This window comes from Taudactylus pleione, unplaced genomic scaffold (genome assembly GCF_031769625.1).
Source record: "Taudactylus pleione unplaced genomic scaffold, aTauple2 ptg000010l, whole genome shotgun sequence".
In the NCBI taxonomy this organism is placed as follows: domain Eukaryota; kingdom Metazoa; phylum Chordata; class Amphibia; order Anura; family Myobatrachidae; genus Taudactylus; species Taudactylus pleione.
In genome coordinates, this window is record NW_028284413.1 from 8,077,869 (window position 1) to 8,199,764 (window position 121,896).

A 121,896-nucleotide genomic window follows, 5' to 3' on the forward strand; every position below is an offset into this window, starting at 1 on the left:
CTTGCCACTCCGTGTCGTAAATGGCATATTGGCAAGTTTACGTTTCCCTTCAGCTGATTTAAATGTCTTTTTCAAGGTCATTTTCCTGAACTTTGCCATTTGGGGTTGTATGTGCCCTCTACTATGACATTGGGCATCGGCCTTGGCAGACAACGTTGATGGCATGTTATCGTCTATGTCATGACTAGTGGCAGCAGCTTCAGCACTAGGAGGAAGTGGTTCTTGATCTTTCTCTATTTTATTTTTATCTGAGAAAGTTTGGTCCTCCATTTATGTTATATCGATTTGATATATACGTGCGGCTAAACACAGAAAATAATTTTTTTTTTGGTTTGGACTGGAGTGTACTTTCGGGGGTTACAGCACCCTTAACGGTCAAGCCAGCCGGCCCTTTACTTATGACACAGGCGCACGCTTGGCACTACTTTGTTGATGCACGTGCGGCTACTGCGCACACAATTCACAAACACAGAAAATATATAATTTTTTTTTTGGTTTGGACTGGAGTGTACTTTCGGGGGTTACAGCACCCTTAACGGTCAAGCCAGCCGGCCCTTTACTTATGACACAGGCGCACGCTTGGCACTACTTTGTTGATGCACGTGCGGCTACTGCACACACAATTCACAAACACAGAAAATAATTTTTTTTTGGTTTGGACTGGAGTGTACTTTCGGGGGTTACAGCACCCTTAACGGTCAAGCCAGCCGGCCCTTTACTTATGACACAGGCGCACGCTTGGCACTACTTTGTTGATGTACGTGCGGCTACTGCGCACACAATTCACAAACACAGAAAATAATTTTTTTTTGGGTTTGGACTGGAGTGTACTTTCGGGGGTTACAGCACCCTTTAACGGTCAAGCCAGCCGGCCCTTTACTTATGACACAGGCGCACGCTTGGCACTACTTTGTTGATGCACGTGCGGCTACTGCGCACACAATTCACAAACACAGAAAATAATTTTTTTTTTGGTTTGGACTGGAGTGTACTTTCGGGGGTTACAGCACCCTTTAACGGTCAAGCCAGCCGGCCCTTTACTTATGACACAGGCGCACGCTTGGCACTACTTTGTTGATGCACGTGCGGCTACTGCGCTCACAATTCACAAACAGAAAATATATAATTTTTTTTTTGGTTTGGACTGGAGTGTACTTTCGGGGGTTACAGCACCCTTAACGGTCAAGCCAGCCGGCCCTTTACTTATGACACAGGCGCACGCTTGGCACTACTTTGTTGATGCACGTGCGGCTACTGCGCACACAATTCACAAACACAGAAAATAATTTTTTTTTGGTTTGGACTGGAGTGTACTTTTGGGGGTTACAGCACCCTTAATGGTCAAGCCAGCCGGCCCTTTACTTATGACACAGGCGCACGCTTGGCACTACTTTGTTGATGCATGTGCGGCTACTGCGCACACAATTCACAAACACAGAAAATCATTTTTTTTTGGTTTGGACTGGAGTGTACTTTTGGGGGTTACAGCACCCTTAACGGTCAAGCCAGCCGGCCCTTTACTTATGACACAGGCGCACGCTTGGCACTACTTTGTTGATGCACGTGCGGCTACTGCGCACACAATTCACAAACACAGAAAATCATTTTTTTTTTGGTTTGGACTGGAGTGTACTTTCGGGGGTTACAGCACCATTAACGGTCAAGCCAGCCGGCCCTTTACTTATGACACAGGCGCACGCTTGCCACTACTTTGTTGATGCACGTGCGGCTACTGCGCACACAATTCACAAACACAGAAAATAATTTTTTTTTTGGTTTGGACTGGAGTGTACTTTCGGGGGTTACAGCACCCTTAACGGTCAAGCCAGCCGGCCCTTTACTTATGACACAGGCGCATGCTTGGCACTACTTTGTTGATGCACGTGCGGCTACTGCGCACACAATTCACAAACACAGAAAATATATAACTTTTTTAGCACTTGGGGGGAGCACCCCTGATGGACAGAGCACCCCCTGGACAACACTACAGCACCCCTTTAGGACTGGGACACTGCACAGGACTTTGGAGTGGACACAGCCCCTATGGAGAACTGACTGCACAACACAGTCCAGCCAGCCCCTATGGACTTTGAAGTAGTGGACACAGCCCCTATTAACAACAGCAGCACAGCACAACACAGCCAGCCCCTATGGACTTTGAAGTAGTGGACAACAGCAGCACTACACTACACTACACTACACAGCCCTAACTCCCACCCTCCCTCTTCACTGTCCACAGCCGAGTGAGAAAATGGCGCCGACGCGGGTACCTTATATAGGATCCAAAACCCGCGAGACTCGGAAGGCGGGATGATGACGTTTTGCCTCGATTTCAGATCTGAGTCAGGCGGGAAAAGTCGAGCCTGACTCGGATCGGACTCGGATCGGGGGGGCTCGGGGGGGTTCGGATTTCAGAAATCCGAACCCGCTCACCCCTAATTTTGACTATTTATAAAGCATGTAGAATATTCAGCAACATTATTTTTCCTATATTAAATACAAAATTCTATTGCATGCCATCCAGAGAAATAAAAATAATGTCCTGTATGTTAGGACATGCTTCAACTTTCCTTTGTTGGTTCACTGCATTTATCATATTTTCAGAAACTTGTTTTTCAAACCTTGCATGTTTTAAGTAGAAGGTCTGCTAGACCCAGCCTGAGGCACTGAAGCAGAAAGCAAGAAAAAAATCATGATAACACCATAATTATAATAAGATATTGTTGATTATAAGTGAATTCCAGGCTTGTTGAAAATCAGAATCACTAATCCTTTTAAACAAAGGTCCATTTAATAAACAACTAAATTGGTTCGGCTTGCAGCAGCGTACAAATTGGCAGAAGCTCACTAGGGCATACCCAGAAGACGGTCCCTGTGTTTTTGTAGCCAGCCTGTTACCTCCCCCAAACACCTGACTACCTGTCACTAACTTTGCTAAAAAATCCTAGTACTACTCACCAACACATTGCACTATTGCTTCATATGTAATCCTGCAATCCTCCGTTCTTGTTTTTATTACATGTGCTATCAAAGTTAAAGTCTGATGAAAGAAGAGCACATTGGTCATGTCATGGCAAGCCAGGTAATTAAGCAGACAATTGGACTGATCAAGAGATTTACGCTAATGCAATCGTAACTGCATACTCTCACAGAACGCAGTTGCTAAAATATGCTAATGCCTTCCACAGCATAGCCGAGCATAGGAGCACCCTCTGAAAGAACAGTAACTAAACATTTTGGTGCTCTGTGCCAGGATGAGCATATGCACACCCCCCACCTTCATTTTTCAAATACAGAAATGATGCCTAAAAAGGGGAGTGCCCTTGTGTGGAACGCCCTAGCCCCCATTTTCATCACTCTGGGGGTGTGCCCAGCACTCCCGGAGATGCTGTGCTGTCCCCGCACTGTGTAGATGCGGGGGAGAGCCTGGGGGCAGCCTAGCGCCGATTGCACCAGTGGTACAGACCATTAAAAAATGGTACTGTACAGGCCAAAACAGTACAGTTGGATTGGGGTTGGCGGAATTAGACAGGGGTCTGCACATTGTTAATGTGCCTAGTAATGAGCCCCAGCCCTGAAGCTCTCCCAGCTCCCCCCCATCAGGCACCAGTAACCAGCTATACTGGGCACCAATGATCTGCTATACATGCAGCCTCATTACCTTCTAGCTGGCCTGGCACACATCCTGCAGTCTGGATTAGGACTGCTTCCTGGGTTGCTGCGCTAGGTATGCTGGGGATGAGGATCTGCAGCTGGGGAGAAGAGCAGGCAGCAGGTAGGGGTGAGGTCCTGCAGGTACTGCAAAGTAACTTTGTTATTATGTGTGTGTGTGGCTCAGGAGTAGGGCAAGGGTTGGAGTGGTGTGGGATCCCAAAGCTGCAGGGGGTGCGGAGCCGGGCCAGCATACGCTGGAGTGTAAAGAAGGAGCTTCTTCATTTCCCCATGGGTAGCTCCTCTTCACAGGCTCCACTGAGCAGTTCAGCCCTTGAGTCCTCTTCATATGCAGCACCACGCACGGAGTGGGACAAAGTAGCGCTGCATATGCTGTCTGAAAGCACAGCAGCCAAAAAGTGCAGCTCTCCCTGCCTCCTCCCCCTTACCTAGGTGCTGATGAGTCTGACAGTCATGCGCAGGCGGTGGAACCTCATTCAGGCATTGTGATGGCGGCGCACGGCTCATTCTTCATGGGCATCATTACCATCAGAGCAGCTCCTGTGCCACCCCAGAGCATTACACTCTGTGCAACAGCATCATCCGCCCCACCATCATTACGCACCTGCCCACTGCTGCCTTCCCATATCTGTCCAACCACGTGCAACCGTAGTCATCGGTAACATTGATGCACATTGGGCAGTCAAAACTGACCAGCCACAAACACTGCAGCTCTCCTGACATGCAGAAAGCTCTCATGCTGTGGAGATCGCAATGGCTAATTTCTGCACGCCCATGAAACAGCGTTTAACCGGTCCAACATGCCTGCATTTTTCTCGTCGCAAGCCCGATGGTCTTGACCATCGCGACAATCACCTGGCCGCTCACATAAGCTGTGGGTGGTCACCCACAGCTATGCGAGCGGCCAGGAGGCCGTCTTTAAAAAAAAAAAAAGGGACGCCCTGATTCGGAGCGAGCGCTCTCAAAGAGCGTCCGGCTCTGAATCAGGCCCTCAGTCTGTACCCCATAAAAAGTCTAACTGACACTGGATATCAATATAGAAGTGTATTAATAGCCCTAATAAAAGTATTTTGGGTTCTTAAATTGAGTCAAATTATATACATTATATGCATATTTGTATAACTGGAGAAATTATACAAAGCAATTTCTTTAGGAAAAAATAATAGTTGTAGTTAAATTGAGGGTACATTAAAGGGGGTGCTAGTATATTTTTGTGTCTATAGAGTGCAGCTTTAAAAAATTTGAACAATACACCTGCTGCAGCCACCTGCAATCCTCAAAACACCTGTCCCATTCTACACTCTTTGCATTTTTTTCACACAAAAATAACATGTCAACATTAGGGGGAATTAAGCTCATTTTAATTTTTTTTCCATAAGTAGTCATTAGGGGTGTTCAAAGGGTTCTGAACCAAGGGGTCGATTCAGACCCAGACGATAAGCTGCGTTCTCTCACGCATCTAAAAGGGGTCGGGTATGCAAATGCTGCGATCGCACTGGTGGAAGGACGCCCTCTATGCCTTAGAGAGCGACGGCAGAGCGAACGCATGCCAGCATAAAGACGCCCACCTTTCTTTCTTAACACACGTCATCTCCAGGAAGTGTGTGATTAATCGGTTACATTGAGAACCTTCGGAGCTGTATGCAGCGCTTGATGTAGACCCTACCCCACCTCAAGCACTACGATCAGTGCTGTCTAAAATACAACCAAGTGATGTGTACAATGACGCTACTTTGCTAATTATGCACACCCATAAAATACTGTTTAGAAGCCCAGACACACCTGCATTCGCACATCCACTCCCCTGTTCACAAGCACCTTCCCCTGTTATCACTGACAATATTGAAATGAACCTCTATATACCCCTGCCTGTACCTTCTAAAATCCTACCTATAAACCTCTAAGGATGACGCTTAATTTGCGTACGCAGTCATACAGTAAATAGAGACTCCAGACTTAGAACATGTGGTTCCAAAGCACAAAGTATTATTCAAGTAAAAAGTACAGTCAGTTACACGCTATTGATCCAGACACAATTAGACGCAAAGGAATTATACAGACCCCAAGTACAGTATACATACGCAGCGCTTTCTGGTCCAGATTTTAGGCATCAGCAAGAAACCCCATCGTCATTCAGCATTCAGCAAGAAGACTAAGACCCAGTGTTTATACCCCCCCAGAATAGACAGGACAATAGAGAAGTTTCTTGCTTATGCCATTCGTTCCCATGGGGGAAGCATCTGTTACAGAGCGTTTAATAGGCTGGTTCAAATAGACTCAACCCAGCCTCCAACAACTGGGGGTCTCTGCCCTCCCGCCCCCTAACAGTTGTTCATATAATATACATTTTGTGGCATGAAGTCTCTGCAGTCCATAAGTTGAGAATGCATGATGCGATCTCCACACCGATAATACCGGAATTCTGTTGAAAGAGTACGCATCAATACGAAACCAAACACGGCTTTCTTAGCATGTATAAAACCTTAGTTATCAAATATCTTTATTTCCCAGCATTTATACTAACTGAACCAACTTAAATCTTATACTTTAAAGCTTATTAAACCTTTTATGTGGATATGTAATGTGTGAGTATGCGGGGTTTGATATAAAGACGCTAGTTAACTTGGGGCAGATGCGTGCGCATCAAGCTAATAAAACAGTGTTTTCATACAGGATCTTATGCATTCGCTAATATGCGATTAGCTACCAGCGCAATTGTACGTATTAATGTGTGTATGAGAAATGGTGCACTTAAATCTCTCTTACTAAGTGAACATCTAGCAGTGTGACATGCTGAGCCTGATAGTTCCACATGCCCCCTCTCTCAGCAGCCCCCCCCCCACCTTTCCCAGGCTCAAAAGAAAAACTCTTTATTCTCCCAGTCTCTTGTGTGGATGCAAATTAACTCAGCTACAAGACACAAACCTAAGATAACACTCTAGTCTTTGAAGTCATTTCATTGCAGGAAACCTGCTAATGTAAGGTGTGTATTCTAGCCGGGCCACCTGGAGTGAGAGCAGACGTTATCCAGGAAGCTTATCTACACAAGCTAGTTGGCACTTGCCCATTTGCTCTATTCAGCTAATGCAATCCAATTTTGACATACTGTAAAGCCATTTCTGAAATATATCCTTTATAATACGTAAAGTCATGAAATGGGCTTTTGGTGAATCGCCGTAACTTATGGCGATGGTCACAGATGCATTTGCATGATGCTAATAGTATTATCGCCACATGTACTAAAGTGTGAGTTTATCTAAAATGGCGCTTAGGTGGCCATTTCGCAAAATGGTGTCTTGGGGTCAGTCGCAAGATGGTGTCGCTGCGATTCAATTTTAAACTGATCTTGTCTCAGCCAATAATCCAGTTTCGACAGTCCACCCTTTGATAACGAACAATATGCTATCACAATCTGCTATTAGAATTTTATTTAGGCTTACAGTTACATATTATTTAGTGTTATTATGGGATGGCACAAGGTGGTTCGTAATCCATCAATAATGTGTCTCTGAGTGGGGACATAAAACTACTATTATATGCACACCGTGGATCTTGGAAGATCATGTGAAAGGTGTGGGAATGCATCAGTCTAATAAAAGCAGTCTTGAAGGGGAATTGAGACTTTACATTATCTGAGGTGTTTTAAAAATAACATTTCAATAATATATTCTATGCATGTCTAAATATAATACATTAAATGATGGTATTTCCTAGCTCAGGGTTGTAATGCAGTTCTGTATTTACCTCGGTATTCATACTGGCCACCATCATAATTTCATTCTTTCATTTTACTCTATTTTTACATTTTCCACACTTCAACACAATAGGAACACACCGGACGCATATGCCAATTATTATGATATCAATTAGTATAAGGATCAAGAATTTGCCTATGCTGGCTATCACTTCCTGGACCCATTCCCCTAGACCTGAGAACCATTTCACTGGGTTCAGCCATGACACCCATCCTTCTATCTTTTCCCCTACTTCAGCCACTGAAGCATTATGGTTCTTACGAAATTCCCATTTTAGCTGCAGAATTTCATCCATCCTCTGGTCTATCACCTCCTTAGGGTCGCTGGTATCATTGTGACATAGGTGCAACATTTTACTCCAAATTGGGTGGCTAACATTACGCAATACCCTCCAGTAACAGCAGTTAAATAATTCAACACTAGCCTGTGTTGCACCAGTTCTGTCTTGTACGCTTGCAATTCTCTCCCTGTACACCCGAATGTGTCATCGTACATCTCGGTGATATTATCTATCAATTTAGCAAGTTCCTGAATATGCTGGCAATACTTTCCACGATGCTACCTTGCCGCAGGTGTGCGCCATTTTGCGGCTCTCCCGTATTGCAATTTAGCGTCGCTGATGTATTTTCTGGCAATTCGCTCACAACGCTAGTTTGCGTCGCTTGCACATTTTTAGGCCACGCATCCCCTTCATGCTGCCACAATTTTAAACATTCACAATATTTTACCTTTTTCTCTCGGGAGCGCATCAAACTGATGTGATCCCAGACATTATCTAATACATCCTTATCAAAACTACCAATTCTGGGAAACGGTCTAACACTCTTCATCGTCATTTTAAACCATACATCACAATACCTTATTGCATAAGTACCGTGCTTAGTATGCATAATACGACGGGCCGATCCAATCGGAGCTTTCATTAGCAGCACATCATTGTCTAACATCTCTACTGTTTGCATGGCTCTCATTCTGAGACAAAATCCTACGCTTTTCAATAAAGATTTAAACTGGTGAAAGACAATCTAGATACTCTCACTTACCTACGGAAGAAATTTCTAGATGCCCCCGCTCACCTACGGAAGAATTTCTAGATGCCCCCGCTCACCTACGGAAGAATTTCTAGATGCCCCCGCTCACCTACGGAAGAAATTCTAGATGCCCACGCTCACATATTATCTCTCAGCTCACAATCACACCTAGTGCGGCTCAACTACAATGCTCAAATAACCCAACCTTATTATTGAACACTGCAGTCACACTGAGAGCTGGTCCCTAACAAAAATAACAAACCATACACCTGCTCTGTGTACTGAACGGTAAGCTGCTTACCGAGCGGCTAGCACCTAGCCCTTAAAGGTCATACGGTATCTCTAACTGTAGGGAACAAGTTACCCCTACCAACAAACACTCACAACAAATACTCACTGTTACACACTTTTTCCTGCGCAGAAAAATACACGTTAACCCAGATATTGATAACAATTGAAAAATGTAAACCTCAACGGCTTTGTTTAAACACTGTGGCAGCACAACCGGAAGTATGTATATGCTAGTGTGCGACCAGTCACATACAAAATAATGCGACTACCACACAACCGTATGACAACTTTTTAGCTGCGTACGCAAAAGTGCATCTTTACTGTGCGCAAAACTGCGACTCAGCCACGTACTCAATACTGCGGCACCCTTTTAAACATTAGGTTCTATCAACAAAGGAAAACAAACTTTTTCCTCTCTTGTCCCTGGATTCTAGTTAGCTTCCTTTGCTCACATGAAAATGGATAGCGATTTTTCAGCACAAAGCGGTTGCAGGAAAACCCTGCATGTGGCCACTCCACCCTTTGCTGAGATATCGATAGCCGTATGTGTCGTGTGAGTAGGTAAGTGACTTCACTCGATGAGCCCCCATCTGACGATATTGAAATGAACCTCTATATACCCCTGCCTGTACCTTCTAAAATCCTACCTATAAACCTCTAAGGATGACGCTTAATTTGCATACACAGTCATACAGTAAATAGAGACTCCAGACTTAGAACATGTGATTCCAAAGCACAAAGTATTATTCAAGTAAAAAGTACAGTCAGTTACACGCTATTGATCCAGACACAATTAGACGCAAAGGAATTATACAGACCCCAAGTACAGTATACATACGCAGCGCTTTCTGGTCCAGATTTTAGGCATCAGCAAGAAACCCAGTTGTCATTCAGCATTCAGCAAGAAAACTAAGACCCAGTGTTTGAGCACACATGTTTATACCCCCCCAGAATAGACAGGACAATAGAGAAGTTTCTTGCTTATGCCATTGGTTCCCATAGGGGAAGCATCTGTTACAGAGCGTTTAACAGGCTGGTTCAAATAGACTCAACCCAGCCTCCAACAACTGGTGGTCTCTGCCCTCCCGCCCCCTAACAGTTGTTCATATAATATACATTTTGTTGCTTGAAGTCTCTGCAGTCCATAAGTTGAGAATGCATGATGCGATCTCCACACCGATAATACCGGAATTCTGTTGAAAGAGTACGCATCAATACGAAACCAAACACGGCTTTCTTAGCATGTATAAAACCTTAGTTATCAAATATCTTTATTTCCCAGCATTTATACTAACTGAACCAACTTAAATCTTATACTTTAAAGCTTATTAAACCTTTTATGTGGATATGTAATGTGTGAGTATGCAGGGTTTGATATAAAGATGCTAGTTAACTTGGGGCAGATGCGTGCGCATGAAGCTAATAAAACAGTGTTTTCATACAGGATCTTATGCATTCACTAATATGCGTTTAGTTACCAGCGCAATTGTGCGTATTAATGTGTGTATGAGAAATGGTGCACTTAAATCTCTCTTACTAAGTGAACATCTAGCAGTGTGACATGCTGAGCCTGATAGTTCCACATGCCCCCCCTCCTTTCCCAGGCTCAAAAGAAAAACTCTTTATTCTCCCAGTCTCTTGTGTGGATGCAAATTAACCCAGCTACAAAACACAAACCTAAGATAACACTCTAGTCTTTGAAGTCATTTCATTGCAGGAAGCCTGCTAATGTAAGGTGTGTATTCTAGCCGGGCCACCTGGAGTGAGAGCAGACGTTATCCAGGAAGCTTATCTACACAAGCTAGTTGGCACTTGGCCATTTGCTCTATTCAGCTAATGCAATCCAATTTTGACATACTGTAAAGCCATTTCTGAAATATATCCTAATACGTAAAGTCATGAAATGGGTTTTGGTGAATCGCCGTAACTTATGGCGATGGTCACAGATGCATTCGCATGATGCTAATAGTATTATCGCCACATGTACTAAAGTGTGAGTTTATCTAAAATGGCGCTTAGGCGGCCATTTTGCAAAATGGCGTCTTGCGGTCAGTCGCAAGATGGTGTCGCTGCGATTCAATTTTAAACTGATCTTGTCTCAGCCAATAATCCAGTTTCGACACCACCCACAAACTGCGCTATCTATCACTCAAATTAGCGTCCAGTCTGTGTACTACGAGCGCACAATTCCCAAGCGCAGTGAGTTACTCGTGCATGCACATTTTGATGCATACACATGCGCAAATGGGCGATTATCGGCTTAGTGTCAGGGTCTGAGTCCCCACATTTGTAGCCAAAAATAGAGATTTTGCACATTTTATCACCTGCCTCTGAGATGGTGAAAACTTTTAGCCGGTTTCTGCCTATGGAGTTTTCGCAATACACACATATGCGTGAAAAGTTTGCAATGGCGAACGCTTTTCGCCAAACGCAACTTTTTGCACCTATTTAAATAATGCCCATAGTGTACCAACCAATTAGTTTCTAACTGTCATTTTACAGGATGTACTAGAAAACTGACAGTTAAAAGCTGACTGGTTGGTCTCTCACCACAGATAGATACATCTCCCAGGTAGTGTGTTATATCGCAGCCCTACATCCTGAAGCATGTAGTAGGAGTCATTGCAAAGGCACCCCGTGGTAAATATCTCTGGGTTGCCAAGAAAAATATTGGGCACTGATTTTTTTTAGGGATATTTGACTATTGCTTGCTAGAGGAGTAGCCAAGCTCCGCCTGACTATATACACATAATATACTGTATACTGTATATGTTGGATGTATATAGTAAGCATATGTATCTATATATATGTCCAAATAGTGTGCAGAAAGAGGCGGCACTCAGTGTGGCTTTAAAGGCTTAATCAAATGCTGTCACTGCAAGCTCATCCAACGCTTCAGTTTATTCAACTTTCCTCAAGCATACAGAAATACAAACACAGCTTACCTTTATAATGAAACACCCAAAGTGCAGAAACCTCATAGTTGCTGCTATTTCCTATGTGGCTAAAGGACCTCTGTGACGTGTCCACTACGTGACCACTGCAGGAGGCTGGACCGCTCTTGCGCTACCATCCACTAGGGCATAGAGGGGGAATAATTATCTGTGGCGAGCGCAGCGAGCCACCGTGCCTGAAGCATGGCGAGCGGACACTTTTGGTCCCCCGTTAGCATCCCCGCCCCTCCCCATTTTAGGCCGGGCACGTGGGTGTGACATCACAGGTCCATCAGCCCTCTATAGTCTAGACCTAACCGAAACCTCATGGCCATGCACTTCTGAGAAAGGCACACATAAATAACATCATACTTCGGCGCCTCATCAATGACATTGCTCCCTACTCTGTGTTGCCATGGTAACTCAGTGAACACCAACACAACTAATTAAAAAGAACCAAACAATGATGTTATGAGCCACACAGATTATTGTGCAGGCATAAAAAGTCGGTATAAAAAAATAAAAAATGTAAAAAGGAACAGCCTTGAAAATTAGACTGCAAAGAGCAGTGGCGTAACTATAGAGGGTGCAGGGGGTCTGCTTGCTATGGGGCCCGGCAGTTTAGGGGGCCCGCCAGCCCAGCAAGCGTCCCCCTGCACCCTCTGTAGCTGGTGCAACTGGGAACGGTGGTCTCTGAAGTGATCATAGACTAAATACACCTCTGATTGCTTCTGAGGCCAGCATTTCCAGTGATGCAGTACGCGGGTGTGCAGGTGACGTGATGACATCACCTGCATCACCCGACATGTGAGGAGCCTGTGTGCCTGCTGGATCTAGTTAGATCCAGTTATCAGCAGGCACAGACACCGGAGCGGCGAGCGCTGACATGCGTGAAGACAGGTAAGTACTGCACAGTGGAGGAGGCACAGCATAAGGGGCATTATCTGGGGTACAGCATAAGTGGCATTACTGGGGGCACAACATGTGGGGCATTACCGGGAGCTCAGCATAAGGGCATTACCAGGGGCACAGCATAAGTGGCATTACTGGTGGCACAGCATAGGGGCATTACAGGGAGCACTGCACAATTGGCACTGTATAAGGGGCACTACTGGGATCACTGTATAAGGGGCACTACTGGGGGCACTGCATAAGGGGCTCTAATACAGGGGGCATTGCATAATGGGCACAACTACAGGGGGCATTGTATAATAGTAGACGAAGGCTGGATAAGCGTGAGAATCACTAAGATATACTGCGTTTTTTGCTGTATGGCTGTTGATGACAGTCTTGTTGCTGGACAGATTAAAGGCTGTCTGGTCAGCTGGTTGGGTAAGCCAATGATATTGCTTGAGGGAGTGGTCTGATGATCAGTATATAGTGGCTCGTTTGCATGTCAGGCAGCCTCTTGTTTTCGGGATCTTTGAAACAGTGTCAGGCTGAGTAGCTTTCCCCTTTTCTGTATATTACTTCTACCTTGTTATTCCCAGTTTCATGCCTTCCATTTCTCCATTAATTGTATTCCTTACCACTGGTGCCATACTTTTACATATATACCCTGTATAGGCCGCCCTACCCCCCCCCATCTGCCTCCTTTCCATGCAGTCCGTCCATGCGTTCTCACCCCCCCTGCAGCCAGGCTTTATTTTCCAACCTGCATCGCTCAACCCCCCCCCCTCCTCCTCCACTTGATTGGGCTCCCCCATGGCTGCAGGCCCTGGTTTAATCCCCGGCAGCACAATGCGGCGGCTAGTGCCTGCAGGAGCTTCCGCAGCTCCCGCTGGCGTTCATTTGCCGCCATCCAGCACCCCCCCTTCACCCTCAGCTCCGGCGGGGGGAGCACTCCCGCCGGGGCTCAGTTCCCGGCGGATCAACCGTCCCCCTGCGCCGGCGGGTGCTTCAAGGGTGCCCGCTGGTGCTACTTCAACCTGCTCCCAAGCCCCCCCTTCATCTCCACCCTCAGCGGGGCGACCTCTCCTGTGCCCCACCGGTTGTTGTCCTCCCCCGCCGTGATCCCGGCACCTTCTAACCCCTTCCACCCGCCTACCCCCCCCACGTGCTCGGTTTCCTCACATTTGGGGGGCCCTTTTATTCCCCACAGCAAATAGCCACCCCCCCTTCTTGTCCGGCAGCCCCGGCAGCCATTTCCTAAGGCAGCCATTTTGAGTCCCACCTTCGTAGTGGGATCTCAGCCTCAACATCAGCCTTATGCATTTTTATGAGCTGCGTTGGCAGCTGTATCACCACTGCTGCCCTCAGCCCGCCCCCCCCTTTCATTTTGTACTTTTTTTATCCCCTGCTACTTTATCTAGCCTTCCTCCCTCCCCCCCTCTCCTCCTTTCTTATTTTCCCAGCCCCCTCATTTCCCCCTCACGGGCTCAGGTTCATGGTGTTCTTTTCCCTCCACCCTCCCCCCCATTTTTCTTTTCTTATTTCCTTCTGCCCATCCTTCCTCTGGCTAACTTTCCTTGCTCCTTCATACATGCCTCCCTGGCTACACCCCTGTCTCTCCCCCTCCGCTGTACCTGCACCCCCTTCTGCTCACCTTTCTCCTCTAGTTACAGGTCGGCCTGGCTCCGTGGGCTCCTCGAGATAATGCAGTAGTTCGTGCGGCTACTGTTTAAGTGCGGTGGCTAGTGATCCTGTGCGGGTTGCGACGGCCATGGTGGTCGAGCTGGCGGCTCTGCGCGTGAAAACATTGAAGATGGCGCCTCACAGTCGCATTGGAGAGGAGGTTCTGGGTTCACCTGGTGCTGGTGAGTATGATTGTGTCACAATTTTTGCTATGACTTAAATTTTTTGTTTCTCATTTCCGTTTACCTGGCGCACCCACATAAGATTGACAGGAGGGTTGCACAGCGGTTAGGCAGGGGTTTAGGCGATAATTTCAGGGAGGCTTATGGCACAAGTACAGGGGTTAGGAAACCATGATTATGTGCATTGTGTGAATTCAGATTTTTCTGCGCGCTTGGCGCTCCAGCGAATAAGGATCCACATAAGTCAATTTGCAGATTTTTATTGCTCATTATGGGATGTCATGGGGTGGAATCAGGTTACATAGACGAGTGTCGCAATTTGTGTGAATATAATAATTTGGTTATATGGCATGCCCAGCTTTGCTGGGGCTATTTGGCAAGCGGATTTCAGAGCATGGGTGGTTATATTGATGCATCTGTGTTGTGTTTACATGTTGTCTAGTCCAGAAATTTGGCATGGGGTGATTTTGATGCCCAATGTGGGCGGACACAGGATGGAAAGGGGGTTATGCCCTCTGGGAGAAAAGGATGTTTAGTTTTGTTTATGGTTCTTGTAGCAGCTTCAACCCTCCTTGGTCATAGGGCTCCTCACATCACCTCTTCGTGGCGGTGGTGGGCATGGTTGCATAGGCGACTGGGGGCATGTGTTTCGTCAGTTATGATTCCCGGTGCCCCCCGGGGGCCCGGGCCTCTGCCCCCCCCCTCTGCCCCCAGCTGTGCAGGGGAGCTCCTGTCCAAGGATAGCCAACATGAATGGGGGATTTCAGCTCTCGGCTGCAGGGTTAGCCTTAAGGGAGCTAGTCAGGCTCGGCCGACATTTTTGTTTAGCTCTTTTCCTCTGTGGTTATAGCTACCTTTGGTAGGTAGTTATTTTGGTGGTTGCAGGGTTTTTCATTCGTTTTCGCAGGTCTTTGGTATAGCCTCTGCTTGACAGGTCACCCCGTAGTTTGCATTTTGTCGTGAATTATTATAGCGGTTTGCTGGTCAAGGTTTTGGAGCAGGGGTGTTGCTGGGCAGATGAGGTGCCTTTCATCATTTCCGCCTTGCAGGATCTCTGCATCTCTCCAGTGGGGTGGCCCCCATGCAGGTTGCGGGTGAGTTTCGGTTAGTGCAGCATTCATCATATATATGGTGGTATCCTATTCATTGATATGCCCAATTAATTATGCCGTCCTCGCAGGTGCTTTAGAGCAGTTGCTGCTTTTTTGACGATTTTTGGTTTTAGTTCGCAGTTTATGGGTAGGGTGACTTTCTGGTTACGTTTATTCTGGGTCAGCTTTTTGTTTGTTGTCTTGCACTTGGGGGCCGGGCAACGTATGGGATTTCAGTGGGCTTCCGGTGAATTAGCAAATGTTTGCCCTCGGATGGTGCAGGTTCCGACTCCTGGTGCGGGAAATCCATTTTCTTTTTCATTGGTTTGTCGGGCCGGCACTGAACAGGTCGGTTTAGTGCATCATCTGGTCTGACTTCTCTTCATGTGTGCTGGAAGGAGTGACGTCTGTTCGGACCTCCTCTTTTATGCGCAGTCTCCTTTTTTCCGGTTTTGGGGATTACAGTTACATATGTCATGATTGTAGGTTTTGTGTCCTTTGTCTGTTGGAGATCGAGATAGTCATGTTAGCAGGTTATGGTTGTTTGGTAGGTTTTGTAGTGTAGTGGGAAGTAGACCGCATATCATTCTAGACATTTAGGGTTTGAGTTTCAGTGGAAACATTATATTAAAAAAAAAAAAAAAAAAAATAAATAAACTTAAAGTGACTGCTTTTGTTAGTTGTTTGCTTAAATTGCGGGTTGTTTATAGGTTTACACGGTTGTAGTGAGCACTTAGTTGTTGGGGCTAGGTTACTGTTTCAATTTAACGGTTAAATAATTTGGCCTTCAGTGGCAATTTTTGCCGCCAATTTTTTACCAACGTGGCTGGCTAGCCAGATTTTCTGGTTTACAGTTGGAGGGAAATTTTTATGCGCGGGTTATTCGATGCAGGTTTTACAAGTAATTGTTGATTTTGTAGCCTTTCCCAATTTTGGAATTAATTTCTAGTGCAACAGAATTTGGTTTGGCTTATGCCATCAGCAACCGAAGCTCGTTTTTATTTTGCATTTGTTGTTCAGTTTTGTGCGTCCACTTTCCTAATTTTAGATTCCGAACATACAATTTTGCGCTGCAGCCCCTAGTTCCAAGGATACCCCGGTCGTATCGCCTGCCTGACAATTTTGGCTAGCTCATGGTGCTCATCCACCGTTGGTGGGTAAGTTTTTCAATACTCGCTTTACTTCTTTGTTTGGTACCAACCGTGCAGGGTGGGTCCAAAGCCCCTGCAGCGTCGGCGCCAGAGGGGTTCCCATGCCATGTAAGCTCAAAGGTATTTATACAAACCCAGTAATTTATTTCATGCTGGGTCAGGGGTTCCCCGCTCGCGTCGTTCCTTTCGGCCCATTTATGCGCATCTTTTTATACGTTGCTTGTGTTCGGGGTCAGGTAGCTTCTGACGGTTGTGAGGCCTCGCTTTCACATTTCAAGTTTTCAGCTGCCTTTAGTTAGTTACTGCCAATAAGGCATCTTCATTGTTAGGGCTTTTGTATAAGATATTTGTTTTCAGGATACCAGTGGTGTCTTTCCAAGTTTTCAGGTTTGTTTGGGTTCGTTTCTATGCTTCAGCTTCTAGTACTCAGTTCCTTCAAATGGGGGCAGCTATTGGCGCAGCGATTGCGGGTGCATTTCCTGCAGAGTTTGAATGTTCAAACGGCTGACTATGAGACACATAACTGTTGCAGCTTGAGCTAGTTGCGCACCTAGCGCCAACCTGAAACGTTGTTTACCAACCAATCGCTGAACGACTAGCTCTCAACAATTGGGGGGTGGAGAAGGGATTTTTTAATTTTTCCTCCCGGGAGCCTTGATCTGGCCCAATTTGGTTCACGGGTAAGTTTTTTAGTAACCCACTCGGGTTACTTGTTTCCCCTATTATGCATCCCTGCTAGTTAGTTGCTATGTATCTTCTTAATGTTGTGTCGGGATGGTTCGGGTTTGGTGTGATGCTCATGGTACAGAACTTTGTTGCTCACCGGGATTGCAGCAGTTGACAGTTTGGTTTGAGAATGATGTGCGAGGTTTGGGGTAGAGTTCGTGCTTGATTTTCTTGTGTCCTCGGTGGCTTAATAGGATGTGCCTGACTAAGGGGTGTTGCCTGTTAGGAGCAATGATGTGCTGCAGCGGAAAAGGTGGAGTGATTGTTCGTGGTGAGAAATTTTTCTGTTGGGTTATAAGCCGAAGGGAAGTATTGTTGTGATTTGTATGGTGCATAGTTTGACCTGGAGAATGTTGTGTAAGCATGGTTCGTTTGACACGGCAAGGAAGAAGGCATAAATGGAGTGATCGTTCGTGGTGAGAAATTTTTCTGTTGGGTTATAGGCCGAATGGAAGGATTGTTGTGATTTGTAAGGTGCATAGTTTGACCTGGTGAAAGTTGTGTAAGCATGGTGCGTTTGACACGGCATGGAAGAAGGTATAAATGGGGTGATAGTTCGTGGTGAGAATTTTTTTCTGTTGGGATAAAGGCCGAATGGAAGGATTGTTATGGAAGGATTGTTGTGATTTGTATGGTGCATAGTTTGACCTGGAGAATGTTGTGTAAGCTTGGTGCGTTTGACAGGGCAAGGTAGAAGGTGAACGTGTCAGAAGCCTGTTTGACAGTGCAAGGAAGAAGGTGAATGTGTCAGAAGCCTGCTATGCTGTGTCATTGGGTGGCTTGTTAGTGAGTCATGGCTTTTAGTTGGTGATTTAACTTGGTATTTCAATCCTGATGGATTGCATCTTGATCATTTGGATCTGTTTGCTTATTATGGAATTCTTGTTCCGGCCTAGGTCGTTTTGGGCTGGCGGGCCAATTTTCCGTTGGAGTCTGGCTTTGGTGGGAGTACGCTGCAGCTCAGTGGCTTTATGTGGCACAAGATACGTTGTGGGGGCACTTGCCCTCGATGAACCTGGCGAATTTGTCCGCTTTGTGTGGGTGGACCTGGGTGCTTTTGTACGAAAGCGTCTAGGATTGGCCCAGGAGGGAAGTGGGACCCTCGCAGCGTTAGTGCGTCTAGAGAGGGGACGTTTCAGTCATTCCCCCGAGTATTGGAGCAATGTAAAAGCTAGAACTGAGTCTGCAGCGTCTCTTTGCCACCCTGGTTAGGTTAATTAATTCATTATAAATAAAAGCTGTGACCTTTTAGCCAAGCTCTTGTTGTCTGTGTCGTTTTTTATTAGTTTAAGTTAAGTAAGCTATACAAGGTTGTTAAGAGTTTAGAAGCAATAAACCAATGTATGTCTTATAGTAGAAGAAGGCTGGATAAGCGTGAGAATCACTAATATATACTGCGTTTTTTGCTGTATGGATGTTCATGACAGTCTTGTTGCTGGACAGATTAAAGGCTGTCTGGTCAGCTGGTTTGGTGAGCCAATGATATTGCTTGAGGGAGTGGTCTGATGATCAATATATAGTGGCTCGTTTGCATGTCAGGCAGCCTCTTGTTTTCGGGATCTTTGAAACCCACCATCCCACCCGTTACTGTTTTCTGTTGTGTCACACTAACTTTTGCTTCCCACTTTCAGGGGAGGCACAACATGGCGGGAGTACACTGCAGCTCAGTGGCTTTATGTGGCGCAAGATACGTTGTGGGGGTACTTGCCCTCGATGAACCTGGTGAATTTGTCCGCTTTGTGCGGGTGGACCCGGGCGCTTTTGTACGAAAGCGTCTAGGATTGGCCCAGGAGGGAAGTGGGACCCTCACAGCATTAGTGCATCTAGAGAGGGGACATGTCAGTCGTTCCCCCGAGTATTGGAGCAATGTAAAAGCTAGAACTGAGGGGGTCATTCAGACCCGCTAACGAGCAAAGGACGCTCGCAAGCGGGTCGATGTTGGGCGAATGCGCATGCGCACGACGGAGGGAGCTCCGTCGTGCGCATGCGCGAGACCCGGCGAGCGACGAGGAAAACGTCGCTCGGGGTCTCGCACCAAAGGGGGTGTGCTGTCGATGGTGACTGACAGCACGCCCCCTTTGGTGGGCGTGCCATGGGCGTGGCTGCCAGATGGAGGCGTTCCCATGGGAATGCCTACCGTCTGAGTCCGGCCCCACTGGCATCAGTAATGATGTCAGTGGGAGTGATTTGGGCTCTGATAGAGCCATAATCACTCCTGGGCTTGCGGCAGCGAGACCCTACCGCATGGTCTCGTCGCAAGCCCGATGGTCGCGATTGTCTTTGACCATCGCAACCATCATCATGGACGCTCGCATAAGCTGTGGGTGGTAACCCACAGCTATGCGAGCGTCCAAGAGGCCGCTCCATTTTTAGGGAGGAGGGCCCTGATTCAGAGCGAGCGCTCTGGTCAGAGCGTCCGGCTCTGAATCAGGCCCTGAGTCTGCAGCGTCTCTTTGCCACCCTGGTTAGGTTAATTAATTCATTATAAATAAAAGCTGTGACCTTTTTGCCAAGCTCTTGTTGTCTGTGTCGTTATTTATTAGTTTAAGTTAAGTAATCTATACAAGGTTGTTAAGAGTTTAGAAGCAATAAACCAATGTATGTCTTATGGGAACTACTACAGGGGATATTGCATAATGAGCAAAACTACAGGGGCACTGTATAGGTAGACCTATGGGGGCCCCAAGGAAATTTTGCTATGGGGCCCCCATACCTCTGGTTACGCCCCTGGCAAAGAGCCATACTACATAAGAAAAATTTACCAAGATACAGTGTACAAATAAAAACTTAAAAGCATGTCCCGCTACTTCAAAAAAGAGAGTGTCAGGGACAATATATTTAGTAAAGCATTTAATCAAAAGGAGAGAAAAAAAGGCATTATGAACTGTATAGATAATCCATAAAACATGGCCTGCTAAGGAAAAAATAATTAAAAATGAAAAAATGATTCAGTAGCTTTCGCAAATGCAACTACGTATGCAGATCGGGCGATTGCTAGCCATTGCACATGCATATAAGCCGCACTGTGCTTGTGCTGCCATTGCAATGTGATCACGTACGCAGAGAGAAGTCCATTGCAGAGTGAGTGACAGGCTGTGAGCATTTGGGGGTGGTGATGGGGGAGAGGTCGAAAAAACGCAGGCATGTCTGTCCGTTGCTTGGGCGTGCATAAATTAGCCATAGCAATTGTATACGCAGTTTAAGAACCCACTACTTGTGACGGGACTTGGAAAATCTGCGGATCGTCAGACCTGGTTTTAATTAGGGGTGAGCGGGTTCGGATTTCTGAAATCCGAACCCCCCCGAGCCCCCCCGATCCGAGTCCGATCCGAGTCAGGCTCGACTTTTCCCGCCTGACTCGGATCTGACATCGAGGCAAAACGTCATCATCCCGCCTTCCGAGTCTCGCGGGTTTTGGATCCTATATAAGGTACCCGCGTCGGCGCCATTTTCTCACTCGGCTGTGGACAGTGAAGAGGGAGGGTGGGAGTTAGTGCTGTGTAGTGTAGTGTAGTGTAGTGCTGCTGTTGTCCACTACTTCAAAGTCCATAGGGGCTGGCTGTGTTGTGCTGTGCTGCTGTTGTTAATAGGGGCTGTGTCCACTACTTCAAAGTCCATAGGGGCTGGCTGGACTGTGTTGTGCAGTCAGTTCCAAAGTCCTGTGCAGTGTCCCAGTCCTAAAGGGGTGCTGTAGTGTTGTCCAGGGGGTGCTCTGTCCATCAGGGGTGCTCCCCCCAAGTGCTAAAAAAATAATATATTTTCTGTGTTTGTGAATTGTGTGCGCAGTAGCCGCACGTGCATCAACAAAGTAGTGCCAAGCGTGCGCCTGTGTCATAAGTAAAGGGCCGGCTGGCTTGACCGTTAAGGGTGCTGTAACCCCCGAAAGTACACTCCAGTCCAAACCCAAAAAAAAATTATTTTCTGTGTTTGTGAATTGTGTGCGCAGTAGCCGCACGTGCATCAACAAAGTAGTGCCAAGCGTGCGCCTGTGTCATAAGTAAAGGGCCGGCTGGCTTGACCGTTAACGGTGCTGTAACCCCCGAAAGTACACTCCAGTCCAAACCTAAAAAAAAATTATTTTCTGTGTTTGTGAATTGTGTGCGCAGTAGCCGCACGTGCATCAACAAAGTAGTGCCAAGCGTGCGCCTGTGTCATAAGTAAAGGGCCGGCTGGCTTGACCGTTAAAGGGTGCTGTAACCCCCGAAAGTACACTCCAGTCCAAACCAAAAAAAAATTATTTTCTGTGTTTGTGAATTGTGTGCGCAGTAGCCGCACGTGCATCAACAAAGTAGTGCCAAGCGTGCGCCTGTGTCATAAGTAAAGGGCCGGCTGGCTTGACCGTTAAGGGTGCTGTAACCCCCGAAAGTACACTCCAGTCCAAACCTAAAAAAAAATTATTTTCTGTGTTTGTGAATTGTGTGCGCAGTAGCCGCACGTGCATCAACAAAGTAGTGCCAAGAGTGCCCCTGTGTCATAAGTAAAGGGCCGGCTGGCTTGACCGTTAAAGGGTGCTGTAACCCCCGAAAGTACACTCCAGTCCAAACCAAAAAAAAATTATTTTCTGTGTTTGTGAATTGTGTGCGCAGTAGCCGCACGTGCATCAACAAAGTAGTGCCAAGCGTGCGCCTGTGTCATAAGTAAAGGGCCGGCTGGCTTGACCGTTAAAGGGTGCTGTAACCCCTGAAAGTACACTCCAGTCCAAACCAAAAAAAAATTATTTTCTGTGTTTGTGAATTGTGTGCGCAGTAGCCGCACGTGCATCAACAAAGTAGTGCCAAGCGTGCGCCTGTGTCATAAGTAAAGGGCCGGCTGGCTTGACCGTTAAAGGGTGCTGTAACCCCTGAAAGTACACTCCAGTCCAAACCAAAAAAAAATTATTTTCTGTGTTTGTGAATTGTGTGCGCAGTAGCCGCACGTGCATCAACAAAGTAGTGCCAAGCGTGCGCCTGTGTCATAAGTAAAGGGCCGGCTGGCTTGACCGTTAAGGGTGCTGTAACTCCCAAAAGTACACTCCAGTCCAAACCAAAAAAAAAATTATTTTCTGTGTTTGTGAATTGTGTGCGCAGTAGCCGCACGTGCATCAACAAAGTAGTGCCAAGCGTGCGCCTGTGTCATAAGTAAAGGGCCGGCTGGCTTGACCGTTAAGGGTGCTGTAACCCCCGAAAGTACACTCCAGTCCAAACCAAAAAAAAAATTATTTTCTGTGTTTGTGAATTGTGTGCGCAGTAGCCGCACGTGCATCAACAAAGTAGTGCCAAGCGTGCGCCTGTGTCATAAGTAAAGGGCCGGCTGGCTTGACCGTTAAGGGTGCTGTAACCCCCGAAAGTACACTCCAGTCCAAACCTAAAAAAAAATTATTTTCTGTGTTTGTGAATTGTGTGCGCAGTAGCCGCACGTGCATCAACAAAGTAGTGCCAAGCGTGCGCCTGTGTCATAAGTAAAGGGCCGGCTGGCTTGACCGTTAAAGGGTGCTGTAACCCCCGAAAGTACACTCCAGTCCAAACCAAAAAAAAATTATTTTCTGTGTTTGTGAATTGTGTGCGCAGTAGCCGCACGTGCATCAACAAAGTAGTGCCAAGCGTGCGCCTGTGTCATAAGTAAAGGGCCGGCTGGCTTGACCGTTAAAGGGTGCTGTAACCCCCAAAGTACACTCCAGTCCAAACCAAAAAAAAATTATTTTCTGTGTTTGTGAATTGTGTGCGCAGTAGCCGCACGTGCATCAACAAAGTAGTGCCAAGCGTGCGCCTGTGTCATAAGTAAAGGGCCGGCTGGCTTGACCGTTAAAGGGTGCTGTAACCCACAAAGTACACTCCAGTCCGAACCAAAAAAAAATTTATTTTCTGTGTTAAGCCGCACGTATATATCAAATCGATATAACATAAATGGAGGACCAAACTTTCTCCGATAAAAATAAAATAGAGAAAGATCAAGAACCACTTCCTCCTAGTGCTGAAGCTGCTGCCACTAGTCATGACATAGACGATAACATGCCATCAACGTCGTCTGCCAAGGCCGATGCCCAATGTCATAGTAGAGGGCACATACAATCCCAAATGGCAAAGTTCAGGAAAATGACCTTGAAAAAGACATTTAAATCAGCTGAAGAGAAACGTAAACTTGCCAATATGCCATTTACGACACGGAGTGGCAAGGAACGGCTAAGGTCGATCCCTAGTATGTTCATGACTAGTGGTTCAGCTTCACATGACGATGGAAGCACTCCTCCCACTAAAAAAATCAAAAGAGTTAAGCTGGCAAAAGCACAGCGAAGAACTGTGCTTTCTAAGAAGATATCACAAATCCCCAAAGAGAGTCCAAGTGTGGTGGTGGTTGCGATGCCTGACCTTCCCAGCACTGGACGGGAAGAGGTGGCTCTTTCCACCATTTGCACGCCCCCTGCAAGTGCTGAAAGGAGCACCCACAGTCCACTTGCTGATATGCAAATTGAAGATGTCACTGTTGAAGTACAACAGGATGAGGATACTGGTGTAGCTGGCGCTGAGGAGGAAGTTGGCGAGGAGGATTCTGATGGTGATGTGGTTTGTTTAAATCAGGCTCCGGGGGAGACAGTTGTTGTCCGTGGGATGAAAAAGCCCATCACGGTCATGCCTGGGCAGAAGACCAAACATTCCACCTCTTTGGTCTGGCAATATTTCTATCCAAATCCGGACAACAACTGTCTTGCCATATGTACCATATGTAAAGGTGAAATAAGTAGGGGTAGGGACGTCAACCACCTAGGAACATCCTCCCTTATACGGCACCTGCAGCGCGTTCATAAAAAGTTACTGTCAAGTTCAGAAACTTTGGCTCAGACCGTAAGCAGTCCAGGGACACCTAAATCCCGTTGTCCTGTTGTATCCAAGCGCCTGCAAACCACACCGTCAACTCCCTCCTCGTCAATTTCCTCCTTAGTCAGGATCGGAAGTAGTCCTGCAGGCCATATCACTGGCATGACTGACTCTCCTATCCGGGATTCCTCCGGAGGATCCTGCATTGCTACGCCTACTGCTGCCGCTGCTGCTGTTGCTGCTGCTGCTGGGAGTCGTTCATCATCCCAGAGAGGAAGTAGGAACACCACTACTTTTACTAAACAATTGACCCTCCAACAGTCCTTAGCGAGGAGGATGAAGTACGACAGCAGTCATCCTGAAGCAAAACGTATAACTGAGGCCTTGACTGCTATGTTGGTGTTAGACGTGCATCCGGTATCCGCCATTAGTGCAGTGGGATTTAGACAATTGATGGAGGTAGTGTGTCCCCGGTTCCAAATCCCGTCTAGATTCCACTTCACTAGGCAGGCGATACCGAGACTGTACAGAAACGTCAGAAAAAGTGTCCTCAGTGTCCTGAAAAATGCCGTTGTACACAATGTCCACTTAACCACGGACATGTGGACAAGTGGAACAGGGCAGACTAAGGACTATATGACTGTGACAGCCCACTGGGTAGATGTATCACCTTACGCAGCAACAGCAGCAGCGTCACCAGTAGCAGCATCTCAGAAACGCCAGCTCGTTACAAGGCAGGCTACGCTGTGTATCACCGGTTTCAGTAAGAGGCACACCGCCGAAAACCTCTTAGAGAAACTGAGGGAAATCATCGCCCAGTGGCTTACCCCACTTAGACTCTCCTGGGGATTTGTGATATCTGACAACGCCACCAATATTGTGCGGGCATTACATCTGGGCAAATTCCAGCACGTCCCATGTTTTGCTCACACAATAAACTTGGTGGTGCAGAATTTTCTGAAAAGCGACAGGGGCGTGCAGGAGACGCTTTGGGTGGCCCGAAAAATTTCTGGCCACTTTCGCCATTCAGCGACTGCGTGCCGAAGACTGGAGCGCCAGCAAACACTCTTGAACCTGCCCCGCCATCACCTGAAGCAAGAGGTTGTGACGCGGTGGAACTCAACCCTCTATATGCTTCAGAGGATGGAGGAGCAGCAAAAGGCCATACAAGCCTATACATCCACCTATGACATAGGCAAAGGAGGGGGTATGCACCTGACTCAAGCGCAGTGGAGAATGATTTCCGTGTTGTGCAAGGTTCTTCAGCCCTTCGAACTTGCCACACGTGAAGTCAGTTCAGACACTGCCAGCTTGAGTCAGGTCATTCCCCTCATCAGGCTTTTGCAGAAGCAGCTGGAGAAAGTGAAGGAGGAGCTAAGACGGAGCGATTCCGCTCGGCATGTGGGACTTGTGGATGAAGCCCTTCATTCGCTTTGCCAGGATTCCAGGGTGGTCAATCTGTTGAAATCAGACCACTACATTTTGGCCACCGTGCTCGATCCTAGGTTTAAAGCCTATGTGGTGTCTCTCTTTCCGGCCGACACAAGCCTGCAGAGGTGCAAAGACCTGCTGGTGAACACACTGTCAGCTGAAGCGGAACGTGACACGTCAACGGCTCCTTCTTCATTTTCTCCCGCAACTGGGGCTGCCAGGAAAAAACTTAGGTATCCTAAGCAACCCGCTGGCGGTGATGCAGGGCAGGCAGGACCAAGTTTGGACATCTGGTCCGGACTGAAGGACCTGGCAACAATTTCTGACATGTCTACTGTCACTGCATATGATACTGTCACCATTGACAGAATGGTGGAGGATTACATCGGTGACAGCATCCAAGTAGGCATGTCAGACAGTCCATACCTGTACTGGCAGGAAAAAGAGGCAATTTGGAGGCCCCTGTACAAACTGGCTCTATTTTACCTGAGTTGCCCCCCCTCCAGTGTGTACTCCGAAAGAGTGTTTAGTGCAGCCGGGAACCTTGTCAGCGAAAGGCGTAGGAGGTTGCTTCCACAGAATGTGGAGAAGATGATGTTCATCAAAATGAATTATCAGCTCTTCCAGGGAGACCAGCCTCCAGAAGGTACAGAGGGACCTGTGGTGGTGGATTCAAGTGGGGACGAGTTAATACTTTGTGAGGATGAGGATGTACACACTGAAGAGGGTGAGGAATCGGTGGATGAGGAGGATGAGGATGACATCTTGCCTCCGTAGAGCCAGTTTGTGCAGGGACACATTAATTGCCAGCTTGTTTTGTGGGGGCCCAAACGAACCAATCATTTCAGCCACAGTTGTGTGGCAGACCCTGGCGCTGAAATGATTGATTTGTTAAAGTGTGCATGTCCTGTTTATACAACATAAGGGTGGGTGGGAGGGCCCAAGGACAATTCCATCTTGCACCTCTTTTTTTCTTTGCATTATGTACAGTTTGGGGCCTAGTTTTTCTAACTGCCATCCTGCCTGCCACTGCAGTGTCACTCCTAGATGGGTCACGTGTTTGTGCCGCCCACTCGTGTCGCTTAGCATAGTCATCCAGCTACCTCGGTGCAACCTTTTGGACATAAAAACACTATTGTGAGGTGTGAGGTGTTCAGAATAGACTGGAAATGAGTGGAAATTAAGGTTATTGAGGTTAATAATAGCATAGGAGCAGAAAAACCTACAAATTCTGTGATTTTAGCTGTTTTTATGCTTTTTTTCAAAAAAATACAGATCCAAAACACAAAACCCAGAACCCAAAACACGGAAGGGTGGTTTTGGCAAAACCAATCCAGATCCAAAACACGAAGAAAGATCCAGATCCAAAACCAAAACACAAAACACGAAAAGTGGCCGATGCACACCCCTAGTTTTAATGCTGTGTGACTGGCCGATGTGCATCGATGGTACCGATGTTTACAGGGAAGAGGGAGGTTGGACGGATATGAGAAAGTGGGCGTCTTTATGGCAGATGTGCTTTGGCAGGCATTAGCATATTTTTGCTGCTGCGTTCCATACAAAATCGCATCTGTCTACACAATAGCGATCCTTACTGAATCAGCCCCATATTCAATAGTTCAAAACCTCTAAAAAAAATGGAAAAAATGAGACCCAATGCTGCAAGAGCAAAGTATGTGTGCATAAAAAATCTTAAAAACATGGACTGCAAAGAGGCTAATCAAGGTATAATGCCATGTATATTACAATGTAAGAGACATTCAGAAGCATAGAAGATAAGACTGAGTGACTGCAAGAGATATAAATTATAAAAAAAAAAAATACATGGCTCAACTCAGTGAAGTGTCTCAGGACACGGCTCTTTAGAGCTGTAGGAAGCAGAGGTGCCAGCGACTCTGAGTGAGTCGCTGACAGCTCCGCCCCCCGCAGCCCAGCACTGCAGATCAAGGTTCTGCACTGACTCTCTTGAGTCAGTGCACTCCCCCGAGCCCTGGCAGTAGCAGCGCGACTCTGAGTGAGACGCTGACTGCTCCGCCCCCTACACTGCTGATCCATCCGTCCTGATCACGCTCCTGCACACTGACTCAGTGCAAAAGTATGATCAGGTGGGTCGGATCAGCAGTGTAGGGGGCGGATCTCCCACTGACCCAGGCTCCCACTGACAGAGAGGCTAGGAAAGTGGGTGTCTCGACACACCAAACAGTGAGTGACTCAAATCATTCGAACATCTGAATGATTCAAGTCATTGTGTTGAGACACTAAGGGATCTATTTATAATCATTATTTTTACTAAAATAAAGTGAAAAAGGATGTTTTCACACCCTTTTCACATTATTTTAGTATCACCTATAGTTATTACAGGGCAATTTTAGTAGAATTCGTAAAATTCTACTCCAACCCCTAAGTATCACTTATTTTTAGTAATCAGATCGCATTTCCCATAATTGTAATGGGAAATGTGATCTGCCTGGTAGTTTCTAAAAATAAATAGTGAAAAAAATACCTAGGGAGGCCCTGTGATAATAACGCCACTTGGAGGTGGCATTATCCAGGGTCTCCCCCGGTTATCGGGCTCCTAATCTGCTATAATGGGCAGAGCAGAGCCCGGAGCCGGTCCCAGTGATCAGCTGTGTGGTCTAAACAAACCGCAAGCTGATCTCTGCTAAAAAAAAAAAAATTACTTACCTGACTCCAGGGAGCAGTGATCGGAGCTCCGGTGATGTTCTCCCTCCGGTCAGCTGGTCTCCCATAGTGCACTATGGCCCGGTCATCAGGTGACCATGTCCCAGTGCAGTATGGGATGTCAGCTGACTGGAGGCATGGAAGACATCACCGGAGCACCGATGACTGCAGGTAAGTGCTATTGAGGGAGGGGGGGGTGGCGGGGGGGTCCGCGATCGTGGTGGGCAGGGCTTAGCACAGGGGCGGGGCTTAGCGGCCAGGAGGGTAGCAGCGACTGATAGTCGGCGCATGCGTCGGCACTTTGTCACGGTATTTTTTGCGAAAATACCGTGACTAGTGTTCTCGCAAGCTCTGTCCCTGCAAGGGATTTGTAGTAAATCCCTGTGATTTTGCCTGAATTCGCAATGCGAATTAACTCGGTAATATCACACTACAATCTGCATTACAAATGCGGATTGTAGTAAATAGAGCCCATAAAATGAAATGTCAGGTCCAGTATAATGAGGGTTATTGCATAGCAGTCTTTATGTGGATTCTAGTCTCTTATGATGCGAGATACTGGTATAAATACTGACTACAACTATTGTACGTAAAGACAACAAAAAGGTATTTGAGATAAAGCTTGTAATTTAAGAATAATATTGTTGGAGCCAAATGTAATAGGATGAGAGCTTAGAAAATATAAGAGTTTAGCAGTAAACTGTTTTTAAACTCGCCCAATGTAATAGAGTCCGAGCACATGCAAACTCACATGTTTTTAGACTCAAAAAACTTTCACGATTTAAACTCTCATCCAGATGTTTCCCATTTTGAAGACAAAACTCGACCAATGTGAGAGTTTACTGCTAAACTCTCACATTTGTAAACTCCCACCCTATTACATTTGGCCGTTGGTGTATATCAGGAACGTGTCCTATGCCTGTATTATCTTTAGAATGTAAGCTCTTTACTCCCCATAAGGGCACCTAACACGTGACTGCCAACTCCCGGGTGCTGCTTATTGTGAGCTTTGGGCCTGATTCAGAGCTGGTCGCTATTTGCGCTCGCTCGTCCAGAAAATAGGGGTGGCTATTCAAATGAACCGTTCGCTGTTTGCGGTCTGTTCACGCCTCTAGGTCTGAACGAGCGAACAAAACTTACGGTCGTTTTTTGGGAAACTACGCCCCCTGGCCGCTCGCATCCTACGTCATGTCCGCTATTTATTAGATTAATCGAGTACATCGAACAGGGTATGAGCTGCTCGCTATTCTTGTGGTTGGTTTTTGCTACCACAATTTTGCGAGCAGTTCTGGCTAAAAAAAAACCCAGTGACGTTGTCAATGACGCTGATGTTTTAATTATGCACACCCTTAAAACGCCCGTTTTGAACTTTAAGCACGCCTGCGATCGGATCTCCACTCCCCGTTTTCAAGCACCTTCCCCTGTTACCACCCACATACGCCTCATTCTGTCACTCAAAATAGCAGGCATTCGCTATTTTGCGAGCACAAGATTTTCGGCCGCACTGACTGGTTCGCACATGCGTATTACGATCCGTACGCATGCGCAGTTGGGCAAACATCGCTCGGAGCGAACGAGCAGCCACTTGCGTCCGGCTCTGAATCAGGCCCTTTAATCGCTATTGCAGCAATGTATATGAATCGTTTCCTTGTCCTGCACTGTAACGTACTGTAAGTTACTTGTTTCCTGTTCACCTATTAATTCTATGTACTATGTAAGGCGCTGCGGAACACTTGTGGCGCCATATAAATAAAGGATAATAATAATAATAATAATATTACAGGTAGGGATGAGCGGGTTCGGATTTCTGAAATCCGAACCCCCCCGAGTCCCCACGATCCGAGTCGGGAACCGAGTCTGGCTCAGGTTTTCCCGCCTGACTCGGAACCGAAATCGAGGCCAAACGTCATCATCCCGCCTTCTGGATCTCGCGGGTTTTGGATCCTATAAAAGGTCCTCACGTCGGCGCCATTTCTCACTCCGGCTGTGGACAGTGAAGAGGGAGGGTGGGAGCTAGGGCTGGCTGGGCTGTGTTGTGATGCTGTTGTCCATAGGGGCTGTGTCCACTCAGTCCATAGGAGCTGACTGGGCTATGTTGTGCTGCTGTTGTCCATAGGGGCTGGCTGGGCTGTGTTGTGCTGCTGTCATAGGGGCTGGCTGGGCTGTGTTTTGCAGTCAGTTGTCCATAGGGACTGTGTCCACTCCAAAGTCTATAGGGGCTGGCTGGACTGTGTTGTGCCGTGTCCCATAAAGGCTGTAGTCCTAAAGGGCTGCTGTAGTGTTGTCCAGTGGGTGATCTGTCCATCAGGTGCTCCCCCAAAGTGCACTCCAAAAAAAAAAACAATTTTCTGTGTTTGTGAATTTTGTGCGTAGTAGCTGCACGTGCATCAACAAAATAGCGCCAAGCGTGCGCCTGTGTCATAAATAAAGGGCCGGCTGGCTCGTCTGTTAAAGGGTGGTGTAACCCCCAAAATGCACTCCAAACAAAATAAAAAAAATTCTGTGTTTGTGAATTGTGTGCACAGTAGCCGCACGTGCATCAACAAAATAGCGCCAAGCGTGCGCCTGTGTCATAAATCAAGGGCCGGCTGGCTTGTCCGTTAAAGGGTGCTGTAACCCCCAAAGTGCACTCCAAAAAAAATGTTTCTGTGTTTGTGAAAGCGTGCGCCTGTGTCATAAGTCAAGGGCCGGTTTGGACATCTGGTCCGGACTGAAGGACGTGCCAACAATTTCTGACATGTCTACTGTCACTGCATATGATACTGTCACCACTGACAGAATGGTGGAGGATTACATTGGTGACAGCATCCAAGTAGGGATGTCAGACAGTCCGTACCTGTACTGGCAGGAAAAAGAGGCAATTTGGAGGCCCCTGTACAAACTGGCTCTATTTTACCTGAGTTGCCCCCTCTCCAGTGTGTACTCCGAAAGAGTGTTTAGTGCAGCCGGGAACCTTGTCAGTGAAAGGCGTAGGAGGTTGCTTCCACGAAATGTGGAGACGATGATGTTCATAAATATGAATTATCAACTCTTCCAGGGAGACCAGTCTCCAGAACATACAGAGGGACCTGTGGTGGTGGATTCCAGTGGGGACGAATTAATACTCTGTGAGGATGAGCATGTACACAACACTGAAGAGTGTGAGGAATCGGTGGATGAGGAGGATGAGGACGACATCTTGCCTCCATAGAGCCAGTTTGTGCAGGGACAGATTACTTGCCAGCTTGTTTTGTAGGGGCCCAAACGAACCAATCATTTCAGCCACAGTCGTGTGGCAGACCCTGGCACTGAAATTATTGGTTTGTTAAAGTGTGCATGTCCTGTTTATACAACATAAGGGTGGGCAGGAGGGCCCAAGGACAATTCCATCTTGCACCTCTTTTTTTTCTTTGCATTATGTACTGTTTGGGGCCTAGTTTTCCAAACTGCCATCCTGTCTGCCACTGCAGTGTCACTCCTAGATGGGCCACGTGTTTGTGCTGCCCACTCGTGTCGCTTAGCATAGTCATCCAGCTACCTCGGTGCAACCTTTTGGACTAAAAAACAATATTGTGAGGTGTGAGGTGTTCAGAATAGACTGGAAATGAGTGGAAATGAATGTTATTGAGGTTAATAATAGCATAGGAGCATAAAAAACCCACACATTCTGTGATTTTAGCTTTTTATGCTTTTTTTCAAAAAAATACAGATCCAAAAACACAAAACCCAGAACCGAAAACACGGAAGGGTGGTTTTGGCAAAACCAATCCAGATCCAAAACACGAAGAAAGATCCAGATCTAAAACCAAAACACGCAAAGAGGCCGGTGCACACCCCTAATTACAGGTTAAAGAAAATTTGACAAGTATTGGGAAATCTTGTAAAATATTGATCCTTTGCAGAGATGATCAGTCTACCCACCATGTAGATTACAATGTCTGTATAACTACCAAGGTTTTTTAAGGCAGTCATTTCATTTTTAGAAAGGCAGTCTGTGTCACCATTGGCAGTGTGGGACCTTTATTTTATATATATTAATTGTTACATCTAAACTGTGTATCCATCCTCTGATCCCTATATTGCATAACCTGTTTACGTTAGAATGTTTCACACCATACAGATAACATTTGTGTTTAGATGCTATACATACACATAATCTATATACTGTAGATGCAATAAGTATAAGTATTGGTGCCATTGAGTCCTCAGTCTCTCCCCTCTGCACACGGTTCCACCCTCCGCTCTCTGCTGGTAGTGGGAGGCTGTCACACATGCCATGTTGCTGTAACGCATAGTGCCGCTGATTGGCTGTGTGGACCTGTGCGCTCCATACAGAGAAAGTAGGATTATAGAGTAGATACAATGTGGGTCATGTGTATGTATATATACAGGGCCGCAACTAGGGGGGGGCTAGAGGTGCACGTGCACTGGGTGCCAGAATGCAGGGGGTGAAAAAGGGATGACTCATGGTGGCTTGGGGGCTGGAGAGTCAGAAAACGGTCATCCAAAAATGGCCACCACCAAGGAGTTGACAGATGCTAGAGGTCCTTACTGGACCTCTAGTGTCTGCAAGGCCAGCGCATGTGCCAGGAGAAGAAGCTGAAAGCTGCATCTTCTCCTGTGAAACCCCCTGGCAATGAGCATAAACCCCATAGCAACGAGCATAAACCCCATAGCAACGAGCATGAATCTCCCTGGCAACGAGCATGGAACCCCCTGGCAATGAGAATAAAACCCCTGACAACGAGCCTGTAATTTTAAAGTAATTAGAAGCCTTACTGTGGAGCATAAAATGGTGTTAGGAAAATATGTAAGTGGCACTTTGGTAATAGGCATTACAGTGTGTGGCATAATGTGTAATGGGCATTATTGTGTGTGGAATAATGTAAGTCACTATACCAGGGATGTTTGACTAGTGCACTGCCTTATGGAGGAGCAAGGACAAAATCCAGGTACGGGAAGGGAGGGGGTGCAAAATTGCTACCTTGCACCGGGTGACAGATATCCTAGTTTCGGCCCTGATATATATATATATATATATATATATATATATATATATATATATATAGTAGGGGTGAGCGGGTTCGGATTTCTGAAATCCGAACCCCCCGAGCCCCCCCGATCTGAGTCCGATCCGAGTCAGGCTCGACTTTTCCCGCCTGACTCGGATCTGAAATCGAGGCAAAACGTCATCATCCCGCCTTCCGAGTCTCACGGGTTTTGGATCTTATATAAGGTACCCGCGTCGGCGCCATTTTCTCACTCGGCTGTGGACAGTGAAGAGGGAGGGTGGGAGTTAGGGCTGGCTGGGCTGTGTAGTGTAGTGTAGTGTAGTGCTGCTGTTGTCCACTACTTCAAAGTCCATAGGGGCTGGCTGTGTTGTGCTGTGCTGCTGTTGTTAATAGGGGCTGTGTCCACTACTTCAAAGTCCATAGGGGCTGGCTGGACTGTGTTGTGCAGTCAGTTCTCCATAGGGGCTGTGTCCACTCCAAAGTCCTGTGCAGTGTCCCAGTCCTAAAGGGGTGCTGTAGTGTTGTCCAGGGGGTGCTCTGTCCATCAGGGGTGCTCCCCCCAAGTGCTAAAAAAATAATATATTTTCTGTGTTTGTGAATTGTGTGCGCAGTAGCCGCACGTGCATTAACAAAGTAGTGCCAAGCGTGCGCCTGTGTCATAAGTAAAGGGCCGGCTGGCTTGACCGTTAAAGGGTGCTGTAACCCCCAAAGTATACTCCAGTCCAAACCAAAAAAAAAATTATTTTCTGTGTTTGTGAATTGTGTGCGCAGTAGCCGCACGTGCATCAACAAAGTAGTGCCAAGCGTGCGCCTGTGTCATAAGTAAAGGGCCGGCTGGCTTGACCGTTAAAGGGTGCTGTAACCCCCAAAGTATACTCCAGTCCAAACCAAAAAAAAAATTATTTTCTGTGTTTGTGAATTGTGTGCGCAGTAGCCGCACGTGCATCAACAAAGTAGTGCCAAGCGTGCGCCTGTGTCATAAGTAAAGGGCCGGCTGGCTTGACCGTTAAAGGGTGCTGTAACCCCCAAAGTACACTCCAGTCCAAACCAAAAAAAAAATTATTTTCTGTGTTTGTGACTTGTGTGCACTGTGGCTGCACGTGCATCAACAAAAGAGCAGCGCCAAGCGTGCGCCTGTGTCCCATAAGTAAAGAGCCGGCTGGCTCATTTCTTAAAGGGTGGTGTAACCCACAAAGGGCACTACTCTCCAGCAAAAATAAAAAAATATTTTCTGTGTTTGTGTGCGCTTTAGCCACATGTATATATCAATGTAAAATAAATGGAGGACCAAACTTTCTCCGATAAAATTAAAATAGGGAAAGATCAAGAACCACTTCCTCCTAGTGCTGTTGCTGCTGCTGGGAGTTGTTCATCATCCCAGAGAGGAAGTAGGAACATCACTACTTTTACTAAACAATTGACCCTCCAACAGTCCCTAGCGATGAGGATGAAGTACGACAGCAGTCATCCTGAAGCAAAACGTATAACTGAGGCCTTGACTGCTATGTTGGTGTTAGATGTGCGTCCGGTATCCGCCATTAGTGCAGTGGGATTTAGACAATTGATGGAGGTAGTGTGTCCCCGGTTCCAAATCCCGTCTAGATTCCACCTGCATCCTCAAAGCAGCAGCGACAAGCGTGCGTCTGTCTGTTAAAGGGTGGTGACACCCTCAAAGTGTGCTACACAAACAATAAAAATTTTCTTCTTCTTTTTTCTGTCTTTGTGAAATGTGTGGGCTGTAGCCGCACCTGCATCCTTAAAGCAGCAGCGACAAGCGTGCGTCTGTCTGTTAAAGGGTGGTGACACCCTCAAAGTGTGCTACACAAACAATAAAAATATTGTTCTTTTTTTTTCTGTCTTTGTGAAATGTGTGGGCTGTAGCCGCACTTGCATCCTCAAAGCAGCAGCGACAAGCGTGCGTCTGTCTGTTAAAGGGTGGTGACACCCTCAAAGTGTGCTACACAAACAATAAAAATTTTCTTCTTTTTTCTGTCTTTGTGAATTGTGTGGGCTGTAGCCGCACTTGCATCCTCAAAGCAGCAGCGACAAGCGTGCGTCTGTCTGTTAAAGGGTGGTGTAACCCTCAAAGTGCTCCAAAAAATAAAAAACTATTTTTTTTATGTGTTTGTGACTTGTGTGCAATGTAGCTGCACTTGCATCCTCAAAGCAGCAGCGACAAGCGTGCGTCTGTCTGTTAAAGGATTACATCGGTGACAGCATCCAAGTAGACATGTCAGACAGTCTGTACCTGTACTGGCAGGAAAAAGAAGCAATTTGGAGGTCCCTGTACAAACTGGCTCTATTTTACCTGAGTTGCCCCCCCCCCTCCAGTGTGTACTCCGAAAGAGTGTTTAGTGCAGCCGGGAACCTTGTCAGCGAAAGGCGTAGGAGGTTGCTTCCACAAAATGTGGAGAAGATGATGTTCATAAAATGAATTATCAAGTCTTCCAGGGAGACCAGCCTCCAGAACGTACAGAGGGACCTGTGGTTGTGGATTCCAGCGGGGACGAAATAATACTCTGTGAGGATGAGGATGTACACAACACTGAAGAGGGTGAGGAATCGGTGGATGAGGAGGATGAGGACGACATCTTGCCTCCATAGAGCCAGTTTGTGCAGGGACACATTAATTGCCAGCTTGTTTTGTGGGGGCCCAAACGAACCAATAATTTCAGCCACAGTCGTGTGGCAGACCCTGGCACTGAAATGTTTGGTTTGTTAAAGTGTGCATGTCCTGTTTATACAACATAAGGGTGGGTGGGAGGGCCCAAGGACAATTCCATCTTGCACCTCTTTTTTTTCTTTGCATTATGTATAGTTTGGGGCCTAGTTTTTCAAACTGCCATCCTGTCTGCCACTGCAGTGCCACTCCTAGATGGACCACGTGTTTGTGCCGCCCACTCGTATCTCTTAGCATAGTCATCCAGCTACCTCGGTGCAACCTATTGGACATAAAAACACTATTGTGAGGTGTGAGGTGTTCAGAATAGACTGGAAATGAGTGGAAATTAAGGTTATTGAGGTTAATAATACCATAGGAGCAGAAAAACCCACAAATTCTGTGATTTTAGCTGTTTTTATGCTTTTTTTCAAAAAAATACAGATCCAAAACACAAAACCCAGAACCCAAAACACGGAAGGGTGGTTTTGGCAAAACCAATCCAGATCCAAAACACGAAGAAAGATCCAGATCCAAAACCAAAACCCAAAACACGAAAAGTGGCCGGTGCACACCCCTAATATATAGTCTTGTGTATCCACTAGGGGTTTCTGCTCCTATGCTATCTAGGAGTGACACTGCAGTGGCAGACAGGATGGCAGTTAGAAAAACTAGGCCCCAAACTGTACATAATGCAAAGAAAAAAAAGAGGTGCAAGATGGAATTGTCCTTGGGCCCTCCCACCCACCCTTATGTTGTATAAACAGGACATGCACACTTTAACAAATCAATCATTTCAGCGCCAGGGTCTGCCACACAACTGTGGCTGAAATGATTGGTTCGTTTGGGCCCCCACAAAACAAGCTGGCAATTAATGTGTCCCTGCACAAACTGGCTCTATGGAGGCAAGATGTCATCCTCATCCTCCTCATCCACCGATTCCTCACCCTCTTCAGTGTGTACATCCTCATCCTCACAAAGTATTAACTCGTCCCCACTTGAATCCACCACCACAGGTCCCTCTGTACCTTCTGGAGGCTGGTCTCCCTGGAAGAGCTGATAATTCATTTTGATGAACATCATCTTCTCCACATTCTGTGGAAGCAACCTCCTACGCCTTTCGCTGACAAGGTTCCCGGCTGCACTAAACACTCTTTCGGAGTACACACTGGAGGGGGGGCAACTCAGGTAAAATAGAGCCAGTTTGTACAGGGGCCTCCAAATTGCCTCTTTTTCCTGCCAGTACAGGTATGGACTGTCTGACATGCCTACTTGGATGCTGTCACCGATGTAATCCTCCACCATTCTGTCAATGGTGACAGTATCATATGCAGTGACAGTAGACATGTCAGAAATTGTTGCCAGGTCCTTCAGTCCGGACCAGATGTCCAAACTTGGTCCTGCCTGCCCTGCATCACCGCCAGCGGGTTGCTTAGGATACCTAAGTTTTTTCCTGGCAGCCCCAGTTGCGGGAGAAAATGAAGAAGGAGCCGTTGACGTGTCACGTTCCGCTTCAGCTGACAGTGTGTTCACCAGTAGGTCTTTGCACCTCTGCAGGCTTGTGTCGGCTGGAAAGAGAGACACCACATAGGCTTTAAACCTAGGATCGAGCACGGTGGCCAAAATGTAGTGGTCTGATTTCAACAGATTGACCACCCTGGAATCCTGGCAAAGCGAATGAAGGGCTTCATCCACAAGTCCCACATGCCGAGCGGAATCGCTCCGTCTTAGCTCCTCCTTCACTTTCTCCAGCTGCTTCTGCAAAAGCCTGATGAGGGGAATGACCTGACTCAAGCTGGCAGTGTCTGAACTGACTTCCCGTGTGGCAATTTCGAAGGGCTGGAGAACCTTGCACAACACGGAAATCATTCTCCACTGCGCTTGAGTCAGGTGCATACCCCCTCCTTTGCCTATGTCATAGGTGGATGTATAGGCTTGTATGGCCTTTTGCTGCTCCTCCATCCTCTGAAGCATATAGAGGGTTGAGTTCCACCGCGTCACAACCTCTTGCTTCAGGTGATGGCGGGGCAGGTTCAAGAGTGTTTGCTGGCGCTCCAGTCTTCGGCACGCAGTCGCTGAATGGCGAAAGTGGCCAGAAATTTTTCGGGCCACCCAAAGCGTCTCCTGCACGCCCCTGTCGCTTTTCAGAAAATTCTGCACCACCAAGTTTATTGTGTGAGCAAAACATGGGACGTGCTGGAATTTGCCCAGATGTAATGCCCGCACAATATTGGTGGCGTTGTCAGATATCACAAATCCCCAGGAGAGTCTAAGTGGGGTAAGCCACTGGGCGATGATTTCCCTCAGTTTCTCTAAGAGGTTGTCGGTGGTGTGCCTCTTACTGAAACTGATGATACACAGCGTAGCCTGCCTTGTAACGAGCTGGCGTTTCTGAGATGCTGCTGCTGGTGACGCTGCTGCTGTTGCTGCGTAAGGTGATACATCTACCCAGTGGGCTGTCACAGTCATATAGTCCTTAGTCTGCCCTGTTCCACTTGTCCACATGTCCGTGGTTAAGTGGACATTGTGTACAACGGCATTTTTCAGGACACTGAGGACACTTTTTCTGACGTTTCTGTACAGTCTCGGTATCGCCTGCCTAGTGAAGTGGAATCTAGACGGGATTTGGAACCGGGGACACACTACCTCCATCAATTTTCTAAATCCCACTGCACTAATGGCGGATACCGGACGCACGTCTAACACCAACATAGCAGTCAAGGCCTCAGTTATACGTTTTGCTTCAGGATGACCGCTGTCGTACTTCATCCTCCTCGCTAAGGACTGTTGGAGGGTCAATTGTTTAGTAAAAGTAGTGGTGTTCCTACTTCCTCTCTGGGATGATGAACGACTCCCAGCAGCAGCAACAGCAGCAGCGGCAGCAGTAGGCGTAGCCATGCAGGATCCTCCGGAGGAATCCCGGATAGGAGAGTCAGTCATGCCAGTGACATTGCCTGCAGGACTACTTCCGATCCTGACTAAAGAGGAAATTGACGAGGAGGGAGTTGACGGTGTGGTTTGCAGGCGCTTGGATACAACAGGACAACGGGATTTAGGTGTCCCTGGACTGCTTACGGTCTTAGCCAAAGTTTCTGAACTTGACAGTAACTTTTTATGAACGCGCTGCAGGTGCCGTATAAGGGAGGATGTTCCTAGGTGGTTGACGTCCCTACCCCTACTTATTTCACCTTTACATATGGTACATATGGCAAGACAGTTGTTGTCCGGATTTGGATAGAAATATTGCCAGACCAAAGAGGTGGAATGTTTGGTCTTCTGCCCAGGCATGACCGTGATGGGCTTTTTCATCCCACGGACAACAACTGTCTCCCCCGGAGCCTGATTTAAACAAACCACATCACCATCAGAATCCTCCTCGCCAACTTCCTCCTCAGCGCCAGCTACACCAGTATCCTCATCCTGTTGTACTTCAACAGTGACATCTTCAATTTGCATATCAGCAAGTGGACTGTGGGTGCTCCTTTCAGCACTTGCAGGGGGCGTGCAAATGGTGGAAAGAGCCACCTCTTCCCGTCCAGTGCTGGGAAGGTCAGGCATCGCAACCACCACCACACTTGGACTCTCCTTGGGGATTTGTGATATCTTCTTAGAAAGCACAGTTCTTCGCTGTGCTTTTGCCAGCTTAACTCTTTTGATTTTTTTAGTGGGAGGATGGCTTCCATCGTCATGTGAAGCTGAACCACTAGTCATGAACATACTAGGGATTGACCTTAGCCGTTCCTTGCAACTCCGTGTCGTAAATGGCATATTGGCAAGTTTACGTTTCTCTTCAGCTGATTTAAATGTCTTTTTCAAGGTCATTTTCCTGAACTTTGCCATTTGGGATTGTATGTGCCCTCTACTATGACATTGGGCATCGGCCTTGGCAGACGACGTTGATGGCATGTTATTGTCTATTTCATGACTAGTGGCAGCAGCTTCAGCACTAGGAGGAAGTGGTTCTTGATCTTTCTCTATTTTATTTTTATCGGAGAAAGTTTGGTCCTCCATTTATGTTATATCAATTTGATATATACGTGCGGCTAAACACAGAAAATAATTTTTTTTTTGGTTTGGACTGGAGTGTACTTTGGGGGTTACAGCACCCTTTAATGGTCAAGCCAACCGGCCCTTTACTTATGACACAGGCGCACGCTTGGCACTACTTTGTTGATGCACGTGCGGCTACTGCGCACACAATTCACAAACACAGAAAATTATATATTTTTTGGTTTGGACTGGAGTGTACTTTGGGGGTTACAGCACCCTTTAACGGTCAAGCCAGCCGGCCCTTTACTTATGACACAGGCGCACGCTTGGCACTACTTTGTTGATGCACGTGCGGCTACTGCGCACACAATTCACAAACACAGAAAATAATTTTTTTTTTGGTTTGGACTGGAGTGTACTTTCGGGGGTTACAGCACCCTTAACGGTCAAGCCAGCCGGCCCTTTACTTATGACACAGGCGCACGCTTGGCATTACTTTGTTGATGCACGTGCGGCTACTGCGCACACAATTCACAAACACAGAAAATAATTTTTTTTTTGGTTTGGACTGGAGTGTACTTTCGGGGGTTACACACCCTTAACGGTCAAGCCAGCCGGCCCTTTACTTATGACACAGGCGCACGCTTGGCACTACTTTGTTGATGCACGTGCGGCTACTGCGCACACAATTCACAAACACAGAAAATAATTTTTTTTTTGGTTTGGACTGGAGTGTACTTTCGGGGGTTACACACCCTTAACGGTCAAGCCAGCCGGCCCTTTACTTATGACACAGGCGCACGCTTGGCACTACTTTGTTGATGCACGTGCGGCTACTGCGCACACAATTCACAAACACAGAAAATATATTATTTTTTTAGCACTTGGGGGGAGCACCCCTGATGGACAGTGCACCCCCTGGACAACACTACAGCACCCCTTTAGGACTGGGACACTGCACAGGACTTTGCAGTGGACACAGCCCCTATGGAGAACTGACTGCACAACACAGTCCAGCCAGCCCCTATGGACTTTGAAGTAGTGGACACAGCCCCTATTAACAACAGCAGCACAGCACAACACAGCCAGCCCCTATGGACTTTGAAGTAGTGGACAACAGCAGCACTACACTACACTACACTACACAGCCCTAACTCCCACCCTCCCTCTTCACTGTCCACAGCCGAGTGAGAAAATGGCGCCGACGCGGGTACCTTATATAGGATCCAAAACCCGCGAGACTCGGAAGGCGGGATGATGACGTTTTGCCTCGATTTCAGATCCGAGTCAGGCGGGAAAAGTCGAGCCTGACTCGGATCGGACTCGGATCGGGGGGGCTCGGGGGGGTTCGGATTTCAGAAATCCGAACCCGCTCACCCCTAGTATCCACCAAAGGAAGGAGGCACTCGCCACTTCAAATATTATTTTAAAAGGTTTCTTTATCCATAAGCTTTAAATTTGATTGGATGTATCCACATCTGGTCGACGTTTCGGTTCCACAATGAACCTTTTTCAAGACCTCATCCATTAATTAGCAATAACATTTCATACAACGACATTGTCTGTGAAACAAAGAAAAACACGTTGATATGTCTGCCAGGCTCCCTATGGTAAATAGATAACTGCTATAACATAAAAATCACCCATATGTTACATACATAGCCACTATATGGTGCTGTTACACAATTTTAAATGGACACCTTCACCTGAGATCTAGTAAAGCCATAGGAACCCACTTATGGAGATACACATACACACCTCTCAGTGTAAAACAGCTGTTTAAAGATTGCTATATAAGTACCTCGATTTTAAAAGCACTGTATATGACACGACTGATAAGCTCAACCCTTCCAGGTCGCAAACCTGAAAAGAAACAACCCAGTTGTGGTCAACTTGTAAGCATTGAGCTGACCGCTACTTGTGAGGAATCTAGCTCACCTAGTCACTCGGGGCTGCTCCAGTCATCAATACAGCGACTGTAAGAAATCCCGCATGCCCGTTCTCAATCGGGTGCATGCCGCTGTGTTCTCCCTTGCCACGCTTCCGGCTAAAGAAGCCACGAGACCGGAAGTGCGCGGGTGTGCTGAAAAGCACTTCCGCGCATCAGTGTGAGGCGCAAGCTTGTGTGTGTTACCAAGGTAACCACTTACAGAGGCCTGCTGATGTCAAACTAGGAGTGTGTGTATGTGTATTAGCGCAACCAAACATCCACAGTAAATAAAAAATGTAAACAAAGGTATCCACAATAGGGTAAACCACAATGATTACAGGATAAATATGCCAACAATAAAAATAATATAAATATGCTATGGGAGCCTTGTATGTCCATATCTACATGATGGTACACTACTATAATAAAAGACAAAGTTAGTGCTGCATAATTGCAACAAAGCAAAAACATCAAAAATAGAACACCATTTACGTAAATGAATGGAAAAATATCACCAAAAAATATTAAATACAAAAATAATAAAAATAAAAATGAACAAGGAGAGATACGTGAATATTACAAAGGGCATCTTATCCCTTTAGCACCAAACAAACATACATATAAATAAGATTTAACAATATACACAAACAAAATATTGGGAAAGATAAACTGTATGGGCTTATATAGTCCAGGTCTACATGGTGAGATGTAGCCTAAAAATGTGCATAACTCCAATAATGCTTTTATGGTACTATATAGATCAAGAGTAAGGGGGACTGGCGTTCATGAAAGGCCAACAAATTATTCTCTACGTTATGCCTATAGAAAGACATTCAACGGGTTACATTCATTCAATCCCCTTGGCATCACCGTATTTAACTCATGAATCCAGAAGCTTTCACGTATATATATATATATTAGGGATGTGCAGGCTCGGATAGGTTCGAGTTTGCACGTGGAGTTCGGATTTTTCCCTCCAAAAAAACGGAACTCAGAACGAGGCAAAACGTCATCTTACATGGACGAACATCATCATTCCTGGACAAAAGACCAGGAATGATGATGTTCGTCCATGTAAGATGACGTTTTGCCTCGTTCTGAGTTCCGTTTTTTTGGAGGGAAAAATCCGAACTCCACGTGCAAACTCGAACCTATCCAAGCCTGCACATCCCTAATATATATATATATATATATATATGTGCATATATCTGTATTATATATGTATGTATGTGTGTATATATATATATGGTATATATATATATATATATATACATACTTTGTGTATATATATATATATATATTTAAATATATATTATAAAATCCGTACTTTAGCACATAATTCTTTAAGAATAAAAAATAAGTTATAAACGAATGTGGTATTTTTGGCATCCGTGTATAAACAACACTAATGCTGGGTGCACACTAAACTATGTGTCACCCGATCAGGTTCTTAAGGTTGATATATTGGGCGCATCATCTAGTGTGTACCCGCGATGTCACTGACAATGTGTGCTCCCGCGCACCATCAGCATTATCATAAGGGGCCGACGGGGGAAATCGTTAGCAGGGGCCATGCTGCTGAATGCAGCATAGCCCCTGCCATCGCTCTGTCGCTAACGGCATCTGCAAATGTTTATTGCATATGCCGATGCCGGCTCCCCCACTTGGTCCAGTCGCTGGTGTGTACCTGCCTTAAGATCGGTAGTGGGATTATCTGTTAGGGGGCACCAGTCAAAATTTTGCCTAGGGCACCAAATTGGCTAGGGCCGGCTCTGCTCTCATAGTTGGCTAGTGTCTGTCCCGTCTGCCTCGTAATGAGAGCCATTGGGACGTGTGCTCTGGCTTCCAGTGTGTGTGTGTGTGTACAAATTATATGTCAGTCTGGCATAAATTAGGTATGTGGGGTGTTGTTTATAATATGTGTGTGTGTATATATTGACGCCAATTTACACATTAGGCGGCACTCAAAGTAGGGACACATAGGGCTAGATTCTGGGTCGGACATAGCCGCGATACCGGATGCAGTGGAGGGATGTTTTTTGTCAGTACATGCATCCCAATGTTATTTGTACAGAGTCGCAGTACAGATTTAGTTTCACGGTAGCAGAATTGTATTGGAAATTTATTGGTGTTCCTGGACGGTGACAGGTGGGTGGCTAATCAGGCGCCCGGTGATGTTTCATCTTATGGGAGTGTCGCAGGATTGTGTGGCTGATAGTGGTTGCATACTGAGATGCAGATTCATTCGCATTCATTCACATAGGAGGCCATAGTCACATGGAGATACTGCACCTGCCATAGGACTGGCGCAAACTTCAATGGCGCGACTGATGGTAGCAGTATTTCAGCATCTAAAGACACTGAAAGTGGGTGTCTCAGTCCTTGCACATGTATACCAGGGACGGGCCTTGTAGCGACTGCTGCAAAAAACTCCTGGATGGCCGTGACTGACTGAGAAACTGGCTCATAATAGGGAAAATATAGAAAGAAGAGCAACATTTCAGTGTATTGAAACACTTTTGTCAAGGTGCGTATATGTTTAACTGTGTTTATTTCTAGTGCCGCCTACAAATCCGTTGCAAGTGCGGGTAGAAAGTGGGGCCACTTGCTTGCATCTGCCCCCCATGGTGAAAGTTGCCAGCCAGCCCCTGGTCCCTCTCCATATATACAGTAGGTTTTCTTAGTGGTAGGAGATGGAGACGTTTTAAAATGTTGGAACTTATCAATCAACACCCTTTTGTGCTTGTAAATACAATACAAAATAATTTTTATTATGATTGCGTGCATATGATAGGGATGTAGTTAATAACCCGGCGGACGAGATCCTGGCGGACGATATACCAATACCATAATTTCGCCGCTGGGCAAAATGCAGACGCCGTTATCTCTGCATGAACTAGGATACCGGCGTCGGAATCCCGACAGCCGGCATCACGGCATTCCCCAAGGAGGTTTAGGGGGGGAAAGAGGAGGTTAGCGTTAGGCATCACCAGTGTGAGGTTAGGGTTAGGCACCATCTCAGGAGGGTTAGGATTAGGGTGCAGGAAGGAGGGGTTAGGTATAGGCACCCCCGGGGGAAATGGTGAGGAAAGAAGAAAATCAGCACTGTCTATAAGATCCACTGTCAAGGGATGCAAATATGGGGGCATATTCAATTGGGTGCGAGACTATCAAAAATCCCGCACCTGAGGTTTTTTTTTTTCCCATGTCGGGAGGTTTTTTCCCTCGCACCTCCAGAGCAAATGTGATTTTTTCCTAAAATTGTTAATTTTAGAAAGTATCAGTGGTACTTGCTCTGGGACCCTGGTGGCACCCCCCTTTAGGACTATATAAGCAATGGGAAGTTTCCAGTTAGCTTAATTAGTCGGGAGACGGCTCTTCTGCAGCAGGGTGAGTATGTCAGTGTGTGTGGTGTTTGTAAGTGTGTATGAGTGAGTGTGTGTGTGACCCCTGTGTATGTGTGGCCCCCCGAAATGGGCGCTGGGAGAACTACATCTCCCAGCAGCCCTTGCCCCTCCCACCAGCCCCCGGGACTCCCACCAGCCCCCTCTCCAGTAAGAAGATAGAGGGGAGGCCACTGGGAGCCGCGGAGACCACAGGGCAGGTAAGTCCGTATTTAGTTTTTTTTATGCGGCGAGCTGAAAACCCCACGACCACTAATTTTTTAATTGGATACCCCGGGTATTGGGAGCGTGCATACTCACGGTATTCCAAAATTGGGCGCAAGGTTTTTTCCTCGCTAAACCTCGCACCCAACTGAATATGCCCCATGGTCAGCTATGTCAATGCGTGGTCTGAGATGCAAGTGGGTTCTATTACTGAATTAATAACCTTGGACAGTCATTTATCAGAGGCAAGAATTTAATCAATGTGTGATGTGCCACAGGCAGCCGACAGACCAGCACAATCTCTAGCCACTGCATTGTAAACCCTCCCAGCGTTGTCCAAATAAGTTGGATGGCAAAATAGTTAATTCCCAGATTAGGTTGGTGTCTACTACATGTGGAACAGGCTTACTTATCTATATGTCCTCCAACTAGTATATCTTTCAAAAATGGGTTTAGAGTACACATATAAAATGCTGTTATAAGAAGTAAACTAGTGAATTCATCTACAGGCAAAGTTACCAGAAATCAGGCAGAATTAATCTCGACCGGATGCAAGGTAGTCTGGATTTTGTTTTTTCAATATGTCAAACATACAAGTCATCAATTGTAATGATCTGTGACTTGTAAAGTCATCATAATGCACTAGAAAATCTTGACGAATAAAAAAGGTCCCTTTGGCTGGAGAGATTGCTCATACTACATGCATTTTATGTTATCTGTCCAGGTACAACATAGATCCACATTAAACATATGTATTACTTTGGTCACTACTTTCATAATTAATGGGTCCAAAAAATAATAAATCTAGTATGGGCCATAATTATTTAATTAATTTAATATATTTAAAAAAAAAAAATAAGAACATTTTAAATTAAGAATACATCAATATTTTCATGTTAATTGAGGCCATATTAATAAATCACAGAAGTACATCCATGCTGTCGTAGCACCACAAGTTTGTAATATAATTGACTATCACATATATTTCCTTGTTTAATATGACATAATTCTGTAGTTTTTACAGTATGTAATCTTCTCTCTTGTTATCAGTACTGTATACATTAAGGGTTGATTCTGTTTTGTAAGCAAACGAAAAAATGTAGTAACTTTGAACCTGGAACAAACCATGTTGTCGTAATGCAAGGAGTGCAAATGCATATACATTTATTTAAAATCAGTGGCGTAACTAGGGCAGGGCGGGGTTCATGCCCTGGGCGCTGTTGGACCAGCGGCGCGGGGGGGGGGCGCCGCCGGCCACGGTACTGGCCGCCCGCCCTAGTTAGCCAGTGGAGCGCTGACCGCAGTGAGTGCGGTCAGCGCTACACATTTACACAGGACCGGCGCTAGGCTTCCAGCGCCGGTCCTGTGCTGCACGCCTGAGCCCGTTCCCTCCCCCTGAGCGCTTGCCCAATAGCACCAGGAGGCGGGCTCAGGCTGTGCATAACACACGCATTGCCGCCAGCGCTGGCGGCGATGCATGTGTTAAACAGCAGCCAATGAGAGTCAGATAGACTCTCATTGACTGCTGCAGCACCCACCTCAAGAGCCGGACTTCCGTCCGGCTCCTGCAGTGGGTAATGGGACTGACGTCTGTCCCATAATGCTGAGCGCACCCACCCGGGCGGGAGCGGCGTCGAGAGCAGGAGCAGGACCAGGACCAGGACCAGTAGCAGAGATTCAGGTAAGTATATTTTAATAGATATATATATATATATTTTTTTTTTTTTAACCTATCTGCACAACAGGGGAGGGGGGTGGCTACTACTGGGGGGACTTCTACTGGGGGAGGGGTGGCTACTACTGGGGGGACCTCTACTGGGGGAGGGGTGGCTACTACTGGGGGCACCATTGGGAGGACCTACTCTACTGGGGACTACTACTTGGGGGGGAACTACCACTGGGGGCATTATAAAAGGGGCCTACTAGAGGCACTACACTCGGGGGACCACTACTGGGGGAAATAATAGGAAGGGCCACTACAGGGGGCACTGGATAGCGGGGATCACTACAGGGTGCCTGCATAAGGGGAACACTACTGGGAAAACTGCATAGGGGGGGACTACTGCTGGGTCACTATATAAAGGGCACTGCATAGGGGGGGACTACTACTGGGTGCACCATATAAAGGGCACTGCATAAGGGGATACTGCTACTGGGCGCACTGCATTGTGGGGACTGCTACTGGGGGCACTGCATAAGGGGCAACACTACGTGGGGCACTGCATTTGGGGGGCCACTACTGGGGGTACTGAGTAAGAAGAACTAATTGGGGGCTGTATAAGCGGGACCACTACTGGGGATACTGTATAAGGGGCACTACTATGGGCCTGCATAAGAGGGACCACAACTGCATACTGGGGGTACTGTATAAGGGGTATTACTGGGGTTAAGGTGCATATGGATAGGAATATTCAGCGTGAAAATAAAGGGGTGTGTCATGTTGACACGCCCCATTTTTAAGTGACCACGCCCATTTTTTCCGCGCGGACCTTCGGCGCGCGCACATATCGGTATTTTGGTGGGGGGGGGCCCTCCGTTTTCAAATTTGCCCTGGGCTCCAAATACCCTAGATACGCCACTGTTTAAAATGCATGGTTACTTGCTCAGAGTCAGCCCCCCATAATTGAGTAGTTATCCCAAGATTACATTAATTTCCAAACATAGGTCCTTATTATACATATACATATAGATTGCTTCCAAATAGATCTATGCCCCGTTATTACAGGAAATACAGTAGAATGCAGTAACTCCATATTAGATAACACACACTGTAATAAGTATATATTTATCGGTGCTATCAAGTACAGTACCACATATATTGCAGTCAGCTGGGGTAATTCAGTGCAGCGGACTCTACATCGGTAGTCCCAGGTTTTGCCCAATAACTAAGGGCCTGATTCAGAGCCACTCGCTTGATGCGATCGCTCGCACGATGTGTATGCAAATTGCGTAGGCAGTGCTGTTGCACAGCAATGCATTAGCACGCCCAGTATTTCTTAGAGAGCAATCACATAGTGTATGCAGATACCCACCAGCCAGTTTTAAGACGTCATGTCCAGTAAGTGTATGCAACCATCGGCACATCGGGTAACATCAGATGCTATCGCAACGCTTGAGGTTGACCATACCCTGCCGCAAGGGTATACAATCGGGAAGCTGGCTGCCGGAATCCCGATCTAGACGCCTGTCATTTCCCCGACGCCGGGCTGCGGGGGGGAGGGTTAGGTTTGGGGCACCCAAGGGGCACTTAGAGTTAGGCACCCCCCCGGGAGGGTTAGGGTTAGGCTAGGGGGAGGGAGGGTTAGGTTTGGGGCACCCGAGGGGGACTTAGGGTTAGGCACCCCCCCGGGAGGGTTAGGCTAGGGGAGGGAGGGTTAGGCACCCCCGGGGGGGGACTTAGGGTTAGGCACCCCCCCCCAGGGGACTTAGGTTTAGGCAGCGGGGAACTACTGGGGGCACTGTATAAGGGGAACGAATGGGGGGCTGCATAAGGGGGACCACTACTAGGGGCCTGCATAAGAGGGACCACTACTGGGGACTTAGGTTTAGGTTTAGGCGGTGGGGAAGGGGGGGTTAGGGTTAGGCACTTGGGGGGGAGGTTAGAGTTAGGCACCCCTAAGGAGGGTTAGGGGGTTAGATTAGTTTATACTTACCTTAGCGACGATCGGGATTTCCAGCGCTGTCGGGCTTGCGCTGTCGGGAACTCTGCTTTTGTCGGCCAGGCGCATACCGATTCCGCCGCAAGCACTGTGAGCACTTCAGTGTAAAAACAAGCCAGGTGACGTGTTCTATGATGCTGTCTTTTAATTATACACACCTCTAAAACGCAGTTGAGATGCCAGGCACGCCTGCGTTTGCACCTCCACTGCCCCGTTTTTAATGGCCAGCCCCTGTTACCACCTACAAACGGCTTCCCCTGTCACTCACTGTGCTGGGCTGTCTATGCGCAGCGAGCGAATGCATTGTGAACTATTGCTGAGGTATTAGTTTTCCTTGCTCAGTACCCGGAGCCGGAGCGGGAATTCAGGTAAGTTTTTTTTTCTTCTTTTTTTTACTTGTATTTGTCTGCACTGCATCGGAGGCGGGGGGCTGGGCACTACGGGGGGGACCTCTACTGGGGGCACTGCTACTGGGGGCACCTCTTCTGGGGGCACTACTGGGGGGGACTACTGCTGGGGGCACTGCATGGGGGGGACACCACTACTGGGGGCACTGCATGGGGGGGACACCACTACTGGGGACTACTATTGGGGGGGGACTACTACTGGGGGCACTATATAAGGGGCTTACTACTAGGGGCACAACAGGCACTGGACTGGGGGCACTAAATAGGGAGAACCACTACAAGGGGCACTGTGTAAGGGGCACTAGACAGGGGGATCACTACTGAGGGCCTGCATAAGGGGGACCACTACTGGGGGCACTGCATAGGGGGGATTACTTCTGGGGGCACTATATAAAGGGCACTGCATAGGGGGTACCACTAGTGGGGGCACTGCATAGGGGGGGACTACTACTGGGGGCACTATATAAGGGGCACTTTATAAGGGGGACCACTACTGGGGGCACTGTATAAGGGGAATGAATGGGGGGCTGCATAAGGGGGACCACTACTAGGGGCCAGCATAAGAGGGCCCACTACTGGGGACATTGCATACTGGGGTTACTGTATAAGGGGCACTGCTGGGGTTAAAATGCATATGGAAAGGAATGTTCAGAGTGACGAGAAAGGTGTGTGTGTCATGTTGACATGCCCCAATTTTAAGTGACCACGCCCCTTGTGACCATGCCCATTTTTCGCCGCAAGCGCCATCGGCTCTCACACATAGAGGGGAGGGGGGGCTCCATTTTTACATTTGAACTGTGCTCCAAATACCCTAGTAATGCCACTGAGCAAAACTCATGTTGGCAGGTCGCTAGGCACCACTTATATATGTGAATGATTTTAAGATTTGTGTGAATGATTTAATTTGATACACAAGTCTGTGAGTAAAAGTTTATTATTTTTTTAGTTATAAGCTATTTATTTTAGATATACTAGCAAAGTCTGTGCTGTTGAAGATGATTATCTTGCACCAAGGATTAAGAAGCTGTAACATAAACGCATCCTGACAGGCATATAAGCGGCTGTTTTCAGCCATACAAGGTAGATAACATGTGTAAAACACCCTTACTGTACTTCCCACCCTGTGCCTGCCTCTTTCTCTATATGGAGTTATAAGCGTAAGGTAACCCAGATGTGGTGTTCCCTACACACATTTACTGCTCATTCACAGTAACCAAATGTGAATATCGTGGGAGGGGTGCAGGAATGGTAGAAATGCGGTCAAACCCCAAAAGTGCAGGTTTGACCGCATTTCTCATATGCACCAAGCCCTTGAATGTGACACACTCCGGGGCTTGATTGCATTGGGTAACGCCATTTGTTGATGACGTTACCTATAGAAGCCCATGGGCTTCATTCAGGAGAGTGCTGAGAAAGTGATCCTATCGGATTCCTCCCAGCACCCCCTGTGACATGCGCATCCTTCTGATCATGCTCAGAAGGACGCCAGAGTGGCTTATTGGTCATAGACCCGGAGGTCCCTCCATCGCAAAGGGCCGCTCTTACCGAGAGAGCGGTCCTTTGTGGTGTTCATCATGCATACCGGTGTTACCAATGACGGCATGAGTGCGAAGAGTGGCGGGATGCATCGCATGCTGCCTGCGATGCATCATGCATCCCACACAGTATGTGATATATGTAATAGCATGCGAGTTACAGGCAGCCATGTGATTTTGGGGATTAAGCCACTATTGTCACAACTCATGGATAGATAGAGGATGCTAACCCATATTTCAGGAATGGCAAGATCTATTACTGAGGCGCGGAGTGTAACATGCCGGCAGTATTCACCAGGGACAACTGCAAGGAGGTTTTACACTGCGCATGACACATAGGTCACAGGTGCTGGTGTTTTCCAGATAGGGGTGGAGTACAGTGAGGACGTCCACGTAGTCGACAAGCCGGGTCAGAACAGACAATTACCCTTCCCTCTACGGGTGGGCATCAAACACCACATAAATGGCTTGTTAGGAAACTTGTTAGGAAACTTTTGATGGAATTTCTCCTGACCATAGCCTTTTTAATCTACTAAGAACTGCACTGTGCCTCGTGACACTCTGGAATTCAGGATCTGTTTTACCTCATATTTCTCTTGGTGGTCTACTGAAATAGTTAAAGGAGGATTACCAGGTGATGAAAATAGATTGATAACCAGCAGTTTGAGAAGAGAAACATGGAATACATTAGGATTTCTGAGTGTGCCAGGAAGCTTCAACTGCTATGCCACTTGGTTAATTACCTGGAGGATCTGAAAGGGACCAATGAACCTGGGAGTTCATGGTGGGAACTTTCAGATGTAGATGTTTGGTTGATAACCAGACTCTATCACCAGGACTCCACAAAGAAACCTTCCTCCTCTTTTTGTTGCAGAAGGTTGTACCATGACAAAGCTTTGTTCAGATTCCTCTTCACCTCCTTCCAGATGTTGAAAAAGTGGTTCACAGTACTACAAACAGCTGGAAGTGATACTGATCGATAGACTGGCAATTCTGGTAACACTGGGTGCAGGCCATACTGAATAAAACACGGAGAGTGACCAGACATTTCATGGAACAAATTATTGTGTGCGAAGTCAGCCCATGGTAACAGAGAGACCCAATCATCTTGATTGGTGGAGACATAAATCCAAATAAACTTCTCCAAGTCTTGCTTTACTCATTCTGTCTGACCATTACTCTGAGGGTGGTAGGCTGAAGAGAAGCTCAGGTTGATCCAAAAGCTCTTACATAATGCTCTCCAGAATCTAGAGGTAATGTCCCTGGGGATCCCGTGCAACCTAAAGATCTTTCTTATAAATGTTCTGCCAATTTTGGTGCTGACGGTAGACCCCCTAAATGGAACTAAGTGAGTGGTCTTGGAAAATCTATCCACCATCACCCAGATAATATTGAACCCTTGACAGGGAGGTAGATCTGTCACAAAGTCCATGGAAATGTGGGTCCAAGGACTATCAGGCACTGGTAGAGGAAGCAGAGAACCTGATGGCGAGTGCAGTTGAACCATATGTTAAGCAAAGGTATGGCCGGCTGCCACGAAATCCTTGACAACTCGGCGAATCATCAGCCACCAATAGGCCTTGAGGATTAGCGCCAAGGTTCTTCTAACACGTGCATGACCACTGAACCGTGACAAATGTGCCCACTGAAGAAGCTTTGCATGGAGTTGGGGTGCTTTAAACATTTTCCCTGGAGGAACCTTGATCTTGCTGGTTACCACTACAAAGCAAGCAGGATTAAGAATTAAGAAATGGTTTATCCTCCTGCATTTCGTCCTCTTCAGACTTTTTTGGCTGTGATGAAATTACCGTTGGCACCTGAGTTTAAAAAGGCCATAAGAGGTTCAGCGTTTTTTTCTAGAAGCAGAATTCACATTAATTGTGAACTGAGAGGGTTTTCATTTGTGGTGTGCTGAAATGCACCTATCTGACCACCCCTCGATCAGTTAGGCCTTCTCGTTTTCTGGACTTTTAGAACAGCCAGAGAGTAGGTTACCTGGTTTGCCACAGTATAGACACAGCTTATTCTTGAACCTCCTTTCCCTCTCTGTGGCAGGAAGACATGACAATGGCAGGTAATGCTATTTTCAGTCTTTATTAGCGCAGCATCTTGCTCACTTATTTTTTACATACAGAATTGTTGGTAATTATCTAGACCTTGATTTGTTCTGAGAGACCTTGCATGAATGCGGCAACCAAGGCTTTGTTGTTAAACCCTAACTCTGAGGCAAGAGCTTGGAATTGCACAGAATATTGCCCTGCAGATTGATTGCCTTGCTTCAATTGCAGAATAGTTGACCCTACGGAGGATACTCATCCGGATTCATCGAAAACCGTCCAGATGGCTGCTAGAAAATTAGCGCTGCTATTTACCAGGGTCATTTCTTTCCCATAACGGAGAGGCCCATGTCAACACCTGTCTGGACAGCAACAAGATAACATAAGCCACCTTCGTCCTCTCAGAAGAGAAATTTGCCGCCTGGACCTTGAACTGAATCGAGCACTGATTCAGAAATCCTCTATAACTTTTGGGGTCCCCATCATACTTCTCGGGATTCGGAATCCGTAATGGTGCAGAAGCACCTTCAGCTTTAACGGCCACCACAAGTTGTGGTGCTGGTTGTACCGGAGGTGTCTGAGCGGTACCAACTCATTGCATAAGCGTTTGTAGGCACTGCATAATCTGGGCCTGGTCTTGTTCTTGCTTCTCAACTCTGACGAGGAGGTTCTCTTAGCAAATCTTGAGGTAAAAGATAACCAGCGGCATCCATGTTTGTTGTCCAGAGTATTCTGTCACAACTCACTGATAGACAGTGAATGCTAACCCGTATTTCGGGATTGGTGAGACCTAGTACTGAGGCGCTTAAATTGCAAATTTCTATGTAGTGTAATTCTCTGCATTCTGTGTACATGTTGCATACTGACATAGTTATGTCAAAAGAAGCACAAAAATGTCAGTAGTATCAAATACTGTACTTACTTTCATTCCTATAATGGTGAAAACATTGTTTATCTATCATTGTCAGTATAATAAATAATAATGTAAAACAATCTTGATCTTCTACATTCTCTCTGTCAAGCACAAGCTCAGATGGTTTTACATGGGAAGAATGCTGTATTTCTGGCCCAGTCATTAAAAGGAACAGAAACTTGTACTCATACTGATGACGCAGATAGAGAGTAAGTTTTATTTATTTTTTACACTAATGGAACTAAAGCCTCAAAATGTGAAGGTTTTCTCCCACATTTCTCCTATAGTGTATAATTACAGGCAAAACAGCAAAATAAAAGTAGCATATATACGATATACACATATATGATACACAATATATACTGTATATCTAAAGCTAGCATCAAAGCAGCTCAATAACATTAAAGCGTCAGAACACACTACTTACTACAGAAAGGACTTAAGTTCCCAATAAAGCAATGTACAATAAGACAGGACAGATTTTTAACCACTGTTGAACTGGAAAGATCTGTGTGCCCGTTTAGGTCGGCAGATTCAACTCAGGGGTTTTCCTTGAGTGCTTTTAGTCTGTCCATGAAGACTGTGCCCTGGACATCCTCCTCTAGCAGCTGCCGAATCTGAGATCACAGAGACACTGTTATATTAAATCATGAAATAAGAAAGCCTGTTATGAGTGGATTCATAGACAGGTGGTAATCTCAAATAAAACTATTATTACTAAGCTTTATTTATAGAGTGCCCGCATGCTTTCTGCCTTTACAATTGAAAATATACAGAAAGGATATTAACAGATAAAGAAGTAAGAGGGACTATGCACAATACATTTTATTTAATTTCATTAACTATAGTAAAGGACCTAATGCAGTGGTTGTCAACTGATTAGGCAGGGTATAGGTCAAGCAAAAGAGTGGCAAGAATAATTTAAAGTGACTGTTCAATTTGAAAAACTCTAATGCTAATTATGGATGCCCCCATATATACAATACCTTCAATCAAGACTGTTGCCTATGTCTCAAGGGTGTAAGGGGTGCCTATAAGGGGTGCCTATACCACTGAATTAGTGCCAAAATGTCACTCATTAATAGGTGTTTTTAATTTTTTATGGGGTGCCCTCACACTGAGTGGCAGCCTTAAACATGGCGGGCAGCAGCTATCAGCTTCTTACCTATGAACCTGCTGACTGCTCATCCACCATGTTTGTAAAAGGCTGGGGACATGGGGCCTGATTCAGAGCCGGACGCTATTTGCGCTCGCTCGTTCAGAAAATAGGGGTGGCTATTCAAATGAACCATTCGCTCTTTGCGGTCTGTTCACGCCTCTATGTCTGAACGAGCAAACAAAACTTGTGGTCTTTTTTTGGAAAAATACGCCCCCCGGCCGCTCGCATCCTATGTCATGTCCGCTATTTATTAGATTAACCGAGTACATCGACCAGGGTATGAACTGCTCGCTATTCTTGTGGTTGGTTTTTGCTACCACAATTTTGCGAGCAGTTCTGGCTATAAAATAACCCAGTGACGTGGTCAATGACGCTGCTCTATTAATTATGCACACCCTTAAAACGCCCATTTTGACCTTTAAGCACGACTGCGTTCGGATCTCCACTCCCCGTTTTCAAGCACCTTTCCCTGTTACCACCCACATACGCCTCATTCTGTCACTCAAAATAGCAGGCATTCGCTATTTTGCAAGCACACGATTTTCGGCCACACTGACTGGTTCGCGCATGCGTACTACGATCCGTACGCATGCGCAGTTGGGCAAACATCGCTCGGAGCGAACGAGCGGCCACTTACGAGTGGCTCTGAATCAGGCCCATAGTACTGAACAATAATGTCAAATACCAGCCCCACAGTCCCAAAAATAGAAGATGCCACCCTGTCACTGCCCCACACCAAGTAAAAAAATGGAGGGCTGTGATAAGGGGGAAGAGATGGTCCTAGTACCTCACATAAGTGGTGTGCATAGGGGCCCCAGAACGCATGTACCAACCCTGCAGCCATGCAGAATTGATGCCTACCAAGTCCAAATTGCTACCAGTGGCACTTCATAAATAAAAGATAATAATGATGATGATGTCAGCTGGGTGAGAAGATAATAGCACCCAATTCAATCCAATCATGGTTCAAGCAGAAAGGATGAACTAAGCCCTGCATCAATTATATTTCTCTTCTATCCCTACTGTCCAGAATACTTGACATGCACAGTTACTAGAGCTATAGTAACGCTATGAGTCAGGAGGAATGCTATATTTGACTACTCTCCCAAAATGTCTAAGAGACACCTGTATATTGGGGAGTTCTCCTGCACTCCCTGGAGAGTAGAAGAGCCTCCCTGATTTCACTCACTGTCCCAGTGACGTGGGATATCAGGAGGCTTGATGATGTGATCCCCACAGCCCAATGCTGCTAATCACTCCATTCCACAGTAGGTGATGAGGCTGTGATGATGCCGTTTGTGGCACAACGCCCCACTCAGCACCCATGTGTACCTCTCAGAGTAAACAATTTCAGAGTAGGTAAACATGGGAATTGCTAATGAAGTTGTACAAGAGGTAGGTGACTAAAAAGCTTGGATTGTCTAAATGTGTGTAATCAAATTATGATGTCAGTTTAGAGAATGATATAAGAGTTTTGCAGCTTTCATTACAAGAATAACAGGAATATACAATCATAGTATAAATTAAAATAAAAATTATATGGATATGTTTATTGACAAACAAAATGTTAGAAGTTACAAATTTTAAGTGTGCCTGCTTAAGTCCAGGCTTCTGTACATTTCTACTCTTCTCCTGTCTTCATTTCATTCAGCTATTTGTTACCCTAACAAGTTGGGTACTATTGAGAGCAGTCAGCTATATTTTGTGATAACTCTCATTGAAGTCTCTCTCCTGTGTGAATTGTAGGTATTGATGTTTATGTATATGGCTATTATGGTAAGCAAAAGATCTCCTCACTCCTAAAACCTATTTCAGGTACTGGGAGGTAGGTTCTATAAGCTACTGCGTGTTTCTGTAATAGAAACTACCATCATATCATAAGTGAGCATTCTTCATGTGATAACAGTGATATTAATAACTGGTCTGAGATTTCTATGTACATATTAATTAAGCCCAAAAATATTCAGATTGCTAATATATCCGCAATAGCTAATACTCCAATCAGAATGTCATGACATGTACCCTGTACCATATATTTATATTAACACTAATCAGGTAAATATTCAGGTGCATAAATATTGGGACATTGACAGAATTTTCATATTTTGGCCTCTATTCACCACCACAATGGCTTTGAAATGAAACAAACAAGATGTGCTTTAACTGCAGACTTTCAGATTTAATTTGAGGGTAATTATATCCAAATCAGGTGAATGGTGTAGGAATTACAACGGTTTCTATATGTGCCTCCCACTTTTTAAGGGGCCAAAAATAATGGGACTATCAACTCAAAAGCTATTTCATGAACAAGTGTGGACTATTCCCTCATTATTTCATTATCAATTAAGCAGGTAAAAGGTCTGGAGTTGATTCTAGGTGTGACATTTGCATTTGGAATCAGGTGTTGTCGACTCTCAATATGAGATCCAAAGAGCTGTCACTATCAGTGAAGCAAGCCATCATTAGGCTGAAAAATTAAAACAAACCCATCAGAGAGATAGCAAAAACTTTAGGTGTGGCCAAATCAACTGTTTGGAACATTCTTAAAAAGAAAGAACGCACCGTAGAGCTCAGCAACACCAAAAGACCCGGAAGACCACGGAAAACAACTGTGGTGCATGACAGAAGAATTATTTCCCTGGTGAAGAAAAATCCCTTCACAACAGTTGGTTGTGAAATCAAGAACACTCTCCAGGAGGTAGGTGTATATGTGTCAAAGTCAACAATCAATAGAAGACTTCACAAGAGTGAATATAGAGGGTTCACCACAAGATTTAAACCATTGGGGTGAGCCTCAAAAACAGGAAGACCAGATTAGAGTTTGCCAAACAACATCTAAAAAAGCCATTACAGTTCTGGAACAACATCCTATGGACAGATGAGACAAAGATCAACTTGTACCAGAATGATGGGAAGGGAAGAGAATGGATAAGGAAAGGAACTGCTCATGATCCAAAACATACCACCTCAATGAAGCATTGAGGTGGTGGTAGTGTCATGGCGTGGGCATGTATGGCTGCCAATGGAACTGGTTCCCCTGTATTTATTGATGATGTGACTGCTGACAAAAGCAGCAGAATGAATTTTGAAGTGTTTCGGGCAATATGACATGCTCATATTCAGTCAAATGCTTCAGAAGTCATTGGACGGCGCTTCACAGTGCAGATGAACAATGACCCGAAGCACACTGCAAAAGCAACCAAAGAGTTTTTTAAGGCTAAAAAGTGGAATGTTATGCAATGGCCAAGTCAATCCCCTGACCTGAATCCGATTGAGCATGCATTTCACTTGATGAAGACAAAACTGAAGGGAAAATGCCCCAAGAACAAGCAGGAACTGAAGACATTTGCAGTAGAGGCCTGGCAGAGCATTCACCAGGGATGAAACCCAGCGTCTGGTGATGTCTATGCATTCCAGACTTCAGGCTGTAATTGCCTGCAAAGGATTTGCAACAAATAATTAAAAAGTGAAAGTTTGACTTAGGATTGTTTAGTTTGTCCCATTACTTTTGGCCCCTTAAAAAGTGGGAGGCACATATAGAAACCGTTCACCTGATTTGGATGTAATTACCCTCAAATTAAATCTGAAAGTCTGCAGTTAAAGCACATCTTGTTTGTTTAATTTTAAAGCCATTGTGGTGGTGAATAGAGGCCAAAATATGAAAATTCTGTCAATGTCCCAATATTTATGCACCTGACTGTAGAAAGGTTTTCCTGACACAAACTGAAAGCAGCCTTATAGGCACAGTAAGGGAAAATTATCTGTGAGTCACTTTTACCTCTGCTGTAGAAACAATGCTATAAAAGTATTACTTTGTTCTATGTAGTTCAGCGGAAAAAAAATTCTACCCAAGACCGAAAAACTACAGGATGATAAAAGCAGACATGAATAGTGGATACATGCAAAGTAACACTTTTAGTTTTTTGTATATATGTTTATGAAAGTTGATAATATAATAAACAGGGCAGAAATGTATTCTATTGCACGCTCAGTCTCATTACAAAGGAGCTGTTTTTTATATATAACAGCTTCATTTGAAGCAGTGGTTTAAATCTCAAACAGATATACACCTTTGCTTCGAACTACAGTTTTTTGTCCTACATGTATTTTATATAATGTTAGGAACAGAAGGGAGACATATCAGGCTGTCTGTGGTTGCTTATTGTCACTGGCAGTGTCCGTTTCAGTATGGCCAAAAGTGGATCCTTGCAGTCATGTGTCATTTATATGTTCTCGGCTCAACGGGAGCCGGTTTCCTCCTGTGTGCTCATTGGCAATAGCTGCTTCAATTAGCAGCCTTCAGTAGAAGAACCTTGCTGATTTATTATAGCATTTCACATTGTGTCTGTTGTTCTGCCTCTTATCCTAACTGTTGCTTACCCCTGCTACTAAGACCTACTCTGCTATTGATAATGTTGCCTGAAAAGACCGCTATTATATGCCACCTAGACTGACCTGTTACTTATATATCCCACTTTATCCCGCTGTTTGAGTCATTCATTGCCAATATTCACTTCTTATATGCATCATGTGTCATTTGGATCATCTCTACTGTTGCTCTGCCATTACTGCTCTCTCCTGCTGAACTGTGCATATACCGCTGGTTACCTTTTGCAATCGTCATCAGGTACCTTGGAGGGGTACTAGCAGGTTAGTCACTATTATTATGTACTTACTTACCTTTAGTGAAACCTAAATTGATAAACTATCACTACTTTGAATTTAAGTCATAGGGACAACCAAGTATTGGTGAACACATGGGAGTAAATTTACTAAAGGACAATTTCAAATCGATCTAAATCGATGTTTCTGGGGCTAAATCACACATTTACTAACATACAATTTTTGATTTGTTTTTTTAAGTTTTAGTATATGTGTTGTTTAGCCCCTCAACCAAAACATAGAGATAGATCGATTTGAATTAAATTAAAATCAATTGAAATTGACCTTTAGTAAATGTACTCCATAGTGTTATTTGGGAACAGGAGTTCCTATCGATCAAGGCCTCACCAAGATCAATTCTGATAATTTATCAAGTGCATGGGTGTCATAAAACCAAGTACCAATAATACATTATTGAGTTACAGTACTTACATCTTGTAATATACTTCTTGACTGTGATGCACTGTCTCTCCTATTTACTCTCAAATAGCTAACTAGGAAAACTTCAAGAGAATCCCCAGACTCTGAAATTATATACAGGACAAAAACAAAATAACAATAATATTCAATGATAGTTAATTATAATTCTGTAATAACATGTTCCATTACAAAGCTTGCAGCCACTTATTTATGCTTTACCTTTTCCGGGAGGCTCCCTGGTTGAATTATTAATATCTGAATTATTTGCTATATGAAAAAAAAAGAAATAAAATACTTAGCATTATTTTTCTGTACCTTTTTAGGTCATGAATTAAGCAACACAAAAAAATATAAAAAATATAATAAAATTAGTGAATACAGATTTCTTTAACCCAGTTATTGAAGTTCACAAGATTTAAGAATTATTTGAAACAAAATAAAACAAACACAACATATTTATTAATATTCACGCAACATTGTAATAAATAGATTTTAAGTGGAACTGAACCTGAAAAAGTAGTTTTATATATTTTGTAGACGTTGAAGTGCACTATCTAGCCTTGCTATATTCTAAATCAGGACTCGCACATGTTCTGCAAAACTACACGACGCGTTTCAGTAATGTGTTTTTACGTGCTTTAGTGACGTCTTTCACGCTTTTTACATGCACTTTTGATACATATAATGATTTTACAAATTCAATATATTGTGCTCGTAGCACATGTTAAAGTAAAAAAATAGTACTAAAACTTTAGAACTCAGTGAGTCCATAAGAAGCTGGTAATTTTATTGTTATTGCTGTTCTCATGCGTTTACTAAAAAGTGCATTAGCAGCGGATAGTGAACAAGCCTGTCAGAATAGTGCTCTTTACTCAATAAATTATCCAGAAGTTGCTCATTATACTGTGTACAATAGAGTATCCCACTTTGAGTCAGTGCAATGTAACTATTTATGACTGTCATGTGTAGTATTTAAGTATACATTGTATTTGGCTAGATCATAGTGGTTTTTAGTAAAATATGTGTTCATCAAATTCGACTTTAGCCAAATGATTCCTTTTATCAAGGCTGGGCTGGCCATCTGGCACTTCTGGCAAATTGCAGAAGGGCCTATCCAGACTGGAACCTGGCCAAGCATATTCGCCTCCCTGCGCACTGCTCAGCCGGTATATTGAGAGAAGGGGGCATGCAGCGAGGCCACGCCCCCTTTTTTTCGAGCACGCGCTAATGCCAGGCCTGATCTGGATTCCCAGTCCGTCCCTGCCTTTTATGATTTCTTATTAATAGATTTTTTAAATTGGTGACAGAGCAGATTATTTTTTAAGCACAAACTATCAGAAATACAGCACAGTGCACTCTGATTTGCTCAAAGAATTCCACAAGTTGGTTTAAAATGCAAAATGGCAGCATTTATGTAGAAGCATACACTTGCTGCAGTCTATGGGAGTAGATGGGAAAAATAATAATATCAATGCACCTAGTTATGTAGTGCAACTAGCTATGTGGCTCAGGCACCTAGCTATTTGAATCAGTGCACCTATGTGGAGCAGTGAACCTAGCCATTTGAATCAGGGCACCTATGTGGAGCAGTAAAAACACTAGAATGAATTGAGTGGAATAGCAATTCCACTCTGTAAAAAGAGTTAATTGTTGAACTAGCTGGTGGAGCACAGGACTGTTCAGATATGGTTGCTGCTATTTCCAAGTTGGAGAAAGGACCTCTGTGACGTAGACACCACGTGACCGCTGCAGGAGGCTGGACCGCTCCTGCGTTACCATCCACTAGGGCATAGAGGGGGAATATATATTTGTGGCGAGCGCAGCGAGCCACCGTGCCCGAAGCGTGGCGAGCACAGCAAGCCCGCGAGGGGACACTTTTGGTCCCCCGCTACCATCCATGCCCCTCCCCCTTTCAGGCCGAGTCACGTGGGTGTGACGTCACAGGGCCATCAGCCCTGTATTGTCTAGACCTAACCGTTCAGATATTGTAATAGATGTATCTTGCTCCTTTCAGTTTCACTTTGGTTTAGAAGATTTCTAGGAGCTCTTTGCTCATTGTTAAACAATACTTGATACATAAGTGATACATGAAATAAAGAGAATCCTGATGTTTTTTCACTCTTATGATTAACCTAAGCCCTAAATGATGCTGAGCCTTATTTTAATGAAAGCTAAGATTCTACAGCTGATGGAGGCTGAACTTGTAATGAGACATTTCTATTTTGTACAGTGCACCTCTACCCTCTCTCAGCAAACCTAGGCACACTCCTAACATGCAGCCAGCAAAGAATAGCTTCATGTATGGGCAGCAGGGGGCAGTCTTCTTTTACAGGATGCAGAATTTAGATAAAAACTTAAAATATTTAATGCTTCCCTAATAGTATTTACATTTTATATTTTGGGATTCATTTTCACTTTAAGTAAAGCCACAAAATGTAATTTGTTTTAAAAAAAAAACCTTACCTGTGCCAGATGTATGGTTGTAAAGTTTCCATTGTCCAAAAGCATCCATGACACCAACATTTGAGGCTGACTGATAGGACTGGTCAATATCTGCTAGGGCAGGGAATATTAGTGCCCAAAATAAGGAAAACAGTCTCTTCCTTTTACGACTGTTGTCGGCGGTAGGCTCTGTTGTGTTGGTTGCAGCTGCCGGGTCCTTTTCACTGGTTATGTACGAAGCTACACAAGATATTGCTGGTGAAGTTAATGCTCCATAATACAGTAAGAAGCCCTAACACACTGTACATGGATAACTGGGCTACTCTTGTCCTGCTACCTGAATTTGTCTGCACACTGATTGTTCTAGGCTGGAGTATTCCAGATGTTGTTAACTTTGTTGCTATACTTGGGGTGGGTGATAACCCAAAGCATTGTGTTCCCTCTCTATAATTATTATAAAAACTGTAAAAAAATAAAAAAATTATTGAATGTAACTACTAAAATACTGTAGGTATTTTATCTATTATTTCATGTGATACCCGTAATTGTATGTAAAGATCTCCCAAGTAAACAGTTAAAAAATATGTGGATCATGAAGAAAGTAACAGAAATACTGGTAGCTGCAGGTATAGGATTACTCTTATTTATAAGTGCAACATAGGCCATAAAACGTATTTATAAGTGCAACATAGGGCAGAAAACGTATTTATAAGTGCAACATAGGCCAGAAAACGCATTTCACACCTATATAGCTTGTACATATAGAGGATAAGGACGTACAATGACTAACGACGTGGTGGTTAAAATTGGGATATCATTTAAGGAGTTAAGTGTGGGATTATGACATTTTTACATATAATGCTGCCCATTCATTAGCAGACTTGTCCCTGAAAGATGAAAGATCAAAAGATCTTCACAAATCATTCATCAATTCCTGATGATCGTTATCGTCATGTGCATGAACGATTTGTGAACGATTGCACAAAACGACCAAAGACCATAGACCATAGACCAACGATTTTCAAAGCAGTTGTTAATAAAAGTGGGCTGAAATATTTATAAATCTATATATGTTGGTCGTCCTGGCTTTGAAAACGTGTACCGATGCATGAACAATGGAACGATAATGATGTCCAATAACGACTAATTGATGGGCAAAACAGGACGACGGAAACGACAGGCGGGATCGCGCATCGATGGTCGTTTAGGGCATTTTACTGCACGATTTGCAGACAATTTCCAAGCGATTGAACGATAACGATGGCCGTTATCGCTCAATTGCTAGGTTTAATCGCCTAGTGGATGGGCAGCTTAAGGATTACTATAGAAAGAGAACTGCCTTTTCTTAATACTAATGTTGTTTTTATAAAGTTTTACAAAATAGACTTAAGTTGGTTGCTAGTAAGGCCTCAGCTTTACAGTAAGCAGCCCCTCATAAAGAAAGGGAAAAAAACAGCCCCTTGCTGACAGCACTAGGGCTCCTCCCACAACCATGTAGTGGTTAGTGTGGGCTAACAAGATATCTACAACACTAACTCCTGAAGGGGAATTCTTTCTTCCAGGCTTGCAACCCACTTGGTAAAATAACAAACCATATAGTTGACACAACAGTGCACCTTGAAGGAACCACAGCATACTTCTGATTAAACTTAATGGCTTCATTCTGACTGGTCAGGGCCCTGGAAAAGCACCTCTGATTGGTTAGAAGCAGTTAAACCCACTTGGGATTTAGCAACAATGAAAAACGTTGGTAAACTAAGTACATTGGATCAATGTACTTCATTGCAGCTAACCAGCAGTGTACACTATCACTGTGCTTTACACTAAGGTATGGGTTAACTCCTACAGTACACGCTGAGTTACATGAATATGGAGTATCTGCTTAGCTCAGCATATTGATCCATGTATGCAAGTTTTTTGCGTAGGCTTTTTTTAGGTCGTAATATGTGCTCATTTTGCTGTTGAATCTGTATTTTTTACACAAATATGTATATATACTGTATTTTTTTGCTTGGTCATTACCATTTCTAATCACATGATGATAAATAATGGTCTGGATTAAGAGGTGGACGCAAATTAAGCTAAGATTAGATCTTTTTCCGTATGCGTCTTTATGTAGATGCCACAGCCAATGGGATTTGTACAGAGACGCCCATTAGCTGTGGAGCTAATCTGCCACTTTGTGTATGAAGATGCACCATCAGTCACACATCAGTCGCATCATCGAACATTGCACCAGCCCTATGGAGATGCAGAATGTCCATCTGTACACAGCTTCCAAAATCAGTTGCCTCCAAAAAAGTTGCAGTCGCTGACCGCGACACACCGGGATCTTGTTAGCCACCCCCTGTTACAAATCAGGAACACTCACTGAAATTGCCCCTCTTTGCGCCCAAATCCATTCTGCAGCTTTCAGCGGTAACCATCGGGACGCATGTTATGTGCAACTTTGACGAATGCACAGACTAAGAAAACTGACCACTACCATGCGGCATCGGCACAGTGTGCACCTGTGAATCAGACCCAATATGGCTACATGTTGATGCACTTTAGGTGCTTTCATTATATTACTTTCTTTACTTTAGATTTAACAATATATGACTACATTAGACTTTAAGGCTTCACTGTAATATATGATATCTAATTCAATCTATCTATTTTTAATCCCAGCAGTGGAGATAATTGGAGCAACACTCATTCTTCAGTTGATATACTGTAATGTTGCAATTTATTGAAATATCACAACAAGTTCACAAGATGTCTCGACCGACGTCCATTTCAATTACAATAGTAATCTTCCAGGCTGGTGCATTAAATTATATATCTTGTGATATAGTCGGGGTAGGGGGGTCCCTCTCTAGGGGTAGATGGACACCTCCTTACACACAGCAGCTAGGAAGCAGCACACCAGTCCAGGGTTTTCGTGCAAGCTGGTCGGAACCAGTTTTTATTGTGCAATGTAAATCACAAAATAAACAAAACATAAAAATAAATCCTAGCCTGTCTGGGCACTAACTAGACAGGTTATTCCCTCTCTACAAGTGGCAGGGCCTACTGCCTTACCACAAACACAAACACAGCACTTTCAAATATCACAGTGTCTCTGAACAAACCTCAGTGTCTGTTCTCCCAAGGGTATGTGAGACGCTGAACCAAAACATAACACAGCTTATCTGAGCCACTTCCAGGTGCAACTACTAATCAGCCTGCTCTCAGACTGTTAGAATGCAACACATGGAATGGCCTGTGGATGGAGCCCTCCCTTCTCTTCTCACATCCACACCCCTAGGACCCATTATCTGGCTTTTACCAAAAGCCAACACTTCTGGTCTGTTTGGCATAACAGACTTTTCCTGGGGTTTTTAAAACACATGATAGGAATCTGGGACACACATATATGCCATCCCAGACTTCTCCAGTGCTTCTATCGCAATATATACATATATATATATATATATATATATATAAAGATTTGCAAGCAGATAGGCACCCTCAATGCAAAAGTAGAAATATTTTAAAAGCTTACATGTTCAAAGTCCATAGTCCGTAGTTGACTATGGTCTTTGAACATGTAAGCTTTTAAAATATTTACATTTTTGCATTGAGAGTGCCTATCTGCTTGCAAATCTTTATATTTTTGGTTCAATTGTTTGGCCCTTAGTAGAGCACCTCACCGATACAAACTGTAAGCTTGATTTGGATGCGACAATCTATTTAAACTGATGGTCAACCTTAGGGACAAAACAGATATAATCTCAGATTCTAGGGTAGGTAAAGATCTGATGCATCTGATGGAGTCTGGTCCTGCTCCGTTTTAGGATGCCAGCAGTGATTGATGGACTCACTATTCCACTGTCCTGCTACACTTACCTGTCTCCCTTGTGCCTGGGACTATTCTTTGAGACCCTTTCTCTTCTACATTGGTTCCATGACCCGGTGGCCCCTATTTTTTGCCTCCAGGGTCAAACTGGCCCACAGGATTACCGGGGATACCCTCGGTGGGCCCCACTGCCTGAGGGCCCACCCCCTCATCTAGGAATCAGGTTCCAGACTGTGCACTTGAAATATACATTATACATATGTTATATTATACTGCACAGAATTATTTTTTTTTGTTAAGGGGCCCAGATCATGCACTTTCTAATGGTTAGCCAAGCCTCTCTGGAGGCTGACCACACCCCCTCTGAAGGTTGGCCACACCCCTAAGCATGGGCCCCTATCACTGCATTCCCCTGGTGGGCCCTTTATGCCCCAGTCCAACATTGTTTGCCTCCCTACAGGACCACTGGCTCTGACTTCTGAGCCATGCTGTACACTCTTGTTCCTTCCTGCACTCCTTGGTGCCCTTTATGTCTGATTTTTGCCAACCTATTTTGTTTTATCGTGCTCCAGGATGGAAAAGTGCCCATACTGCTTCATCTTTTAGTCATTGGCTATAGATTGTTTAATCTGGTTAGGCTTGGACCCAGGGCCATAATTAGGGTGATGGGACAGGCCAAGCAGACAGAGGGCGCTGATTGGACCTGTCAATTTTCTGTTTATCCTCATTCCCACTTGTATCTTCCTTTTCTTTTATCCCCTCCATCTCCTGGTCATCCATATCTCCTCCATGGATGACATCCCCTTTATCTGGCCACCTCCCCAACAGTGGCATAACTAGGGTATTTGGAGCCCAGGGCAAGTTAAAAACTGAGATAGTTCCCCCCCACAAGTAGGTGCACGCTCCTTAGGCGTGCGCCAAAAAAGTGGGCATGGCCACATGGCACAAGGAGTGTGGCCATTGGGAAATGGGGGCATGGCAACATGACACACCACCGTTTCTCATCACTCTGGGAACATTCCTTTTCATTCCATATGCACCTTAATGCCTCAAGTTGTAGTGCCCATCTTGCAATGACCATTGTAATAGTCCCCCTTATGCAATGCCCCCAGTAGCAGTGCCCCTTATGCAGTGCCCCCTGTAGTATTGCCCCTATACAGTGCCCCTTATACAGTGGCCCTGTAATGCACCCTTATACAGTGCCCCCAGTAGTGCCACTTATACAGTGCCCCCAGTAGTACCACTTATACAGTGCCCCAGTACTGGTCCCCCTATGCAGTTCTCCTTATACAGTGCCCCCAGTAGTGATCCCCTCTATGCAGTGTCCCTTATACAGTGTCCCAGTAGTAGTCCCCCCTATGCAGTAGTGGTCCCCCCATGCAGTGCTCCAAGTAGTGCCAATTATAGAGTGTCCTCAGTAGTGGTCCCACCTATGTAGTGCCCCTTATACAGTGCACCCAGTAGTACCACTTCTACAGTGCCCCAGTAATGGTCCCCCCTATGCAGTGCTTTCAGTAGTGCCCCTTATACAGTGTCCTCAATAGTGGTCCCCCCTATGCAGTGCCCCTTATTCAATACCCACAGTAGTGGTCCACCCTATGCAGTGTCCCTTATATAGTTCCCAATGTAGTAGTCCCCACTATGCAGTGCCCCCAGTAGTGCCTCTTATATTGTGCCCCCAGTAGTAGACCCCCATGCAGTGCCCCCAGTATTGCCCCTTATATAGCGCCCCCAGTAGTGCTCCCCCCTATGCAGTGCCCCTTATATAATGCCCCCAGTAGTAGTCCCCCTATGCAGTGCCCCTATATAGTGCCCCCAGTAGTAGTCTCCCCCTATGCAGTGTCCGCAGTAGAGGTCCCCCTGATGAAGTGCCCCCAGTATTACCCCTTATATAGTGCCCCCAGTAGTAGCCCCCCCACAGCAGTGCCAAAGACAAACACGTTAAAAAAAAAAAACATCCCCGCTCCTGTGCCTGCCGTCGTCATCTGCTCCTCCGTCCTCCCAGGCTGGCCCACTCTGCATTATGGGAGACACGTCATGACGTCTCTCCCATCACCCCCTGCGGGAGCCAGAAGAGTGTACTAGTCGGCAGCTGTGTTTGTTACTGTGTAGTGCGGACTACACTGACAACCCATGGCCTGGGCCGTAGCGGCGGCGCCCCCGTGCTGCCGGTCCGATGGCGCCCAGGGCATGAGCCCCGCTTGACCCCCCCTAGTTACGCCACTGCTCCCCAAGCACCTTCAGTCACATCCTCTTTTATTTAGCACACATGTTTTAAAAATTCTGTCATACCCGAGACTCAAAGCCATCACCTCTCACATGGCAGTCAGTCACCTTACACATGGAGCTATCTACCCCACAATTTCTGATGGCAGCCCTGAACACAGCCACCGAATTCCCGCCCCAGGTGTTACCAGCACACCTCGAGTACCTTTTCCGGAGAGTGTACCAATCACAGACCTCCCCGCCGCTGATATCTGTTGCATATACACTACAAATAGCACTCTTTCTATAACTTCAGTCGGTGATCTACACTGCTGGTTCCAGGCTTGTGCACGGCTGTTCTGATGGACAAATCCTGCAGCAGGTGCAGCTTCACCAGTGCTCTCCTACATCTAGAGCTGGTGAGTTATACTGCATAATTATTGTGTATCATCACTGCAGCCATTGGATTCACACTGTATTTGACAGTGATGCCTGGATAACAGTGGTACAACGGGATCTGTACTTCATCATCATACAGGACAAATCAGATTTGTCATGCTCCTTCCCCATGAGGCCACGCCCCTTTTTTGTCCACGCATCCTATGTCTCCAATGAAAAATGGAGGGGGTGCCAATGCTCTTTTTTTGGCTCAAAAAGTCTAGTTATGGCTCTGCTGCACATTCACACGAGATGCACAACAACTTTATTTTGTCTAGAGCACAGGTTTTCAAACTCGGCCCTCAGGACCCCAAACAGTTCATGTTTTCCAGGTCTCCTCCCAGATTCACAAGCAAAATAATTAGTTCCACCTGTGGATCTTTCAAAATGTGTCAGTGAGTAATGATACACCTGTGCACCTGCTGTGTGACCTGGAAAACGTGACCTGTGTGGGGTCCTGAGGACTGAATTTGAGAACCACTGCTCTAGAATACCACCCTTGCTGACCCATGTGAAAGGAACTTTAAAATCATTTTATTTCCATACATTTATCTAGTCCTCACCGTACACTTAAGCCTCTACATGTACCACTGTGCTTTTCATGTTTTGTATTTTTGCTGCTGCCTCCTATGTTTATCATCCCTTCCAGGTCCAGCTATGGCTTCTTTGTTGTTTGTGTCTCTTTGTTTCCTGTCTTGAAATTTCTACTCTAAGATTATTTACTTCCACCATGTTTTATTACTTCTTTGACATGTCATTTTTTCATTAAATTCTCAATTCACCTGCTGCCCACTGATACTTATCAATACTTTTTACCATGTTACCTGTTTAATTCTTCTGTTAATTATACAAGTTAATATAGATGTATTGACTCTGACAGACATCTCCTGACTGGTTGTCCTTGCCCGTCTGCCTGTTCTGCTCTCTGTGTTATTTTTCTTTCTCTTTCAGTTTGTCTTGTACTGAATGGTGCCTCTTCATGATGACTTCTTACCCTCTCCTCGTTCACTTGCATCTCAGAATACTTGACACCTGCCCTTTTTTCCCCTCCACTTTATTCATGTTGCTCATCTTTTCTGCTGGCCTCTCTTATTCTCCCTTGAGGTGTTGTTAGACCATGTGTACACATCATAGGATGATATTGCTCTATACATTGCGTACCTCTCCCTTTGAACTCCTAGAGGAGTGTGTACCAGTGCATACTTCCTTGTTTGTCCCCTTTATTACCATCCTACCACATCCATTTCTGTTCTTACCCCACCCTAATATTCCCTGCCTCTTTCCCTGTTTTTCCCGAGTGGAGAGGGGGATGACAAATCTCCAACATAGTTCCCCCCTGATCCCTATATTATGTATGCAGGTGACCGTTGCTACCCTGATGTCAAATGCCTCAACTTTCTAAGTAATACATCCCACCTCTTCCATGTGATTTGCACCATTAAGGCCAACATAGTTTTCCCCCAAGGAACCCATTTTAAACACAACCTGCGATCCACATCTAGCTTTTCAACTGCATTTTACTCCTCTGACCTTTCAAAACACAACAGAGTTGCTTTCCTGATACATAATTTACTGCCCTTTGTGTCCCACAATACCATTACTGACCCCCAAGATACTGCCTATTATCCTGACAGGTAAACTAGGGCTTTTTCAATTGATCTTGTACGGCCTTGGATGAGAATCTCTTGCACAGCGGGGATTATAGCACCGTCTTTAACAAGACCCTAGCTAAATTTCATGTGGCTGTCCACTATACTTCTCTTCAAGCTACTTGGTCTTTAAACAAGCACAGTAAGCAATCTGGCATTTTTGATTCTTGAAGAAAAGGGGGAGTTTAGGCTGGCGCCTAGGATGGATATCAGAGTCCGTGGCACAAAAACCGAATGAATAAGCATAAGCATGATAATTCCCAGATGCTGCCTTAGATTAGCAACAAATCCTTGGTGTAATTCAGATTCACAAAATTAATATAGGATTGCACCTGAATACCAATCTAAAATAAAGGGATGGAGAAATTCCTGTTACTATACTCAATAATGAACTATAAATCACAGAATTTCCATCTAATAAATGTTAAAAATGTGTCTTTATTTATAAACATTGTGTACAAATCCCCCAATATATAATTGATACAAATATAGGGCCTAATTCAGAGTAGGACGCAGCCATGGCTTCATCTTTTGCTGCAGTTGCGTCATATTTATGCTCATGCCACTACAAAGCACTTCCCTGGTGTATATCTGTGCTACTGGAATAGAACTGGAGGGGGGAGAGCTGATGACAGGGAACACGCTGCTGGCGCTGATTACAAGGTGACCTGCTCCTACTGGTCAGTGCTAAAGGAATGACAAAAGTAGGTGGACACTGACGGTCAGTGTCCGCCTACTTATCATTCAGTTGGGTGGGGACTTTCCAACTTTCTCCCTACACCAGTTTGATTAGTTAGGAAAAATCAAACATGTTTGATTTCCCCAACTTGTTGGAACAACCGGTTTTTGACCTTTTTCAGCGTTTGGGAGTAAACGAATGATTATCATTGGTCACACAGACTGCCAGATTATCATTCCAACCAGCGTTCTAGTTGTAGGGCCAACATTATTCCCTCTTCCTTAGGTTTCCCCCACGTCCATAACCTCTTTCCAACTTCCCTCAGTCCATCTCCTGTCACTATTGCCTTCACTCTCCATTGTCATATGGCTGCTCTTACTCTACTTTCCTCTAATCCTGCCCCCCATTTTGCAGACAACAGTTTTTTCTTATACACACACGTTACTTTTTCTTTTTCTTCTTGGTTTTCTGTAATTCACAAAATAAAGTAAATACTGAAACCGTAAATAAAAAGTACTACTATCTGTTTGCTTGTAAGGGCTTTCTCTTTGTGGGATGAGACTCCTGTTGCATACTTTAATGGTTTCACTTGACATACAAAAAGGACTGGTCTTCCTACACATTATAGTCTACACAATTAACTACAGTATGCATATGAAACCCATGATTGTTTGATTGTTGCATGTTTACTGCTATTGTTGCTCTCAGGAATAAATGTAATCATCAGTATCTACAACTTCATGCTTTCCTGCTTGTGGCTGTAACATACTTCCTGACTATTTACATTTGCAGCATTGTACAGCAGAGAAGGGGGGAACCATAGTATCACAAGTCAACATGAATCAACTCATCAAAACCCTGTACCGCCTATTTCACTAGGAGTTGGGTGGGATCCAGAAGGTCTGCCTACACTCTGGAGTCCAGGAGAGCATCCCAAAATTATAGGTTATAATTACAGGCAATTATAGACTGTATAGACTGTATACAGCTGTATAGACTGTATAGAGCTTTGAATTACACCAATTTGGGGGGGAGGAGAGACTACAATAAAGCTTGGAAAAATCAATTTTATGCAGAACTCAAACATCGATTGATGGTTTTCTAGAGATGGTTTGAAACCATCAGCCATTGATGCTACAGCCGTCTATGGTCATCACTACAGTATACCATAAAAATGCTATTTTTAATGCTATACTGTGTTTCAAACAAAAAGAAAACAATATTTTTTATAAAATCGTGTTGGATAACTTTAAACTGATGTTCTTGACCTAATTCAATCATTAAAAAAAACGTACATTTCGGAGTGGTTTTTGAAAATTTCATGGTTAAAGGGCATGTGCTTTTAAACACAGTCTGCCTAAAATACAGTTATACAGTATATATATATAATATATATACACATATATATATATATATATATATATATCTGGCACTCCTCTAACACAATTTAGATGTGTCCAGGTACCCTCTGTATTAATAATCTTCAAAGTAAGGAAAAAGACAGCGGCACTCAGGGTCTCATATGGTTCAATAGCTTATATTCAAAAAAGTGTCACAGCATAAATCCAACGTTTCGAGGCTCATTGCCCCTTACTCACACCTTGAAAAAGGGGCCACGAGCCTCGAAACGTTGGATTTATGCTGTGACACTTTTTTGAATATAAGTTATTGAACCTTATGAGACCCTGAGTACCGCTGTCTTTTTCTTTACTATATATTGTGATAGAAGCACTGGAGAAGTGTGGAATGGCTGCTATATACAGTATGTCCCAGATTCCTGTCTTATGTCTTTTAAAACCCCAAGGAGAAGTCTGTTGGATAAGCAGACTAGAAATGTTGGCTTCTGTGAAAAGCCGGAATGGGTCTTGGGGGTGTGGATGTGAGGAGAGGGAGGGCTCCATCCACAGGCCACTCCAGGTTTTGGGCCTTTCAGCCTGGTAGCAGGCTCATTAGGGCTTGCACCTGAAAGTGGCTCAGATAAGCTGGGTATTTTCATAGCTGAGTGTCTCATACCTGGGAGGGCAGGCCTGCAGGTTAGCTTGCTCTGAGACACTGCTGGTTACAAACCAGAAGGTATTGTGGACGGAGTTTTATTTAGTGTTCCGTTAGTGAGGGAACTTGATGTCTAGTTAGTGCCCAGCCGGGCTAGGGTTTATTTTGTGTTTTGTTTCTTTCAGTTTTGATATTGCACAATAAAAACTGGCGCCGGCCAGCTTGTATGAAAACTCACGACTGGAGTGCTATTCCTGGCTGCTGTGTGTAAGGCGGTGTCCGTCTACCCCAGGAGAGGGACCCCCTACCCCGACTGTATTACTATATATATATATATAATTTCTATAGTTTCCATCAGCAAGGAACAGCTGTGTTCTGCGGTAATGGAGTCCTGACTGGCAGCTTGCGGAGGGGAATTACATGAAGCAGTTACAACTATATACTGTTAAGAATGAAAAGACAGTCAATTCAAAAAGTGAAATTGACAGGCGTATACACTGCATTTCAGGGAAAAGCAAACTTTATAGGCAAATTATTGTTAATCAAACAAGTTATTTGGCTACAAACAATAATATCATGAGAAAACAGCATTGTTCTGATAACAAAAGAAAACATTTTTAAGAACATGGGGGAATTGTAGCAATCCTTTTAAAGCACAATGCGACTTGGTAGCGCTGATTGTCTTTTTGTGCGACTTTTTACTTTTGATTTGATTGTGTCTTATTCGCACAGTGATGCATGTAGGACACACAAGCAGATTCTGCTGATTAAAATGATATGCGGCCTTAATTCTGTGTGCAATTGCGGGTGCATCTGCATATGAAATGCTCCGTTACAGTGTCAGTGGCTGTGAAAAGACACTCGGTGCTACAGAGTCACGCCACGGCATGGCACTACTAGAAGCGCTGTTAACGTGCAAGGAAGTAAGATGGACACATCTGTATATTACATAATTAGAAGCTGATTGGTTGATATGGACAGCTTCTCCATTTTTTTAAATGTTTGCTACACCATTTGCAAACAGGAAATTCCTGGTTTACAAGGCAGCGCACTATCTTCCTTCTGACTTTTTACCCTGGCCATCCAAAGACACAGCAAGGGGAATGTCAGGTAGGAGGTGTGGGTGCACAGCAGAGTAAATTGCATCATCTCCCTGGGAAGTGGTTATATGCTGGAGGCTTGCCTACTCTCTGAGGAGTTTAGGAGTCTCCCTTGTGCAGTATTACTGTGTTATTGTTTTTGTTGTCAAAGGGTTATTGACACACTAAAGATACTGTACCTGCTGCTCCAAGAGGAGTACGAACGGAGATGCTGCTGTTTCCTGCTGAAATGGTCCCCGGCGGTGATGGAACAGTTTCTTTTGCATTACTCAGGATTTGGGATACTGTAGGAACTAGAATGCAATCAACATTAAATAAATAATGTACCAAATTATACTAAATATATTAAATAAACTATAAACCTGTACTGTATTTTACTTTCCAATGAGGGGCACTATTATCAAATAAAAAACAGCAATATATTGATGTAGTGAGAAAATATTTAAATATTTTTTACAAGCACTGCTAATGTGAAACATATAAGACACAAGACATTAAGGCCCCTTTATGTTGTATGAATGCATTCATTATGGAAGCATTAATAATAGGGAGTTCTGAATGAAAGGTTTACAGTAAAAAGGTCGACAAGCAACATGTCGACACCCGATGGTTGACAGTCAATAGGTCGACAGGGACAATAGGTCGACAGGTACAAAAGGTTGATACACAAAAGGTTGACATGGGGTAGGTGGACAGGTACAAAAGGTTGACATTGGAAAGGTCGACATAAGAATGGTTGACCTTTTTTTTTAGTTAGGGACAGCAAGGGTTAGGCACTTACCCCGATGGTTAGGTTTAAGTATTGGAGGGACGGTTAGGGTTAGGCACCAAGGGGAGGGTTATGGTGAAGATTAGGGTTAGGAAAAAAAATGTGTCGATCAGTTTTGTGTCGACCATTCCCACGTTGACCTTTTGACACTGTCTGCCTTTGTCCATGTCGACCTACATCCATGTCAAACTTTTGTGTGTCGACCTACACACTGTCGACATTTTTAGTGTCTATCTAATGAACCACACCAATTCATAGGTTAGATACCTGATACTCCACTTGTTAGATTGCTATTGACCAAGCTGCTGGTATTTCCTGATGAACTGGTCCATAAGGTTGGTGTGGCCACTGCCTTACTACTACTCTGGACACTAGATCCTGTGGGAGATGGAGAATAATTCTAATTAATGAAATCTTGTATCAAAACTAACAGAAGAAAGGGCGCTACAAAATCATTTGGTATGATAAATGTCCATGCCATGACCTTAAATGTATTAGTCAAAAATTAACAATACCTGGGCTACTTTGGAAATTACGTGTGCCATTATCCATAGTCATCAAAGATGTGTAGACAGGTTTATTTGTAGCAGTTACTGACAGACCACTTAGTGTTGTAGATGTCACCTGAAGGAAATCTGCCGACTGTGGCATCATCACATCTGCAGCAATTCGCTGTACGGAAGGGGCTGAATTTACAAATAAACATAAAAATAGTCATTGTATTCTATTCTAATCGATTGCTAATTAGGAATGGAGTAAAGGAACATTAATACATATCAAAGTCTGTGTATTGGGGAGTTCAATCATATACCTACAATAACGGAAGAATTCATACTTAAATGTCTTTCTCCGTCAACTTTCTGAAGCAGGTCGCCGTGTCTAACGAAACAGACAGACAGCGACTCAAAGGTTTGCAGGCTTATTCTGCACAAATGCACTTAGGGCTTGATTCAGACCCGCTCGCTAGATGCGTTCGCACACGCAGCCAAAGTATGCAAATCCCACGATCACACGGCAAGGCATTAGAACGCCCACTATGTCTTGGCGTACGATAGTGGTGTGTATTTAGACACCCATCAGCCTGTGTTAAGATGCCCACTTTCCCACGTCATCTCCAGGAAGTGTATGCAACAATCGGTACCATCGGACCCATTCGCAGCACTTGTGGCTTACCATACCCTACCGCAAGTACTACGAGTGCTTCAGTGTGTAAATCAGCCATGTGACGTGTATAATGACGCTGCGTCCTAATTATGCATGCCTCTGTAAAGGCATTAAGACGCTCAGACACCCCTGTGTTCGCACCCCCCCCCCATTTCCATCGACCATCCCCTGTCACCACCAACAAATGGCTTGTCCTGTCACTCATTCTAGTGAGGCGGCTATGCGCTGCGAGTGAAGGCTTCCCGATAGTATGGAATAGTTTGCGCACGCCCACTGCATCTTACACGCATGAACACACTGCAAACATTGGCAGGCTACATGCGAACGCAGCCTAGCGAATGGGTCTGAATCGGGCCCTTAGTGTATTGGTGAATTCATACACAGGGGAAGGGGCAGTGATATCACAGCATATAAAATTAAAGCAGATTCAGATTGTTGCAATAAATCAGATGATCCCATAAGGACACAGGGACTGATTCAGAATTGTACACTATTGCATTTGCAATTTGTGTGAAAATATGCTAATGCCTGCCAACAGTGTGTGACGGACTGAGCAAATGTTGCTACACACACTTCCCCTACCTGTATTGTGTGCAGATCCACCAGGGTTTGAGAACACACCACCACTGACACCATATCTGATGCACATTGAGGACCTCATTCAGAGGCGATCGCAAGAAGCGATCGCTCTCTCTGAATGAGGGCGGCTGCGTCTAGTTTTTTGGTGCGGCCTCCTGGTCGCAAGCTAAGCTGTGGGTTACCACCCACAGCTTAGCTAGCGACCAGGGTGATGGTTGCGATTGTCATCACCATCGCGACCATCGGGTCTTGCGACCAGACCCTAAGGTTGGGTCTGGGCACTCGCAAGCCCCAGAGAGCTTTCTGCTCTGATCGAGCAGGAAGCTCCCCACTGACATCACTGATGATGTCAGTGCGGCCGCCCACAAAATGGTAGGCGTTCCTAAAGGAACGACTCCATTTTGGAAACCATCCCCCCGGCCCGCCTACAAAAAGGGGCGAGCTGTCGATCAACATCGACAGCCGCCCCTTTTGTAGCAAGCTCCGGAGCGACAGAGTGCGCAGGGCCACTCATCGACCCGGTTGCGAGCACATCGGTGCTTGCGAATGAGTCTGCATGACCCCCTGACTCCTCAAAAAAGTCCTGGGATACTCAGACCAACTTTCACTCTAAAATGGCCTCCGATACTTCCACAGCATGGGGTCATTTATCAAATTGACAGTTTGAGCAGCATGTAGGCTGGGAGTGTGCATGGTTGGTTATAGTGCATACACACTTGCCGACATGGACGATGTCGGCCCGAACCACTGGAACGGGCGACATATCGTCTAGTGTGTGCCTAGCTTTAGACTCTGTGGCTTAGGCACTGTGGCTAGGAAATAGCTGTACTTAATAAATCGTCCCTTTTCACACAGGCCTCAGATACTCAGCAGACAGTGAAATCATCTACCTCTTGCTGTGTCTTCTGCCAGTCAAGGACAGGCTGCATTCAGTAGTTCTGTGTGCGGCTGTGGACACGTTGCACTTAGTGGGGTTTTTCCAAGCACTTCCTTTATTTCTATTCATTACTTAGTAGGTCTGTGGAGCTGATTCAGACCTGGATGCGTTCGCTTGTAGCTGGCCGATATTTGCAATCTGCGCATGCATCGCAATGCGCCTGCGCGAACCACTGCAAAAGATCGTGAAGCGATTGTTAGTTGCGCATAGACTGCTTACCAGAGTGAGTGGCAGGAGAAGCCGTTTGTGGGTGGTGATAGGGGCTGGCTGCTAGAAACGGGGGAGTGGAGGTGAGAACACAGGCGTGCCTGAGTATCTCAATGCCGTTTCAAAGACGTGCATAATTAACAGGCAGCATCATTGTACACGTCAGCTGGTTGTATTTCACACTGAAGTGATTGCAGTGCTTGAGGCAGAGTATAGTCAACCTCAAGTACTGCGATCGCATCCGATGGTGCTCAATGTACCAGCGGTTTCATGCACTTCCAGGAGATGACGTGCTCAAGTGGGCGTCTTATGAATGGCTGGTGGGCGTCTGCATACACAAAGTGATCGCACGCCAAGACATAGTGGGCGTGCTAATGCCTTTCCGTGTGATTGCCTGCCTTGCTGGGCGTGCGCTGGATTTGCATACGCTGGGTGCCAGCGAACACATCTAGCGAGCGGATCTGAATGAGCTCCTGTACCTTGTGCGACAATCCTCTCCAACATGTTTCTCCTGGATTACCAGGGTTCCTCGTGGATTATGTTGACACCCATCTGTACCAGGACTGTTGTATTTAAATCAAGTACAGTTTTTATTTATTGTGTTTTATAAATAAATCCCAGACTGTTAATTTCAACCTAATTGGAGTGATTTTTCTGTTCTAACCTGCACTTATACCACTTTCTTTTTAAGATTTAGTGCTGGTAGTAATAAACCATTACTTTTAGCCGTCTCCCTAACTCCACTCAGGAACGCCAATGGATCGCAGAGCTTTATTCAGGACCATGTGATCACTGAGACATTGCGAAATGCTGCCTTAAACTACAGCTAGGTGTTAGCAAAAAGTCACTTACCTGTGACAACATCAGCATAATGTACAACTCTGAATCAGGCCCACTGTCCTAAAACGGGGAAGTGGCTTTGGCTGTCTCTAAGAGGCGATTCAATTCAGCGCGATATGAATAGCGCCGGGAAGGAGTTCCCGGAGCTATACAATTCTCACCATCGAGCCCTGGACTTAGGCGGGAGATGCCGATTACTTCGCCTTAAGCCGGGTGTTAAGTGGTGGTAACCGACATTCTCCGACTCAAGTGCCGGCCGCAATGCTGTTAGTAAGCCGGAACACAGCATGGCTGCCCTAGTCTAGTCGGATTTCTTCTCACACATCAGGATTGTACAAGCAGAAATTCTCTAGTCGGGAGTTTACAGTGTGGTCAATTGAATAGTTTCAGGAACTCCTTTTCAGAGCTATTCAACATCGTACTAACTTGAATCGTCCTCTAGGACTGAGGTAGAAAAATCTACTGTTTAACACAGGTGTAGTAGAAGAATGTGCAGTTATCACTGTACAATGCATTTTATCTTCATGGTTCATATCTAAAAATGTTAATCTTAGAAGTTTAGGATCATTAAGTTACAATTGAAATAGTTATACAACAATTTCTTACCTCCTGTGGATAAAGTAGGCAGCATACTGCTTGGAGATGGAGATGGTGATGCCATTGGGCTAACTGTACTTGTGCTGCTCAATGGTGTAACGGATTGTGAATTATTTTGGGAGCTTAAGGTTGTTCTGGTTGCTGATATAACAGTGCTTGGTCCAGTTACTGTAGCAGATTGGTTGGTGACAATTGCAATCATATTAGATGTCTTGCTGACATTAAAAGTAATTCCAGTTACGGACGTGGGGTTTGTTGAATTAAAAAATCCACTTCCAAATGTAAGAGGATAGCTCCTATCAGATGTGGTCACAGATTGTGTTGTAATTGTGCTGGTTCTGTTGTTGGTTGCTGGTACTGTAAGGCCAATAGTGGCATTAAGGACATTCCCAGCTAAAAAGGTGGTGGAAGGTGTTGTCATTATAGTTTGAATGGTTGTTTTTGCACTCACAACAAATGTTGTAAGGTTTCTTACAGTGCTTGGAATGATATCTGATGTTGCTACTGTGTAGCTAGGCACTGACGTTGTAGTTGTTTGTCTCAGGGTGATAGCACTGTTCTCATTCATTTTGGTACTTCTACTACCATCAGAAATTGTTGCAGCTTTTGTAGTTGTTATCATTTTTATTGTTCCCTCAATGGTTGTTACATTAGTCACAGATGGAAGATTGCTGGTGGAATTAGAAGTTACAATAGAAGTTGATGTGCGATTGCCTGATGTTGGCATATCAGTTGGTCTAGTGGTAATGTTGGCATTTAACACAGATGTTGTGAAGCCGCTGCTTGCATTAGAGTCTGTACCAGATGTTGGTATGATGCTGCTAAGCGGGGACAGTCCTGTTGTTCTGATAGTGGTACTTGCATTAACAAAAGTTAAAAGGCTGCTACTAGACGTAGAACCTATTATGGAAGTTGTTTGTAATTTTGAGGATCTGTTAGTAGTATGTGTTGTAGAATTGAGGCTTGCTGCTGGCAGTACAGTTGTAGTTGCAGTAGTTACATTTACAGAAATTGCATTAATGTTGCTGACAGCATATGATGTAGATATATTGGTGGTGGGTGTTGTCAGTGCTGACGTTTGGTTTATGATGGTTGTATTGTTTGCATATTGTGTAGGACTACTTCTCAAAGTTGACACATCAGTTGTCCTTGTAGTTACAACAAATGTAAGGTTGCTTAGGATTTTGGAATCCATTCCAGGTGTTGATATAGTGCTAAGGGGCATTGTCACTGCAGTTGCCTGCTTTAAGGTGATTGTGCTGGCTGCTTTATTTGTGGGACTACTGGAATAGTCTCCCACTGTATTTGCACTGAGAAAAGGTGTAGTGAGGGTACTTCCTATAGAGATGATGCTAAATGTTGGTGTAATGCTCATTGTTACAAATTCAGGAGTTCTAATGGTTGTAGTTGCATTGGCAACAGATGTTGTAAGGTTACTCACAGTAGCAGAACCTACATTATATGTTACATTAGTGGTGAAGAGTGTTCTCAGTGAACTTGTTTGTATGGTGGAGACAAGACTGATTGTATTCATTTTTGAAGTACTGGTGATATTATAGAGAGTTGCAGCTGTTGTTGTAATGTTGATTGTTGGCACTGCTGCTGTACTCATGATGCTAGCATTTATTCCAGGTGTAACATTTCTGGTGGTGTTAGACATTAAACCAGAGACTGAAATACCAGCGACTGTTGTTGGTACTCTGCTTAGTAGGACAGTGGTGGTTTCATTGATAAGGGGTGTTGTAAGTTTACTTGGAGCAGAGACTATGACAGTTGTTGATATGTTGCTGCTCAGTAGTGGCAGTCCAGTTGTTCTAGTGGTATTAAAAGGTGTTGTAAGGGTATTGTCACCATTAGAGACCACACCAAATGCTGATAAAGTGCTGGAAGTTGCTGTCACTATAGTTGGTTGTATTTTGGCAGATGTATTAGTTGTGGGGTTACTGGTGATATTAGCAGTTGTTGCAGATGTTACTGTTATAATGCTGACTGTTCTTACTGCAGTTGTATTCACACTGGTGGTAACATTTATCCCAGGTGTAGCAGTGCTGGTGGTGTTAGAAATTACACCAGCAACTGAATTACCAGCACCTGTTGTTGGTACTCTGCTTAGTAGGAAAGTGGTGGTTTCATTGATAAGGGGTGTTGTAAGTTTACTTGGAGCAGAGACTATGACAGTTGTTGATATGTTGCTGCTCAGTACTGGCAGTCCAGTTGTTCTAGTGGTATTAAAAGGTGTTGTAAGGATATTGCCACCATTAGAGACCACACCAAATGCTGATAAAGTGCTGGAAGTTGCTGTCACTATGGTTGATTGTATTTTGGCAGATGCATTAGTTGTGGGGTTACTGGTGATATTAGCAGTTGTTGCAGATGTTACTGTTATAATGCTGACTGTTCTTACTGCAGTTGTATTCACACTGGTGGTACCATTTATCCCAGGTGTAGCAGTGCTGGTGGTATTAGAAATTACACCAGAAACTGAATTACCAGCACCTGTTGTTGGCACTCTGCTTTGTAGGAAAGTGGTGGTTTCATTGATAAGGGGTGTTGTAAGTTTACTTGGAGCAGAGACTATGACAGTTGTCGATATGTTGCTGCTCAGTACTGGCAGTCCAGTTGTTTTAGTGGTAATAATAGCAGTTGCAAGGTTACTGCCACTATTAGAGACCATACCAGAGGATGATATAGTGCTGGATAATGCTGTCACTATAGTTGGTTGTATTTTTGTAGTTGCATTGTTGGCGGGATTACTGGTAATATTAGAATTTGTTGCAGTTGTTACTGTTACAATGCTGACTGTTCTCACTACAGATGCATTCAAGTTGGTGGTAGCATTTATCCCAGGTGTAACAGTGCTGGTGGTGTTAATTATTACACCAGAAGCTGAATCACCAGCAGCTGTTGTTGGCACTCTACTTAGCATGATGGTGGTCGTTTCATTGATAAGGGATGGTGTAAGTCTAGTTGTAGCATTAGAGACTATGCCAGTTGTTGATATGTTACTGCCCAATACTGCCAATCCAGTTGGTTTAGTGGTAATAATAGCGGTTGTAAGGTTGCTGCCACTATTAGAAACCATACCAGATAATGATATAGTGCTGGATGATGCTGTCACTACAGTTTGTGGTATTTTGATAGTTATCTTCATTGTAGGACTACTGGTGATATTAGAGGTTGTTGCAGGGCCTGTTGATGCTCCAGTCAGTCTGATTGTAGTGGCTGGATTGGCAAGAGACACTGTCAAGTTACTTAGAGTACTTGAGACTATGCCACCTGTTGATGTAATGCTGCTTAGCACTGGAAATCCAGTAGTTCTAATTGCTGTTGTAAAGTTGCTGACATTATTATAACCAATACCAGATGATGATATAGTGCTGGTCAGTGGTGATCCTTTACTTGGTTGCGTTGTTATAGTTGCATTGGTTGTAGGCCTAAAGGAGATATTATACATTGTGGCAGGTGTTACAGTTACAATGCTGACTGTTGGCGCTACAGGCATTGTGGTTCCATTGATCATAGATATGAGGCTGCTAGTGGTGTTAGAAGCTATGCTAAGAACTGATGTAAATGGCCTTGATGTTGATACATCAGTTGGTTTACTAGTGGATGTTGCATTCATTAAAGATGTCTGGCTGTTGCTTTTAGATGTTACTTCAAATGTTGCTTTGGTCGTGTTTTGTGTAATTAGAGGTGTACTTGATGTACTAACATTAGAGGTTATATTAAAGGAAACTGTTGATGATACAGTGCTGAATTTAGTTACTGTGCTACTTATGGGTGTATTTACAGTTTGAGAACTTAGTACAGAAGGTGTGGATGAATTTGGTTGGTTAGTAGTTGTACTTTGTGCTAAAGCTGTAAAAATGCTGAATAGTGTTGAAGCTTTGCCAGTTATGGTTGTAGTTGCTGCTGTAGTAGTTGTTTTTGGAGATGCAACTGAAAAAAAAATACAGTTAAAATAAGTATATTTCAAATAATTACTTTATGTTGACATTTAAATAGCACCATTGTGGCTCTGTCCCCACAATGGTGCGAAATGTGCTTCGAAATATGGGCGTCTCCCGGACATTCCGGAAGAGTACTCAAGTACAATATGTAGAGTACAATATATACAGTATATGTGCAGTTTTCAGAGTTTTATCATCACCACAATTCAGCCTAACCTCTAGTACCCCCAAGGGCGTATCTATAATGGGTGCAGGGTGTGCGGGGAACACGGGCCCCTGGGTCCAGGGGGGCCCCGCACCGCACACCCTGCACCCATAATATTACTTACCTCTCCGGAGTCCCACGTCAGCGCGGGGGTCCGGCGCTGTAAAACGACTGGAAAATGGCCGCAGTGGCCATTTTCCCGTCGTTTGCGGATGCGCAGTAAAGGGAAAATAGCCACCAAGGCCTTTTTCCCGGTGACCTGTGCATACATTATAGACTCAGGGTACACTCTGGTGCCCAGAGTCTATAACTCCGGCGTTGGTCGTGCACAGCTCAGTGCACTGCCGGCCGCCGGGCGGAGAGGAAGAGGCCCGTGTCGGAGATTGCACACGGGCCCCCTCCTCTCTAGAAACGCCCCTGAGTACTCCCAATAATATGCATGATCATTTACCCTTTAAAAGTATACTAGAAGCACATGATTATATAATGAATGGAGCAAAACCACAACCCCAGTGCTCAGGATGATTTGCAGACAAGCAATGTTCCCTATAAGTTTTGAAATGCATGAACAGAAGCTGTTTTGCTTAGCAGGTATCAGTGGGATGGATAAAATGGTGATGACGATGATCAGAATGTCAGCAAGTAACAGGATGTCGGCAAGTATGAAATGTTAGTTACAGCCTTTTACACCCACCGGCAGTACAACTATAAACATGAACAATTATCATCTTGTACTGCTGGTGTGAGTAAAATGCTTTAAGTAGCACTTGCCTACATCAAGGTACCTTCATTCCGTGGTCCACATACTTCTTGTTGACATTGTAATTGGGCCACCAGGGAGAATGTGTGCACCAGACAGAGGATAGATGTTATTGGACCGTAAACCACAGTAACAGGCCTCAGAGAAGACAGAAGAAACACCTATATGGGTGACCAAATTGAACACATCTGGATCTTGGTAAATGGATTTGCAGTAAGAATCAGATAGTCGACATTCAGAATGTTGACACCAGCAGGTCGGCATGGTTTGAAAGGCAACATTCGACATTGAGAACGTCGACACCCAATTTTAATTTTAGGGTTAGGCTGCAGTTATGGTTAGATTAGCTAGCTTAGATGACAAGTGAACAAAACATCCCATTTTCGACATGCCAACTGCCAAGATTCACGATTTCTACATTCTGTTAATGTCGACAAGGGGCTGCACAGGAGCTTAACTCAGAGCACGGTTCAGGATAATTGATAGAATATTAATAAGTGCTCTCATAAATTCAATTAATCATATTGTTATAGTGCTAGAATCTTTTTATATTAGTAAGAGTACATATTTAAACCTATTATTGACATTCATCTGAGAGTGTGCCACTACTTCAGGGTACTTTCTTCTTCTGCTTGTTAATGTCGACATTATGTCAATGTCGACATTGTGAAAGTCATTATTTGACATGTCGACATTATGTATATGTAAGCATCCTGAATGGTGACATTCAGAATATGTTGACAAAATATATAACACCCTGCAAATGTGCCCAGCATGGTACTGTGCTACCTGGAGCAGCATTTAATGATGCAGAAATGCCTAGACACAGGATTAACAATCTACAACTGCAATACTGTAACATACTGTAATACTGTAACACTAATACTGTACATACTGCAATACTCCACTGTGGATTCTAAATTCCTCCTGCACACATAACTGTTGCTGCTTACAAGAATCTCCAGACTACACTGTGTATTATCCTTACACTAGGAAGGAACTGCTGATTAATGCAGCTCTAGATAGAATAGCTACAAACTTCCTATCAGCTGCTGTCAGCCTGTATTTCTACACCAGGTGAAGAGAGGAAAAAACATATCTACAATAAAGACATTGAGACGTATTGGCAGGGAAAAGGGTCAACTTTATTTATTTATTGAAAGGAGGGAGAAAGTATGGTGACAGCCCTACACTTAGTATCGCCATCTTGCCCAAATAATCCAATAAAAGGTGTAGAATGGAGCCAACTGCCAGTCGATCGCCAACAACTAAATGCCTAGATGATAACAATAAATGGTATAGGCTAGTATTCTTGCAGTAAAACCAAATTTAACATGAAATTAGGCAATAATTTTGTGTTTTCACATGGTAATCTTTTACCTTTTATTATAAAGTGACACACCTGTTTTCAGCATTATGGGCCTGATTGAGAGATGGACGCTAATGCCACCACTGTTGCAAATTTAGAATACACCAAACATTCATGTGACCATCACGCAATACAAAGAGCATTGCCATGATTAACATGCACACAATGACCGCCATAAAATACAGAGGACAACACAGGCCAGCCATACTGTGCACACAGCTACAAGTGTGTTCTATCACAGATACATTGAGCCACGTGACGTCATCACATCCGGCATTCTGGGACGGATGTGAGAAGAGTGTTTGAGTTGATTTTAGAGGAAGGTAAGCAATGTGCACCAGGAAATATAAATGTGGCGGAATGGCAGGTGCGGTGGCTGGGAAAGGAGAGCATTTGGTGTGGACCGTGAGGGGGAGTATTATGGTAGGTGATGTATCCCCACACTTTGCTTATTGTATAAAATACTGTATGGTAATGTCACTACATGACATAGATTCCCCCCCCCCAGTAATATCTGCCACCTCAGTGAGGCAGTTGCAGTCTGTGACAGGCAGTGACCTCCCATTGGAAGCGGAACCTGCCAGTCACACACAGGACAGGCAGTCCCAAGGCGAGGCGTTTTACTCCCCCTGGGACTGCCAGTCTGGGCTGCGATTAACAGAGAACATGCTTCCACTAGGAAGCTGCTCCTCTGTCTTTCAGTGCAGCCCTACACAGCTTCTAGGGGCTGCAACTGATGCGGTCCCTAGAAGTCAGTGTTTTGTGCATGGGCAGTCCCACCACCGTTCCCCCATTGCGCAGACGCCGAGACACAGCCACCCCGGGACTGTCTCCTCCTCTCTCTGGACTAGTGCTGCGCAGCACAGACAGCACAGGCAGTGGCAGCCCCTCTCATCCAAGAGGCTAGAAGCCACTGCTGTTATTTAGCATATACTGACAAGTTTCACTAACTGATGGAACAGGCTAAAGTTTAACTATATATATATATATATATATATATATATATTGTGATAGGATCACTGGTAAAGTGGTCCATGGCAGGTACATTTGTCCCAGATTCCTGTCTTATGTGTTCTAAACCCCCAGGAGAAAGTCTGCAGTGTAGCAGGCTTGAGTCTTGGCTTTTTGAAAAGCCGGTTTGGGACCTGGGGGTTGTGGGTGAGAGGAGAGGGAGGGCTCCACCCACGGCCACTCCAGGTTTTGGTTCTCGCAGCCTGGTAACAGGCTTGTTAGGGTTCCCACCTGAGAGTGGCCAATATAAGCCTTGTGTGTTTAGGGCTGAGTGTCTCACCTGGGAGAGCAGGCAGGGAGTTTGCTCAGAGACACTTGAAAACCTAACTGTGAGTGTTGTGCTGTGCCTTTGTTGCTGGTGAGGGCATTAGGCCCTGCCAGGTTCTGGTAGTGAGGGAACCACCTGTGAAGTTAGTGCCCCGACAGGGCTAGGATTTATGTTTATGTTTTCTTTATGTTATTTCTGACATTGTACAATAAAGACTGGCGCCGACCAGCTTGTACTCGCATCCAGACTGGTGTGCTGCTTCCCTGCTGCTGTGTGTGTGTGTAAGGAAGGAGACCTCTACACAGGAGAGGGACCCTTAATCTGACTGTGTCACAATATGGTGGAGAATGCAGGCACCCACACACACTGAAGTTACAGCGAGAGGATAACTTTCCGTTTAAAAATTAAAGGGACAGACACCCAATTGGTGAGTGTGGAAATAACACTGTGTCCTTGGAGTCCCATAGAGGAGGCGTCAGCCAATGCTCAGAGAGGCAAGGTTCAGCTTCCAACCTACACCCCAGGACAAAATGGAGGACATTATTAAGGCCTTGTTCCAAGCTACAGCAGCTCAGCAGGAGACAAACAGAGTTCAGCAGGAATCCACCAGGGTGCAACTGTTGGCCTTGGAGACAGCCCAGAGGCAACAACAGGTCACCGTCGAGGAAACCCACCAGGCCTTAGTGGAAAACAGCCGGGCCTTAGCGGAAAACAGCCAGGCCATAAAAGAGGTGGTACAGCACCTGGTCGCCCAGCCCAGAGATGTTACTACTGGTCCTCCCACCACCACTCACTCCATACGAGCCAGTCACTTCCTCCAAAAGATGACTTCGAGCGATGATGTGGAGGCCTACCTCACCGCATTTGAAAGAATGGCCAAAAGGGAGAGTTGGCCCAAGGAGCAGTGGGCAAGTCTGGTGGCACCTTTTCTGTCGGGGGAGCCACAAAAGGCCTATTTTGACTTATGCCTGGCTGATGCCAAGGACTATAAAAAACTAAAACAGGAGATCCTAACTCGCTTGGGAGTCACCACCTTTGTTCGTGCCCAATGGGTCCACCGCTGGGAGTTCCATATGGATAAGCCTCCACGTTCACAGATGCATGACCTCGTCCATCTGTCCTCAAAATGGCTACAGCCCGAGACGCTGACGGGACCACAGATCGTGGAAAGGGTCGTGATGGACCGGTACCTGTGATCATTACCTGTGACTCTGCGCAAGTGGGTGAGCCATGCAGACCCTAAGTCCACGGACCAGTTGGTCGAGCTGGTGGAGAGGTACGTGGCGGCTGAGGAGCTGATGAGTATGCCCCACCGAGCCCCGATGGCGCACCGGCGAACTCCCACAGACACTGGTAAGACTGTTCCAGGGGAGAAGGGTGCTGGGCGGTGGAATGTACCTAAGACTGAGGGTGTAGAACCTGGAGACAGGCTTGCTCACTTCTGGAAATTGTGGGAAAGCCGTTTTGTTCCAGAGGTGAACAACCCCGATCCATTTGAGAAGGTTGTCGATGTAGTGGAGGAGGGAGTTTCTTCTGAGTCAGAGTTATTCCCTTTTTCTACTATGATTGGCGAACTAGAGAATGCGGAGCGTGACGGTGGCCCGCCAACTGATGTGCCTCCCATTGAGGTGGGAAGTGTTGTTGGGCCAGGTGATTGTCTGCCTGATTTAGAGGTCAGAAGAGAGGTCTTTGCCGTGGAGCAGTTGAATGACCCTACTTTGGTAAAAGCCAGGGAGAATGTAAAAGTAGTTGATGGTAAACCCGTAGACCCTGATAGTCCTTTGTCCTATCCCCACATGGCAATGTGGCAGGATTTGTTATATCAGGTGACTAAGAAGGGGGAAGATGTTGTGGAACAACTAATAGTTCCCAAAGCCTACAGAAGAACAGTGTTGGATCTGGCCCATGGTCATATAACGGCAGGCTATCTAGGGGTAGAGAAAACCACTGAGCGAATAATGCAGAGGTTTTTCTGGCCCGGGCTTCATAAAGAGGTAACTGGCTTTTGCACATCCTGCCCTGAGTGTCAGTATCATGCTCCCAGGCCACATTTTAAGGGTCCACTAGTTCCATTGCCTATTATAGAGGTGCCGTTTGAAAGAATAGCGATGGATTTGGTTGGACCCTTAATGAAGTCTGCCAGGGGACACCAGTATATTCTGGTCATAATGGTTTACGCTACCAGGTACCCGGAAGCGATCCCGTTGCGCAATATGTCAACCAAGACCATTGCCAGAGAGCTAGTTTATGTCTTTAGCAGGCTGGGTATACCTAAGGAGATACTAACTGACCAGGGTACACCGTTTATGTCAAAAGTCATGAAAGAGTTATGCCGCCTGTTCAAAATCGAACAGTTAAGAACTTCGGTTTATCACCCCCAAACCGATGGGCTGGTCGAGAGGTTTAACAAGACGTTAAAACACATGCTTAGGAAAGTGGTCGACAAGGATGGTAGGGATTGGGATTACTTATTGCCGTATTTATTGTTGGCCATAAGAGAAGTTCCCCAGTCCTCCACCGGGTTTTCACCCTTCGACTTGTTGTATGGGAGACACCCAAGGGGGTTACTAGACATTGCCAAAGAGACATGGGAGGGGCAGTCTAGTTCTTACAAAACGGTGATTGAGTATGTTTCTCAAATGCAGGAGAGAATTGCTGCGGTAGTGCCGATAGTGAGAGAGCACCTGGAACAGGCTCAACAGGCACAGCAGAGGGTATAGAACTGCAATGCTCGGTTACGCAGCTTTGCTCCTGGGGACAGAGTGTTAGTATTGGTTCCCACTGTGGAAAATAAACTTTTGGCTAAATGGCAAGGGCCCTTTGAAATCTTAGAAAGAGTGGGGCAGGTCAATTACAAAGTTTACCAGCCGGGGAAAAGAAAGCCGGAACAGATATACCATATAAATCTGTTAAAGCCCTGGAAAGATAGAACGGTACTGTCGGCCGTCCGAGCCCCTCCAGTAAATCCAGGGCCCTTAGTTCCCGAAGTGACAGTGGCAAAAACCCTGTCGGCAATTCAACAACAAGAGGTCAAGGAGTTTCTGATCAGAAATAGGGTGCTGTTCTCTGACGTACCTGGGAAAACCTCGGTCATTAAACATGACATCATCACTGACCCAGGGGTTGAAGTTAATCTAAAGCCCTATAGGTTACCAGAAGCACAAAGAGAATCGGTGTCGAAAGAAATTAAAAATACTGTATGCTAGAGTTAGGGGTTATTGAAGAATCACATAGTGAATGGTCAAGTCCCATTGTGTTGATTCCAAAGCCCGACGGGAGTGTGCATTTCTGCAATGACTTCCAACAGTTGAACAGTGTTTCAAAATTCGATGCCTACCCGATGCCAAGAGTGGATGATCTGATTGAGAGACTAGGGATGGCAAGGTATTTAACCACTCTTGACCTAACCAAAGGGTATTGGCAAGTACCGTTAACTGAGAGCGCCAAACAAAAGACAGCTTTTTCAGCGCCAGAGGGCTTGTTTCAGTACAAGATGTTGCCCTTCGGGCTACATGGGGCACCTGCTACCTTCCAAAGAATGATGGACAGGATTCTAAGGCCCCATAGACGGTATGCGGCTGCTTATCTGGATGACGTGGTCATTCATAGTCCTGATTGGCAGTCTCACTTACCCAGGATACAAGCGGTGTTGGAGTCCATCTATAAGGCAGGTTTGACAGCAAACCCAAAAAAGTGTTGTCTAGGCATGGAGGAAGTAAAATATCTGGGATACACCATTGGCAGAGGCCTGATAAAGCCTCAGCTCAATAAAGTTGATGCCATACAAAACTGGCCACGGCCTCTGAATAAGAAGCAGGTGAGAGCCTTCTTGGGAATTACGGGGTACTACAGGAGGTTTATACCCAACTTTGCCACCATGGCAGTCCCACTGACTGACCTGACGAAAGGCAAACAAAAAGTCATGATACAATGGAGTCCTGAGGCAGAGAAAGCTTTTCAGGAGTTGAAAGTAGCGTTGTGTTCCCAACCAGTCCTGATGACTCCTAATTTTGAAAGGGAATTCATAGTACAAACCGATGCATCAGAAGTAGGTATAGGAGCGGTCCTGTCCCAGAACAAGGAGGGTGAGGAACACCCTATTTTCTATCTTAGCAGAAAGTTGAATGTACATGAGAGAAACTATGCCACAGTGGAGAAGGAGGCATTGGCCATGAAGTGGGCGTTAGAGGCTCTCAGGTATTACTTGGTTGGAAGAAAGTTCAAATTGATCACTGACCATGTCCCTTTGAAGTGGATGTCCGAAAATAAGGACAGTAATGCGAGAATTATGAGATGGTTCTTGGCGTTACAAACTTTAAAATTTGCAGTGGAACACAGGCCAGGAAGCCAGCTGGCCAATGCAGATGCATTGTCATGCGTTCATTGTTTGGGGGCTTCAGCTGTTCCGCCCCACAGGTCGAAACAAAGGGGGGGGGATATGTGATAGGATCACTGGTAAAGTGGTCTGTGGCAGGTACATTTGTCCCAGATTCCTGTCTTATGTGTTCTAAACCCCCAGGAGAAAGTCTGCAGTGTAGCAGGCTTGAGTCTCGGCTTTTTGAAAAGCCGGTTTGGGACCTGGGGGTTGTGGGTGAGAGGAGAGGGAGGGCTCCACCCACGGCCACTCCAGGTTTTGGTTCTCGCAGCCTGGTAACAGGCTTGTTAGGGTTCCCACCTGAGAGTGGCCAATATAAGCCTTGTGTGTTTAGGGCTGAGTGTCTCACCTGGGAGAGCAGGCAGGGAGTTTGCTCAGAGACACTTGAAAACCTAACTGTGAGTGTTGTGCTGTGCCTTTGTTGCTGGTGAGGGCATTAGGCCCTGCCAGGTTCTGGTAGTGAGGGAACCACCTGTGAAGTTAGTGCCCCGACAGGGCTAGGATTTATGTTTATGTTTTCTTTATGTTATTTCTGACATTGTACAATAAAGACTGGCGCCGACCAGCTTGTACTCGCATCCAGACTGGTGTGCTGCTTCCCTGCTGCTGTGTGTGTATGTAAGGAAGGAGACCTCTACCCAGGAGAGGGACCCCTAATCTGACTGTGTCTCAATAAATATATATATATATATCTAGCAATCCAAGGTCCGGCACTCCAGAAAAATGAAGAAATAGCAGGGGTGCCCTCACAGAAGGGTTAAATAAACAATCAAAGATGCGGCACTCCCTTGTAAACAATCACACAAACCACAGCAGTGATAATAGAGCGTTTCAGTACTTTATACAGTACATAAACATACATCTTATCTTAAATACACCCCATTGCCCAATACACAAGAAGCGCGCCAGCCGGGACACATGAGGCAAGCCGGCGACGCATCCTGATGACATCATCAACAAGCGCATCATCAACAGCTGTTCCCAATCACCTCCCCATAGCAACAAGTGAACATATACAGATAACGAGCATGAATAAAGACAACATTATCAGGCTAACAGAATCAGATCCTCAGTAATATCAGGCACGTACACATGCATCTAAATGATCATTACCCATTTAACTCAAGCAATATGGTGGATTGATATAAACAGATTCCATAGAACACATAATAAGATTTTTGCAAAATACTATACATCATGACACAGGTAACCTTACGGCAATGAAATGGTCACATAAAAATGAATTATAAAAAGCACCAACATTACATGACAAAAAAAGCATGTGATTTAAATACCTGCATATCAGAACGCATGTTATCCAAATACCATGCTAGAGGTCATCCGACATTAAGATTTTCATATATTGAATATATCGCCTGTTCGCATAGTCATGCTAATATGTGACCATTTTATTGCTATAATGTCAAAGGTTTCATTATCTCAGTCAAACCAAAAAAATTCTGCATTTCGGAATATTCCGTATTTCGGAATATATGGATATATGGATATGAGAGACTCAGTGTCTGTGTGTGTGTGTATATATATATATATATATATATATATATATATATATATTCCAAAGTATTACAAATTAGGGCAATATTGCATACGTCCATATTTTTTATACATTTTTTTTGTTCCCAACAGAAATGTCTATGAAAAAGGAACGCGAGTTCATCACAGGTTTCCTGGAGCATTGGGAGGCAAAGGAGTGCCTATGGAGGATTAATAGTTGCGACTACTTCAATAGGGCAAAGAAACTTATCACGTTGGAGGAACTGGTTGAATACAGCTGCCAATACTACCACAATGCAACTGTGTGTATAAAAGAACTAAATAAGGTAGAGGATTCCAAACGATCCGGAGCATCTACTGATGATGTCTATCGCCCCACCCTATAGTAGTATTCTTTGATATCATTTTTAAAGGAGCAGGAACCACATGGACAATCCATTGCACTGATGGCCGAGCGAGAGAGAGAAGAGGAGGCGGGTGAAGGTCCGAGTGCTTCATCCCAGGCTGGTTTGGTAAGTAGAGTGCATACACACCATGTTTTTTTAAATTTTAATAGTTATCTTAGATAGTCCTCCTGCCATGGCACTGCTCCCGGGCCATTAAAATAGACCATATACTCCTCTCTCACCTGTTTGGCCCGTGCAGTGTCTGTTGCTTGCATTGTTGGTGCTGCCAATGATGAAATCTGGAATATCACCTCCGGAAGGTCTGGGTCTTCTGGCATAGCTGTGCCTGATGCCCTTTGTAGGGTGGTTTTGTGGCATAAAAAGTTATGGAGAACCCAGCACGCCATCACGACCCAGTCTATCTTCTCCACACGCAGGTTTATACTTGTGTGGAAAATGCGGAACCAGTTATTGAGTATCCCAAAGGCATTTTCCACAATTCTGCGTGCCCAAGAAAGCCAATAGTTGTAGATTCTCTTTTCAGATGTCAAGCCCCTTTGCGCATATGGCTTCATCACATTTTCATGTAATGCGAAGGCTTCGTCAGCCACAATACGAAGTTTAGGCCGTGCTTCGTCTCCTCCACTCACGGCAAGTTGAGAGTTTTGGAGGTGAGCCTCTCATAGAATGCCATCTGTTTGAACGACCCACCATATGAAGCACGGCCATTCTTGCCAACATCTACAAACACAAACTCATAGTTGGCATTCACCGCTGTCATAGTTGAAATGGTATGATCTGCTGTTGGCAGGTGGGTTGATGCGGATGTGTTTGCCATCGATTGCTCCCCTGCAGTTAGGGAAATTCCAATGCCGTTCAAAGTCTTCAGCAATGGTTTTCCACTCTCCAACTGTATTAGGAAACTAGGGAAAAATGAAAACAAAAACAAATGTTAAAACATTAAACAATTGTTTGTTTGTTTTTCAATACAGACTCCAACACAAGAACTAGATTTGGGGTCTACACCTGATTTAAGCTGCATTGCAGATAGTGAGGGGGATGTGTGTTTATCCCAATGCACACCACCAACCACAACACCCCCAGCAAGAAAACGTCCTGGGAAAAAGACCCAAAGCAAAGATCCTGCGGACACATTTCTGCAACAAGCAGAAGAGCTATTAAGAAGGCCCCCAGACCATCTTGATAATTTTACCACTCATATTAACAGCACCATGCGGAAGATGAGTGATGAAACGCAAAATCAATTCCAGAGGTTCGTGTATGAGTTGCTCATCGGGGCGATGGGGGCGATGAGGAGGAGGTTGTTGTTGTCCCCAAATTTTAACACTCCCACTCCCTATGGTATACGGTGGTGATGATGCTGATTGGACACGGTCAATACCCACATGGCGCAAGGACAGATTGTTGGAAGTCGGGGCCACAATCTGTCCTTGCACCATGTGGGTATTGGCCTATTCAATCCGGCATCTGAGCCACCGTATATCATAGAACAGGCTAGGTATTGGGACTGTTAAAATTTGGGGATAATGCAGTTTTTACATTATAAATGCTTTTACATTATAAATGCATATAGCAGCTTTCTTCAAAACCACAATTGCTGTGTTATGTATTCCATGTTTGGAATGGCAATGTTTTTACTGCTGTCATAAAGACAGTTTTATTGCTTGCAGCTATATTGGCTGAAATTTTGACCCAGTTTTAAACTGTTTATACTGTACTTTTCTACATTTGCAAAAGAAAAATAAAGTTGTTTTTTTCTTTCACAAGAAACAAATGTATAATGTTGTTTTTCCTTACCTTGCAAAACTGGTACTGCAGCACTTTCGCAATAGCCTTGCAGGTCTATGGAATGATGACGCCCAAAGCCTGAGGGGAAATCAAGGTCCCAAACTTCAGATCTTCCAGTGACCATCCTGTAGCCAGGTACCTCAGGGTAGCCAACAGCCCCTCCTCAGCAGGGATAGCCCTCCGCAGCCTTGTGTCCTGCTTCTGGATAAATGGGGTCACCAGATGCAGCAACTCCTGGAATGTGGCGTCATCCATGCGATTGTTCTCCCGAATCTCCATCACAGGGACATGTGAGAGCGACTCTCCCTCTGCAGCAGCCACTCCTTGGTCCAGCATGGTCTCCTCCTATGCTGGGCCCTCTCCTTCATCATTTTCACCCCAGCATAAGCAACCATCATTATAGATCCCCTTCCGTAGATGTACGATGACGTCATCTGCCAGTGTCCAACGTCATTCCCTACCATCCAAGTAGGCATAGAGGTGGAATATATTCATTTGGCGAGCGAAGCGGGCCACCGTGCCCGCAGCGTGGTGAGCAAAGCGAGCCCACAAGAGGCCAACTTTGTTATTTTTGTGGCAAGTGTGGGCAGAAATCTCTACTTCTGCCCTCACTCATGTCACTTCCAGGTACAGCTAGTGAAGGGGATTTATGCTCTTCTGTACCGATAGGGATCCATCAGCACAGAATACAGGATAGAATAGATAGAATACAGCAAAAAAAACACTTTGTTGAGCAAGGCAAAACAATGTATAGCACAATAGCAATGTACAGCGTTCAGCAGGTATACACCAAGCCTCACTAGTCACAGAGCAGAAGTGCACAGACCTAAAATGGCGCCTGCTTTATATACCCCTGACTTAAGCCTGCCCATTATTTACATTTTTGTGCAATTTGGCCATTCATCGTGGTGTGCGATTTATCATGTACGAACTCACGATTTCGTCATCGGACACGATACACGATAGATCATGAGATCGTGTGACAATTTGGCAAGTTTTTGCTGAAAATCGGGTCTGCCGGGGAGAGTTCAAGGGAAATCGGACACGATATCGGGTCGTGACCAGATCGCCTAGTGTGTGGGCACCTTTAGTGACGCCAGTGGATATTGGGGAAAGCCAGCTCTGGATCTCTGAGGGGCTGCTTCTCCCTGCTGCCGCCAGGAATAGTGGAAAGTGGGGCCAGCCAGCAATGGATCCCCCCGGCGGCTGCAGAGCTGCCAGGTGGGGGTGTGCTGATCGGCACACAATAACAGGATGCGGGGGACACTATGTTTTGGGTGGCTGCTGGAAGGCTATCTTCCAGAAGCCACGCAGAAAACGTTTCTGACTGGTCGCATCAGATGCGACTATGTCAGGTAAAGCCCAGCCTGGTCGCATCATGAACGGATTCCCGATTGTGCAAGACCCATTCTGTGACATTTAAGGGGCGGTGCGGGGGCGGGGATGGCTGGCGTGTCGGGAAACGGGGTCATGTCCTCCCAGTTTTCCTGGAGTGCAAGGCCAGGGGCTGCATCGAAGTGCTGGGATCACAACCCTCCCCCAGAACCTCCCCACCCTGACAGACTTGAGAACAAGCATCAGCATCATGTTCTTATGCTCTGCCCCTCGCTGCATTTTCAAGCTAGGGGGAGGGGCCTAATGACCTGGTGACAGCCTGCCAGGTCTGCAAGGTGTGTGTGTAATGTATATGTGTTTATAAATCTATGTGTGTGTGAGTGTATTTATGTATGTGTGTATGTATATATCTACTGTATATGTGTCTATGTAGTATATATGCATGTGTGTGTATATAAAATTATAGAAACCGCCCCCCCTCCCGTAAAAATCCTACTTTTCATACACCTCCTGCTGCATTTGCATATTTGCAAGGACAGAATTGCAAAGCTGCCTGCGTGCATACATCATATATCTATAGCCTGTGTGCAGCTTTGCAATTCCGTCCTAAGCTGAATCACCCCCTATGAGCGGATTTTCTCTGATTTTTGCGATGCGTATAATACACAAAATGGAAAGAATAATACGATACGTTACTCCCTGTGGAGTGTGTCAGTCACGCTGGGCGTCTCGTGCCATATGACGTATGCTAGGTGGTAAATTTACTAAAGGTTAATTTTAAGCTATATATTATGACTCCAAGCTTTTAATTGATTATTCTCCTCATATATTCATTTTTTTTGTGAGATATAACACAGGAGAATAGAAAAATCAGATGGTGGTGTTCAGAGATTATACTAATAGAATTACACAGTAGGCTAGCATGATACATGCAGGGCGCTAAGGTTATATCACTCAGTACAGATTTGTGGTGATAGGGTATTCACCAAGCACAGGAGATTTTTCCTAAAAATACAAATATATGTGTTATAGATTGAGGATGTGCTTTAGTAGTTCATTAAATCGAGTAGTACATTGGTTGTAGTGATAATATTCGTGTTACTAGATTCCAATTTTTTAATGTTGTATTTTGCCACATTGTTATATCTTTGATATGTGTGAATGCACATGTTGTATTTCAGTTGTTGATATTTTTCACTTTTCACAGCAGTAGCGGCTAAGTCCGGATGGACTGCGCATGCACCCGTTACTATGGAGACACAGACACCATGGAAACCCCTGCTTCCCCAGGACAGTCTCGGATGACGTCACCTCCGGTGAGGCGTCACTTCCGGGACTGGAGGCGCGGCACACGCTGGAAGCCGGGGACCCGGTGGAGGACGGGTGAGTCTTGATAATTCATGTTATATAATTTGCACTGTTTTATTCACTGTTGTGTGTCCTGATGAAGTGGTGACCGAACCCGAAACATCGATCTCAATACACCAGTTTTCACAAGTCTTGGAGTGCCACCTTATTTTGTTGGATGGATATATATATATATATATATATATAACAGTGAAAATCCCAAGCGCCAAAAAGGTGAAATAATCATAAAAATTGGTGAACAATACGTAGTAGCTGATGGAAAAGCAACTTGTCTTTATTAGAAAATATCTTCGGTCATCTGACCAACCATAGTTCATACATAAAAAAGAGAAAGGCAGAACATTGTGTATATCGTCTTAATACTGCATTAATTAGGTACAACTGTGTAAATTAGGAGTCTATGGAACTAAAATAAGTCCCCCTTAAAGTAATACTCCAAATGTTTAAACAGATAACACAGTTTTATTAACATAAAAAATAATAATCCACGATTAAATGCAGGTATACAACGTACAAGAACACAAAATTGTAAAAGTATATCTGTCCATAATGAGAGGGTCCAGGATAGCGGGGTTCCAATGCGTTTCGTCTATTAGAATAAGACTTCTTCAAGGGGATAACAAGATGCTACTAGAGGTATATTTATTATTTAATCCTATAGCAATTAAAAAATGGAGGATCCACAAGGACCAAACTGAAAACATCACTTCCTGTCTTCAGACAGGAAAAAGAAGCTCTCCACTCATAACATGTACATTTAAATCATTTAAAAACTCTTACTAGACACAAAAACTAGGAAAAACACCGTCCACATACAGAATATTTTATATATATAATATATATATATATATATATACACACACACACACACACACATACATTATATATATATATATATATATATATATATAGCAGATGCATAATGGGGGTAAGGTGCAATCAGGGAGATTGCTAGACTCTTCAGGGAGTCAGGGAGATTGCTGCTATTTCAGGGAGTCTCCCTGACAATCATGAAGAGTTGGCAAGTATGGTACAGGTTTGTAGGTGTAGGTGAGTTCCAATACACTAAAAACCTAAAAGTCTGCCGTTGCACCCCCTCAGTGGATATATATGGGAATATTCTGACTGCCGTCTGAAGTACAAATGTGGGAAATATACCAACCCACCAAAGGCTATATCGGAAGAAAAAAAATAGTAATTCAAGGCACTGTCAGTTTATTGTATTTCATCAAAAGTAGATAAAAAATGACTAAATAGTCAAAAAAGAAGTAATGACAAAATAATACAATACAATCAATACAATAAAACACTACACCGTATCCCCACTAAAAAACTCTGGATCAGAATTTAAGACATATATCTGTTATAATTGATAAAAAATATATTGCATTTCCTTTGTGATTCCAAATAATTGCATCCAAAGGAATAGCAACACAGTCATATATCTGTATCCACCAACAAGAAAGGATTGTGTCCTTTATAAGATCAGAGTTTCTTTGTTTGAAAATTGAAACATATTTGTACAATGAAACATAAGGTGCTGAAAAACATGCTGAATTGCTCTAAATAGTAGTGCAGAAAAACAATCAGTCTCTACTTGATTGGAATCGCTGACATATGGAGATAGACAGGCACTTAGGGTCTGATTCAGACCCGTTCGCTAGGCTGCATTCGCACGTAGCCTGCCGATATTTGCAATCTGCGCATGCATATAACACACAGTACGCGGGCACAAACCAGTCCATGCGATCGCAAAGCGATCGTCCCTAGCACACAGACACTCCGCAAGCATGAGTGACAGGTCGTGCCGTTTGTGGGTGGTGACGGGGTGGTTAAAGGCAACGGGGGGTGGTGGTGCGAATGCAGGCATGTCTGTGCATCTGAAAGCCGTTTCAGGGCATGCATAATTAAGATGCAGCGTCAGCATACATGTCACATGGATGAATTACACACTGCAGCACTCGCAGTGCTTGCGGTAGGGTATGGTCAGCCACAAGTGCTGCGTATGGGTCCGATGTTACAGATTGTTTAATACACTTCCTGGGAGATGTGTATGTTACTAAAGGAAAGTGGGCGTCTTGTGACAGGCTGGTGGGCGTCTAAATACATACTGCGATCGCACGGCAAGACATAGTGGGCGAACTAATTTCTTGATCGCTGGATTTGCATACTTTGGCTTCTGACGGCTGCGTGCAAACACATCCTAGCGAGCGGGTCTGAATTAGGCCCTTAGTTCTATAGCTCATATGCAGTCTCATATGTCAGATGCCAAAGCGCTTATTTTCACAAATAGTTCATCTGGAAATATTTATGTCATGGCACAGATAGTATATTAAACAGTCTGCCTGCTCTTTCAGGCCATCTGACACAAAGTGATGCACCTTTTGAATAAGGCTGATAGGCAGTGGTAGAGTAGTTAGATGTTTATATCTCACCGCTGGACTTGCGGCTCCCATTGTATAAGCCAAAGGGGCTGATATCAGTAATGACCGGTTATTCCAAGAATAGACGTCTCTACGTGTTTCTCCACCTATAGCAGTATTGGCAGCTTCATCAGGAGACAAGGAGTCCTAAGGAGTTCCAGTACACACCAGCAGATGATTGCTCAACCAATGGAGTGGTTTTATTGGTGTTATATGAGATACAGCCATGCTCACTGTTATACACTGGTTTTATGGAGCACAGCTTTAATGGAGCTGGGTGATACACTCACCAGCTCTAGAGTTGTATATCTGGTGACCGGGTAGTGCTACAGGAATGCTGAAAGGTATTGTGTGTGGCAGTAATACCGGGGTCTCTCTGGAGCTTAGTGGGAGACTGTCTCCCACTGTTACACTCAACACAGTGACAATGTTACACTCAACACAGTGACAAGATGGTGCCGCACATGCACAGTAGTTAAGTCTGGAGGCCAGTGTGCTCAGTAGTGCTCTCCACTTTCAACAGTGCTCAGTGTATAAAATATGTGTGATAGCAGCACAGATAGTGCAATGGTTAGCATTACTGCCTCACAGCACTGAGGCCTTGGGTTCAATTCCCACCACGGCCCTGTGTGGAGTTTGTATATTATCACTGTGAGTTTGTTTTGAGTACTCCAGTTACCTCCAACACTAGAAAAATATACTGGTAGGATAATTGTCTCCCAAAAATAACCCTAGTGTGCATGTGGTAGGGAACAAAGATTGTAAGCTGATGTGATTGGCTAAATATTCTCTGCATAGCACTGCTGGATATCTTAGCGCTAAATAAATAACTGATAAATAACTGGTAATAAATTATAGCATTGTGAATCACATGTGATACTAGTGTTACGTGTATATAGTGATCAGTGTGCATCAGGTGAGTGATATCAGTGTGAGTAGTATGTTTCATGTGTGTGATCTGTGTATAGGTAGTAGTGTGCAACAGGTATGAGATATCAGTGTGACTGTGACCTGTGTGATCAATATTATCAGTCATGTGATATCAGCATGATCTGTGCATGGTGCTCTGTGTTTATTAGCTATGTGATATTAGTATAGAGTTGGGCAATATATATTGTCTTGAGACAGAGTCTGAATCCGTGTAAAAAGGGCACATATGCACCTACAGTGCCCTCCCCTGCTGTAAGCTTGAAAAGTGCTCATTTGAGAAATCGATTATTCTCTTCCGGAGGTATAGCCTATCAGGCTTTAGCTTACTAATGCTTCTGAATAAAGTAAAAAGAATGGCCGCTAGCCTTTGGTCTTAAGGGTACACAATGTTTCTTGAGGTTTGCTAACTACTACAAGCAGATCTTCACCCAATAATGCCTTAACTCGCAAAGGACCAAATTCTAAAGTTTGGTCATCTGAAGTCATGCAAGTTTATAGTTCCTTAAGAGGCCTCTCTCTCTATACTAGTATTGAATCAGCCGGATAGTTCAAGACTATTCTTTCTGGAGGTGAACACATTCTCTTATGGAGTCATAGCAGTGCTTTACCATTGGCAGGGCTCAGGCAAATTCTCCCATGTGGGTTCTTTTGCAAAACTTTTTCACTTTTTATAGGGGACAAAAAATTGTAAGCCATAAACTTAGCCTTAGATGAATGGCGTCATCTACTGGCGGGCGCAGGATTCCCCATACCCATCTACTCCAATCATAAAAATGTGTTATATTTACAATCTGCTCAGTGTTTGAAGCTAAATGTTCTCTATTCTTTGCCCGCTTTCATTTTATTATTACTTTCTGTCCTAAATCAAAAATAGGAAGGCTGATGCTCCACTCCTCCAACACTACAGTTGAGGATAACTCTCGAACCAAAAACTATACTAAAACCAAGAATTGTTCCAGAAAACAAAATCTCCCTGTGACGATTAATCGCAAGAATAATCGCCAGAAATAATATTTTGTGAACTATGAAGTCCTTTAATTGAACTGTGTGTGTCTAGAAGGGCTGAGGTATTACCCCACCTCTTTTGAAGATAGATCATTATCAACCCCTCTTCCTTTAATGCCTATGTCCTGTGATTTGAGGAGTTATATATAACTGGGTGTCCTCTCTTTTTATGACCCCTGAAGTCAGTGTCCTGGATCGAAAGCCCTAAAAACCTATACCTATGTTACTGTAGTGTTACTTCTAAAGATTTTTGTTATGTTATAGGAGCTGAGATAAGAATTGTTTACTTTGACCAGTTGGGTAAAATGTGAAATATTGTCTTGTGTCAGCTGAAGACCAGAATGTGTACAAGTCACATCATTTATTAACAGCTGGCATTGGGAGAGTTAATCAGAAAGGTGGGGGCTAGGAGGGCCCCTGCGCAGCTAAGAGTGCAACTCTCCCTAGCCAGCTTGTTCACTCCTTGGGGTTCAGATGGAAGTTCTGGGAGTGCATCAAGATATTCCTGTGGGTGAGATCCCCCACCCCATCAGTACTGCTAAGAACTTTAGTGTAAGTGTCTTAGGGACTCGGAATTATTTCTCTCTTTTATTTTTTAAGAAAATATTTGCATTATAATCTGTCTGTCATTTTATTAATATTTTTGTAACTAAGCCTTGAAAATAATTTTTGGATTAAACACATTTAATCTAGCATATTCTCTGTGGTTCTTATTGAACTTGCTTGCCTGGATAGGCCCATGCTACATATTTGTGTGTCATTTGAATGTGATTTATTATTAATCTGGTGGGAGATCACAGACCTCCGGAGAACCGTCTGCGTGTTGGCAGAAGAACCGTGTATTTTGGTAAGTAACAGTAGTGCGCCGGCATCACAACCAGCTGATCCAGATTCTTGTATCTGCGAGTCAGCCCGGGTTCGTGAGAAATTGGTGGCAAGCGGTGGGATAATAATTTGTATTTTTATAAGAACTTGAGTCAATTAGTTGTGTGGTTCTGGATAGGATCAGCATTGTAATTGACCGGAGAGTACGCTCAAGGCTTATGATATATTAAAAGATATACAGTTGCAAATACTTTCTGCCCCCCCCCCTTCTCTTTGGTTTTTCTTTTCTATTTTTATTTGGCAAGAAGTGAGATCCGAGATGGCCACTGGGTACAAGCATCTAAAGAAGGATGAGCTTTGTGACCTATGTGAGGACAGAGGGATTGTCGGCACCCACAAGAGCAAAGATCAGCTGATCCAAGCACTCCTCGAGGCAGATAAGGGCCAGGATGCTGGAAAGGATAACGCTGAGGCAAACTTTGTTGGGAGAAATCCTCTGACACTGGACATTACAACCGATTTGGGGGAAAATTACTTTTTGTTGCTCCTGCATCTATTACAGCAGTTCCAAGCAAGGGAAGCGGTGGAACGTGCTGCTGCTAGGGAAGCTGCCCAGGAGGTTGCAGAACAGGAAGAAGTGGAACGGACAGCTGCTAGGAAAGTTGCAGAATGCCAAGCAGAGTGCTTATACCAGCTGGAGCTGGCTAGGCTGTAGTATCAGCCTGCAGCTAGAGACTTACATGGCACTCACCCAGAGAATTTCCTTGTGTTGGAACCTGAGCTGAGAACCCAATCAGCACCACGGGATCAGAGTGAGCACGTTGTACCAGATCTCTATGATCCATTTCCCATGATGAGTATGACAGGGCTGATTGAAGAATGTCAGCTGCAAGGTGTCCCCTGCCACATCAATACTCGTCGTGATATAATCCAGCAGCTAATCAGCGCACAGGACAATGAGTTCAATGTCTTCAGCCGGTATCGCGATGTGATTCTGAATCCGCCTTATAAGATGAGTTTTGAGGAACTGCTGGACTTCCTGGAGGAGTGTTTTGAGTCCGCTTTTGAAGATTTATAGTTTTGGGGGAACTCCATACCCCATTTTGGCAAGACGAGTGTCACCGGGTGGATGCTGAAAGGCACCACCTGCAACAGCTTATTTCACAAGCTAGAGAAGAAGCCACCCAGCCTACCAAGGTGGCCTGCAAGGAAAAGATGCCCTCACCAGCTACAGTCAACATGGAGTATTCTGCTGAGATATTGCGTCCGGAGGCCCAGTTCACGCTGCTGAGGAAAGCTGATGGTACTAGCAGCTTACCACCACAGGACGCCCAGAATGTGCTACTGGGGGAGGCTGTTTTTAAAGAGGACATAATTGTTCAGAATCCTATTTCTATGAGAGAGGTGGGAATGTCTGCGAATAATCCCATAAATGTGTTAGTGGACACTGAAGTTGGACGATTATTATCTCAATATGTTCCTGCAAATGTTGTTCCTGCTATCTCTATTGCTTCTATTGCACCGTGTGACTCATCTCAGGTAGTATGTGTTCATACTGAATCTTGCAATGTTGTGACTTTGTGTAAAGAACCTGAAATGCTCAGTGATCCTTTTGCATTTTGGAAGGTGACAGAGACATGTGAAGATGATGACATTGCTGATGTTGGTAATGGTGCGATCATAATACAAGTTAACCCTATTTTCCCCAGGTGAATAATGATGACCAGTGCAATTTGCGTATAACAGTAGTGATGACAAAAATATTGCTGATCTGTCTTTCCCAGGAACTAACCCTTTGCAGATTCCCAGTGCAGAATCTAGGCAGGCCGAAACGTGTTACATTGCAATATGTGTGATAGGGGCTTAGCAAATGATTTGTTAACTGTTCCCTTATCAGTATTTGAGGTTAATACCGTATGCAACAATAAGTCCAATGTAACCCGTTCATTTACAGTAATGACCAGGCCCACAGCAGCACAGAGGGGCTGTGAGTTAACCCTTGCAGGTGTGGAAACCAGCTCAATAGAGGTTAATCCCCCTCATCCCTCCTCCCTCCTTGTACACAGTTCCATCGCAGACACTGAATTGGGAAAGGGCGGGGCAGCTGCTGCCCTAACTCCTCACAATGACCAGGTATTCCAGAGGGATGCATACAAAGCTGAACAGCAAACTGATCCTAGCCTGGAATCTGTAAGAGCAAGAGTTAGCCGAGCAGGTCAGAAAGGGAAACATGATAGACTCAGCCAGGAATACCAGGAAGGGAAACCAGATATCATTTTTGTGGCAAATTAAATATCTTGGGAGAGAAGTGTCAGGGTTGTGCAACAAGGTGTAGTTACTGGCATAGCCGAGTCTCCTACTGTATATGGTACTGGTGAAGTCCCTGGTGCAAATGATCTGGAAAAGTTACAAGTACCAGGGATTGATGGTAAAGAAATGTGTAAACATGTGTCTGATGTGATTCCAGCCATAATAATAAGTACCAGGGAGGAAGCAGCACAGAAGAGCTGTGCAGTAATCACTGAAGGAATGAGCAGTGGTCTGCTAGCAGTCACAGAGGACAGTAACCTTGTGTTTCCAAAGTCTCTCCAAACTCACACACAGACCCTCATTCCAGCAGATCTAGGAAGACAGGAAGTTTTCAAGATGGAATCTGGTAGGGTAAGTAATGTGTTAGAGTCTACCCCTGTTTGTATGGCAACTGATGGTCCAGGGATCAGGGCCAAAGTATATAGGACTTCATTCAGAGGCGGTCGCACGGAGCGGTTTGTCATAGCGAGCGATGTTTTTTTTCAACTGCGCATGTGTGTACATGGCAGTGCACGTGCGCAAGCCTGTCTACCCGACCGAAATCCTCTTGCTCACTAGTCACTATGAGGTCGTAGCTGTGACTGACATTTCGTGCCATTTGTGGGTGAAGGGGAAGGTGCTTGTGAATGGGAGTGTGGTGGTGCGCACGCAGGCGTGGTTGACCTTAAAAAGGGCGTTTTACGGGCGTGCATATATTACTGAGCGAGTCATCACACACGTCATCTCGTTGCAATAACGACGCTACTGCTCGCAGAGCTAAGGGTAGCCCAGGGTCTACCTTAAGCATTGCAAGTGCTGGCGATGGTTTCTGCTTCAACCGATGTTTGTAGGCAATTAACACAATTAACAATGTAACAGGTGTTAATCGTGCTGATGTAGGTTGCAGCTTGCGACCGACTCTGAATTAGGCCGCAGAGATAGGAGGTGTGCTTTCATTGTTGTGGGTGTTTCCGCGCTTAAGATGTGCGTTGCGACTGAGCACTCGTTTTGCATATTCTCGATCACTTTGGGTGCGACCTATCGCTCCCGAGTGACCGCCTCTGAATGCGGTCCATAGTTCCCAGTATGTGATGTATCTCTGTGCTAAGACAGGTCATGAGGGGGAGGAAAGGATTCTAGCCCCAACTAACTATGGCAGAGCCTCAAACTCCCTGCTGCTGAGCCTGTGCTTGTGATCCTGTCACACACCACTGACCCAGTCATAAGCCATACACCCCCCACTGGGCTGTTTGATAAGGACCTGACTGGAATGCTGGATAGCAATGCATTAGAATTAGATGATCCTGTGAGTCACAGCTGATCCTACCCCTTGAATTTGAAATGCAGGCTGGTGACCAACTTTTTGAAAATGTTGTGTCTGATTGTACTTTGTCTCCAATGACTGACATGGAGTTTGCAGAAGTTCCATCTTTTGTTGCAGGTATCAGGGAGCTAGAGATTGACAATGATCACTCCCATACCGTGTATGGAGATGGAGCCAGAGCAGAGTGAAAAAGGGAATTACTCCCTACCTGAACCAGCAGTGATTCAGACCAGGTCAGTTGAGCTGGAGGCCCAGGACTGCCCAGAAGGCATGAGTGAGGTGCCGTACTCGAGGCACAGAGTAGAAGGAGGTATCCTTCACTCACAACCAGACCTGGGGGAGGCTATAGCTTCAGGGTCTACCCCTAAGGTGGATGAGAAGGTTGTGTCTATGTTAGGTACTGCCGAGTACTCCCATTCTGAACCCCACTCTAGCACCCTAAACTAAATACTTAGGACTTTCGTGGAGTCCAAGGGAAGAGTCCAGGAGAGGTTCCTGCCGCGTCTCCTCTTTGCATACTGCGAGATGCCACAGAAACCCACTGGCTTCTCACCCTCTGGACTCCTATACGGGCGCAGAGTGTGCGGCCCCTTAGATTTGGTTAAGAAAGAGTGGGAAGGTAAATTAATTCCCCCTGAAACGTCAGTGGTGTCGTACATGGTGACATTCAGGGAGGAGTTGCAGTCCCTAAGGGGAATGGAGCAGAACGACCTGAACGCTCCACAGGTGAAACAGAAGCACTGGTATGACTGCAGCACGAGGGAGGGCACCTTTCAGTTGGGTCACATGGGCCTGGTGCTGAGCCCTATGCAGCTGCCCAAGCTACAGGCTGCCTGGGAAAGTCCCCAGCTAATAGTGCCACCTCTCCAAGATGTCAGTTATGTGTTGGCAGCAGGGGAGGGATGGAAGAGCGAGACTGTGTACCACAGTAATTTGCTCAGAACTTGGCATGACATGGAAACTTGTGTAATAGCCATGTGGTTCCTAAATGAAAATGATCAGAAACCTGATCCCTTGGTGGATTTAGCAGTTGCTGATAAAGAGGCAGATGGGTGCTGCAATGAGATGACATGGTAGTGGGGGTCACAGCGTAGAATGTGATAGGTGGATCACTGTCTCTCATGTGCCCAACTTCAGGGGGCGTGTGATGATTAATCGCAAGAATAATCGCCAGAAATAATATTTTGTGAACTATGAAGCCCTTTAATTTACCTGTGTGTGTCTAGAAGGGCTGAGGTATTACCCCACCTCTTTTGAAGATAGGCATTCAAGGAAGAGGGGTTGATAATGATCTATGTCCTGTGATTTGAGGAGTGATGTATAACTGTGTCCTCTCTTTTTATGACCCCTGAAGTCAGTGTCCTGGATCAAAAGCTCTAAAAACCAGATCTATGTTACTTTAGTGTTACTTCTAGAGAGTTTTGTTATGTTATAGGAGCTGAGATAAGAATTGTTTACTTTGACCAGTTGGGTAAAATGTGAAATATTGTCTTGTGTCATCTGAAGAGCAGAATGTGTACAAGTCACATAATTTATTAACAGCTGGCATTGGGAGAGTTAATCAGAAAGGTGGGGGCTAGGAGGGCCCCTGCGCAGCTAAGAGTGCAACTCTCCCTAGCCAGCTTGTTCACTCCTTGGGGTTCAGATGGAAGTTCTGGGAGTGCATCAGGATATTCCTGTGGGTGAGATCCCCCACCCCATCAGTACTGCTAAGAACTTTAGTGTAAGTGTCTTAGGGACTCGGAATTATTTCTCTCTTTTATTTTTTAAGAAAATATTTGCATTATAATCTGTCTGTAATTTTATTAATATTTTTGTAACTAAGCCTTGAAAATATTTTTTGGATTTAACACATTTAATCTAGCATATTCTCCGTGATTCTTATTGAACTTGCATGCCTGGATAGGCCCATGCTACATATTTGTGTCTCATTTGAGACACAATTTGATTTATTATTAATCTGGTGGTAGATCACAGACCTCCGGAGAACCGTCTGCGTGTTGGCAGAAGAACTGTGTATTTTGGTAAGTGACAGCGGTGCGCCGGCATCACAACCAGCTGATCCAGATTGTTGTATCTGTGAGTCAGCCCGGGTTCGTGACACTCCCGCATCCTGGAAAAACTTGTGTGTCCTCTGGACTTTGTTCAAAATTCTTATTGTGGGCCCATGGTGCCAGTTTCTCTGGTAAATGCAGGATAGAAAAAGACAATTAAAATTACCTCAAGAAGCTTCTGGTGGCCATCTTTAAATCAAGATGTAAAAGATTTTGTTTCAGCTTGTGTTTCCTGTGCCCAGTAGAAGTCTTCTATGCAAAAGCCATTTGGAACTCTTCTGCCACTGTTCCAGAAGGTTTATGGACGCATGGTCTTCATGAGCAGCTGCCTCAATCAGAAGGGCAGAACATGATTTGGGACGGGAAGCCGACGGACGGAATCCCGACCGTTGGCTTCCTGACTGTCTAATCCCGGCAAGGGCTTAAATGACAGGTGTTGAATTCCGACGCCTGTCATTTTACCTACGCCAGGACCCCAGCTTACCATATGAAGGTAAACCGGGTGCGGACAACCGTGCGGGGGGGAGGGTTAGGTTTAGGGTTCCCGGGGGGGACTTAGGGTTAGGCACCCCCCGGGAGTTTAGGTTTAGGCTAGGGGAAGGGAGGGTTAGGGTTAGGCATCCCCAGGGGGGAGGTTAGGGTTAGGCACCCCCCATGGGGGACTTGGGTTTAGGCGGCGGGAAGAAGGGGTTAGATTTAGGCACTTAGAGTGGGGATTAGGGTTAGGCACCCCTAAGGGAGGGTTAGGGTTAGGGGGTAGAATAGGGTAGGAAATACTTACCTTGGGACAATCGGGATTTTCACTGCCGGGATGCCGCTGTCGGGATTTGAACCGCCGGCCATGCGGCTGGCAGTCAATCATTTTCAGAAAATGGCACATGTTGTTCTTTTAAAAAAAGAGTACATTTTATAGCTTTTACAGCTACAGATTGGGGTTTTCAATTCACCTCTAGATTTTGGAGGGCTCTCTGTAAGAATTTGGGCATCAAACTAAATTTCTCCACTGAGGATCATCCACAGCCCAATGGCAGATGGAAAGGGTCACCCAAGACTTGGAAAAATTCTTAACAATCCATACCTCAGCTGCGCAAAATGATTGGGTACATTTACTTCTATGGGATGAATTTGCCCACAATAATCATTGCCATGAGTCTATTACCATGATACCATTTATTACTGTGTATGGACTACATCCACGATTGCCTGTTTCATCTGAATTTCCTTCTGAAGTTTCAGCTGCAAAATTATGTGTTCAGGATTTCACTTCCATCTGTAGTCAAGTAAAGAAGACCCTTATAAAGGCATCTATCTGGTCATTATGAAAGTACACAGATAAAAGGAGAGGAGTAGAACTTCATCTTGGAGACAAAGCTTAGTTATTAATTCGCCACCATTAGTTGAAGGTGCTTAACATGAAATTTGCACCATGCTTCATTGGACCTTATTAAACTTCTCAAATTATCAATTCTGTAATCTTTTGTTTGGAGCTTCCCAAATCTTCATGAATTCCCAATACATTTCACATATGCTTACGAAAACCTTTAGTAGCTAACCGGTTTTCCTTTCTATCTAGTCCGTTCTCCGATCCAAGGACAAGAAGAATTTATATCACTGAGATATTGGACTCTCAAGTCTCATAAGAAACGGTCTTCTTTTGGTGGACTGGAAAGGTTTTAGCCCTGTGTAGTGTTCTTAAATCTGCTGATGTAAGTGCTCCCAGTCTACTTAGAGATCTCTATAAAAAGTTTCCAGACAGACGATTTTTTGGCGTTCAGTGCCCACTCTTAAGAAAGGCGGTACTGTCAGAAATACATGGCAGACATCATCTTACCCGCCGAAGGCAGTACTGCTGGGTCCGTGGTCAGTCCCTGCAGGAGGGTTCCTGACATGACCTGGTGGTCCAGCATGTGTGGGTGGTCCCAGTACTTTCCCCAGACAGCCGCACTTTGCTTAGGGAAGTATGCACGGCCTATTCAGAGATTTAAAGGGGCACATGACTCTGACATCACGGTGGCGTCAGATTCAAATATCCTTCCAATTTAAGAATCACTCTGGGCATTGTTCTGTGCCAGAGTGTTAGGTCATATAGCCTATCTCCAGCATGATTGTATTCTGTGTTTCTGACCCTTCTTGTTTCTGGGATTCCATCTTTTCTGTGCCCCAGACATCTGCTAGTTCTTTGTCATGCATTTTAGCCTGTGAAATCCTAAACTTAAATTGTTTGAGTACTCTCTTGCCCTTTGATTTGATACCAAGTTTGCACGTCTAGGAAGCAGTGAGTAGACCGCGACTTGCAGGTCCACTGTAGTAAAGCCCACCTTGCGGTGGTTCCTGGTGAAAACCGGGGGACACTATAGACTAAGCGCTTCAACAACTAGTGTCAATCCCAGACTGACAGCATCCACTTCTGCCTGACTTACAATAAGTTTCTCTTTTATATATGGCACTTTAATATATTATATTGAGTTAAAATCAGGTATTGTGACTTCAGTATTTATTATTAACACTGTGAAGCCACATCTTTTTTTTTTTGTCAGAGCGTTCTCTATGTAATCTTTATGCTATGTGTGTGGCAGTCAGTGTCGGACTGGGGCATGAAGGGCCCACCGGGGGAATGCAGTGATAGGGGCCCATGCTTAGGGGTGTGGCCATTATAGAGAGCATGATTTGGGCCCCTTTCAAATATATATATATATATATATGTATCTATAGTAAATACTGCTAGTGCATGTATGATAATGTGCCAGATTATTAAGCAATGCATTCTAGAAAATATACCATAGTTCTGTGCAGTATTATGTAACATTTGTATAATGTATAATTCAAGTGCACAGTCTGGAACCTGATTCCTAGAGGGGGTGGGCCCTCAGGCAGTGGGGCCCACTGGGGTTTTCCCTGTACTCCTATGGGCTAGTCAGACCCTGGTAACAGTTTTACCTGCCAATATAAACTGCACTAGAGAATTTGGATTAGTTTTCATCAGCGATCTGTGTAATAGCTCCACATTTTCATGTAAATAAAGTGTACATTTTACATGTTTAACTTCCTTGTCACTGAAATACTGGACAGTATAAAGCAAAATACATGGTGACATTTTTTAACTGCATTGCAGAACATTTATAACCCTTCTGTGACATCTAGTGGTCACAATCAAGTACTGCTATTCATTCTGTTAAATTTATTAACAACCCTCAGCAATTAACTTTGATTGAGTGATCTAGTTCAACTTCAAATAGATAATGAATGCAAATGAATGTCATATTGGTTGATATTGGTTAGGGAAAATTAGTAAGTAAATACCCTTTACTGAGTCCTTTTCATGGGAATATTCAGAAACACAGGTGCACAGGAAAATAAAAAGATGTATTAAAACAATATTCTGATAACTTACTGTAGGCTACAGCACCAGTTTTCATAAACATTCAACTATGTATGTATACCCATGAACGGCACCTGGTACACTCCATATGTGGCTCTCTAACCTTCAGTAACATTGCAGATTCCCCTTAATCTCAACAATAATTACCAAAAAATAAATGTAATCCTGCCCTCATGCCCTGAGCTGTCAGAAAACAAGTCTCCCAGATCTCCTGTTTGCCACTAAATGCTCCAACTGACCTGAATACATGCATGCCCTGAGATCCCACACAGGGCCAGATTAACAGGGGGGCGATGGCAGTCGTCCCTGGGCCCCCACACCCATCAGGGTAAAAGTGGGCCAGTTCCGTCTCCTCCGGCCAACCTAACCCGGGCGCCACAGGGAGGGTCCATTTACCAGGCGTCCACTTAGATTGTAAACAGCGAGCACCCGGCTCCCTCTCTGCAGCGGCAGCTGGAGCACGAGGCTGGAGCTCAGCTTCCGGCTCACGCAGTGCACCATAGTGAGAGGAGCAGTCGAGCAGACTGGATGTGGACGGGAGCAGGAGCGGGGCTTCAGGCAAGTATCAGCTTTTTATTTTTAGTGCAAGTGGCTTACTGGGGGCATTACTACTGGGGCACTACGTAGCATTACTATTGGGGGCACTAATACAGGGGCATTACTACTGGGGCCACTACCACAGGGGGCATGACTATTGGGGACACAACTACAGGGGTATTACTACTAGGGCATTACTATTGGGGGCACAACTACCTGGGGCATTACTATTGGGGATACTACCACAGGGGGCACTACTAATAGGAGTATTGCATAGGGGGCACTGCATAAAGGGCCCTACTACTGGGTGCACTACATAAAGGGCACCACTACTGTGGGCTCTGCCTATGGGGCACTACCACTGGGGGCACTGATACTACTGGGGCTCTGCATAAGGTCCCCATTGCGCATACCCCCAGTTCTCACATTTAATAGGGGCCCCCACATATTTGTTGCCCAGGGGCCCCACAGACCTTAATCCAGCCCTGATCCCACACTTCACTCAAACACTCGCATTGGCCCATCGCTGGGAGTACCAGTGAAAAGCCAGTTTGGGTGCATAATAGTTAAAACATTCCTTGTCATGGACTAAATTAAAGAATAAAGTAGTCAGAACTAGGGGCCCATTTATCATTAAATATTTGCGGCTTAGTCCCCAAAAACACCCATTTTCAGGGGGATGCGAAGATGTCAGATTTAACAAGTTCTGGTATGCAAAGTGTAAGATGGCGTAAGCCGCTGTAGCCTATGGGCTTCACATCGCAATTCTAGCCGGGAGAGGGTTCCATAGGAACCCTCCCCGCAATGGCCTCCCCGCATGTGTGGTCAGTAGATCTCCGACAAAGGAGTGAAGAGACAGCTGATGCGGTCACTTCACTCCGTGCACATCGCAGGGACCGGTACCTTTCAGAGCCCCTGTATGTGCTTTGTCATACATCCCGGCACTATGATCACATCCTGCAATGCAACCGTGGGCGCTAATATCATGCCCAGATGGCATTTCAAATGCGATTATTAATGAATGGGCCCCTTAGAATGGAGGAAGGAGGGAGACTACATGGTGCACACAGCACTCCTGCTCCACTCACTGATCTGAGATGTACTAAGTCCTCCCTGCTATGTTCAGATAAAGTCACGTGGTGTGGAAACATTTGGTCAAAGAATAAGATGTTCAGTCTTTTTACTCGTCTTCACAACCGAGCTTCACACATAGCAGCAGCTCTTGCTAATTTAGTATAAGATAGGTTGCAGGTGAAACTCTGCAAAACTTAAAGCACAATAGAGGTCTGAGCTGAAGCCGATGCAGGTGAGGGTACAGTACGGCCTGTTGAGCATCACTGATCTTTACAAATACTGACAAGACTCAAAATTATAAGGACACTCATCCTTTGCTAAAACATTTTTATGTATTACAAACTAATATTTCAAACTACAGAAATGCCAGTGTTGACCCTTTATTGAAATCTATGGTATCCATTTACCTAAAGCAAACCTGAGACATTATAATGTGAGTTCCAGTTATAGCTGCTCTTCTCATATTACACTGGAAATAACTATTTATTGGAGGTGTGCTGGTCTTTTTTGACTTATTTAAGCTGAAGTGTAAAGTATTTGTCTATGCAGGTTCGAGACCTCAAGTTTTTATAAGTGTATGTGGGTCTCTTTTCATCCATATATATATTCTGCACTTTCATCTCCAAATGTCATCAGTGTTGCAGGGGTGCTCCTCAGTAGGTGCCAACAGTAGCAGCCACAGTGTAAAACACGGAACCCAGAAGCTGGAAGGAGGGCACACACCGTGTAGTTAATGGTAATAATTAGCCTATTTATTTAAGCATTGATCATTGATATACTGTAGACAGCAAAGTCAACGCTTCGACCGTAAACAAATCTTCATCAGGAAGGCCAAACATACATCATAACAGCAATGATAAACCAATGGTGAGAATTTTAAAGTAGGTAAGTGTACATTATATATTGCATGGTCTGAGCAATGTGTTACCCTCATTGCACGCGTTGCCGAAATCCGGGCAGCAGTCTTTGTTTGCAGTGCAGTACTCATCACAGTAGCAGTCGATTCTTCTACATGCGCTGTTCACTCCTTTACAACACACCGCAGGTGGTGTAGTACAGCGCCCTAAGCAGAATAAACACAAGTTACTTGTTGAGGTGACTCATATACAGACATTTTTAGCAATCCGTTTTAAAATATGTCTTTCCTCATTTAAGAACACTATTGAAAAATATACATGTAAATGTTATCTTAACGCTCTTCACCGAGACTTTTTTTTTATATAGAATCACCATTTGTAAATTCAGGGCAACAGTGACATCAGTAGATTGCTGAATGCTCTGAGACTTACAGCCATGGCCAAAAGTTTTGAGAATGACACAAATATTGGTTTTCACAAAGTTTGCTGCTTCAGTGTTTTTAGACCTTTTTATCAGATGTTACTATGGTACTGAATACTGAAGTAAAATTACAAGCATTTCATAAGTGTCAAAGGCTTTTATTGACAATTACATTAAGTTTATGCAAAGAGTCAATATCTGCAGTGCTGACCCTTCTTTTTCAAGACCTCTACAATTCGCCCTGGCATGCTGTCAATCAACTTCTGGGCCACATACTGACTGATGGCCTCCCATTCTTGCGTAACCAATGCTTGGAGTTTCACAGAATTTGTGGGTTTTTGTTTGTCCATCCGCCTTTTGAAGATTGACCACAAGTTTTCAATGGGATTAAGGTCTGGGGAGTTTCCCGGCCATGGACCGAAAATTTCAATGTTTTGTTCCACGAGCCACTTAGTTATCACTTTTGCCTTATGGCAAGGTGCTCCATCATGCTGGAAAAGGCATTGTTCATCACCAAACTGTTCTTGGATGGTTGGGAGAAGTTGCTCTTGGAGGATGTTTTGGTACCATTCTTTATTCATGGTTGTGTTCTTAGGCAAAACTGTGAGTGATCCCACTCCCTTGGCTGAGAAGCAACCACGTATATGAATGGTCTCAGGATGCTTTACTGTTATTATAAGCCAAATGAATTGTGCTTTTAAAAGTTTGTAAGTATGCTATATAAGAGCCAGTACCATAACATGCAGAAAAAGAGCAGAGGTAATGTAATGGAGCATCATAAAAGGTTATTTATTTGTAACCTTTATCTTCTTTTGAAGTGTATTCTCTCTTTCATAATTTTGCTGTTCCGATTTAATAATGGTCTATTAGTTCTCAATATTTGTCATGTTCTATAACTATGTCCACTAGATGTTGACGATGCTTCTCTTTTTCAATTACATGTTTTCTATTTCTGTGTTTTTTATGTTCTTTTTTCCTTTTTTGTCTGTGTTTATTTTTCTTAGTTTTTTTATTTCCCAATTGTTTTGTGTTTGTGTTGAGGGCCCTGGTGCAGTGTATGGTCTATTTCTGCTCACTATTAGATGTGAAATATGTATAATTTTTCAGATTTATATCCTGTCTAATTTGAATTATGTCGGAACTTAAATTATGTTCCTGGAATGTGGGGGGGAATTAATTCTCCTGTGAAACCGAAGAAAATACTTTTGTATCTTAAAAAAATGCAAATAGATATAGCATTACTGCAGGAGACGCACCTGACAGATAGCAATGCTGTTAAATTGTCTTCACTTGGTTTCACATTGGTGGCGCATGCCTCTTACAACTCCAAAGCCAGAGGGGTAGCGATACTGGTCAGGAAAGATTTATCTCCCCAGGATCAATCTAATATAGTCGACCCTGAAGGCCGATATGTTATTAGCAATTTATCTATTTTGTCTGAGACTCTGGTGCTTTGTAACATTTATGCTCCCACAGTTTATTCTAAAATTTTCTTCCGGGGATTGTTGGCAAAGCTATACCCATTCACTGATTTGCAGTTATTGGTGGGCGGGGATTTTAATTTAACGATACTACCTGCTATGGATAAATCTCATAACCCTAAACGGATTCCCACTCCTCCGAAATTAGGTTTACAATTTTTTATTTCTCAATTGGGTTTAGTGGATAGTTGGAGAATGCATCATCCTACTGATAGGGACTTCACGTGCATGTCAGCAGCAGGTACTTTGTCCCGTATCAACTATATTATGCCGACCAAATTTTTATTTTCTAAAGTATTAGATACAGGGATTGCACCTATATGTTTATCTGATCATGCACTTATATGGTGCACTATTGCAACATCAGTAGATGTGGGATCTTGTCGCCAGTGGCGCTTCCCATCATACCTTTCTTCCTCCATAAAATTCCGGAATATGATAGAAGCGAAGTGGCAGGAATATGTTCATGATAACCGGGAACATGTTTCTGACCCTTTATTGTTTTGGCAGACGGCAAAGTCTGTTTTGCGTGGAGAAATTATTTCTTATGTTTCCAAATTTAGGAAAGATATTTCAGCTTTATATCTGCAATCCCAGGAAAGATTAACTGCCGCTTATGTAAATTTTAAATCTTCCCCATCCCCTATTAATAAAGATGCTTATATATACAGGCAAGGATTCAGTTTTAAGAGGTGTTGGCACAACAGTCGACTCGACATACCTTCTCTAATAATTATCAATTTTATAAGCATGGGAACAAATCGGGTCGACTTTTGTCTAATTTAATGAGGTCCACACGCTCTTCCACTGTAGTCTCTGCTTTGAAAAAGCCGGATGGTACTCTAATTTATAAAGGGAAAGATATAAATGAAGCTTTTAGAGACTTCTATGTCTCTCTTTACTCACAAGGTCCTATTGATGAACTCCAAAAAGCTACTTTTTGGACAGATATTTCCACTCCTCGTATTTCTGAAGAACAGGCTGAGTCCTTGCTTGCCCCTATTACTAAGGAAGAAATTCTTAAGACTATTGTGGGATTGAAGCCTCTTAAGGCCCCGAGGCCGGACGGTCTTTCTGGAGAATTCTAAAAATTATTAGCTAATAGAGTAAGTGACACATTGTGTTTGGTCTTCAACTCCATCTTGAAAGAGCGCAGATTACCCTTATATTTTAACTCTGCAGTTGTCAGAGTTCTGGCCAAAGCCAATCGAGATCCGGAGGATCCGGGATCATATCGCCCAATATCACTGCTGGATGTCGACTACAAATTGTTAACTAAAATCTTGTCGGATCGTTTGAAATACATTTTACCTACTATTGTTTCCAATGACCAGACAGGATTTATCATGGGTCGCCATTCGGTAGTTAATATTCGGAAAGTGCTGGCAGCCTTTCAGGCTCTTGGTTTCTCAGGTGGTCCTAGGTCTCAGGCTATAATTTCTATGGATGCCGAAAAGGCTTTTGACCTTGTCACTTGGGACCACCTGTTTGAAACATTGAAGAGATTTGGATTCCCTGATGAGTTTGTGTCAATATTACAAACTTTGTATCGTGAACCACTCACGCAGGTTTCTACAAATGGTTACTTGTCTACCCCTTTTGAAGTTTAGAAAGGCACTCGACAAGGTTGTCCTTTCTCACCCCTGTTATTTGCACTGGCCATGAAGCCTCTTGCGATAGCCCTTGCCAGCATGAGGGATTTTTGGGGATTTCTATTGGAAACGTAATGCTGAAGATTTGTCTCTTTGCGGATGACATGCTCTTGTTTGTGTCAGATCTCACAAACTCTGTCCCTGCTATTTTGGAATTACTGTCGCGATTTGGTTCTTTTGCTGGGTATAAGATTAACCTACATAAATCGGAGGTCCTTTATATGCATGATTCAGGGTCCCAGTCTTTGTCTCTTTCTGCTATATACTTGGATAATTTCCGACTGGCTCAGCAAGCTATTAAGTATCTCGGAATCTATATCCCGGCTAATATCTCTAAGTTGTATATGGTTAATTTCACCCCAGTGATAGCTGACATAACTAAAATATTGGACATTTGGCGACACCTTCCATTATCTCTCCTGGGCAGAGTTGCATTGTTGAAATCTGTCATATTTCCTAAACTGGCCTATCCTATACAAATGTTGCCAATACGATTAACCCGTTTTGATATTACTCAAATTACTCGCCTATTTTTTAAGTTTTTATGGAGGGGTGGGAAACCACGTATATCTAGAGCTAAGATGTATTTGGGGAAATCTAATGGTGGATTAGCTGTTCCGCATGTCTCTGCATTCACTAATGCAGTAATTTTTCGATATATATGCGATTGGTTGACCGGTTGTGAAACATATACCCATAAATCCCTGGAGGAAGAAATAGCTTATCCCTATTCTTTGTCTGCTCTACTTCATACTCCCAGATCACATCTCCCACCATTGATGCAAAATAATATTCTATTTTTTGACACTTACCTAGTTTGGTTACAAATAAACCGAAAGCTTCACAGGCGCCACACTGTATCTCAGTATAATACGTTCTGGGGTAATCCTATGTTTATTCCTGGCCTAGAATACGCTGAATACCTGGTCTGGAGGGTGAGGGGTATCGCTGCCATTCATGATGTGTTTGATCCAGGGGGTCAAATGTATTCTTTTCAAGATTTGAAGTCTAAATTTTTTCTTAATAATAGAGACTTATGTTTCTGCAACTTTGTCACTTTATACAATCTTTACCCCCTCCTATGTTGAGGGAGGAAGATGATGATATTTTACGGCCCTTATTTATTTGTACAATACTGGGTATTACAAAACACGATTGTTATACCCCTACTTGCTTCCCGCGACAGCTGAGGCTCTATGGAGAGTTGCATCCAAAATTGGTCCTCAGAAATACCACAAGTAGACTCCCCCAATGTGTTATTAAAGCATACTGAGAAGACTTTAAGAGTTCTACATTCAGCTATTTGGCAGGAAGTGCATATTCGGACCATTCATAGGGCATATATGTCCCAGAGTCAGAGGAAACATGTTGTCGAGGAGAAGTCAGGCTGCTGCCCGAAGTGTAAGTTCTCACGAGCTACTTTCTTCCATAATATGTGGGAATGTGGGAAAAATTAGAAAATTTTGGGATAAGATTATGGTATTTCTAAACAATATATGCGCCTTACATCTTATGAAGGACCCCTTGGCTATGTTATGCGCTAATTTTATAAATTGGGACCTGCAAGGTCGTAAGATGGAATTATTACCCTTTCTTACGGTGGTGGTAACTGTGGCGAAGAAAGCTATCCTCCGTAACTGGACAGTTTCCACAACACCATCTCTTCAAGCAGTTAAAACCATATTGCTACAAATACTTTATTTTGATAGAAGAGCAAAATTATACCTGATGTTGAGAAGGGGGTGGTTTGCTTTTACGCTAAATGGGGTATATATATCGACTCCCTGGATTCTGATGTTAGAACTCATATAATGAGATAATTTGAGACTACGAATTGGTCTCTACTTCGTAATTTGGAGTGATGTTGTATATTTAGATCTCTAAATCCTATATTTACAGGTCAAGGGATAAGATTCTTTGTCTCTTGTAGAGAAACAACGTTATTTCCTCCAGTGTAGGAGTATCCGATCAATGGAAAGGGAACAAGCTGCACCAGGGTTCGGGGGGGGGGAGGGGGGTGTATGTGTTTATTGTATTTTATTTTACTTTATACATATATAATTTTGTTTTTGTTTTCTGATATTATGGTTTTATTTGAATTATATATTCTTTCTCTGTGCTTATGTTTAACAATAATTTTTGACTTGCTATATCCTACAGACAACATGTATTTGCTTGATGTTGCACTTGAATTGTATTTGCTTACACAGATTGCAGTTCTGTATATATGTGTATATGGGTTTATGTAATATATCTGTATGTTTGTATAGATATACATGTACATGTATGTTTGCACTTGTGAGTATATAAAATAAAAATAAAAAATTGTTTTTGAAAAAAAAAAGGTTATTTATTATGCAAAATGTCATTTATTATGTGAACAGTATGATTTCATATCCATGTCATTTATGAAGATTCTACTTTCTGTACCATATTTGGTCAATTCATAAAAAACATCCTCAGGATTAGTGTAACACATCTATTGATGGCTGTATAATGTCAACATCACATATTTAACTACTCACGTATAATTGTATCTATGTATATGAAACGCACAGCTGTTATCATATTTACTAAAGCAAATAGTATTTGACCAACAAGTCATTTACAGTATAACTGGGTGCAACACTGCACATCAGATCTAGGGTCAATGCAGCGGTGTTTAAATAATTAAATAATTGCTTATTTTGGTTGTTCCAATGTACTCGATGATGCAAAAGTGGAAATAGTATGTCGACATGCTGCATAATGGCACACTTTCTACATATCCTTTTCCTTATATTGACATTTTCCAGATTTGTCCCAAATTACTGCTCATACAACTCTCAGGTGACATAAGTGCTGTCTTTACGTCAAACGCAATTTTATTCCTGTCTCTATCAAGATAGGACATTGGCTTGGGCAACCACCAGCTAACAATTTGCTTTGTAAATCACAGTAATCATTTATTAACTAGACGCTAAATATTGACTATGAAGTGCTAATATATGAAGTCCTGAAACAATGTTCAGTATCCTCTCTTACCTGTAAACTGGCTCTGCACCACACAGATAAAACCAAAGATTAGGAGGAGTGTTAGTCCCATGTCATACAGAGACGCCTGAACAGGTGTGAGAAAGATTGTCCCTTGCACTATGAAGTCAAGCTTGATTCACGGTCCTCTAGGAAACTTCACGCATCACAGGTAGATAATGAGCGAGTATCATGTGACATCCTTTTTACATCTGGAATGAAGCGCTGGAGGGATTTTTCACAAATGACAATAAGATAAGCCTCCACCCATCTCCTGTAATGTGTAGTATAGCAGTAAACAAAAAACTCTCATGAATGGTTGGGTCACTGTATCCTGCAGCACAAAATGCAGTTATCTGTCAATATTTAGTAAATTGTGTGTCATATGTGGCATCTTTGTGCAACTTAGAGTACACTGGACTGGAAACATCTTTAGTTAAAGCATGAAGTTACCCATGTACTTTTTCTTCACTTCTAACATCATAATATATATTCAACAGCATATAAATAAGTGTACCGCAAAAAGTAATCATAAACAAACTTGCACTAAGCCTAAAGGGGTTT

At 44.6% G+C, this 121,896-nt stretch overlaps 1 protein-coding gene across 1 annotated transcript; it reads right to left on the bottom strand.

The window, feature by feature from the left end:
* Nucleotides 1-54,262: 54,262 nt before the first annotated feature.
* LOC148542668 (uncharacterized) lies at nt 54,263-121,604 on the bottom strand. The gene is made up of 12 exons (XM_088467640.1): nt 121,345-121,604; nt 114,838-114,972; nt 83,390-83,657; nt 82,960-83,245; nt 79,728-82,863; nt 75,910-76,080; nt 75,662-75,772; nt 74,805-74,918; nt 62,764-62,982; nt 60,520-60,567; nt 60,313-60,404; nt 54,263-54,676 (listed from the first exon to the last, which is right to left on the bottom strand). Exons 1-12 carry the CDS (start codon nt 121,403-121,405, stop codon nt 54,599-54,601), a joined length of 4,719 nt encoding a protein of 1,572 aa, XP_088323766.1. The 5' UTR covers nt 121,406-121,604; the 3' UTR covers nt 54,263-54,598.
* Between the last annotated feature and the right edge of the window lie 292 nt (nt 121,605-121,896).

Excerpts from the sequence above, each read along its gene's own strand:
- LOC148542668 (XM_088467640.1), bottom strand. The coding sequence starts at position 121,405 with ATGGGACTAACACTCCTCCTAATCTTTGGTTTTATCTGTGTGGTGCAG. Across the intron at positions 83,246-83,389 it reads CTAATTACACAAAACACGAC|CATATCTATGATCAATGGAA; the intron begins CAAAGCAACATT and ends CACTAGCAGCCT. Across the intron at positions 74,919-75,661 it reads TCTAACAAGTGGAGTATCAG|TTCCTACAGTATCCCAAATC; the intron begins GTATCTAACCTA and ends ATTGCATTCTAG.